Source organism: Halichoeres trimaculatus, unplaced genomic scaffold (assembly GCF_033239565.1).
Source record: "Halichoeres trimaculatus isolate MK-OKI-2021-1 unplaced genomic scaffold, fHalTri1.1 fHalTri1_scaffold_12, whole genome shotgun sequence".
In the NCBI taxonomy this organism is placed as follows: domain Eukaryota; kingdom Metazoa; phylum Chordata; class Actinopteri; order Labriformes; family Labridae; genus Halichoeres; species Halichoeres trimaculatus.
Window position 1 is genome coordinate 8,139,200 of NW_027437190.1, and position 122,038 is coordinate 8,261,237.

At 40.7% G+C, this 122,038-nt stretch overlaps 6 protein-coding genes across 8 annotated transcripts; 4 read left to right on the forward strand and 2 right to left on the reverse strand.

Annotated features, from left to right (window-relative positions):
* Positions 1-650: 650 nt before the first annotated feature.
* sacm1lb (SAC1 like phosphatidylinositide phosphatase b) lies at positions 651-16,501 on the reverse strand. The gene is made up of 20 exons (XM_074684142.1): positions 16,412-16,501; positions 14,925-15,022; positions 12,810-12,884; positions 12,590-12,717; positions 12,191-12,340; positions 10,602-10,661; positions 9,771-9,804; positions 8,154-8,255; positions 7,799-7,884; positions 7,411-7,497; positions 7,252-7,320; positions 6,862-6,941; positions 6,669-6,767; positions 6,454-6,592; positions 5,902-5,971; positions 5,694-5,766; positions 4,830-4,923; positions 3,345-3,437; positions 3,206-3,263; positions 651-2,924 (listed from the first exon to the last, which is right to left on the reverse strand). Exons 1-20 carry the CDS (start codon positions 16,438-16,440, stop codon positions 2,788-2,790), a joined length of 1,761 nt encoding a protein of 586 aa, XP_074540243.1. The 5' UTR covers positions 16,441-16,501; the 3' UTR covers positions 651-2,787.
* A 2,551-nt stretch (positions 16,502-19,052) lies between these two features.
* Positions 19,053-27,955, forward strand: fbl (fibrillarin). Its single transcript, XM_074682551.1, has 9 exons — positions 19,053-19,195; positions 22,212-22,334; positions 22,420-22,563; positions 22,764-22,858; positions 22,964-23,134; positions 23,823-23,955; positions 24,210-24,322; positions 24,421-24,566; positions 27,214-27,955. The coding sequence occupies exons 1-9, from the start codon at positions 19,186-19,188 to the stop codon at positions 27,236-27,238; spliced, it is 960 nt and encodes a 319-aa protein (XP_074538652.1). The 5' UTR covers positions 19,053-19,185; the 3' UTR covers positions 27,239-27,955.
* Positions 27,956-28,333: 378 nt separating this feature from the next.
* On the forward strand, positions 28,334-81,949 carry dyrk1b (dual-specificity tyrosine-(Y)-phosphorylation regulated kinase 1B). Of its 2 annotated transcripts, none has more exons than XM_074683379.1 (13): positions 28,334-29,027; positions 73,061-73,227; positions 74,968-75,087; positions 75,194-75,382; positions 75,614-75,761; positions 77,494-77,643; positions 77,940-78,076; positions 78,432-78,578; positions 78,673-78,813; positions 78,900-79,020; positions 79,149-79,331; positions 79,474-79,577; positions 80,994-81,949. In XM_074683379.1, exons 2-13 carry the CDS (start codon positions 73,159-73,161, stop codon positions 81,507-81,509), a joined length of 2,025 nt encoding a protein of 674 aa, XP_074539480.1. In that variant the 5' UTR covers positions 28,334-29,027; positions 73,061-73,158; the 3' UTR covers positions 81,510-81,949. The 2 variants fall into 2 exon arrangements, with proteins under 2 accessions (XP_074539480.1, XP_074539478.1); XM_074683377.1 differs by lacking the exon at positions 28,334-29,027 and adding an exon at positions 50,899-52,818.
* Positions 81,950-85,209: 3,260 nt separating this feature from the next.
* On the forward strand, positions 85,210-93,356 carry ppox (protoporphyrinogen oxidase). The gene is made up of 13 exons (XM_074682591.1): positions 85,210-85,284; positions 86,965-87,051; positions 87,852-87,986; positions 88,167-88,282; positions 88,396-88,528; positions 88,689-88,833; positions 90,384-90,577; positions 90,670-90,730; positions 90,843-90,961; positions 91,466-91,579; positions 91,684-91,833; positions 92,508-92,550; positions 92,924-93,356. Exons 2-13 carry the CDS (start codon positions 86,968-86,970, stop codon positions 93,058-93,060), a joined length of 1,431 nt encoding a protein of 476 aa, XP_074538692.1. The 5' UTR covers positions 85,210-85,284; positions 86,965-86,967; the 3' UTR covers positions 93,061-93,356.
* Positions 93,357-93,755: 399 nt separating this feature from the next.
* rbm42 (RNA binding motif protein 42) lies at positions 93,756-98,794 on the reverse strand. 2 transcript variants are annotated; one of them, XM_074682663.1, is made up of 12 exons: positions 98,433-98,794; positions 98,176-98,232; positions 96,966-97,101; positions 96,796-96,865; positions 96,640-96,702; positions 95,916-96,106; positions 95,645-95,809; positions 95,309-95,443; positions 94,866-94,983; positions 94,386-94,483; positions 94,148-94,244; positions 93,756-94,014 (listed from the first exon to the last, which is right to left on the reverse strand). In XM_074682663.1, exons 2-12 carry the CDS (start codon positions 98,229-98,231, stop codon positions 93,902-93,904), a joined length of 1,242 nt encoding a protein of 413 aa, XP_074538764.1. In that variant the 5' UTR covers position 98,232; positions 98,433-98,794; the 3' UTR covers positions 93,756-93,901. The 2 variants fall into 2 exon arrangements, with proteins under 2 accessions (XP_074538764.1, XP_074538763.1); XM_074682662.1 differs by having other exon boundaries at positions 95,916-96,073; positions 98,433-98,792.
* A 1,377-nt stretch (positions 98,795-100,171) lies between these two features.
* On the forward strand, positions 100,172-120,987 carry LOC141801128 (aldehyde dehydrogenase, mitochondrial-like). Its single transcript, XM_074684061.1, has 13 exons — positions 100,172-100,421; positions 103,795-103,899; positions 106,229-106,369; positions 106,501-106,580; positions 108,272-108,383; positions 113,466-113,594; positions 113,824-113,937; positions 116,511-116,613; positions 117,011-117,195; positions 117,273-117,437; positions 118,050-118,207; positions 120,006-120,120; positions 120,735-120,987. Exons 1-13 carry the CDS (start codon positions 100,176-100,178, stop codon positions 120,765-120,767), a joined length of 1,686 nt encoding a protein of 561 aa, XP_074540162.1. The 5' UTR covers positions 100,172-100,175; the 3' UTR covers positions 120,768-120,987.
* The last annotated feature ends 1,051 nt before the right edge of the window (positions 120,988-122,038 follow it).

Consider the following 122,038-nt stretch of genomic DNA (forward strand, 5'->3'; position numbering starts at 1 on the left):
GTGGGCTGCGAGGGGGTTCGGGTGTATCTGCTCCGGTGGACCAATCAGGTCAGACCTGCTCCTGATTGGTCAAAAAAGGGAATCCCTGATGTCTGCAAATCCCCAAAATCCAAACAGCTCGTTTTCGGTCAGGATTTTACTTTCACAAGCACTACTAAGTACAGGTTTTGTCATGAAATGTCACATTTTGTGGACTGGGAGGAAAGCCAAAGACCCACAAATTTCACTAAATGACTTGATAAAGTGATTTTTGCATAGTATGGGACCTTCAAGAGATGTCTGAAGACTCATCTGTTCAGGGAACACTTTGGCCCTTAATCTGAGCCTTCTCTTTGTCCTCATGGGTAGAATGAGTCAGAAGGTCTCAGACCCAGTTCTTAGTGAACTTTCAGCACTGATCACTGAATGTTGTTGAAGGTTGAATTATACTGTTGCAGCAATTAATTGTTGTTAGTTGGCTAGATTATTCTACACTATTGAAAAAAAAATTGCACTTAATGGCAGCATCTGCAGCCAAATAACTTGTATCACTTTGTCACACTAACCAGGTTTTTCCCTCTAACTAAATTCTTGCTTGTGTTGTACGTCCCTAAATGAAACTGTAGATCTGTAGATGATGAAGAGAATAACTGCGCAAATAGGTCGTTTTAGTTATACATTTTATTGGACTTAGGTTCAGTTCATATTTAAACTCAAATTCATTCATATTAAGGCAATATTATTATCTTTAATCAGCTGTGCATGCCTCGAAGAATGAATCTGTTCAGATGAGGATTTTCTTGCATAAAGAAGCATGATCCAAACATTAGAGAGACTGAAGTTAAAGATGCATTTGGTCGTTCCTTACCTAACTGAAAATAAGATGTGACTGACAGCAATAAATACTGAATTAAGAGGACAAACCAGAACACAGCATTAACCAATATTAACATTTGTATTTAAAGAGAATCAGAGAAAAAGTCAAGTTTTAAAATATCCCCATGCTACAAGCCGCTTAAAACCAAATCTATCAAACATATCAGATTACTACGCATATTTAGCTCCTGCGGTGTGTGTGTAAACTCTTCAGACGCATCCAATACGGCTTCACCACCGTGTTTTTAAAATGTGCTGAAAGAGAAGAAGCTGAATTCATAGAAAAAATAAAACATTGTTGTAATGAAAGAATGAACTCAGCAGCTCATTTGCTTCTCATGCTGCAGGAGCTTTTCTGAGACCAGCGTCAGACCTCAGTTTTTACTGCACTGAGTAAATGAACGATTAGACAAAGCTTTTTGACATCTTTATGAATCTTACTGCAACTTTTAGCATCACTGTTCAACAATATGCTGCTGTTTGAATTAAACAGATTACAGGAATCCCTGTACTCTTAAACATGGGCCTATTTTTCACATGTTTGAGGGTCGAAGTGAATGAGCGGTTCAAAGTTTCTGAAACTCATCCAGCAGCAGGTAAACAGACAAATGTCTCCAACATCCTCCACGATGGATCCAAGTGTGAGCACAAAAAGTTCTTGTTTTTGTCGCTGACAGGCTCAGATTATCTTTACATAAAGGATGAACATGAGCGTGTGTGAACGCAAACAGCTGATATTTTTTACCAAGGCTTCTTCCTGCAGAAGGACAAAACCTGTCAGACTCTGCTTCAGCTGCCCCCTTGGTCTTTTGTAAACATTACTAACATTATTCTGTCTCTGCTCCAACATGGTGCAGGACTGCATTGTGTCTTGCTTTCTGAGACCCAACTCTAAACTGTCAGAAAAAAATTCCCACTGTGGGGGCATGTGTGAATAAGATCTTTGGGACATTTCAGGAGCAGGCCGTCCTGAAATTTTCAGGAGTTTTATTCATTTCATTTCATTTAGGAGTGTAAGAGAGAATTTTGAGGCTGTCAGTCACAATAACAAAAACACACTATTTGTTTGTGCACTTTGACTTTTGACAACTAACAGCTTGTTTTACAGCTGCAGGAGGGAGATTTATAACAGAGCAAGTAAAAAAATTCACCCACCACTGATTGAGACCCCAAAACATGTGAAGAAAATAGGAATATGTTGTTAAAACACCTGAATTCCCCAAAAGATGTAAATACCTAACATATATGAAATGATAAAGACCACACAAGCGCAACTATTAACAAGTTGGCAAAAGAAATTTGGGACACTGAGGATATCCTGTGACACACTGGCTGTGTGTAAACTGTGGAAATAAAAGAAGGAAAGATTCCTCTGAGCTCCATGGACCCTTTACTGCTCTTCAAATGTAGACAGTTTACCCTGGACGAGATCATCTGTACATAAAAACATAAAAACAAACTGAAAACGGTGAGAAGAAGGAGACAAAAAGGCAGATGTAGAGTTCATACAGTAATTCATTTACAGCTGAGCTGTGACACCACAGCAGCTGCTCTGATCCCCAAGCGTCCATGAAGGGAACACTGTGGGACAAACCACAGCGGCCCTGTGAAATCTGTGACATCCAGAAAAAACAAAGTCCAGAGGTTCCAGTAAAACCAGCAGACAGACAGTCCTGTCCAGCTGATGAAGACGCTGCAGTGTGGACAGCAGCCGACCTCCGCACCCACAGTCTCTGTCTCTACTCCAACACGGTACAGGAGGCCGGCCCCGGTGCCCCCCCTCCTCATCCTCCTCTTCTTCCTCCTCCTCTCATGCCCCTGTCAGTACAGGCTCCAGCCCTGAGGATGATGATGATGATGATGCTGGGCGGGGTGGAGTGATGAGGAGGCAGTGAGCTCTCCGGGGCCAAGCTGCTTTCCACACACACACATTCAGTCCAGCTTCTCCTTCTGGACCAGCTTTGGAGCGTCGACGAAGTCCTGGCCGTTAAAGAGGATCAGCCCGCCTGTCACCACGCTCGCCGTCCCCCAGAACAGAACGTACGCCAGAGTCTCCGTCCACGTGTCACCTGAGGGGGGAGTCAGATTGAGCCAGTGAGGAATCAGTGAGGAAAATCAAATCTCAGCTGCTTCCTCTGCAGCACACACTTACAATCCTGAGAAGTGTTCTTATAATAAGCTCTCACGTTGTGTTTGAGTCTGTTTCAGTCTTACACTTAGCTTTTACTGCGGCTTATTTCTGACCTTGTTGTGTTAGTTACTGTGTGAATATCTAAAGGTGCTACATAAGTAAAGTTCAGTAAAGTCCAGTGAAATCTCCTGTGAGAGGAGATTTTGCTGCTTGTCTCACCGGCCATGAGCAGGCAGATGATACACATGGAGAAGGCCACCACCATGATGATCGGCAACTAGACAAGAAAAAGAAAAGTCATCAGTTGAAAGAAAGAGCTGAGGAAACATCTTTGATCCGTCCGATCTTTTCTTTTTACCGTGAGGAACTTCCAGTCTTTGGGGTCCCTCAGCTGAGTCATCCAATCACCTTCATCCACAGCGTAGTTCCCCAGAAATAGATCGATGGAGTCCTGCATTAAACAAACAAGCTGTTTCACACTGGCTCTGGGATGACTCCGAATACTAGGAGTGGAAGGAAATTTTGTGGCACAAAATTTCACAAAGTGAAAAAAAAAAGCATCAAAACTCAAGATTCACAAATTAAAATATTTTGAGCATGACTGCTGGCACAAAATATTAAGTTCCCTCAAGTCTGATGCTGGTAATGTTGGATATGTTCATTCAATAGCTTGTTTAGTTCACAGTTTTTGCAAGATTATGTGAAGGACAAATCAGCTGAAGATGCATTAGTCTGGATCAACGCGTCTTTCCTCTCACAGGCTTTCTCTGTACATCGCGGCACAGGAGGCTACTGTTTGTTAGGAGATCAAAACTTCGACATAGAAAAAAAGCTGCTGTTTTTGAATATAAATCTTTTTAGTGATATTGTGAACAGAAGGCGTATCATATCGTGAGTATTTCATATCCACCAGGTTCAAGTTTCACCCTTATTTCTTTAAAGATTCCTCTTATTTCACACACACACAACTGAGAATTACTAAAAAACGTTGTGGTTGTCTGTCCATGACAGTTTTAGAAATGTTCACAGCTGTCTTACAGCTTTAATGCTGTTGTCACTGTGTTCACAGTATAAAACAACCAGGGAAGGAATTTGGCTGAATTTTGAGACCTGGAGGTGACCAAACCAGGGTAATGACGGTATTGGAAGTGGCATATAAATTCAGGAAAATAAGTGCACATAGCAAGTCTCTTTTTGTAACACTAAGCTAAATTTAGGATCTTTTTTGTCTGTTTCTGGATTGGCCAATTAAAGTATTCCCACAGCAAGGGGTCTCTGGTCTCCAGTGCAAATATTTTAGGAGATTGTGGACTGAAGGTTTGGGAAACCCCTGTGTTAGGCTCACTAAGGTTGACTTATCATCGCCCCTGAGACAGACATAAGTTTGAAATACTGCACAAGCACACATCCTCTGATGGCTGAACCCCTGCATGTCAGTGAGGCTCAGCTGAGCCAAATGTCTGAATATCATCAGCATAAAACATCCAAACAGCCTCAGAGCAACAAGATAATGACAGACTTCTTATTTTGGGCAGGTTAGTGGGCTACAATACAATACAATCTCTCCCAAAAATTAATACAAAACTTTTTTTTATTTATTATTTATCTTAACTTAATCATCATAAATATAAGGCTGAAGCTAGCTTAGCTTCACCTGACCACATTGAAAAGATTCAGGTTGAGCAGTACACTCAGACCCCGTCCAGCAGTTAAAAAAGTGCTGAAGGAGAAAGAATTTCCTGGTTTTGATTTAGATCAGTGTATTGGATGCCTCCGTTGTGATAATGATGAAGAGGGGATTACCAATGTAGCTCTCCCTGACAGTCATAAATGTTTTTCTCACCTGTCTGAAGCCATCAGAGAAGTTGTTCTTGTAATATCTGATCATGGAGTTCCAGCCGTCCATCAGCAGACCCCACTGAGTCCTCTTCCCTGTCCTGACAATCAGAAAAACACACATGGATGATGTGAACTTCAAACAGGGACTTGAAGAAACCTGCTGAGCTGTCCTGACAATAAAACTGGATTCACTTCAGACCATTACTTACACAAAATATATAAACATTGTATGATGACATTCATCACTCTAGACCAGCCTTTCCCAAACTATGGATTGACCCACTGTATTTGATTGGGTTTCCATTAGTGGAGTAAAATGTGTAACATATTTGGGAAGTAATCCTCCGAACTAAAACAGAATTAAAGAGCGTTCATCTCGCTGTGCGGTGTTTATCTCAGGTGCATCTCTGTCTCTCACTCTCTCTGTCCCTCATCGCCACCGCCTCCCTCTGCAAAACTTAAACCTTGGATTCATGTGTCAGTATGATGAGATGGTGTGAGTGTGTGTGGATATTGACCTCTTGACAAAGCTTGATTTAAAATGTTGATACTCTGTTCACAATTGTTTTGGGTCTAAAGCAAGAAAAGTTTGGGAACCTCTGATCTAGACAGAAGTGACAGAGGTCTGGATACACAGACAACACACTCATCCTTGATCTGTAATCAGACCAACAGTTCTTGTGAGCTGCTTCCCTTCTTGTGATTTCAATAGAGCTAGTTTGACTGTTTCTGTTGCTTCTTCTGGGCCCATCTGTTCAAAAATAATCTGAATGGATTAAATTATGTATATTTATTTATTACACCCTCAAACTGTCCCTCATCTTTAGCAGACAGCTAGCATGTGTTAGCTGGATGTGTGAAATCTGACCTGGTGAAGTCCGTCTTTAAGGCTCCAGTTCCTGCATACTGTTTGGCACAGGCGTCAGCATTATCTGCCCACGCTGTGTGCCAACACACGCAAACACACACACATACACACACAAACGATACAGAGGAAGCAGATCAGATGCGTTGGTAATCTTTACAGGCGGACTGATTGATTATTGTGTTTAAAAAACCACAGAAGAAGAATTTACCGTTCTTGTACATCTTCTCAAAGTCTGCCTGCTCTTCAATCAGCTGACCCATGTGGAGGACTCCCATTTTCTGCACACACACACACACACACACATGCACAAATTACAGGTAACATGTTCCAGGTGAATCTTTTGTTTTATTTCTTGGCGTGAGAAGCCTCCCTGCTGTCTGATATCCTCATGTTTTATTTTTTATAAACTAACTCAGCACGGTTCCTTTAAAAAAGAGGGTGCTGATGCAGTTATGGTCAAAATGTTCTGCTTTGGCGCAGGTTGAGATAAATTTCTGATCCAGTTTGAGGAAATTAAAGGTCAGTTTTGTAACCATCTCAGATGTGCCTGCTGTCACTTGTTCAAAATTATCCAGAAAAAAATGCAAGTGCATCTGGTGATATCAGTCCATGACTCTGTTGTTACAGTGACAAGTGTGATGCTTCCATTTGAACAGCAGAGGGCGCAGTCAGATTCATCAAACATAAGAAAGACAGTCCAATTTTTAACATGTACTCACATTTCTGTGATTATCCTCTGAACGTGACTGTGTTTACTCACCCTGAGCTGAGACTGCAGCGAGCGTCGGGCCAGCAGACTCTGGATGACGTTGGTTCGATCCAAACAGTCCATGCAGTTACTGCGAAACGTCCCCTCCTGAGTTAACAACACTTTACCGTCTGCGTCCACCAAGAAGTACCTAAACACACAAACGCATGAAGTTACTCCTCGTAAAAACAGATACTCCTGAACACATCCACTGTAAACTCACTGACCCCAACTCGTCCTGCATCTCAGCCACCATGTCGAGGAGGATCTGCAGGCGATGCCACCTCATGCGACTGCACTCCTTGTGGAAGTCGAAGGCGATGTACCTGCAGAAGAACAAGGGGCCTTTAACAAACACAAAGCCTAACTGGACTGAAAAGATGAAAACGTGAACGTCAGGGCCGGTGGTGGGGTTCTTACTTTATCATGCCGTTCCCCAGGTTGCCCACCATCTTATCGAATGCCAGCTCCAGAGGCTTCTCAGAGCCTTTCTGGTTGATCTGTCAACACAAGAACTCATTTCACACTGGCTCAAAGAAATGCAAAATTAACTTAAATGTGTGTTTATCATTGTGTAGAATAAAGAAATGATCAAACATTAGACTGTCAGCCTCTTAGTTTGAGGAAAGTCACGCTAAAAAAAATTCCCTTATTATGTATGAGCCGTGTGGTGTGACTTTGTCAATTAGCAAAAATTTTGAATCAAAGTTAAAATCAAAGTTTTCACATTGGAAATTTTTATAACTAGCATGACATAAATCTTTTTGATGTTTTTCTAGATGACAATAAAAACTACATGGAAAAAAATACCAGGTTGAGAATGACTTGTCTTCCGTAGAGAATGATCTGTGAGTCAAAGTGTCTCTGAAACCCATCCAGCTGCAGAAGCAGAAAAAGAAAACAGCGTGAGAAAGAAGAAGAAGACAGAAACCTGAGAGAGGCTCTGGTGTCAGAGTGAATCTAACTCACGTGGTTGATGGTTTTGCTGATCTGTGGTTTTGGTTTGTACTTGAGGTTTGGTCTCTGGGACCAGTAGAAGGGGATGGAGCCTCTTGTCTGAGGAAGAGAAGGAAGAACAAACATCCTTCTACTTTCATTTATATGTTCATGTCACATTTATCCATTTATAGTGTATCCCAAACTTATCAGCCCTTTGAACTCTGCAGAAGATATAACAGCATACAGGTAATCTTTTCTGAAATTTTCCAATTTGAGCTCTAAATAGTGTCAAAGAAAAAAAACTCTGATGCATCTAAGCAGAACAGTGCAAACACCAATGACCCCCAGCAGCAGTTTAGCTTCTCCACTGAGGCTCTGTGGACTGAGTCCCTCCTGAAGCCCTGCAGACTTGTCTCACCTGAACAAATGAGGCCTTGGCACTGTTGTACTGAACTATCTGCTCTGTCTCCACGTAGTTAGCAGCATGGCCCTCAGTGTCAATACCTGCATGCAAAAACAACAGTTCGCACATCATAGTCCAACACATACAGTAACACTCTTCATGTCATCAGACTTCCCTTTGCCATGACATGAAACTTGACGTGTTATTGGTTACAGCTTTTGTCTTCTGCTGTCATGAATGAGCTGTGGTTTTCAGGAGGTTGTAAAAACACAAACAACAGAGAGACGTGTGCTTGTGTGCTGGAGAACAGACTCGACCTGTGACCAACGTTTAAAGAAAGTGAAAGAAAAGCAGTGGACTTCTGTTTTACCTCTGATGTAGTATCTGACTCCAGCTCTGAAGCAGCTCCTCCTGGAGATGATGCTCCACTCAAACACTTTCCCGTTGATGCAGCTCGACCTCAGAGCGATGACTGAGCAACCCGTGAGTTAAGAAACTAACACTAAACAAGTGCTACTACAAAAGCCATAACACCTTATCATGTTATATTTGGAGAGGGATGGGGAAAATAACTCCTTTCTCTTAATGACTTTCATATATATGGAGGACGTAATGGGGCCAAAGTTAGTTTTGTTTTATTTTACTTTAGGTAAAAAAGTGTTTTAAAAAATGTGTAATTCCACCACTCAACACTAGGGGGAGCCTTTACTTACGCTGTGTAATGTGTGTTAGCTTTCTTTGAGTGAACTGGACGCACAAAGCCTGAAGATCCAGAGACAGATGTCAGGTATCAGCTGGTTATAAACGATTTCTGTTCACTCAGACCGTCTACTTCAGGCTGTAAGCAAGCTCACATGAAAGAGGGATGAGACATGAAAGTTTATCGCAGCATTTTATGCGTCTTCACCACCAGGTGAATGAATGTTTTGATATGGCCTAAGGATATTTGCTGCGTATCTTGTTGTGATGTGAAAACAACACAAAGAATCACTCTGAGACCTTGAATATGACCAATGAGATTTCATTTGTAAAGTTTGCAACTTTTTTTTAATTTTTACTTTTTTTTTTAAAGAAACCAAAAAAAAGCAGCTTCAGTATTATCCAATCAGAGTTTAAATAAGTTTATTGATTTGCTCTAACCTCTGATAATTACCTGTGGACTGATAAGTCTATACTATCTGAGTATTCACTGTCAAATCAGCTGTTAGACACTGTAGGGTTTTAGGACCAAGAATTAAAGTTATGTAATGTAATTAAATAAAGAAATAAAATGTATTTCAAAGAAACTATGATAATTTCACTGTAAATGCCTGAACTGAAATGAGCCAAAATCTAAAGTGTTTACTTTACCTCAAACCTATCGTGGAAACAAGGGGAGGGAGGTGTTGTTTATGACAGACTGAATAAGTTTTAACTGAATGAAATACATGTATACTGCACCAGTGCTAATGGCATTTAACTGAGTTAACATCAATTATGTGATGCAGGAAGTATGTGTGAAACTGCCCAGCTCAGCTCTGTGCTGTTAAAAAACTCCACACTCAGCTCTCAAACTTCTCTCACTACAACCTCTGATGCTCAGGATTACAGTCAGGGGATAATTAGTGAAATGATTACCCTGCTACAGACTAGAGAGCAGGATAATGTATAGTGAATGGGTGGTTGGAAAATCCCTTCAGGATGAGAAAATATCCCTCCCTGTCAGGATGTTACATGTTATAACCACCTGTTCACTTCTTGTAATCCCGTTTGAATTAGGTTACATAAATCCTGGTGTCATGGATTTGTTATAGAGCTTTAAATAAATGTTTCACCAACACAAACAGAAATCTGCTTCGGACACAGGCTTCATTATGGATTCAGAAAAGGCATCCAGATGGAGCTCACCAGGTCTCACCTCAGTGACATAATGAAATCAAAGCCAGGTCAGTTAAAAACTGTTCATTAGAGACGGTCAAACTGGATTTTCAACAGGTGAAAAGGATACAGCCGTGGACAACAGGAAACACAAACTTGTGTAGCTGTAAGAGGAGAGCAGATAAGATGATTAATCCTCTGTGGACAGACCCAGGCTGCCTGAGACTGGATGCTGTCGCTGTGTGATGGCTTGATTTTTATAATACGTCGTAGCCGTCATACAGCCAACAAGCATCCAGTCCGAAGCTGACTGACACTGTTATAATAAACTTCTACTTCTCTCATTCAAAGCTATTTCAATAGTGTAAGTCAAACTTTTATCACATAATTTTGTCACTGAAGACTGTCTCATCTCAGTCACCATACTGACAGAACCAGAGAAGTAACCTGACAACTAACATCAGCTTTTTCATAAACATGAGCTGTGTTTTACTTTTTCTGGGTCTAAGTGTTAAACAAGTAAATCTGAAGTCTAAGAAACAGGCTGTCAGACCTAAAACATGATATTTACCCTCAAAGTGGGTAATCTAGAAAAGATTACCCTTAGAATCTTGTTTTGTGTCTGACAGGCTCAAACTGTTGTTCTCGGTGTCTAAGAAGATAGACAGGATCCTTACAGTGAAAGAGAGCTTTTATTCAAAGAGGAAGTTGCCTTGCAACCACAAGCAGCTGTTAAATCCCCCTCTACGAACAATCCACACTACACTGAGGAAAGCAGGGGTTTTCTCTCAGAGGAAGCAGGAGCTGCTGCTCTACCTCAGCTTTTCTTGGTCTGTTTGTTTGAGGTTTTTCCACTACAGGATCAGCTTCTATGGCATTGGTCATTTAGACCTCTGGTTATGTGAAAACCATTAAAGTGCAAAATCAAAAGAAAAGAAAGAGAGCAGGGTTTTAGACTGACCTCTGGCTGTGTCATGAACTCTCTTAACAGGTGACCGTTCCAGACAAAACGCTGATCTGCCTGAAACAGAAACAGAAACCACAATCTTAAGTCAGAACACAGTCAATGTTCGGGTGTGGTGTTCACCTGGAGACGAAGGAATCATTCGAGAAAACATACACTTATGGAAAAGTGCTCAATAAAGAAATCCGGGAGTTAGATTATCACTGAGGTTTTCAAATGGGAACCTCCTGTCACTAGTGTTTGATTAAGTTAGGCCCACGACACCTCAGAGAGGATCACCAGTTAGAGCTGGCATACCAGAACCACCCCTGCCCCCATGCCAGTTCTCACCGTTCATCATATCCATCAAATAAAGCACGACTAAAATAAAGCTCTGAATGAAGACACAACCTATAGAAAGAGAACTTTCAGAGTAACTTTCACAGTATTTAGTGCAGATGTCCGGGAGCCAACACTTTCCTAATGATGGTCATAGAGTGACAGAATGATGATCTAACTCAGCCTAACACAGGGTGTCAGAGTCTGCAGGTGAGTGATGGGACAGGTGTCCATGCTGGTTGCTAACTGATCCAGCCAAGTCACTGTATGTGAGTTTAACCAGACACAGCCTTAACAAAAATTTATCTCCATCCACTAGATCAACACACTGACCACTCCCCTCTACGGTGGTGACATCTGTCATCTTTGCTTGTTTACATCCTGGTACTGGAGTGTTATAGCTTACTGGTGGAGACAACATCCAGAGCTACAGAACCAGTTGGTTGCTGGTGGCTAACAGAATCAATAACTGCACCTCTTTTGCTGTCCTCTCTTCCAAGGTGTCCCCCAGGGTTCAGTGCTTGGTCCCCTCCAGCTCATCCCCTATGTTCTCCCACTCAGCAACATTATTCCTCGCTATGGCCTCTCTTTTGACTGTTACGCTGATGACATCCAGCTCTACATCTCCACCAAAACCATGTCCAATGCAACCCACTCCCCACTGTTTAATTGCCTCACATAAATAAAATACTGAATGCATGACAACTACCTTGAACTTAACTATGACAAATCAGATGTAATTATCATTGGTCCCAAATCCCTCACTAAACCCCCCCTTCAACTTTACCCTCAGCCTGCACAACTCCTCTCAGATCCCCTCCACACACACCAGGAACCTTGGACTCATTCTTGACAGCCACCTCACCTTTGAACAACACAAAAATCAATGAACTGAATTCACTTTTTTCCACCTCAAAAACATCTCCTGTCTCTGCCCATCACTCTCTTTACCTACTGCCAAAATATCAATCAACACATTTATTACATCCAAACTTGCAATAGACCACTGCAATAACATTCTGTATGGTTCATCTCAAAAAGTCTTCAATAAACATTTGATCATGGTGGATCATTTCTTGATTGTAACAATGCTTCTTGACTATAAATCTTATGTTGTTGTATTTCTCTTTTCAATGGTACCATATTCGTAACAAACATCGTTTTGTGGGATGAGCAGCAGAACTGGGTATGAGGGTTGAGCCCATGAAAAATCTGCCAAACCTTCCCTGCTAATGCCAAACTGGCCTGTACAATTGTTAATTACGTACTCGCTCCAGAAGACTCATCTCCTGAAACTCAGGGCTGGTGTTGGCCAGTCGCTGCAGAGTGTGAGTCAGGTCGTAGTCCGTGGCGAAGTAAAACCCATCTGTGTGGAGCACGCTGTTGATCATGGACAAGAACGTCTTGTTGTCTTGCATCTGAAATGAGACATGAAACACTTTAACAGGCTAACTATTGGGTCCACAAGTCCACAAAAACTCCTTTGTTGGGTTTAGTTTCAGCTTAAAATCTTAAAGAGTTCTTATTTTGATCCACATTCATCAAACCAGAGAGATTGGATGAAGCCAGACTCTTTTTTTAACCTTCAGCAGAGAGATCACCTGTCAGGTGGGAGTTCAGGTAACTGATTATACATGAATTGTAAGTGAGAGCACAGGAGCTCTTACCTGGCTGTCTGTTAGGTGTAGTATTGTCTTCTTGTAGGAGATGATGTCAAACTCCACAGCCTTCCACACAGCGTGTCCCAGCAGGTCTCCCACCTTCTTCTTCTTGGTGATGACGACCAGGTACATACCTGACACAGACATGTGGTTTCAGTGAGTACAAATACAATAAATCTCCTGTTTTTCTGGAACATACAGATTCTGCATCACACTCTGAACTAACCTGCCACCAGACGCAGAGTCCCCATGAGTCCACATATGGGCCTGCTGTCAGCGGAGACGGGGACATCTCTTGACACTGAGGACAGAGCAGAGGCAGAGAGTCAGGAAAACAAACCAGGGATGCAGCTCTGGAGGATGTCTATATTAGAGCATGAATCTTGCCAGGTGGTCTTTCTCCTGTGCTGAGTACATAGCATCCATGATTTCCAAAAAGAATATCTCAGAATATGTCATCTCAAGAACACATCAGGTTTGATTTATCAGACAGTTTCTTCAGGCCCAATGAAGTCTCCAGTGTTTGCACATCATGTTTATACACTGCCCGGCCCAAAAAAAAAGTCACCACCTAGATTTAACTAAGCAAATAGATACAAGCCTCCTATTGGATAATTACTGCATGAGTGATTATCTTTTAGCAAGCAACAAGTTTATTTAACCCCAACTGGTGCAATAAGTTGCTTCTCATTTCTTAAACAATCATGTGGAAAGACACATCCAGTGGTCTTAGAAAAGGTGTTAGTCTGTTTGAGAGGGTCAAATCATTGGCATGAATCAAACAGAGGAATTATCTAAAGCAGGGGTCACCAACCTTTTTGAGACAGAGGGCTACCACAAGGAAAATAAGTGGTATGAAGGGCTACTTGTCTGATACAAATTTCCTCAACAATTGTACAGACCACTTTTTAATAAAGATAATAACAGTAGTAGTAGTTATACTTTGTGAAGAGACAAGTCAATGTTAATTATTCCACAACTATTATTATTAATGATTTTTAACCAACTGTTGGTAGGAAACATATATCAATTTCCGGAAGGAGCTAAATCGTGACCAGTGCTGTTTTTGGAGTTTTTGGGTTCTTGTAGGCACCCAGGTGCCCATGGGCACCACGTTGGTGACCCCTGCTCTAGGTATTCTATAAGCATTACTTAACATTTTAAGTGGTTGGTTGTCACAGTCATAAATATTTAAAACTTGTCGCTGGAATCAAATGTAGAATAATGGTAGAAAATAACTTAATGAGCAATGTTTTGGCGTTAACTGTCATGATAAAGCAGCTTAGACATCAGAACTAGACCTTCTTCAGGCAAACTGACTCATTTCGTCAGGACTGGGTGGCACTGTGTCAACGACCTTGTTTACATAAAATTCAAACAGGATCTACTGACAACATGATGCTCTTAAAAAAAGCTCATTGTCTGAGAAATGTTCAGTCGCTATAAACAAAACATTAGCCACGTTTACATGAGGAGTTTTTCGTCTTTCCGAATGGAATCTTTCTGAATGACTTTTCTGAAAACAATAGTATACACAGAAAGGAATATCCCAATCTCTGGTCTACATGCGCCACTATAATCAAACAGAATAGTCAATGGGGCATAGGCAGAAAAACGTAAACATCAGGTGATTTATCAAAGACGGAGGACAACAGTTTTTTAATCACGGTATTGCAATACTTTGTATTGTGAGTGTCCGTCCAGTCTTGAAATTATGTTCAGTTCTTCAAAGTTTGGACCAAAAACAAACTTTCCTCCAGTGCTGACGGCTCGCCGCCATTTTTAAAGTTGAGGAACGTCTCTAGTTGCGTCTTACGTCACATCTGAGCATGCGTTGAAAGAACGTACCCTGACAACTTTCCATTTGAGTGGATACATTATTCCTCAATCGGTTTGGGGAAAGGAATATTTCACCCCTGTGAAACCGATTAAATGTCCACTCGGGTTGGCACTTTTCTTTCGGAATGAGGTGTATACAAAGGTTAAATTCTTTCCGTTTCAGCAAATAAACCGAATGCAAGCGGAATATTTGGGTCCATGTATACGTGGCTAGTGTCCTGTCACCTTTTCAGGTTCTGTGATTCTTATATTTTCTGTTTTTATTACCTTGAAAAGGCTGACTATCTTGATTTTACAGACTTTCACCTGCTCCTTCTTCAGCGTAAAGGTTACACCCACGTGGAACATAAATAGCTCTTCAGTCTAACTGGTGCACAGGGTTTAACCTTTAAGTTATAAGTGGGGCATAAGGTCACACTCAGGAAACCAGTTTGGAGTCCTGAGGTTTGAACAGACTCTGTGTACCTGACCAAAATGCCATCATCACTTTTCCCCTGCTCACCTGTAAGTGTCATCTCAGTCGACACTCTGTCGATCGCCAGGACATCCTCACAGCCATCATCACAAGCCTCAACGTAGAACTTCTCAGGTGTGGTGCGTCTGCAGGTACACACAGGAGAGAGCAAGAGTTGAGTCAGTAAACACTATACCTCTTAAAGAAAAACTTTTATCTTTCACAATTTCTTATCTTAGCTGGATTTTAATTCACACTCAAGTTTTTCCATGTCAGAAATTCCTCTGAATGATAATGTCTTTTAGGGGGCAGAAGGAATAAATTAAACTCATTTGATTTAGAAGATAAGTAAGCCTTTTTAGGAGTCCACAGGGAGGTTTTACGAGTTGTGGTGGCATTTTATTTTTATGGGAAACATCATACTTCACAGCGTAACTCATGAAGATGGTATGAATGTGTGCATTCACACAACAGAAGTGTGACAGATTCACTTGAGCAAAAATAAATCTGTGAGTCAAAGAGATGTTTGAAGGAATCTAATTAAGATCTCTCTCATCTGCTCTGGGATCAGCTGAGCGGAAATTCAGCTGTTACAGATTTAAGATGTTGGGGTTAACCTTCAGGTATTTCAGAGATAGCACATAACTACAACATTAGCAGAAGGGGCGATAAATGAAAGCTTGACAATTTACAATTCTGAAAAAAGCATTCATGGAGCTTTAATCTCATCCAAACACACTTTCTTCCAGTTTTTCAGAGGCTGGATGCAGGATCACTGTTGGATGATGGCTGAAACCTCTCTGAAAGCTTCACCCCTTAATATCAACAGAGGAGGAAACTGCTGAGACCGGTTCAGCAGTGGGAGAGATCTGTGGGGTAATACCTAAAGATAACGAAGGTCGGTGGAGATAAGGAGCTGATTAAATATTGAGTTAATCCATTATCTTGTTTTTAAGGTGTGGAAGGAGAGGTGGGCTAGGCTTTGTGTCTTTATGACTTTGTAGATAAGATGCTAAAAAGTGAGATCTAAATCAAAGTTAACTCCTCGTTTTTTTGCAGTATGTGTGATTTTTTAAAGACAGTGAACCATGCTCTATCTGTGCTCTGTTTGTGTAAAAGCATAGTTGAAAACAGTGACATAAACACAATGTGAAAACAGGTGTCCTGAGGCAGATGTTAGCTACCTGAGCTAATGGATCTGAACTTATAGCAGTTTGACCAAGATCTAACATGTCGTCTTTCTCTACTTCTCTGCTATGTAGCTCTCACTAGACATGACGTGATTTTAAAATAAGTAGCTAATTACATTTTTAGTAACAAATAAATCATTAAAAGCTGTGTGTGTGCCGTTAGCTGTGGTTTAACAGCAGGAACACGGTGCAGCGCTCACACACTCAAACTAACAGGATTAGCTCTTTAACCGTTAGTGTGTGAGCATGGAGTCCTCATACACACTCCTCTTTCAGTCACTCTCTACACACACAGTAATACAAAAGCTCCAAGTTAACAAAAAAACACGGATTTATGACACTTACAAGTTAAAACTCTCATAGGTGCTCGCCATCTTTCCTCAACGTCTGACCCCAGTGACGTGTCAGCGACACACCGGCTGCTTGCGTCATCAGACCGCTGTGCGCACCAACGCTAGAGGGCGCTGCAGACAGCTGTTGAATATTCAGTTTCTCCGAAATTACTTTATATCTCTGTTTTTGTGTAAAATGAATATTCGTGTTTATTCCATAACAATTGACTATATTAGTCCTGGATCAGCTAAAAAATTTTATCTCTCAAGAATGAATCACATTTCTGTTTCATGACTTCAAGCCACTCCTGGTTCAAAAATTCAATTCAGCTTTGATTCATGGGTTTGTGACCACACTTCTCCCCCTGGATCATATTTCCAGAGGTTATCAGTGGGGTTCAGGTCTGGGGATTGGGGTGGGTATTGATCTAATGGTCCTTCATCCACACCTTGATGGCCCAGCTGTGTGACATGGAGCATCGTCCTGATGGAAAAACCGATCCTCAGAGTTGGGCGTCATTGTCAGGGCAGGAAGAAGCAAGTTTTTTTTTCCAGGATGACCTTGTTCATAGCTATATTCATGCATCCTCCACAAATATTAATGTTTCTGGTTCCATCCTTTTTTTTTCTAGATTTACAAGCCTTCAGCCTCTAGGAGCCTGTTCTTACGGTACACTTCATCCCAGCTCCGGTTGTTCCAATGTTTGCTTCTTGATCCTGTTTTTCTTTGAAAGTAACCTAAAGCTCACTGTATCCCTTTGACAGTAAATTCAGACTTTAACTCATCTTTTCTTTACTCTAAACTTTTATTTCTAACTCTTTTAGAATGGCCAGTAGATATATATATTTTTTTATTCCCATTACTTTTTAGATAATCCTCTAAATGTTTTGCCATCTAGCTGGTCATACTATATGAGGGTAGTGATGACCAAAGCAGAGTGTTTTTATTTATTTATTTTTTTTCAACCCCCCTAATCACTAAACCAGTCCCTCATGAAGCAGAAACAGGTGATGATTTATGAATATACCGCTGTGGCACCAATTCAAAACTCTGCAAGAATACCACAGACCTTATCAGGTGATGTCAAATGCATGGTGGTCCTTTGTTACAACCTTCCCGCTACTGGGGTAGGTTGTAACAAAAGCTGGGGTATTTTGTAGTTTCACAAAGAAAGCAAAAACAGAGGTCAGGCCCCTCAAAAAGAGGTTTATTGAAATAGAACAATGTCTCTCTGTAACTGATTACAACTCACTTCCTGTTTGACTCAAGAGTATGTATGCTCAAAGACTACAGTGTAACTGTGTAAAGAACACGTAGGTCTAATGAAAACAATGTGTGTGTGTGTGTGTGTGTGTGTGTGTGTGTGTGTGTGTGTGTGTGTGTGTGTGTGTGTGTGTGTGTGTGTGTGTGTATATATACGGTGTGTGTATTTTTAATTAAAGTCATGAATGATTGTTTGTAACCCTGTGGTAGTACCTTTTTATCTTTATGAGGTGCAACATTTCTTCCTGTACCTCAGAGAAAACATTGCTGCTACTCCAATAACCTACTTTGGGATATCACCGGGTCCAGTAACCTGCACTTGGGCATTACTGGACCATCAGCTTCTGCAGTGATTTGTAGGAACATGGCAGATCCCATGTGCCTTAGTGACTGATCTGACTGACTTATCGCTCTTTGTGACTTCATCAGATGCTTTTTCAAAAACATCTGCAGGCACACCTCTGTCAGTCTTTCTTTTCCACTACCTAGGCGTTGTGTAACATCATTAAAATCAACAAAAATTACTTAGTTGTACACAAGGGGATATTTGTGACACTTTTAAAAGATGTGTTACACCCCACCCCACCCCTGTCAGCCAGTGTTTAGCTAGCTGTATTAGCATTGTGGGTTGCAATTAGTAAGGGAAAAATGCATCACATGTTGCCTGAAAACTACAGTTGATTTTGTTATAAGTCAAATGGTTTTATATGGAGGAGTATAATATATACCAAACAAAATATAGGCCTAGTCTTAGTCCAAAAAATGTCTTTCTTAACTCAAAATCATTTTTTTTCTCTATAGAATCTGCATTTCCAGCCCTGACAATCACCATGTGTGATCAGGATGGAAGTGGGTAAATATTAAAATGATCATATGACTCCTATCATATCCCTGATTGGTGGAATTGGTGGTGTTACAACTCTTCCTGTCTTACAACCATACCAGGGCTCTCCTACATTTCACTTTTACTCAAGTCATTTAGGTATTTTGCTTCTACTGAAGTAAGGAATCTGGGTACTTTTGCCATCTCTGCCAAATATTCCTTTATAAATTGAGAAAATGTTTTAAATTTCCATGACATCATTAGCAAACAAATGTAAGGGGAAATTTTTCTTGGCTTTTTTACACAGTTCATGGTCTTAATTTGATGGGGGTCGTGAGTCATTTAACAGGGCTTAAAGAAGGTGTACAACGGTTTCCGTCTTTTTTCGGAGGGTAACATGACATTTGGACAGATATTTCACATTATTTGTACATAACTTTATTTATGACGTTGAAACATAGACTGTTTAAAACGTAAAACATAAACATACAGCGTTGAAATAATTTAAAAGTCTGCAACATTCCGTTCCAGCAGATGGCGCTGCTGCGACCATCTGTACGAAACACACAGCAGCTGTAAAAGACGGAGAAGAAGAGTACCTGCAGCACGTGTGCTCACACTGCGTCTGTCCGTTCAGAAAGAGACAGCGAGGGGGCCGGCAGAGACTGTAAACTTAAATTAACACTTTGCTCCAGACAACATGAGACCAGGTACAGTAGAAAAGACTCTGATTATATTTTTCTTTTACATCTTGCATTATGAATGTATTGTTTTAATCTGTCCTCTGTCGGTACATAAAGTTTAAGAATGGTATGTGTCGGCCTACATCGCCATGCTGCAAATCGGACATATATAAAAACCATGTAACGAATTACCAAGGGAATATAATGAAACGCGTTTACGATATATGTTGTGATGATCGGTGAAGCTATTTATGTGTTGTGTTTATATTGAGACTATGATGAAACTCTTTTTAGCCGTTAGCACGAGCTAACAGCTACTCTGCAGCACGCGGCGCACGTAAACACACGTGTTGAACTTTTTTCTTTTACTTTGATCGTCTCCTTCTATATTCGACTTCCAATTAAACCAAAATGTTAAATTTGACCTGATATTTCGTGTTGAACTCTACCGGTCACATACGGGAGGTGTGTGTTGTAGCTGTGTGTTTTCTGCCACGAGGTTAACGCTGTTAATGTATCCATAGCTTGTGTTAGCTCCAAGTTAGCCATGTGTTCTCCTGAAAGTTTGGTCACAAACAGGAGTGTTAGGGTTCACAACACCAGAGGAACAATGTTATGATGCAAAACCAGGCACTAGTACGGTGCCATAGTGTTATATCATTAGTGTGTGGATTTAGAGCAACACCAACGATACGTAACCTACTTTAGCATGTTACAGTGATAGTGTTAAAAACGTGTCGTTTATTGCGAATTATGCATTGACGTATTCAAACATTTGCTTACAACTCTTTTAGATTAAATGGTCAATGGAAATTGCGTCTCAACGCAGTACAGCCACAACGGTATCTTGTCCCACCCACAGTAGTTGTAACTGAAAAAGCATCAACATAACATAAACTTAAATGAAGAGCAGGGTAATGGATCATGAAAATAACATCTGTTCAACTTACAAATAACAGAAACACCCTATGCCAAATTGTTGGATCTTTCTTATTGAAGCAGATTTTAAGTTAGTAAGGAGAAGGTCTCGTTACTGGTCCATGTGCCTACAAGAAACGGTGAGGAGTTTAAATCCACCACATGGCCTCACCACTGGAGACCCCTGTGTTACTACCAGGCTTTGTCTCTGTTCTTTATAACAATAGCTTGTAATGATTTTTAAAATATTCACATCACAGGAACAAGTCATAGCATTTAAAATATCAGAATTAGCTTATTGCCAACTAGTTTTTACATTACAAGTAATTTGTCTTGGTCTGTTGGGGCTGATGTTAAAAAACAGAGCATAAGTGAAGTTGTATCAAGAATATTAAAATAAAATTTTTGCATGCAGAAGTGAAATATAAAATATTAACAAAAATATACACTAAATGTTATACTTATTATACTTCGACTCTAAGTGAAGATGAGTCGGAAGAAAGCCAGTCGCAGACAGTACAGAATGTTTGTGTCTCCAATTCTTTTGTTGAAGCTATTTCACATGTTGCCAGGGCTGCCAAATCTGACAGACAGTTTCCAGCCTAAAAACAATATAAAACCTGCCCATCTGAATAAAACCATGCCAAGTTTCAGCCCTAAAAACCTGAAAAAGTATTCATCCAAAGGGTTTCTTTAATGAAAGTCTGCTGGTGTTGTAACTGGTGGGGGTAACATTTAAGAATGCAAAAGAGTCATCATCGTGTGTCTATGTAGAATCAGAGTTTCTATTTTAAAGTAAGACTGTAATGTTGTCGTCTGTAACCCAGTTTGTTTGTGAAAATCCTGGGGGTGTATTCTACAGTACAGATTTAAAACATATTAACATTCAGAGGTTATGTGCACCACTTACCAATGTCTTTGTGCAACCACAGAAAAGTAAAGACATATTCATTCACAGACTACCAAGTCCTTGTTTTACTTCTTTGTTGTTGTTGATCTTTCTTTTTGTATGGGTTATCTGGGAGATAGCCTAAAGAGCCCAAAAAGACCAGTCTTTTCAGTATGAAAGGCCCCGTTTCCGCCAAGCGGTTTGGTTCCTTCCCACTTTTTTGGACTTTTTGGTATGGGTGCTCAACTAAACCAATTCAATCCTAGAAAGCAACACTGCAGACTGTTGACTGGTCAGAAAAATCGTCACTTACAGTGCAACAGCATCTGTATTTCTCCTGGTGGATCACAGTCTTCTCTGAAACAAATCTTGATTATTCTGCATGCCAACCAAAAAAAGGACGAATTGCTGGATGTCTTCCACTGTTGTTGAGTTTTTCTTCTTTGATTTAGTAGCAGGGCACACTGACGCACTATTGTGTAACTTACCTGGCTTCCATGCCGCTTACCACAAGGGGGCACAGTTGGCTGAATAGGATCAGTCTTAGAGCGCGGTCACACTGGCCATCCAAAAAGTACAGTGCCTAAGCACAATTGCCCCCCTGCAACGCTGTTCCCCAGCTGGAGAGTACGGTTGGCGGTCACACTACACCCCTACATCAACCAGACTTTAGCAGGTATCAGACACGTGCACGGCCCGCCTTCGTCACCGTGAAGCGTCTGTTTACATGAAGCGTGATCTCATCAGAACCAGCACAATGAGACACAGAGAGCACTGCAGCAACTTGAGAGACTTTGGGACTTATATTAAATCGTTTTTGCCCGACACAGCCCTCTAACACCCCTGCTTCTTTAAAATGATGGTCGTGAGATGCGCTCGCGGGGATTATACATAATGGATCGCATGCGCTGTCTGCATGCTTGTGCTCGTGCATGAAGTAAATCGTGCCGAAGCACGGAAGGGAATCGTGCTTGAGCACTGCACAGTTGCGGTCACACTGGCCTTTCCAAACATCCTTTACGGCTGAAGCATGCTTAGGCACGGCACGATTGGCCAGTGTGACCGCGTCATTAACTGAGCCAAACTGTACTGATCTAAAGCGGACTGCTTGGTGGAAACAGGATTTGTATGAACTCTGTGCTGCCCCCATCTGTTGGTCAAGGGAAACTCTGATATGACTTTCAAGCACCTGTGGCATCAGTCACCTGACATGATGTTTCTGTGTTTGTCTTTCAGGGTTCAGTCCTCGTGGAGACAGAGGAGGAAGAGGTGGTGGAGGAGGACGTGGAGGGTTCAGAGGAGGGCGAGGAGGATTTGGAGACAGAGGACGTGGTGGAGGAGGATTTAGGGGAGGAAGAGGTGAGATCCGAGAAACGTTGGTGGTGAGTGTTCAAAAGTAATATCTTCATGTTTTGTCTTAAATCATGTGGAAATGTTTTCAAAGGTGGAGGATTCAAGTCTCCAGATGGAGGAGGATTTCGTGGTCGTGGGGGTGGCAGAGGTACCCCAAGAGGAAGAGGAGGTCGTGGAGGAAGAGGAGGCTTTGGAGGAGGGAGGAAGGTCCTCGTGGAGCCTCACAGACATGAAGGTTTTAAATTTTCTCTGGATCAAAGTTTAGGGTGTATATGTTTGTTTCACTGTCCAAAAACTGAAGATTTTTCCAAATGTTTCTTAAATTGTTCTTTTGAATTAAAAAAAAAAAAAATCGGCTAATGCAGTTGTCTGTGATCGGATGCACCTAGCAAAGTGTGTTATCCATGAGTTAACCTGAGGCGTCTGTGTGTCCAGGTGTATTTATCTGCAGAGGAAAGGAAGACGCTCTGGTGACAAAGAACATGGTGGTGGGAGAGTCGGTGTACGGAGAGAAGAGGATGAGCGTTGAGGTGAGACTCCGCTGATTGTCTGCATCAGACTCTCTATTGGTTTCTTTCTGTCTCTGCTGCTGTGTCCTCACCTTGTAAAATGTCTTTTAATCCTGTGTTCTCTAGGAAGGAGAGATCAAGACTGAGTACAGGGCCTGGAATCCTTTCAGGTCCAAACTGGCAGCAGCCATTTTGGGAGGAGTCGACCAGATCCACATCAAGCCGGGGGCAAAGGTCATGTACCTAGGAGCTGCTTCAGGAACCACAGTGTCCCATGTGTCAGACATCGTTGGACCGGTCAGTACTGCACAGACTTTATTCTTAACACCCAGTGTTAATTTTTTGGGTTCATTCAAGAAACCCTCCAAGTGAGGTCTCCAGAGTCCCCGACGTGACCAGGGGAGGTTCCAACAAGCACTTCCTGCACTTATGGCCTCTTTCTTCTAATTATAGGCACTATATTTGATGTTGTCATGTTTACTCTGATGACACATGCCAGAAACAGTATTTTTGCCGGAAGTACAACACAGTTTAAAGCATGTAAATTACTGGTCTCTGTGTATTAGGACAGAGTAGTAACATAAAGGCTGAATGTTCTGTTTATGTAAAAACACTTCCAGAAGAATCCAACTTGGTTCATTTTAGGTTCATAAGGTTTTCCATTTAAATTCACCAGACTCTACTGACAAAAATAGAAATTTCCCTCTGAACACAAGAGTGTTTTTTGTGGAGTCTGCCTTAGTTTGTGTTTTTTTTGTGGGATTTTGATGTTTGTATATGCAAGTTTGTGTCAACACAACACTAACCCACCAGTGGATCAATTGAGTGCATCTGATTTGACCCCGTGAGAAGGGTCCAGGTTTAAAGATACAGTTATGAATACCAAACCTGAAGATAACTGTTCCAATTGAAACTTTTTGATCCTTTATGATCTTAATGCTGACTACGGGAAGGTGTGTTACAGTAATCTGTGTATCTGTTACAGGAAGGTCTGGTTTATGCCGTGGAATTCTCTCATCGATCGGGTCGTGATCTCCTCAATGTGGCAAAGAAACGCACAAACATCATTCCTATCATCGAGGATGCTCGACACCCACATAAATACCGCATGCTTGTTGGTAGGTAGCACTAAGAGTCATGGAAGTTGTGGTGTTTGCATGCATTGCCTGTCTGTTGTGAAGAACATGGAGTTCAGTTTGACCTGCAGTACACCCCTGATTAAAACCTGTGTGTTCAGTTAGCTAAGACAGCTGATCTCATGACATCACTTGATTTAACTTCAACATGTGGCTTTCAAGGATTAATGGTCATTTTTATGAAAGTTGTATGTTATCTAATGACTAACGCCTTTTGTCTGTGGGTGTTTCCTCAGGTATGGTGGATGTGATCTTTGCTGATGTTGCTCAGCCTGATCAGACCAGAATTGTTGCTCTGAATGCTCACAACTTCCTGAAGAATGGAGGACACTTTGTGATCTCCATTAAGGTACCACACAACTCCACTTTACTTTTCTCTTAACCTGTCAGGGAAACCCCACCCGTTTTTCTACCTGTTGGCTAAGTGTACCTGTGCTCCACTTGTAGGCTAACTGTATAGACTCAACCGCGGCTCCTGAAGCAGTGTTTGCATCAGAGGTGAAGAAGATGAGTGCTGAAAACATGAAGCCACAGGAGCAGCTCACACTGGAGCCATACGAGAGAGACCACGCTGTTGTTGTTGGCATTTACAGGTACACACACATCCCAGCAACACATCATGTGGCATCAGTCTGTACGTAACGACTTTTTCAAGAGCATAAACTGAAACCTTCAGGTCAACAGTTTAAACCCCAAATGTCATTTGGCAGAATCTTGATGTTGAATAATTAGTTGTGGTTCTATTATTTCAATGGAATGAAAAAAAGGACACTACTTCTGGCACTAGATGGCAGCACCTGCTGTCAAACAAACTTCTTCAAGCACTTAGTCGCACTAACTCTGCGAGGTTTTTCCCTCCAGTCTGAATTCTTGCTTGAGTTGTACGTTGCTTTGGAAAAAAGAATCCAATAACTTAAATTGTCGAACCTGCAGTCATTGACAAACAAAAGCCAATTATCAACACATCTGTAGAAACATTTGGTGGATATTTTTATTTCAGTCAAACTGATTATTGTTCTTTTTTGATTGTTGTATCTTCACTTCTCTATAAAATAGCTTGTATAACAGAGAATATCCAAATATCTGTCTTTATTGGACAGTTACCTGGAATATAATCTGCACTGGTCTGTAAGAAATGGTCTATTTTGGGTAGTCTCATTAAGTAACATGCAGATTCTGCACTGCTGTGTAGTTGTGTTTAAGATCGTCTATTTGCAATCAAGCTTAGTTACCTGTACGGTTGTTCAGCCTGCAGTCACTGTGATAGGATTTAGTATAAAAGCCTTTTTTTCTTGAATTTAGTCTCGGTGTTTTTTAAAGTTTTGTAAATTAGATTGATTAGTCTGTGTATAAAGTGGATTTGATTCTGTAGATTAAATTGTTCCCTAATCTCCCTGAAGCCTCTTATGGGACTTCTCAGTGCTGGGAGCCCAGCAGGGATCCAGACTTTAAATCTTCTGCCCTTCTTTACTCCAGCTGTTTTCTGTAAGCCTCAAGTCCACATTGCTAACAAAAATCCAATTCACTGAGTCTCCAATGAAGCTTAATCATTGATAATTAGTACGTTTTTCATGTCATACTTTATTTAGAGTCTGTTACTGCTGCTCTGAAAAAACCTTTATGTAAACATTTTCATGTGTCAAAGCTTCAGATTGTGGCCTGTTTTTGTTTTCAAGTGTACTGAGGACTAGTTTTTTGAAAGCTTATAGTTCTTTTGGTGTGGTGGATACGTGGCGGTTTAATGACTGAAGCACAGCTGGTTACTGGGTTATAAGGGAGCTCTACAGGATCACCTGTGTGAAACATCTCCATCTGGTGGTCATCTGGAGGGCTAAATCTTCAACAACATACAGTAACTTAAACCTGAGTGCAGTGTGTTAAGAAAACCTGCAGATGACTGTGTCTTCTGCTCTTCTCACAGGTCAGATGTGATGAAGTTGATGTAATTTACAGCACAGTGGGTCATTGCAAACCTGTTGCAGGTCTTTACAAAAGCCTGTACCAGGACTTAGATTTTCAAATCAAGATGATACAGAAAACGGCACACTCGAAACAATCTAGTGACCCAGAAATATTTAATGTAGGGTTGGCCTGTGGGCCAGACTATTTACAACATCATGATTTAAATTGATTAGCTCATTGTGAACTTATTAGCCACTGTTTCTGTAGCTTTGATTTCTTCCTGTTATGACAGCTTCCTCCTTGTATTAACGAGCATCTACTGAAAAATTTGCTTTACGTCTTATGAAAATTGACAGGAGATGATGCTGGAAAGTTAAATTATAATAGAATCTGGAAAAATATGAACAGAATCATTACCTTTAGCTTAACTTGGCTGGAAAAAAAATGAGCCGCCAAAGTAACTACTGTCTCCCTGTAGTCATGTGCAATATTTTAAAGATAAGTTCATTAAGGTACCAGAGGATATTTTAAAACACTTGCAGCTTACTTGACGTTGGAGATGCTGATACCAGTAACTGATGACCAGTGCTCGTAAATTTAATAATATTGTTCACATTTGTTTTGAAATTAGAGGTGCCTCAATGTCAACATGTCTGTGAGGTTTTATCCCGATCTTGATGATCTGGCTGTCCTTTTCAGTAAGATGATATAATTGTGATGTGATCTTTAACCTCACATTCAGACAAACAGGGATAAAACTTGTTTGCAAATTGATGAAAAAAAAATCAACCTAACCTCCAACTGTCAGCTGTCAAACAGTTCATCTACAGAATTTTTTAAAACTCCTGTGAAGACTTGCGGGATGTCACAACAAAAACAAGACTGGAAATAACACTCATGCCTCTACATGATCAACACTACAGATGATCAGACATAAATTACTTCTACAGAGTAGTTTTTGTTGCTTATAACTCTTACTTAAGGATGAGTGTCAGATTAAGTCTTAGTGCATTGGAAAAACTACCTCCTCGCCTCACTTTTCAAGGTAAACATTCACAAAGTCATACATGTGGCCGTAGAGACAAAACAGGATGAAATTTTTACCACTTATCTACAGGGGGCCCCAAAATCCTCACCAAACAGAGGTTTCTCACTGGAGTCTTAAATGGCTCAGTGTTAGTGGAGTCAGAAATCTGACTTTGGTGACAGAAGCTGTAGGATGGGTTTGCCATGTCCCAACACAAGTTAAAAAATTGTGATAGGCTCACTACTGAAAGCACACCACCTTGAGCAACTGCCCAAACAATGTCTTGCATCTGTTTTTTTTTCTTTTCACAGACCTCCACCCAAGGTGAAGAAATGAGACGGAGACTCAAAAGATCAATGGCCATCTACAACCAACACCTGCTTTATGTTTTGAGAGTATATGTCTTCATGATCTTCACCACCCCCATTGATTGACTGATAAATGACCAACTGCTGGACTGTCTTTGTTAATGGAATACACTGAGTATCAGGTCTGTGTATCTGTCACCAGGAAGATTATGTAAAAGTTCATGGAGTGTTTACACAGACAGGATGAACAGTTAATTTTGCCTGAAGCAATGTGTTTCTTCAGTTGGTTCTTTTTATTTTGATTCTTTTAACCCTCTCTGTTCTCCGAATGCATCTCTTAACAAATTAGCTTTATTTTAAATGTTTTTTCTGCCCACCCTAGCCCTCATTTTTGAAATATGTGCTTCTGTTACTGGGACAATCCAAATGTATACGTCGCACACCCCAGATGATGTGTATGAAACATGGAAGTTATGTGTCAAACCTGATGTACAGTAAGGATACTTGTCCATATTATTGCTTTGCATCCATACAATAATGCCCACTCTTTTGAAAGGGAGGCTTGAAAGCAGATGTTTGGTGGTGAGCTGGTTTACTTGACCCTTAGTGTGTACAGACAAATATACTCATAGTGACTTTTTCACTGACTAGTTCTATCAGACTAGGATTATAATTTTTGTGTTTTATGAAGAAGAATGGTTGTAAGTTACAACAGTTTATTCTCAAAAGATTGTTTTTTGACCTGATGGATAACTTTGTTTTAATAAAATATGTACTATTCTTGTTTATGAAAGGTTGTATTCTTTGACACACCATGCGAAACTTTCATGAAGGGGGACAAACGGGCCTCTTGATCTTTTAGAGATAAACAGATAGATAAATCACTGCTGTCATACAATGGTGGCCCCTTCTATTTGCGCAATCTTTTTTTCTTTAAATTTTAAATACAAATCTTGGTGTTGTGAGTCATGTATTAGAAGCCAACGCAGCGTCTAAAAGTCTCCTTTGAAGAGTTTCTGGTCTAACTGTCCGCGGTGGATTTGTTTTGGCAGCCATTTTGTGGGAAATGTCTCGGGGGCGCGCGGGGCCGTACTTGCCTGATGTCGGGAGCGCGCTCTCAATGCAGCCCCTCTCTGACCGATATTACCATCACGGAGGGGCTGGCAGCACACAGCTAGCTGTAGCTCTGCCTCATTAAATAATTTTAATTTTTCTAAGCGTCCACTCGTGTTGTCCAGCGGCCCTTCGGCCGGCCGTTACCCGCCCAGCAGCCTGCAGTGAGCGGACTGTCTTCCTCCAGATTCAATGGCAGTGTTTTATTAGACAGCTAGCATGCTAGCTAAATGCTAGCTAGCTAATGTTAGCTTCTTGCCTTTTAAATTAATTTAAAAAGCTGTCGGGCGAGCTCATCTATCCTGCCCGCCGTCTGCTGATAAGGTGGATGCACTCTTGTGTATCTGAGAATAAATATCGATTTAGAGAGTTAAGTTTTCTGAAAAGAAAGAGACTGAGCTCGGGGGTCCGCGGCGGTCGAGGCGGCGGGCTGCCCTCCTCCCCTCAGGCTCGGCTGGTCGTGCTGCACCGGGGATCGGTCCTGATCCACGTCCCGCTCCTTGAGCTCCAGAAAATAAGGCAAATTGAGTGGACATTAATCTCACCGGGATTTTTATCGGCAAACCACCCTAGAACACGTTATCTGGATCTGTGGTGTGGGAGAGGGGCGGCTGACCCGGGGGAGGGGGCTCGGTTCGTGTGGACGGAGGGAGACAGACTGAACATGGCTGCTCCGCGGGACTCGGTTCGACACACCGCCTGAGGTAAGACCCCGCCGGTCCGAGACCTTTTTTATTCATGTTTAAATGTGTATGAATGTGAGAGGTGTGTGTCTATGTGTGTGTGTTTGTGTGTGTGCGCGTATATGTGTGTGTGTGTGTGTGCAAGAGAGAGGGGCTGGACAGGCAGTCAGAGGAGCCTGCGTTATCCGCCCGGCACCCGGCCCCTTGTCCCTCGGCCCCGTGTCCCCGCTGCTCCGCTGGTGGTTAGACGGCTCCGGGGACAGGAGAAGGTTGGGCTCGGTGAAAAAGGTGTGTTACCGTCCCTGCCGGACAATGCACCGTGCTGTGAGGCTGTACATGTACAGTAACGGAGCCGTGCATGCACCATGATGATGGACTCATAACGTTTTAGCGGCATGTAATGTCCTCCAGGTGTGCCGTTATCCGCCCTGTCCTCCTGCTTCACCCTGTGACTGAGCCCTTTCTAACAACCAGCAGTGTGAGGCTGCCCATAAACAGGCTCATGATTGATGCCATCAGTGTGTGTATCTGGGCAAGTTTCAGCAGCCGGGCTCCATCCCTCCCTCCGGTTCGCTCAGTCGGCATCTTGAACCGGAGGGAGGGATGGAGATAGATGGATGTGCTGCTACATGATGCAAACGTGTTGATATATATCCTCAGGTATACAGCAGGTAGCTGGCTCATCCTGATGTGATGCCTTTATGTGTGTAAGCAGCCAGCAACCCCCGACTGTCCTCTGCACATCTGCAGCATTTCATCTGCTGTGGCAGCTAACGCTAGCCGCTAGCTTAGCCACCGCAGCAGCAGCAGCAGCCCCAGCCCCTACCCTGCCCTGGAGTACAGGGACACAGGCTCTGCTGCCGGGAGATGGCTGTCTCCGGGGAGGGAACAGGGCTGTGATGAGACCAGAGCTGATGAACAGGCGGAGGAACCATGACTTGACATCTCCCCTCTGTCTGTTTTGGGTCTCTGTGGTCCAGTTTGTGTTCAGAGGATGGGGCCTGAAATTGGAGGCGACCATAATGAGGAGATCTGTCATAGATTTTGATTTGTCACACCTCCCTTAGGTTCAGATGATTTCTTCTCTTAAAGCGGGTCTTAACCCTCCGTATGCTTCTGCATTTCTTTATTTTTCAATGAATATTTTGTCTGCTCACCTCACATCCTGGCTCGCAGTGAGCATGGTTTTGTTTGCTCAGTCATTTGCCCCTGCTAAAATTTCATTATGGCCATTTATCGGCCTGGATGGAGCATTTCAGAAGAGCTAAAGCACATGTTTCCTCAGGTAGAAATGTTACAGACCAGTGCAGGTGTGCCTGCTAGGTACAAAAGGAGGTAGTGAAAATGGACAAGAAATAGTTGCTGCTTCATCGAGCCTAACACAGCGAGCTTTGTTGTGTGTGTATTTCCTATGTTCAACTCATGTTGGGTTGTTTCTGTGGTCAGTGGTCGGAAATAATAGCCCAGATCTGCCTTATTTTCTATGATTTCTTCACTTCAGTTTAAATAGTGAGGAGTGTGTGTGTGTGTGTGTGTGTGTGTGTGTGTGTGTGTGTGTGTGTGTGTGTGTGTGTGTGTGCTATGCTCATCATGTTCATCATAAAAGCCGATGAGCTGAACCTGCTGCTCAGCTCCTGTCAGACACCAGTAGATTTTAGTGTGAAAAACACCTGTGACCAGCTGGAGGAACTGACCCTTTCCACAACGGCGTCAGTGAGCCACAACGGCTCAGCATCAGCACCAGCCGAGCATGTATGACTGCTGTAAGATATCTGTGATTATATTTACCATCTGCAGCTGTGCAGCACTGCTCAGGATCACACCACAGCATGCACAAGGGTGTTCATCAGTTGCTCAAAAATAGATGGGAATATCTGGTCACACCTTATAAACTGAATCTCAGACTGGGAGTACTGGGAGGAGCCTGTGGGAGTGTCAAACCCTCAGTATGAGGATCCATCTCTCTGATACATGTTAAGTACATTTTTGGCCCTGTTGTGCCTCTGGAGAGGTTTTCTTTTTGTGTCTTTTGGCCACAAACAGCCAATAGGGTTGTTCTCTGGCTGACAGCACAGCTGTGACAACAAGCTCAGACTCTCCCTCTCTGTGTTTGTGTGTGTGTGTGTGTGTGTGTGTGTGTGTGTCCATGCTAAGGAACATCATCCTCAGAACTTACTCTGAATTTATCATGAACTCCTGTCACACCTCCTTCTTCTTTTGCTTCCTTCCATACTCCTTTCTGAACACACTCAGTGTTGCAAACTTGACATTATCAACAACATACAAAGCTCACCAAACACATCCACTGGGCAAAACTCAAATATTCTAATGGCAATTTGTAGGTCAAAGATAACTTTAACTATCCTTGTGCATGTAGTAACATGTAACACTTCCAACTGTCAGCAGCTAATATTTTCAAGCAGCCTTGGTTAACTGGCAATAACAGGAGAATGGACTGTTTCTAAAGCCTCTTTCACATACGGCTATCCACCAAAAAACTTTAAAGACCTGTGCTCCACAATTCTGCAAGTTACTTGCTATTAGAAGTCTGTCACAGCTTGAAGGTTTGGCACTAGAGCTGAAACGATTTCTCGAATGATTCGAGGTACTCGATAACAAAAATTACTCGAGTAATTTTCTCCGCCTCAAGGAATCGTTCAATTTTAAAAAGATCAAAGAGTGGTATTTCAAATAGAGCTGAGGCCATATTAAGAGAGTTTTCAGACCCCTCAAGCTACCTCTTATACAAAATAGCAACTGGAAACAAATCTAGCTTCTCTTCTGGAGTTTGGAGACTAATGGGTCTTTCTACGAAACGGGTGCCATTTGGGGCCGCAACATTTGATGAGATTTACAAGGCACAAAAAATGTGTCAAAGTGTGTTTACAAATTTTGGAGCTACCAAAGCAAGTGCTCATATTGACATACTGTATCAGAAAATTCTATTTCTTATAGAGAAAAATTTTCATTTGAAAAATAACTGCTCTTTAACTAAACAAAAATGTATTTCATCCGATTACTCGATTAATCGATTGGATTTTCAGTAGAATACTCGAATACTAAAATATTCGATAGCTGCAGCCCTATTTGGCATCAAAAATTGTCTGTGAGAATTGATGCTTGTAACACAATGGAGGAGGAAGCATCAGAGACCTACACTGTCATGATCATTATTTTACGTTTCCCGTCTCGAAGCTACCTGAAAAAAAGGTAAATGTGTAGCCATCTTATCCATTTCATTCCACCTTAAAAATGTTTTTTCCTCATGCCCATTTACTTTTATTCCTCCCTGGACATATCACTCTGTCACTCACATGATATAAACCTGATCATCTCCTGCACCATGTGATTTTAAACTGGATGTGTCCTGCTGTGTTCTTACTTTGGCTTCACACTGAAGTTGTGTTAAGGGTGCTGACAGCATAAACTAGGTGAAGTCAGAGTGAAAGTTTTGTTCACATTTGCAGCCCACCAGCAACATTTTAGGAGTTTACTGAAAGTGATAATGAGGGTGAGATTGCTAACATCTGCAGATCCACTAAGTCAGCAGTATTAGGTAGGCCTGTATGAGTTCTCCATCCCTGCAAACAGCATCCCACCGACGGTGGGCCTTGTTTCTTATTAGTTGGCTTAACTTGCCTGCTATAACTTTTCTGACTCCAGTGACCAAGAAAAAAGGACACAATCAGAAAATGTTTATGGTGCTTTTACTGTTAATATTTATGACTCAAAGCCCAACTTTTAAACCTGTTGAGCTCAAACAGGGCTTATTTCTAAAAAAAAAAAAAACACATTGGATGTGGGACATTAGTTTGCAAAACTGGTGAATGGAAACAGGTTTGTTTTGGGGCACTTTGGATTGCAAACTGACAGTTTGTGGCCATGTCTTGCCTCCCAACAAAATTGCCCTGCGTTTCAGTAAGAGTGTCTGCAAGAAATCTCATAGAAGTTCTTCCTCCACACTTTCTTATTATTAATCAAGCTTCAGAGAGCTTCGGTTTGTCAGGAATAGTTACGTTTTCAAAACTACAAAAATTCAAATTCACATTTCTTTTACATCAATATATAAAAGCTTAAAACGTTGCTTATCTGTATTAGCAGTCATAATAATTTGTGCTCATGTGTACGACAGACAAGGTGGCACATAAGTTATAACAGCATGCCCTCCAACATTAAACTTCAAAATGTCTGCTGTATGGAAATATTTTTAAGTGTGGGAAACTGTCGATGTCAATATTACAAAGCAAACACATTCATCATTAATCTATCATCAATGTATCTGATTTCAGCACAAATGTGATATGGTGCATCCATAGTTCTACTAACTGTTAATACATGATTAAAAATATATATAACTTGAAATAGTTTCACTTTTTATGTGTTATAAAAATCAGTGAGCAAAGAATTGCTGAGTAACAGTTTTCCTGTGTGTGATGGGATGGTTTAAATACAGAAAACACTTCATGTTGAATGTAAAAAAAATATTTTTGACTTTAATTTTCTCAGAATGTAAAGGATTTCACTTTCTGTGCTCATTTTTTTGTTTTTGTTTGCTGAAAGTTCACTTGATGCACAGGTAAAACTGAGATAGTTCCTCTGTGCCCCCAATAACACTCCTACATTCAGCCGGAGCTGATTTAAGGCTTCATCATCTGTTGCTAGGTAAACCAAAGGATGACATTGCATTGTCTTACCGTTCATTTTCTTTGTGGGACAACACCAGCCCCCCTGGAGTGGAGACACTACTATGTCCACATGGTTTTATTTGAACTAGAGAAGGCTGGGGTGTTCATAAGTTCAAAGTTTACTGACATGACTGTCCAAAATTAAAAAGTGTTCCTCCAATCAGAGTGCAGATCTTCTGTCACTATAAATATTACATAGCTGTAATTTCTTTATTTTGTGCAGACTGCTCCAGTGTGTGGTTCACGAGTTACAGGTAACTTAAGGTGGATCATAGGAGTAGGTAGCTCAGATAACCCAGTGCCACTCCTCCCCTCATCTGTTGTTGTGTGTTATTCAGGTGTACTGTTACTGTGGGATGTCAGCCTGTCATAGTAATATTTATATCATCTTCAGCACTCTGTTTCTGATCCTCTTGACACTGTTACAGCTCGGTTTTTACATCCTGGTCCCTGTTCTTTTCTCCTGTCTGTTTCTCTAGTCTGTCACCTGATAAAACACACCTGTCCTGTCCTTTGTGCAGCTCAGGGACACACACACATGATACATACAGGTAACATGCTCACTTAGACCCTCAGAGACTGCAGGTCCCAGCTGTCTTTATAAACTTTTCCTTTGTTTCATCATATTTGGATCAGTGCTGCAGCTCCACTGTAGCTGCTAAATCCCTGAGGGTCCTGAAATAGTGGAAACTGAATTCAGCTCCTGATTTAGTTCTTCCAAAGGTGACACAGTTCTGCCTGAACTTAAAGCAGGTAAGACCTTTACAGTTAAATCCCCACGTACAGTGATAAAAATGGGAGGTCAGCTCATCACACATACACTAAACTCCTGGATGTTTCTCGAAGTTTTGCAGGCCAAGCTACATATGTATCCTCACAGTAAAAAAAAATCCCCAAGAAGTCAGGGTGAGCTGATGTGTGAACACAGCAGGTGAAAGCCAAGAAAATTCACCAGGAGAGAGTGGGCAGGGTGATAGTGTTTATATCACTTGACCAGTGTGATCTTTGTGCAGTACTGATACTATTCCACCATCCTTTCTCTTCCCAGCATGCTCTTTACACTTGTTTTAGTAACTGTGAATACATCCAATTACACACAGCATCGATAGAATGACTTAAACTGTCATCATAGAGTGAGTCAGTGACTACTGCAGCGTCCCTTTTACATCATGTCCTGCCCTCTGAGATTGCCCCCACCTTGTCCAGTAGAGGAAGTGTTTCACTAGCCACGGTTACTAGAGCCCGACCGATATGGGATTTTTGGGGCCGATACCAGGGGCAAAAAAAAACTGATATCCAATATATCGGCAGATATCAGATATATTGACCAATATCTGATATATCGGCTGATATATATTATTAATTCATTGATATACACAGGATATATATTGTATATGAACACAAATTATTATAGTACCCATATGATTCAAGACAGAGACAGAACACTAATAAATTAAAACAAGGAACTTGAATTATAAAACTGTCAACATAAGAACTGTAGTGTAAACCAATGATAAATAAGAACAAGCTGTAAACACAATAATAAGTAAAGAAGTCAAACTGTAAACACAGTAAGTATAAAAAAAATAAAACTGTAAACACACAATGAGCAACTAACACGATGTTAAAACGTCGTATTATAGTCTTACATTAGATAATGGTGGACGTGTGAATTAACAGTGCCATTTATCTCTGTTTATCTCTCAAAAAAGCAACTTTCACGTGTTAAAACGTCGTATTATAGTCTTAGATGAGATAATGGTGGACGGAGGGGGCGGGCACTCGGGCAGTGTGCAGCCCAACACACAGACACACAGGAACGGAAGTGACAGAATCTCCACGGAGCAACTTTTTTTTTATAATCGGCTACATTTTGGCCGATGTTGATTAATCGGTGACAGGCATAATCGGCCCGTTTAATCGGTCGGGCTCTAACGGTTACATGAGGAGTTTTTTGTCTTTTTAAATGGAATCTTTCTGAATGACTTTTCCAAAAACAATAGTATACATGGAAAGGAATATTCCAATCTCTGGTCTACATGCACCGCTATAATCAAACAAAATAGTCAATGGGGCATGCGCAGAAAAACGTAAACATCACTTTCTGCAGCAGTCCAGTGCTGATGGCTCGCCGCCATTTTTAAAGTTGAGGAACGCCTCTAGTTGCATCTTACATCATATCTGAGATATGTTTTAGTGGATGCATGATACCTCAATCGGTTTGGGGAAAGGAATATTCCACCCCTGTGAAACCGATTAAATGTCCATTCGGATTGGCACTTTTCTTTCAGAATAAGGTGTATACAAAGGTTAAATTCTTTACGTTTGAGCAAATAAACCAAATGCAAGCGGAATATTTGGGTCCATGTAAATGTAGCTACTGTAAGCAACGTGTTAATAAGCAGTTTTAAATAACGTCGCTCCTGACAGTTTTCGAAATTGCAAGAAGTGTATATAAGACACAAGCTATACATGTAGGATCTTTATATCCACTGATACAGAGATGATTATTCTTTGCAATGCTTGTGTATGTTTTTTGTTTGAACTTTAACAGGTGAAATACTTTAAATGCAGTTTCAACAAAGAAGTTAAATATCAACAAATCACTTTGCCTGATTATTATTAGACTGATAATACCAACGATAACTGCCGAGGGAAAAATGACATCAGTTTAAAACATCCAGTGATAAGTGATATCCAGTAAAGTGTTAATACAGTGAAAACTTTAATGACCAGTAAACCGAAACAATTTTACAGCAGTATTTGTTGGTTATGGTATGCAAACAAGTATATGTCTATAGCACTGTAATATTATCAGACAGAAATTACAAAAAACACAAGGTTTTATGTTAATGCAGGTGGCTTAAGTCCAGCATTTCATTCTCTGAAGTCATCATGAGTTTTTCACCATCAAATGATTTTCCATGGAGACTTTCAAACATGTTTATTGTGAGCAGTGTTGAGATTGGACATAGCTACTTATGAAACTTTAAAGTACAAGTTCACTGTGGAAATTTTGCAGTAGACCATGTTTAATGTGGGCAGTCTTTAAGGTCAGCCATGTTAACTGTGGGCTATCTCACACAGGTAAAGTTTGTTGTTTCCCATGGGCTTGTTTACAGTATTCTACATTTGCTGTTGGTATCTCTTCAGTCAGCTCAGTTAAATGCGAGCCATGGTTATAGCTGGTCAGGCTTTTGTGAGCCCTTGTGTTTAATCAGTTTGTTAGGTCAGTGTTCTTCAGCCACAGTTTCCTGATAAATAAGAGGGAAAAAAGACCCAAAATATTTCCACGTGTGATTTTATTGTGGCACATGAAACATTTGAAACGTGAAATATTTTTGTTGTGTTCTGAATTAGTTGTAGCAGAACCTACGACTGTCCTAAACTTTAGATTTTTACTTTAAACTTGTTTGCACTTTTGACTGGCAGGATGAAAGTTTTACATACCAAATATAATGTATATAGTTATGTACTCAGTGATATTTTTACTACTTTTTCTCCTGTGTTTGTCTGGAGATCCTACATGTAACCACGGCCGCATTGTTTACATGTGAAATCAGCTGTTAGCAGCCTGTAACATGTCAATGCTAACTAGAGCAAGGCCTGGTGATTTCCCACAAGGTGAGGAGAAGAAGGTGAGGATGACGTGCTGGTTCTCAGGTGTGAGCTAAGAAGTGACAACATGGACCTGTCCCTCCATCCATGGTTATTGAGAACATAAGATCTATCTCCAATAAGATGGACGAGCTAGTCGTGCTAACACAGCAACAGAGAGAATACCTGAAGGCAGAGTAGAATAGAATAGAATAGAATAGAATAGAAAATACTTTATTTATCCCCGAGGGGAAATTCAGGAGTCACCGCAGCATTTAAGAAAACAAAAGTAAGAAAGAGTATAGAAAGTGCAAAAAAAAGTCCATAAGAAATTAGATGACGACATCCCGTCCACCACTCGTCCACCACTCTCCAGCCCAGCCAGTCTCCACCTCCACAGGGTCCAGGACTGAGCCTCCCCAGCAGTCTGTTCAGTCTCTGTCTCCTGGATCCTGTCTGCTCACAGCAGGCGAAGCTCCACCAATGTGGGGCCGGCGTCCGATGTCAGCTCCGTCAGCCACGTCCGAACAGCACGATGCTGCTGGGTTAGCACAGCTAGCTCGTCCATCCCCCGGGGCTAGATCCCACGTTCCCAACAACGATGGATGGAAGGACAGGTCCACGTCGTCACCTCCCAGCTCACATCCGAGAACCAGCACGTCGTCCTCACCTCTTCCTCCTCAGCTCGAGGGAAATCATCAAGCCTTACACTAGTTAGCATTGACATGCTACAGGCTGCTAACAGCTAATTTTGCATGTAAACAATGCAGCCATGGTTACATGTAGGATCTCCAGACAAACACAGGAGAAAAGTAGTAAAAAATATCGCCGAAGCCACAAAAAGTTTGGTGTCCGTGACCGACAATGAACCATACAAAGTGATGATCCACTCCAAATAAAAAGATGACGAAAAAGAGACGAAAAAAATTACAAGAAACTGACAAAGACGAGAGAGCTGCTGCAACAGGCAGCTACTTGGGTAGCGCCTAGCAACGGAAAAGCCCGAGTGAATAGCATCGTGCTATTCACAGACATGGCTAACAGAGCTCACACCAGACACCAACGCCATGTTGGAAGAACTTCACCTGCTGTGAGCAGACAGGATCCAAGAGACAGAGACTGAACAGACTGCTGAAGAAGCTCAGTCCTGGACCCTGTGGAGGTGGAGGCTGGCTGAACTGGAGAATGATGGACAAGCTGTCATCATCTATCTTCTTATGGACCTTTTTGCACTTTCTTTACACTTTCTTACTTTTGTTTTCTTGATTGCTCTTATGACTTCTGAATTTTCCCTTGGGGATAATTAAAGTATATTCTGAATATCATTTTTCCCTAAGATTGATTTTGCCTTTATTGAGAGGATGGTAGATACAGTCTGAAATATGGGAACATGGCTAAGGACCGTGGGCACCAAAGAATCATAGGTCAGACTTAAACCCAGGTTGAACCAGCATAGACTCAGCTGTTGGTAAGCCATGAGCTCTGAGCTAATGCAACAACATTAACTCTACATTTGACATAGATAACATAGATAACAGGTTCTACGTTTACTCCTTGATAAAAATCTAGAAGTTTTCTTTGTTTTTAACAAAACACAGCCCCTACTGGTGGTCATAGCATTTTTACTCCACATTTGCCATAGTTGCACTTTAAATCTCAAGTCATTGTACAGTTTTGATGAAATCAGTTATGCAAGTTATGTCTGACGAGAAGTTCTCTCTTTTTTTGTGTTGTATTTCACTGCCTAAATGCTCTGTAAATTTTACATCGTAATCTGTGATTGTATTTTTTTTGCAGGGTGATAGTGATAGTGAACAACTGTAAGATGAATAAACTATGTGTTGTAATGGTATTGGGTATTGAGTATGTGTTGTTTTACACAGCACAACTGACATTACCAAACCATGAGCGGGGCCAGCAGTGACATGTAACAGCATCATCATCATCGTCTTGTGTGATGCTAAGGATAAGCAACACTAGCCCTGTGTGCCTTCTAACCAAAGATGGTGGCTGATGTGAGTGTTGTAATTTATCTCACAACAGATTTTTATAGATTCGGGTAGGCTACTTTGCAGGCTTAAGCCGTGTTCTATTCTGGTTGTTGGTATTAGAAAAAATGCATCTCCAGACATGACATCTGTTTAACATTCATCCCATCTAGGTCCTGACTCCCCTTTGTTAGTACCTCCAATGTCTAATCAATAAAAAGACGACTTGGTCTCACTGTTGCACCTCAGCTACAGCTTCATTAGAGGAGAAATGATACAGTAGCGTAAAATGTCTGCTTTTAAATGACAATGTCAAGGTGTATTGGTAAAAGTAATAATATTTAGGGGTATCCAGGAATATCAGGTTATAGATTCAAACACTCCCTTGCTGGCCTCTCACTTTGGTGAAGTGCCAGGGGCCTCTAAGGTCAAGAAGCTCTAGTGATGTACGATAAGTACGATCTACCATTTGTTGTTTTACCATCAAAAACAATTCACACCACTTTTCTTCCATGTCCTTGTACCTAATCAGCACTTTTCACATAGCGGCTTATTTATTATGAAGAAATGTGTGTCTCTAGTTCGTCCATTCTTTGCCACTGTAGAAAGGTGGCAGTGCAAGATCTCCATGATAGTGGACTTGCTTCTATGTGAACAAAAAAGGTTGATTCTGTGTCAACAAAAAGGAAATCTTTGTCCATGGTTTATACAGTAATAACTTGAATAATAAATATTTTATCCCAATTCTACAAAGTCTAAACTGATAAATGCTGCTAATTACTTTGAACTGTAGTGGGCATCACTGACATGTAAACACTGTTGGCTATCGGCTTTTGAAGAGGGGTTATTATTCCTTGAGAGTGCCATCATGACACTGACTCCAAAGAACTTTTAGATCCACTTAAAGCCAGCATAGACCTGGGCCTGTATGCATGGCAAGCCGATAGCGGGGAAAACAGACTATTCGTACTTATGGTTAAAAAAAAGTTGATTACCGGTTTGCATAAACCAGGTTAACGGCTCAAATGAGCATTTGCTTTAATGGAGGTAGACCCCACCGTTACATGTGCTAATGGCAGGATAACAGCACCTGTTCGGCTGTTCAAAGGCAGACATTGCGCTATACGTTACAGTTTGAGACGAAAACAAGCAAAGACAGTGGACAATGCTTTGGAAAGGTGGCAATGTGTAGCCATACAGCAACTCTAGATTTAGGAGACGCATTCTTTTAGTGAACAGATCCTGCCAGTTTTGTAAGTTTGACGTGCTCTTTGCTTTTATACGTCTGGGTCCTCCAAGATGTGTGTGGTGAAATGTTGGAGTTCATAAACTGCTTTAAAAGTTATCCATCGAGGTACTGGGGCATTGATGCGGCGCTTGTTTTACAAAACAGCTTTTATTTTGTTATTGAGGTTTTTTACTGTGTACTCTGAAACACCATGCCCATTTACTCTATTCAAGATCGCTAAACTTTCTCTTTGTCTTTATTTGCATGATTGACTCACCGTTAGAACTAATGACTTTTCCTGTTTGTTTAATGACTGGACTTGCATATGGGCCCTGCTGGCTAGCTTAGCTGCTTGGCAAACAGCTACAACACAGCCAACTGTTTGTGAAATCAGCCACACCCCCAAGCACAACTCTGGGCTCACTAGAACAAAATGAACAGGTAAATTCAGCCAAGAAGTTTTAATGACTTGAGATATGAGCTGTAGGGATCTGAATTGTTTTTGTAAAGCTGGACAATATAGCATGGGGCTCTATGAGGACTGACTCATTGCTGAGACAGCCCCCAGTGGACACTGTATGAACTGCTGATTTTGAAACCAATACTTTTGTCTTACTTCAAGCTTGGTTCATGCTGCCACCATCTGACTTAACTACACTTTGAAACAAGCTGAGTGTATTCACTCAAAACTAGTTGTTACAATAAAGTCCTCTTCTCATTTTCAACCTTTCTCACAGGTACTTGACAGGTATTTGACAGTTAAATAAAAAAGGACCGTAATGTATGAGAAACTTTTACAGATGAGCTTTAATTCAAAGTTCTGATAAACCTTTTTAGTTAATCTTGATTTCAGATTTATTTTCCTATTTTTCCGTCTGTTTGTTTTTGTCCAGACTTGACCTGAATGTGCACCATGAGGCACGTAATCCTAATTTTAATCAATTCCAATTTAGATCAACATCAGTTGACACCATGTTTAAGGGTGCTGGGGTGCTTGCAGGGTTTGACAAAGTGTCTCAGGTCAACAAGTGTGAAGCCTATAATTAGTTCCTTGATGTGACCAATGACATAACCTCACTCACGCACTTACACACACACACATATGTACACACACTTTTATTGTAGTATGTTTGTCTTTTGTCTCATTCACATGTTTCAATAAGTTTGAACATTTCAAACCTCAAAAGTCAAACTGAACGGTCAGTCAGCCTGCTGGTCATGTGACGGACCCTGATGTGTGTGTGTGACTTCAGGTCTGTGTGTGTGTGTAATGTGGAGGAACAGGCCCCTCCACCTGTCCTTACTGGGACTCTATTTCTGGGTCTCACACTGAACTTGACTATGTCTCGCCTGGCAACAGAGCCTGTATATATATGTATGCAAGTTGTGTGTGTGTGTGTGTGTGCATTTGTGTGTGTGTTTGAGAGAGAGGGTGTGTGTTATTCCGGTCCTGACTACGACCAGACCAAAGCTGTATAGACTCATATGGAGTGGCTGTAACAGCAGAAGACTGACCTGAATGGACACTTTAGTTAAAACAGGGAGGATGCTAATGTTAGCATCAGGTTACAGCAGTGAAGGATGTGACATGTTGTTTTTCAGAGATGAACAGTTTTTTCTCCCGTTGTGTGTTGATTTTAAAGTCTGTTTGTCTCGATTCCCGGAGCAGAAATAGTTGGACAAAGTGAATCAAGCACGCTTCATTGCATCACTTTCTCTGAGTGTGAAACTGTAAACATGTTGTTGTTGTTGTATATCAAACTTTTTTAAATTCGACCAGTTTCTAACTTTGAAAATACTGAAAATGTTCATTTCTGAATATTTGAACTTTACATTTGTTAACAATGATAACTTAAAGAAAACTAATGCTTAAGACTTAAGCTTTGTGTGAGTGATAATGTCAAGTTAGAATCTCAATATTAAGAGTCAGGGCCTTGCTCACCCTGTCTGTACTCTAATTTGCATAACTACCTGCTAACCAAATGTTTTTCTGCTTATTGCCCAACTAATAATTATAAAATGAGCTAGAAATGTTGGTTTAAAGATAATTTTATTGGCTGTCTAAAGTGGTTTGTAAAGACCAGCAGCTTATAGATGCTTTCACCAGCTCTGCTGTTGTCTGGATTGCAGGGCAGGATGTTGCTCCACTTTTCTCTATCAGAGATGGGTAACATTTGTGCCCGCTAACTGTTATTTTTATGCCCTTTGAAGTTCAGCATGGGACCACAGTGTCAACAGGCATAGGGGAAATGTTTTAAGAGGATTGATTTAATCAGGTCAGATCAGGTTGTACCTGGAACCACCCTTTAGGTTCAGGGTCATTTCTGTCCCTGTGGGTTTTGGACCAATCAAAATCCTGCTGGCTGTTTGAAGTATTTCAAACAGCCAGGTGATAATTTGATATAATTTTGGTTCTCAAAGCATAACCGGTAAAAAGATTTTGAAACACTCCAGTGGATAGTTTATTCTGGTAACATTAGATAGGCTGTAAAGTCTGCTACATACAAATACAAATAGCTGGTTAAAAAACCTTTCAGTGCTCAGCACAATTTCCGCGTTGGTTGAATATTACAAGTATTTTTGAATTTAAATGAACTTACTGGATGGAAGACCCTGTGAAGAGTTTTAAGGTGTTTTTTTTAAACAGAGTGAAAGTAGATTTGATGCCTTTTTTGACCTACAGCCACAAGCTTTACAACTTCTGTATAGTCGTTTTTATGCCTGTAAACCCTGCAAAGAGGTTGGTGTCAGAGCAGACCATTGACAGCCCACTGAAAAGAAAACTTGTTTAGATTTTCTTTTACTGAATGATTCACAATGACTTGTACATCAGACTTCTGCAGGAGTTTCTTTTTTCCGCATGTACAGAACAAGATAAACTGTAGGTACCACTACAGGCAAAGAGACTCCGAAATCAACACAAACAGAAAGTTTTTCACAGGTGGTTTTTGACAGAAAACTATTTGTTGAATACTGTCTCGACCCCAGGTTTAAGAAAAAGTTACCAACCAAGTGGCTGGCACCACTAAAGGATTCATGCTTTTGTATTTGACAAAAAAGCTCTGTTGGACTCTTAACTGATGTTGGATTAATAGTTTGTGACACTTTTTCAGCTGTTTCTCAGTAAAAAATAAATGATGATATCTTTACACTAAACAGCTCCTCCTTATGTTGTGATTTGTGTTTGTTAACATTTTAAAGTAACAGACAGACCCAAAAAAAAGAGAAGTAGTTTTTAATGTTTTTATGATTGTGTTTAACCCTGTTTCTAATGGGTTGCACAGGCATAAAGAATCATCCTTGATGCAGAAGTATGTAACAGGGAAGGATCACCTGGAGGTTTACACCTATGCTTACTTCGGTTAGACTTATTTTAAGTCCAGAATAACATAAAAAAAAAAAAACCCAAGCACTGACCGGAATGAAGAAAGTATTGAAAACATAAATCAAAGCTCTTGTGAGTGGATATTCCCTTATTTTAAAACTGGCTAAAATGAATTTGGTTGTCTCTATCTGCAAACTAGATCAGCAGGAGTACAAGTAGTTATTTTTATGCTGGTCTTTAAATTGTCTGTTTGCGCTGTCACCACATCAGTATCAGTACAGCATTCAGTAAAATCGCACACAATGGTCTGTTAGACTGTTAACAAACAGAAAGAGTTTTTTTCTTACAAAGTTTTGCTCAAAAACCAGTATATGCAATTTAGTGCAGAAGTAAGAATCAGCTTTTTATTATGTTCTCCAGATACTGAGTTGAAAACAAAACTTTAAAGCTCCTGTGGCTTTGGCACCTCCTTTGGACACAGTGATACTGCTATACTTTTTGATGATCCATGTGTATGTGTTATTTATGTTTTTCTTTTGTACAAAACTCTCCTGCTTTCTTTTGAAAATAAAACTCAAAACTTGATTTGATAATGTGCTGTAGAAAATGTCAGGTTTTTTTTTCGATGGGCTGTCAATCAGCCGGTGCGACACTCAAACCCTGGCAGCAGTTACAGTTTAAAAGTTTCGTAAAGGAATTATCATCACAGTTGAGGGTCTTGTTTGCTGTTTTAGATTATAAAAGGTTATCACTATTAATATCAGTCTGCTTCATAACCAGGCAATAACCCTTGACTGGAGCTTTATGTACCTAAAGAATAACTTCCTGGTCCTTGTTTGACCTGAGACCAGAAAAAAGACAACAGGAAGTGAAAAATGAACAAAAACATTTATTTGGAGTTCATGGGAACCTTCAAATGTTGTAAAAACACAGTTGAAAAGTACTCCAATTATAAGTTAAATTTTGCATCCAAAACTGTTCTTAGCATTAGGTGTGCTGTCTCTGTTTTGTGTAGCAGCATAAATATATTTAGTTGTGACCAATGTGAAGTGACAGCTTCCTTCCCTGGGGTTAAAAAGTCACAGTATTGTACAGAAGACACAGTGATATGTAAGAGTCCTTTAATGATTGAAATATTGTGTTTGATACTTGAGAACCTGAGCTACAGTACATTTTGGGTACTGTCTGTAACATTGGTCCCTGTTCTTCGAGTTTGGAGTGTCCAGTCTGCCTCTTGTCCATCCTGCAGACGAACACGTGTCTGCTCTGATCAATCTGAAGACAGCAGCTTCTCATCGATCACTGAGAGTGTTCAGCTGGTTGTGGTTGGTGTGTGTGTGTGTGTGTGTGGCTTCACATCGCAGGGGAACACATAAATGACTATACTGTGTACAATCAGGGTTTAGTTATATGCAGAAGAAATAACAGAGACCATAGTTAACTTGTTTTAATGCGTTGTTTTTTTAAATGAGAAAAGGTATTTTACTTGAGTTGATCTCCACTTTCTAAATATGCAAAGATGTAAGATTATTTAAAAAAAGAAAGCAAACTGCTCTAAAAAGTAATATTCTTCAATCTTCCAACTGAACATGACAACTGATAATTCATCACAGGGGTCATGGGAAATGTAGGATCCTGAAATGAGGTCACAGGCAGTTCGACTATGAAACTGTGACCTAGAGTTGAGATGAGAAACAAAAATAATTTTATTCCTCCTTTTTATTAGACTCCTTTTCATCCATGTTATCATTTAAGATCTGTGAAAATGTTTGCAGGAGGTTGCACAGTTTATTAAAAAAAAAAAAATACTGTTTTAGTCATAAATAGGATTTGTGTGTAAAACGTCATGAGAAATAATTTTAAAGTCATCATGTTAACGGCTGCACATAGTTTTAGCAGCACCGTTTCTACCGGCTTAACCCAGTATTTTCCGTGCTGTTCCTCTTTGCCTGTGTCATTCCTGCTTCGTTTCGCTTTTGTCTCTCTGGCACCGCCAAGTGAGAAGGGTATCTCCGAGTGTGAAGAGCTCCTCCACTCCTCTCTGAAAGCGCCCTGCAGTAGCAGCATGGTAATTCTGCTCCTCTATCTTTCCTCTGCATCATGTTTACCTAGCAACAAGCATCACCCGCGGCTGGCCATCCCATTGGTCATTTGAAAACGCACCGGGGACCAATGGCAGGGCTGTTGCCATGGTACAGTGTATAGTTGCCGGGTGGAATTTTGCTGCAAGGCACGTGAGTCTCAGAGTCTGCTTGCCTCCTCGCGCTGCTGTTGTAATCTCCGCTGTCTGGTCGTTAGTACAGCTGAACGTGATTTAGACGAAGCCAGTCCGTAACTCAGTGAAGGGAATTAGTAACGTTTATTCACATGATCAGTAATAAAGCCAGAGCAATGCGTTTCCAACCATCAACAACACAGAGAGAAAGAACATCGGCTCAGCAGACAACAGGAAGCGGCTGCGTCTAATTCCTGAAGCTGCGTTTCTACCAGTGCAATATGCTGTATCACTGTCTAACAAAGGAGAAATTAGGCTTACTGGTTATCAAAATCGTCTCAATCTTTTCTATTAATAGAAATACGTACTTATGTATAATATTTATATGAATATAAAATAGCCTTTCTGAAAAATATTATGACTGTATATCTTTTAAATGCTTCAACCCCCCCCCCCCCCCTAAAAAAAAAAAAAAAAAAACGATGAAAAAATAAAACAAGGTGTAACCAAAAACAAAAGGAATTTTTTGAGCTGCCAAATAGGTAAAAATACTCATTTTGTAAGACTAATCCAAAATAATAATAAAATAAAATATTTGATTGCCAAATATTTTAAAGATAATGTTAATTAGATTAAAATTTGGTAACATTTTGCATTTTTTTTTAATCAAGACCATCTGTCAATGAAATCATTTTTATGAGAGTGAAAACTTTTTTTGGGGGGAGGAAATTGAGTCTACAATGTTGGTATATGGTACTATAAATGTTCCCCCAATGGTTTTTAAATGGGGTCTGGGTGGTGCTGTGTTTCAGGGTCATTTTTTTAATTTAGTTTTGGTGTAATCTTTTCAAGAATCTTTTAAAATGAGTCTATTTAGGACACCTGGTGGGTAACTGCAAATATAATATTTAAGAAGACCCTGTCAAAAGTTTCTCAAGATTACAACAAGGTTGTGTGTGTTTGTTTTATCTGGATGCCCTGTCACTCTCAGCATACACACATTCTCACCTGTTGCTCATCTGTCTGTAATTGTAAAGCAGAGATAATTGTGGGTTTTGCATTGCATGATGACAGTAGAAATACAGTAGACCTACACTCCATGTTTTCCGTCATTGCAAACACTCCTTTATAGGAGTGAAGAGAGAGTACAGTTTAACTTTGCTTTTCCTGTCTGTACTTCAGTGTGCCAGGTCTTTTCCCAGCATCTAGTGGGTTGTTTGTGAATCTGATTGCATGCCTGCACATGCAGAAATATATGGCATAAAATCAAAATTGGCACAGGTGAAATGCTTGGCTATCTTCAAATGCAAAGCCTGTACTCAGTTTGTATATATTTTTTTCTGCTGTAACTCATTTTTTTTATTATTTGCTACTTGCATGGAGTGCAGCTTTATAGGGCTTTGCATGCCCATCAAAGACACATTTCCAGATGTTTCCCCATTGTTTTTACAGCATAACCTGTGATAAGTTGAGCCAAATATAGGTATGTAATTACTGACAATTTGTCAGTTGTGCTGAGATATTAGGCACTAAATAAAAATATAAGGTCTGTTTTGTAAATGTACTTCCTAAAAGATGATTCTTAGAGTGTTAGTGCAAGTTCATCAACAGTCAGCACGTTAGGTCCATGTTTTCCATACTTACTGACCCACTTTGTTAACTGGGAGATTGGCACTGTTTCCTAGACAGTAGGAGGTATAGAGGGTATTTGATATGAAAGTGAAAGATGTAAATAACCACTGAGTGTTCCAAAAGGACTCTAGTTCAACATTGTCAAAACAAGTGTCATGTAAAGAAAAAAAAAAAAGAGTCGGGTTATTATGTTAATTTAGACATAAGTTAACACTAACTCACCCACTTCTGTCTTTGTGTAGGGTTTAGGGCACACACCGTTTCTCCATGTTAAAACCAACCTCTGGATCCCTCTCAGCCCTGACAGACTCAGTCACACGGAGTGGGGCATTAGGCCACCTTTGAAGCAGATCACCTGTAGTGCTGCATCTGCATCTGATTTCCACGTAAACACGCTACTGTCCTGTCCCCACTCTGTGATGCTTCTTCCTGCCTGTTAATCTTTGAGAAAGATCATTTTAATGCATGCTCCATAATTACAGCATGTTATTAGGCCATGATATCTTATTTTAGCTGTGACTGGTCAGCTGTTTTTCTCTGTGTGGGAGTGCAGAGCTCCAGAGCAGGGGTTCTGGAGCCCGGAGCAGGAGTAGAATAAAGAGAAAAAAGTGGAAAGAAATGATGAATTTCAGAACCAGAATGCTCAAAAGTGGACACACTTCAATACATGTATTTACCTTTTTTATTGCTTTTCCCACAATAGATTATTTTAACTTGGAGTCTCAAAGCACAAAAAACATAGATATAGTGTTACCATAGTTTCATGGGTTGTGGCAGCATGGTTTTTCAATAGTATGTTTACATCCACAGTTAAGTCGAGTTATGGTTGTAGCTAGATCAGGCAGTGTAATTGGTCTACTGTCCTTGTTCAAGTATAAAAACACCAGGCAAGAATTGATCCACTGACAAAACCATGTCCACCTCCATTACAATAGGTGGCAATGTCCCCTGTTAGCTACCAAAACAATTAACAAAGAAGTTAGCAAGAGGCTATATGTCATACAGCACTGTACATTTTGTACTTAGGCTGGGCTTTGGTTCAACTAAGATGTATGCTATCTCTTTTGTTACATTATCGGTTTTGTTTTCTTTCTTCTAAACATGTATTCTGTTCATCTTCTGGGTCATTACATGGTGTGCAAACTATGTGCTCAGAGTACCTTGGCCAGTTTGCAGTGTAGAAGTTACAAAACCACATGTAGGTGTGATAGCCTGATGATAAGAAATTCAACATACTTCAATTTCAGTTTGACTAACGTATTTTAGAAATTCTGCTGTAGTCGGACTTTAGCAATACATCTTTATTTTTTCATCATATAAATGCACCAGTGTGACCAGACTTTTCTTTTGTTGTATTAGTTGCCAGAATCATGTTGGGTTACAAAAAAGAAAAAAATACAGGCTGAGACCATGACTATTAAGTTTATCATAAAAGAAAAGACATTAGTGCCATCTCCAGATAAATGAATAAGTGCAGACCTCAAAAAACCTCTGAAATTAACTTAACACAGGCTAAAAAAATAAAATGTATTAATACATGTCTGATTTAAGTTTTCTGGGAATGTACAGCTGTTAAACATAACTTTTATGAAATGTTGAAGATAAATAACATTGAAAAATGTGAGTTAGGTAGGCTGTTAATGAAGAACTTTGGGTACAGTATTGTTAGTTTTAAGCTTAACCTTTGTGCTTGTTATTTCCAATAACTTTTTAACACCACTTTGAATTAACACACAACTGAGGTGCACTGGTAACAGCCTTAAATGACTTGAGATACAGACTAAAGTGACACACATTTGTTAGTGCAGTGTATTTGAGGGTGAATTTTCCTTTAAGAAGCCGTCAGCTGGTTTATGACACTGTTTGTGTGCTGAGCTGTTCCCAGGCAGCATTGTGCCTGATTTAGCCGGAATGCTCGGATAGCAACAGTAACAACTTTTAGCTCAGGCTGAGAAGTCACACATCTCGGCTGTAGGGAGTCACTCAGTGACCATGTGCTCATGGAAGCCTTTTGCCCCGCTCACTCCCCCGCTAGATCTCCTCCCCCATCCTCCCCCTCGGTCTCCCCCTCCCCTCCTCCCTCTTTCCATTTCTACCTGACATCTTCAAACTATTTCCGCGTCATTCCTGCCTCGCGCCGTTTGAAGAGACACTGGGAAACTAAGCCGAAGGCCCCGCCCATAGACCCGTTCCGTGTCCAACGAGAGCTAAGGGTGGGACTTGAAGCAGCCAATCAAATTGCAGCTGCCGCAGCGTCGGGTAGCAACAGAGCCCGTAGAGGGTGCCTGCTGAGTGAGGGTAGAGGCAGCGTTTACAAGAATACAGACAAGTTGAATCATTTTTGAAAGACTGAATGAACAAAAAGAGCTTTAATGCATTATAAAGAAGAAAAGCCAACACTATTTAGTGTTCTTAATGTTAGTTCTATTCTGTATTTTAACCTAGGTCACCTAAAATATTCATTAAAAAATATATATTTCTCATTCTTTGTCCTGCACTGCAATTTAACACCCAAACCACCGAAAATACTCGTTTTGTATACACTGACTTCAAATTTAGCAGAAGGATGTCTGTCAAAACGAATAGTGATTGGAAACTTATAGATTTAATGTACATTTCTCTCAAAACACTGCTGTCTCTTGGTTGCTTTTTCTCTCTCTTTCCCCTCACATCACCAAAACAGATCACAATAGCCCATACAGAAATTTATAAAGATCATAATTTCCCATGTGCAGTTAAACCTGCGTTTTATAAACTTGTAGATCAAGTTTTAGTGTACTTTAGGAAGCTCATCTGAGAAATTTGGGACCCTAACTTTTGCTACAGTAATAACCCTTATTGGGGTTTATTTAAGTGTTAATAGGCATGTAACAAACCGAACTTTAGCAATAAATTTGTATTAAGAGTTAAAGCAAAGGTTGTGTGTGCATGCGTGTATATAAAGTTCCAGTATATATATCCTGCTGTTACTATAAATGGACAGGCAGGAGAGGTCTGCTCGGACCAGACTACCACGGTCAGATGGAAGGTTACTGTCCCGCCAACTTGTTGAACTTGTGAAAAACTTTTCATTAAACCCCTTGGCCTCTGTATAGCTGCTGATAAGAATTTTTCCTATTGTCATGTTTTTGGTCTGTATGCGTATCTGTCCTGGTTTCAGTGGTTGTGTGTGAGTCTCCGCCAGACAGACCCGCTCTGACCCCCGCCTTGCTCAGATGGTACAGTCCGTGTGTCAGGGTGGGGGAGCCGTGTGGGAGCGCAGCACAGATTCCGTCTGACGGAGAAGCACGGAGAGGGAAACGGGCGAGAAACATGAGCTGAAATCGCCCTTGTGAAGGTTTCCATCTTGAAGGACTTTTAAAAAATCTCCCCGAGTTTAAAGAAGGACGAGAAAAGAAGGCTAAAAGAAGTTTAAGAGGGAATAAAGAGCGGAGGAAGACGGAAGAAGAGGCGCGTCAGGGAGCGATCAAAGGCGTCTGACAGCAAGCTCAGGAACTTCTGTGGATCTGGTTTCTTTTCTTCGACACGACTCAAGTTTTGGTTCAGTGCAGTTCAGACGCTGTTTGTGATCTAACTTTAGTGAGATTACCTCTGAGGCGGACTTCCTCCTGGATCGAGCTTTGGTAAACAGAGGAGCGGAGTTTGGGAGTACAATGCAGGCCGGTGTAGTTCCTCAGCCCGGGGAAGCACTCTGCATTTAACCCCAAATACTGGATCTTAACTCAAACTGACAAAGAAAGAGGCTGTGCAGGGTACCTGTTTGTTCTGTCACTTTGTTCCTGTGGCTCACCTGTGAGTGTGGATATATCCTGCTAGAGGAACTTTTCTCTGGAGCAACACTAACACACTGTGGACCTGTGTGATTACAGGTGTTTATGTCACAGTGTTCCTGTACAGTGTATGTGGGATTACAGTGTAGTCTGGCTGTTTAAAGGGGCTCCTTTTCACCCTGGCAGAGGCCAGCCACCTCCTGCTGTGGGCAGGTGAAGGGGAGCTGAGTTTGCGTGGATTTTGGGCTGTTCAGGATCTGTGACATTGCCAGTGTGTGTGTCTGTGTTTGTGTCACTGGATTAATCTGAGTGATAACATCACTCCACACTGCCCTGCTCTGTCCACTGAAGAGTCCCCCCCAGAAAGCACCAGTAATTGGAGCTATTTTTAGCATAAGGGATGGGGTAAAAGCAGGCAGCTGGAAACCCAACTCCCCTCCACCTCCTTCTCTTCCTCCCCCCTTGGTCACTCTGCCTCGCTCAGCCCACCTGGCAGCATGCTGGGCGAGCCTGGTTAGCACAGACTGGACTTGCACCTGTTAAAGTGTGAGATAACAAACATTGGATAAACTTGTTCTTCTCTGGGAAGCTTTGGATGTGAGTAAACTGGGAGAACTGGCTGTACTGTGTCCTACTGGTTCAGGCTGCACTGAAACACAAACCCTGTCCTGGATTAAGATGTCTGAAGAGCTACTAGTTGTGTTAACTTCCCCTGGACTAAGTGAAACTATAATAAGCAAGTAGAGTGCCACTAGTTGACATATTGTGTTAGTGAAGGTTTAATTTTACTAGTTTAGTATTAGCCACCAGCGATCTGGAGTGTCTCCAGCACAGAAAGAATGCATGAAACTGCCAACGTAAGAAAAAGCTAAAACCTGATTAACCAAATATTCTTTAAGCCCCGTTTCCTAGACCCCCAGAGAAACAGAATATATATGTAGAGATCTATATCTATAGTGTAACTCCACAGAAAGCAGAGATTACATCCTTTATATTTTTTACAACAGAGAGAGACGAGCTGCCTGTACACCGGTCGGTTGCCTTAGAAACCACAGTCACAAAAAAACAAGCCAGAGAAGTCGGTGCCTTTTGATTGGTCGGTTTGGTTTCCCACCATTTCAAGATTCATTGATTGAGTTGGATGTAAAAGTGTTGACTCTGGGAATCGAACGCGCGTCTGATGACAGATACCTGAACACACACCTGTGGCAGCAGCTTTGACTGACCGTGTTTCCCCGCTGGATCGAACTATCGCCAAGCGTTTTCATGGTGATCACGTCATCCTCATCCGTGGAGGACAAGCCTGTGCCCTCATGCAGGATGGTCCAATCAGAACCCTGGATCAGCACAGGCCTGCTGCGCAAGAACAAGAGTCAGTACACACACACACACACACACACACACACACACACACACACACACACACACACACACACACACACACACACACACTCACTTCCCTTACTTTCAGTGCAGCCACAAGTGTGCGAGTGTGAGCCTGCTGTTGCGCTGTTGTTGTGTGTGTTTGTGTTATTTTGGGTGGTATTTAAAGACGATGATGTGTCTGTAAACGGCTCATAGAGCTGGTTGGAGTTGATGCATATCGTTTAAACTTTAAACCTATTTGGATCTTCAAGAACGTGTTTTGAGTCTGACGTTAAACAATCAGGATGGTAGTTGCTCTGGATTTCACTCTGCACTAGGAGACATGGCAAAAAGTATGAATATATATTAGGATATTTAACATCATTGAGGCATATTCCAATCCATAATCCAAATGACAGAAGGTGGAAGAATCCAGATCACCACCTATTAAACTTTAGGAAGCTAATTTAAGAAAATATTGCAGTAATTTTTTATTTTCTTTTAAAAAAGGTTTGTAACACCAAAGAAAGAAGCATTTTATTTTTAAGGCTTGAGAGACTGCCAAATTCTTTCTCAGAAATATTAGTCGTTTTTTTAGGAGGGGATACCTTTGGTGTTGAATGTTCATTAGGTTTCGACTGAGACTGAATGTAGCTGAGTGCTGCTGCTTACATTCGCTCAGTTTTTAAGGTTGGGATTCCTTCTTTGTTTGTTGTTCCCCAAGTTTCGACAAAACAGAAAAATTGCTTGATGTCCCTGAATGCTCTTTGGTTGACGAAAACAGTTTAAATCTGCATCAATTTCAGGGCTGCTAGCGACATCAGGCCAGTTTTAAGGCGAGGATTCACTCAGTTTCTACCGCAGATTGCCGGCAGAGGTCTCCTTCTCCCAAAATAGATGAGAAGTGGCAGCTCGCTGACAACTGTTACTACATCAGCTCAGATTTCGTGTGGAGATTCTTTCAGATTTAAAGTTTCACAAGATTTTTGAGTGAAGCTGAAATATCTCCTCCTCTTATACATAGACGGACCCAGAGATTGAAACCATAAAAAAACTGGAAATCAGGTCTATGTTAAAATCATGTAATTTTAGGAGTTCTTTGGTGGACACAGGACATCTGTAAGCTGAGCGCTGCTGACCGCCTTAGCTCATTTTAAGGTTAGCATTCCTTTCATGTTCATTTTTGAAAAGGTTAGCTCATGTGGCTGAATTGTCGGTAAAAGTTTCCTCCTCTTAAATCAAAATTGAAAAAATATAAAACACTTAAAAAGAGGTTAAATGCTAAAATCGTGCTTTTTAGTGGACATAGGAAGTTAAAAGTGGCTGCGCGCTGATAGCTGCTAAATGTCACACAGGTCTCCTCTCCTTACATACACAGCAAGTTATAAACAAGAAAAAGAATTAAAATTTTAGAATCAGTGTTTCTATTTTGCACTGTAAAGGACAAAAAAGACCAGTATCAGAGCACTGCTAGTAATGTTAGCTTATGCGCCAGGATTCCCTCAGCCTTTAACGTTCACAAGGTTGATAATTGTCAGCTGAGGTCCCTTTTTAAAAAAAAAAAAAAGAAAAAAGAGCCAAACTGGTGATGTGTAGCTGGAAAAACAGGATAACTATCTACTTTCACTAATTAGTGTTTCAAAAAGGCTGTTTAGTGGGTCAGAATTTCAGACAAGCTAACCTGATGTTAATAACGTTAGCTCAGTTTTTAAGGTGACGATTCCCTTAAGTTACCGTCACTAGGGCCACATCATCAATGCATATTTTCTATTTGAAACAAAAATCAGAATGAAAACTGGTTTAAGCCCCAAGAAATGAACTTTTAAAATGTAAAAAAGGTTTTTTTCCTCCTCTGCAGACTCAGGACACCAGGAGAATTGGGCAAATGCCAGCTTCACTAACTGAGCTTTTAGGATTGCATACAGTATTTTGATCATTCACCAAGGTCATTCACACATACCAAAAGCCAGATCATTGGATCCATTGGTTTGAACCAGTGCAAGCAGAAATCTGTTTATTTTTTTCAACGGCTTTATTTAAAACCAGAGCTGTTTATTTAACTGCAGCTTGATGGACATTATTTGAAACTTTCAGAGAATGTAGAACTACAAAAACACTGAAAAGTATGGATGTTCTTGACCTCCACAATAAGCTTATCACAGCTCCATTTTCCTGAAATATTTTCAAGGTTAGAGCATTGACATGAACAGCCCAGCCTCACTCAGAGCAGGTTAACACTTTACCGGTCAGATTGGACTGATACCTTTATAAAAGTAATGAACGGCTTCTCGCTCAAACAGTCCGGTAGCGGTGGTTTGTGGTTTTTGGCAACACTGAAGGTGTGAGGATGTTGTCTGTGCAGTGTGCCTCTGTTTCTCTGCTCCGGCTTTCATTCATAAAATTAATCACTGTCGTAGTTTTCCATTAGACACAATCTGCAGGTTGTGTTTGAGTCTCTCTTTGAGTCGCTTTGAGTTTTTAAAGTGAGAAGAAGAAAATAACTCAAACTTTTCAGCGTGGAGTAAAGTTTCTGGAACGAGTCGCTTTATGGTGCAACAAGTTGTCGTAGTACTCGCAGTCGGTCGTTGCTCTGCATGTCTGCTCATTGAGGGGATCGCTCCAGTTTTATCAAAGGGCTGACTCTGAACGTAGAAAAGTGAGCTTTATGAAAATCTTAAGGTTCTGTTTGTTTATGTCTTTAAAAAATGCATATTAATCTTAAAGTCTGAATAATTTGTAACAGCTCAAGAGGTTTTAATAATACATTTTCGCCTTTCCAGAGCAGCGTTCTGTCGTTCATATAGTGTGAAGCCTTGTTTGCAGTTTGTTCTTTTGTTTGGTTTTCACTCAGTGAAACTTGATGAATATTTTGATGTTGGTGGCAGCATTTCTTTATGTTTCATCCTCACCTTGTTGGTCCTCTTTGTTTCGCCAGCGTCAGCTGTTTAACTCTTTCACAAGCAGAAAGAGCAAGCTGTTCTCTGTAGTTTATCTCATTGGACAAAATATACAAGGTCTGTAATGCCATGATGACAGATGGTCATGTGACCTGGTGTTGTTGTTGTCACTGGTTTATTGTGTGTCAGTGGGACAAAGCAGGAGGACGGGGCAGGCTGCTTGGCTGGGTTTGTTTATTGCTCAGGTGGAGATTGTGTATGTCGGTGTGTTTACAAATGTAGCTTTTGATTTAAAATCACGAAAACTGTTTCATGGAGGTGGTTTGTCATTTTTCAACACGATGGAGCAAACATGCCTCATTTGTCTTGTATGGCTTTCTTCACAAGGGGTTTAATTCTGTGTGCATGTGCTCAACTTGAAGTCACTGAAAGTGCTCATTGTATCCCTGAACGGTGACGTGAAGAAGCCGTCCATCATTCACACTTTCTCAGGTTCATGCTATCTGTCTTTATGCCTTCATCTCCTCCTGTTGTTGTTTTTTTTTTACCGATGCGATTAAATCTCATCATAATACAGCAATATTCCAGCACATCTGGAAATAATTCAGATCTGCCATCATTACTGACTTCATCCAACATCAAACCAAGCAGCTCTGTTAGCTCCAGCACTTCTTTCGTCCTTTCACTGATATCACTCAATTTCTTAGAAGTTAGCAGTTTAGCGGCAGCTTTCCTAGCATGCAGCATCCACTGACTGAAGGAAGCATCCAAATTAGGATTTTTTTCTGACATTTATTTTTTTTTTAAACAACTGAATGCCTTGTTTAAGTGTACCAACTTCTGTCTTTTTCACAGAATAGGGCCCAAGTTGACCCAGTTGTTTAACAAATTTGACCCATGTGTGTACAAAGTGAACTTAAGGCTGAAGTTTTAAAAGTCTGAGTCATGTTTTATGGATGCGAGTTAATATTTGTATGGTTTATGTGTTGGTGCAACATGGTGTTAGCTATACAAAAGGTTAGTTGTTGTGGTTAATATTCATGTGTTAAAAGTTTTCCTCTGGTCTTGTTGTTCAGTTTTGTATGAATTGAAATTGAGATGGGCAGGAGACTAACCAGGAACGCATCAGGAAGATTTGAAAAATAATCTATTGCTAGGTAATCAAATGTTAGTTTCTTTAAGCAGTATTCAAAAAATGAATAAACAATAATGTCGAGGGCTGCTACTTTTCAGCTAATATTTTAATATTTTAAAAGCTAACGTTTTTTTTATTAAAAAAAAATAACAAAGTTAAACCTGTTCTGAAGTAAAATCTTTTTTTTTTAATTCTCAGTTTGGTTAGACCTGCCTAGTGAGAGACAGTTTCTAGACAGTTTCTAATTAGAGCTTACCATTAAAAACAAAAATAACACGTGTATCTCAGGAGTGAGTCTAGAAGTGGTTGATAAAATATGACCTGTCAGAGCTCAGGTTGTATTTATATAACTCATCTGTGCAAAGAGTCCCTGTGTCCCCCCTGAACCCTCTCAGACTGTAATATACACCCCCTGTGATATCACTTTCAGAGTGTGAGGCATTAACACACCGTCTGATAAACACTCAGAGAAATCAGAGGGACTTTCCTGCTGGTTCTTTACTCAAAAGAAAAACTTTGGGCCTGTTTCGTTCCTTTTTTTGCTTCAAAAATAAACTCTGCATCTGCTCTTAAAGCCCGAGTGTGTCACGTCTGCTGAAAGACTGGAGGTGTCAGAGTTTGTCACAGATGTAGATCTGTGATAAAGCATCAGGGAGATGCAGCCCTGTCAGAGGTTAACTGAAGTAAGGGTTAAAGTAACTGTTGATTCAGACCTGTAGCTTCGTGTGGGCTCTTATTGTGAAGGCAGTGTTCGACCTCCTGCTGTGAAACCACAGGAAGTGTCAGTGATACCAAAATACTTGTAAAGGTTAATTTATAAATAGACTGATATTATATTTCATTAGAGATATAAAAAACTCTGGAGAGCAGTTTGAGCTGATCGGCTGCTCATACAGTTCACATGCATGATCAGCTGTGTCTGAGCCAGGTGGGCACAGAGGTCAGAGGTCAGGCTGGGAAGTTACCTGAGGGGTGAGGTGAGGTGAGGCCCAGTGTTTGGTCTGTGAGATCAGAGAATACAGCAATGATGAGTTTAACTCATTGTGTGACAGTGGTACCATTTCCGCCTTCTTATCAAGTCACGATCTTTGTCACATGATCTTCAGAGAGATTGGCAGGCAAATGTAAAGACTACACTACAAGGTAATACTATCACTTATAGAGCTGAAACGATTTCTCGAATAATTCAAGGTACTCGATTTCAAAAAAATAATCGAGGAATTTTCTCTGCCTCGAGGAATCGTTTGATTTAAAAAAAGATCAGAGTGGCATTTCAAATAGAGCTGACACCATATTTAGAGAGTTTTCAGACCCCTCAAGCCACTTCTTTGTCAAAATAGCGACTAGCGACAAATCTAGCTTCTTTTCTGGAGTTATGAGACTGATATGAAAGCATGTATTGATCTGCATCAGCTGCTTGTATTTCATAACTCATCAGATTGCACAGAACTTGGAATTTATCACCCAAAGTCACTTGATGTTACACTTGCTTGAAACAAATTTTAATTTGAAAAATAACTGCTCTTTAACTTAAAAAGAATGTGTTTTATCCGATTACTGGATTAATCAATGGAATTTTCAGTTGAATACTCGAATACTAAAATATTCGATAGCTGCAGCCCTAATCACTTAGCATGAACCGTGAGACACACAAATACAGAAGGAATATAGACCTAGAGAAACTCCAGCAACAGACTGAGTAGACAAAAACATGCATGGGCTAAGTTTACTAAAGATAAGTTTAATTTTGATCTACAGCCTTTCATCACCACAGCTGTTTCTCTCATCTTCCCAGAACCATTTTGTTTCTTAGCTTGTAGCTAGCTCTTCATACAGGTGAGGCACTACCTGAACTGTCTGCTGAAAGTGAGCGCTGACCACAGAGCAAAATCAGATCCATTAACCCCACTGTATTTTTAAGGTTTTCTTAATTTCATCATTATCACGTCATGAACCTCATCAGTAAACACGCTGGTTGAGTCTAAATTTAACCAAAAAAAGGGAGATGTTAAATATAAACAGTGTGTTCTCATGTAACCTGTTGGATGAAGGTCTGGGTATCATGCTCTTACTCCATTTTGATGCCATTTGCTCTTCTCAGGGTAACTGGTGATGATTTAGTGGAGAATAAATATTTCTTGGGTTATTTTGGATTGAGGGACATTTTGCAGAAAGAAACTGTGAGTCAGAGCTCCTATACACTCATTTTTTCCTTTTGAATCATGAAACTGTGCGACGCATGTTTTACTTTGCAGACCTGATATCATTCCTGCTTAATATCTCAATCTGTGTTTGTACTTTTTGCTGATTTTTTTGTTTGGCACTACTCAAGACACTTCAGATCTTTTACCTGTTATTTTTTGAGGGGCTGTTCATATGAATAGCTTTAACACCACAGCTAAGTAAAAAGCTGTCAATTCAAGATCTGATACAGGTTGAACTATGTTTGAGTGACACAGCCCTAAGACTTTCAGGAATCTACTGTTCATTTCCCTGTTATACTTTTTTTTCCCTAGCTAATATAGTTTCTTCCCTTTCACTCATATTATGTGAGATATAAACCTTACATGGACTCTACGAGACAGGTTTAGCTACAGTTTGTGAATCAGAATCTTCCGACTGTCATTCAGCAGCATGTTGGAAATGCTTACACAGGCATTACAACTGTAAACTCATCATCAATCTTTAGCACATGCTAATGCAGGTGCTCCTCTACCTTTGACCTTTCACCTTCCTGATTAGTGCTTTCTGTTGACACATGAAGACATTTGGGGAAATATTCAGGTGCTCTGCTAAAAAGTTGACCAAAGCTGCATTCACACACTGACCCTTACAGCATGAGGCTTCGTTTTGAGGGTTTCAGTCTCAGGAGTCAGGACATTACATGTGAGAGCCACAATTCAATGTTTATAACAGAGATAGTTTTTGAATTCATTTATCAAGTTGACATGAAAACAGATAAACTTTCTGAAAAACAATAGACATCTACTGTGTTCTGGTCTTTGAAACAGTTCTCCATCTTCAACTCATATTTTTTTATGTATCATGTTACATGTCACACAAGTGACATGAATCAAGCTCCAGCACCCCTGCCTGCTCACATGCTGTCCATTTCCCTGAAAATTTCCTGATGTTGTCACAGTTTGACTTTTTTCTCCCAGAAAATTTCTGAAAGCTCTTGGGCACTTGTTCTCATGTTAACACAGCTTTACATGATCAGTTTTAGTCTTAGATTGACACATTAGATTTGCCTTTTGAGTATTTTCTCTCTTTTTTGATTGTGTAAAAGCATGGTGTACCTCAGGGGTCACTTTTAGGACCAGTGTTGTTCTTTTAAAAATGTTTTATTGAGTTGGTGATAATCTGTTTACATATACAGGCTCAGTGTGAGCAGATTTCTCTCATTGCGGTGTGATTACAGGGAAAACCTGAATATCTTTGACTCTTCACACAGACTTTGTTGGTCTGCCTCCGCACAACATGAAACAAAGTCTGCCATCTGCTGGTGATATGATGCAACACATCAAACTCTGCACAGAATTTGATTTGATGTGGTCTTTGTATTTATTTTTTAATATCTTTATTTTCACTTTAGACATATTCTACACATCAGATCAAATGTCAAAGACTGTGTTTGTGCATAGAGATTTATTTTTTTATAATTAAACTGAAGGTTACAGTTTTTGTTTGAGCATCTCTGTAGAAACTCTGCTGTCCTCCCTCACTTTATTTCAGCCTCTTAAACTTTGTGCAGTCCTGTGGAGAGAGTGTTTGCTGGTTTCAAATGCAGTTTTTAAATCCTCTGTCTACCTGTGGTAGTTTGACAGGCTTGTGCTGTCTTTTAGTGGTTATACACTGACTGATTATTACTTTATTCCTTGTTGTTTGGTCAGTATGTTTCCGCATATGTGCTCTGTAAGTTCAGACTGCATTAAGCTCCTTTTCAGAGAACACTACTCTTGAATTGTTACACAGGAGAAAAAATGGTGTGTACAGTGAAGTGACTCTGGGTTTGTGGGTAGTATTTGTGTGTTTCCTCTTTGGTTGTCCCCCTAGCTTTAAGAGTTTCCTCATCAGCAGCTGTAACAGTGTGCCTGTTGTCTACCTCCTAATCATAAAGGATAAAACTAGGGCTGCAGCTATCGAATATTTTAGTATTCGAGTATTCTACTGAAAATCCCATCGATTAATCGAGTAATTGGATAAAATACATTTTTGTTTAGTTAAAGAGCAGTTATTTTTCAAATGAAAAATTTTCTCTTTAAGAAATAGAATTTTCTGATACAGCATGTCAGAACAGTTGCTTTGGTAGCTTCAAAATTTGTAAACACACTTTGACACATTTTGTGTGCCTTGTACATCTCATCAAATGTTGCGGACCCAAATGGCACCCGTTTCGTAGAATGACCCATTAGTCTCCAAACTCCAGAAAAGAAGCTAGATTTGTTGCTAGTTGCTATTTTGTATAAGAGGTAGCTTGAGGGGTCTGAAAACTCTCTTAATATGGCCTCAGCTCTATTTGAAATACCACTCTTTGATCTTTTTTAAAATTAAACGATTAGAAAACGAAAGAAAATTACTCGTGTAATTTTTGTAATCGAGTCCCTCGAATCATTCGAGGAATCGTTTCAGCTCTAGATAAAACTGTAGCCCAATTATATAGTTTTTAATTTAAATTCTGTCTTGTTCTTTTATTAAGATTCCAAATGTCATGTCTCCTACATTCAGCACTGTACCTGAATGCCAAGTGCTGTGTTAGCCTTTTTCTGCTTCATATTTTTCCCGCTGTAACCTGGAGCTCTGAGCACTTTTTAACCCCTTTATTTCAGCTCGGAATGAAGAAAAAGTTTTAGCTGCAGATCTGTTTTGATGGGCTGATAGTGAAAAACACACAGATGCTGAGAAATGAGAGATTATTAGTAACAACACTCAGTGTAATGATACAGTCACACAGTTCCCCAGCGATATGTAAACTACAAACACTATACTGTTAACAGGTTTAATTGCAATGCAGATACAAGTGAAAGGAGAAAGCCTTGTAGCCTATCTTATTTCATAGTAAACTCTTTAAAAGGTTAGAAATATGTCGGATACTCTGTCGTCTTATTTTGGCGATACAGAAAAAGTCTTTGATGTCACTAAGCGCTAGCTCCAGATGGACTTTGTGCACGTCATGTGAGGCTTTACTGACACACGCTGGTCTAGCTTCATGCTAATATCATTATAACGACATGCTTTAATCTAACATGCTAACATACCGTAAGCTCATGAACATTTTCTCTGTTCACTTTTCTGAAGCAGGGATCGAGATGGTGTCTTAAAAAGAGTCACAGTGTGACACAGTTTGGTTTTGTCTGAGCTGTAGACTTCATTTTAAATAACAAAACAACACATTTTTGTGTGAAACATTTGATTTACTTAAAGACCAAGTATTATCCCAGCCTCCTCTCAAACTGGTTCTTAGTGTTCGCTTTCTTCACTACAGGATGATGATGAGGCAGGCAGTCAGTCAGAGTTAGTGTTAGAGGACTGAAGCTGTGTAAGTAAAGTTAGGATGCTCTTAACTCTTTGACCTCAGAGCTCATCTGCATGGATCTTTGCATTTACACAGCTGTTTTATGTTGACTCACCTCATTATATTCTTAATTAGCCACATTTTCTTCTAGTGCACAATGAAAAACTGATTCTGGACATGGCGATTGTTCAGTTGTGTGTTCAGATGTTATACTCTGGAGTAACACCGCGCAGTATGGTCACAAAAATAAATCTTTATTTTTTTTCACATCAAACTTTGTTTTTCTTTTCATCATTTTTTTTAATGTCTTTAAAAATAAAGTAACTCAAACAAGTTTTTAACCCATGGTTGACTATCTAACCTTGTGGTCGCCAGAGAAAAGTTGAAAAGAAATAGTTGCCTACAAATCTTCATGTCAGACTTATCCAAGGCTGTATGATTGAACCAAAACATTCGTCTACTGTTCTGAAAGAATTTGGCGTCTGCAGTGTGTCTTCTGTTCTTGCTTTTAAAACTGTAAAATGACTTTGATTCATATGTTGTGGTTGACAGTTTTACCACTCAGTGTTTCTTTTGTTATTCTACATTAGCTGTACATTCAGGATAAAAACTAAATTTATCTTCATTACACTACAAGTTGGTCAACAGTAGCTAATTGTCGTTAATTTCAGCCGCTGGCTTGTCAGGAAAGAAAACATTGAATCAATCCTACCACTGGAAGAAAAGTTTGTCTCTGGTTAGCCAGATGGAAACATTATTCTATTTTGATTATTCGGACATTCGGGAACAGTAAGACATCTGAAGTTATAAAGTCACTTGTTTCAACATGTGGTTTTTTGTAGAGCTGAAACAACCCCTCGAGTAATTCGAGGTACTCGAGTACAAAAAATGCTCGAGGGATTTTCTCCGCCTCAAGGATTTGTTCAATTTTTAAAAAGATCAAAGAGTATGGGGTTTTATTTCTGCCATCAGAAACTGAAATTAAATTAAAATATTGAACAAAAACACAGAATTCAATTACAATTCACAAAAAGCAGATTCAGTTTTAGAATTCATTTTCAATTCAGAGCGGCACGACCGTTACGTCATCTTGTGTCTGTGGGGAGACTAATCAAGCAAAATGTCACATATGTAATCAGAATTTAAAATTTATCACCCAAAGTGACTTGATTTTACACTTGCTTGAAACAAATTTCCATTTGAAAAATAATTGCTGTTTAAGTACGCGAAAATGCGTTTTATCCGAGTACCCAGTGTAATTTTCAGTAGAATACTCAAATTCTAAAATATTTGATAGCTACAGCCCTAGTTTTTTGTGAACCTACCACAAAGCTAACTTTTTAAACCATTTATTGCGAGCTGCTGCAAAGGTTCCTTCAACTTTCATGATTCTCTAACTTAGAGCAGCCTAAAGGTAACATTCCTCTAATATAACTCTTTGATCATTGATGTGGATTTAGAGCCTTTCTTCCTGAACCCGTCACGATGTGTACAACATGTTGTTTTGTTTTTTAAGTTTGATATTTCTGTCAGGTGTGTGGAGAAGATCGTATATTTCCACCGAGTATCTGCTTAATCTGTTAGTTTGTGTTTGTTAGCATGTCTCTACAGACTCACACTAGCATGAACACTGATCCGATTAATACTTTGATGTGTAACTGCACAGCTTATAGCAGACCTTTGACTTTAGACATCAGGTTTAGGAAGCTGTAAACCCATAGAGACATTCCTTGGTGTTAATCGGACTCAGTTTGGACACACTAAACTGAAACAAAGTTTCACTGAACTCAGTTGTGGATACTTCTCCTAGAACACCTGTGCTCACCTGGTAGTCTCTGTGTGCTCTGAATGAAATAAAGCTTGTTTTTATTGTTTAACATCATTAATCAGCTCATTGTGTTCAGGAAGCAGAGTGTGTGACTGCACAGTGTGTCAGTGTTACAGTAAATATGGTCTGATTATTGTGCAGAAACAACAGTGATGGAGAGATGAGACAGTTGGCAGGAAAAGAGGAAACATCTGAAACATACTGAGCAGTGAGCAGGACGGAGGAGTGAGAGACGGAGGGATGGCTGAGCTACTTTCTGACACCATATAGACTCAACTATTCATCAGTTAATCCTAAAGATAATCTGCAGGTTCATTAACAGATTATTAGTTCATTAGGCTCGGAGGAGAGAACGGTTGACAAGAGGATGTATGGGTGAAAGGTGGATGAATTAAAGAGAGAGTTGGTGGAGAAAGGAAGAAGATGATGGAGGGATGTTTGGAGCTGCAAATGTAGGATGAAGGAGGGATAATAAGAGGATATTTTGGGTCAAAGGAGGAGTTAATAGATGTAAGATGGATGAACATAGAAGAGTTGAAGCAACATGGATGGAGGTCAAGGTGTAGAAAGATTGTGTGATGGAGCGGTGGAGGGCTAAGATGGAGGAAGGTCAAGGTCTGAAGGAGGAAGGATGATTTGGGGTTGTATAGGTGTAGGGAGATGTAGAGAAATTCAATGTTTAAAGCAAAAAAGACTATTAACAAGACCGGCTCTTTCTGTTGGGTAATTTTCAAAATCTGACACTGTTGCTAAAATAACTTTTCAGTAGCATTTATTCATTTTCTGAAAATGAAGAATGCTTTTATTCTGAAAGAACTCAAAGGAAGTTACTTCCTCTGGAGGGTTAAGTTAAAATAAAAACTGTAAAGAGTCTTGGATGCATTGGGGGCTCTTGCAGAGACATAAGCTTGTACTTTCTTCCCTCCAGTTAAGTCCTCTTGTCAGTATCAATGAATTAACAAGTAAATGAATTAGAGCAGGACACGGGGTGTTTTCCTTTAAAAACACATGATAAAATTCTCCTTTATTCATCAAACTATAGGGAAATTTACAGTTATAGCGGCAAACAACAAAGAGTGTAGTGGAAACATTACAAATAGAATATATCAAATAGAATAATATCGCAAGTTTTACCTTACAAAAAAATACATACAAATTAAGCATAATATAAAGGTTAAAGTCTTGGAGAAGACTTCTGAGGGGTGGGGCATGTTGTCTATCAGAGAACACAGCTTGGCCATCATTCACCTGTCAGCCTCGAAATCCACAGGGTCCAGAGGGCAAAGCTCAGGACTGAGCTGATCTTCTTCACCAGTATGTTCCTGTCTGCCTACAGAGGATGAAATCACATCAATGTGGCATTCGTGTCCAGTGCTAACACTGGACACGAATGCCACATTGATGCCACATTGATGGCTCCATTAGCCATGTCCCGGTGAATAGTTACTCCTGGTATTCCCCATGGTTCTGGGTTAGCATTGCTAGCCTGTCCATCTTATTGGAGATAGATCTTACGGTCCTCATGAAGATAGATGGAAGGACAGGTCTATATCATCACAGCGCCAGCACATCACCTTGCCCCCAAGTCCTCAGCTTGTGGGGAACATCGGGCCTAGCACTGGTTAGCATCAACATGGTAGAGGCTGTGAACAGCTGATCTTGTGTGTAAAAAAGTGCGACCATGGCTGCATGTGACACACATAAGAACAAAAAAAGTTAAAAACACTGCTGAAAATGCAACCAGTTTGGTGTCAATGACCAACAAATGAGATACATAACATTATTACAAACAATTAAAACAGAAGGAGGGTGTGTAAGGGAAATACAAATTTTTTACTGTCTCCAAAGTCCCTCAACTTTACTTTCCTGGAGCCTTACTGACAAAGTAATTCTTCACATTACAATAATTTTATGAATGATATTACTCCATTCTCCAACAGATGGTGTATTTTGCTTTAGCAGGTCGTATGTTGACTTATTGTTGTGAAACAATGACACATTCCCAGGGTAGACAGAGATTTCCCACCAGTTGCCTTGAATTAAAAAACAGTCTTATATGTCTTTAAACTAAAAATGTTAAATTGAGGTCAAATCTTTTTCGTTGGGCCGCCCTGCTACCTTCTGTGTGTGGGGCACAGTGGCGGTCAACTGTTAAATCTCCACCTGCTGCCGCCATGTCTGCACACCTCAGTTCGGCTTTAAGACAGAAAAAGTTTACGGCGAATAGCGCCCTCTGCTGTTCTAATAGGTGCTGACATTTATTTTTCATTTCACTGATTAGAATCATCAATGTGATGATCGTATGTACTGTTACTTCTCTGTTATCAGATGTTTATTTTAATGAAGGAAGTGTTAAAGGAGGAGAGCTGAAGTCTGAGGAGCACGATGGAGATGAGAGGAGAGATGTTTAGATCACGCCCTGATGTAAAGTCAGTGTGTTTGTGTTTGGAGAGGATGGAAGGATGCATGTATGAAAGATGTATAAATGGAGGTATGAGGATGATGGAGGGATGTATGGATACATGAAGGATGTCCAAAAGGAGGAGTAGGATGGAGGCATGTTTGTATCACGTATGGATGAACAGATGTATTTATGTTGGGAGAGGATGGAGGGATGTATGTATGAAAGATGTATAAATGGAGGAGGGCTGAGGTCTGAGGAGCAGGAAGCATGATGAAGGCGAGGGGGGGGAGGAGGGGGGAGCGGCGGGTGGGGAGGCTCGGGTTGCTAGGGGAGAGTGTGTCAGGCTGCTCCTGCTGGAGGCCGGCCTGCGATTGGAGCGACTTGCTGAGCGGCGGAGAGGCGGAAGAGGAGAGAGAGGAGCAGCTAATGAGTATTGTAGGCTGGTTGCTGAGACAGCACCGGGTTTATTTATAGAGCGCTGGCCAGCCAGCCCTTAGATACCAGCAGCGAATCAGCTGACAGAGGAAGAGGGGGCCCCGACCAATGGCGGCGTAAGAAGGGGGATGCCAGACTGAGGAAGTGCTGTGAGTGCCTCTCGCTCTCTTAAAGAGACGGTGCAGATTTTTCAGTACTAGGCAGATATTCTCTCTCTCCAGCAGTGTCATATCTGTAAGCAGGCCAGGACCCAGAGCACCGGGCCCTCTGACGCTGATTGGATTACTTCCTGCACCTCATCACATCGCACACAAACACTACACACACACACATTTAGATCAACACACACACACACAGCTTTTTAACAAATATTCAGACTCTTAGTGCACACTCTTTATGGGAGGTAACACTGAGAGGAACCTTTAATACCAGCAGTTATTCTCGTATGTTGGCTCAGAGTTTCTGTCCTGAATTATGATATAGTTATGTAAAAGAAGACCTCATTTTGCAGACCTGAATTAAACTCTATTACTTAGCTTTTTTGGAGCACTGGAGCTCTGCTGTGACAAAAAATACACTCAAGTATAATGATAGTCTGCTCCATGATGAAGCATCCATCTATATATATTTAAAGGAAAAAAAAAACATTTACATTCATGCAAAGATTGACTTTTTTTTACCAATGTGAGAAAATATTTTTCTTTTGCTCTAGTTACAAAACACTATTGTACGAATGTTTGACTGAATCAGTTTGTAAAGGACTATATTTAGCTTTTATTTATACAAATATTTCTTTTCAGTGTCATAAATAAAATAGTTATTCCTTTGCTCCGAGTGCACAAGAAGTAGAGCTATGACGTTCATGTTTCAAGGTCTGTGATAAATGCAGAAGAGAAGAGAATGCTGTGCAGTTTGCACTAACATTGTCACTTCTCTAAACACTTATTTTTAGATATTTTCAGATTTTAAGACCTTTGAAATCTGCTTTACATGTAAAACTGGGATGGTTTATAAGACACAATATGATAAATGTTTGATGACACATTATACAATATGTTGTCTTCTCTTGCTGCATACATTTAGCTTCCTCCTCAGTTCTGTTCATAAACAAAAACTAACGAGAAAAAACAATCCACATTGAACATGCTGCATTTCATTACACTACATTATCCAGATTGCTCATGTTCAACATGACACAGCATAAATACGTAAAAAAGAGCATCATGGTGCTGTTCACAACCTGTATGACCCCAAAAACTTTTACTTATTTAGCTATACAAGTAAAGTTTTGACGAGAGTTTTGAAAAACTGTCTGAATAAAAAGCCAGAATAAATTTTATGTATATGTTCATGCATTAATTACTGTGTTTATTACCAACATATGACCATTCACAGACATGAAAAAACAGCGTAAAATCATTCCTTCTGTACTTGTTGCTGGCCTTTCTCTACTCAACTGCAGACTCTCCAGTAAGTGAGTGTGTCTTGTTTTTTGAATTTTCAAATTATTGTTTTAAATTAAAAAAATCAAAAAGCTAAAGTTACTATTATCTCTCTTAGATGTTGTTTTTAGCTATTTTTTTACCAGCCCCTTGTTGTAATGTGATACAACCTCAAGACGGTCTTTGTAGGACCATCTAAAAGATTTTCTTTTTTCCTTTAGATAACAAAAACCCTCTGTTATAACATAAATACTAGGGATGTCCCAATATTACATTTTCACTTCTGATACGATACCAATACTGCAGGATTGAGTATTGGCCGATACCAATATTAATCTGACACAATATCAGCATTAAACATGCATACTTTTATTACTTATTTCGTAGTATGTCTGTTGTGTTAGAAAAGGCTTGATTAAGTGATATTATTCAAACAAAGAACAGCAGTCAGCAACAGTAGGTATGAGGAAAAACTGACCCATTTATTATTAACCAATGGGTAACAGAAACTGCTTATATCGGAGATTTTAGATGCATTCCGATACGATATCGATACTTGTTTTTTTGCTGATATCAGACAGATATCTGATATCAATATCGGACTGGGACACCTCCAATTTTTTACCAGCCCCTTGTTGTAATGTGATACAACCTCAAGACAGTGTTTGTAGGACATCTAAAAGATTTTCTTTTTTCCTTTAGATAACAAAAACCCCTCTGTTATAACATAAAAACTAGGGATGTCAGTTACTTTATGTGGATGTTTCACTGACATTTTCTTTAAAATTGAGAAAATAATCCATCATTTTCTCATGGAATGTTGGTCTTAATTAAAACAGTCAGCAATAAGATGCTCTAACTCATCATAAATGACCATCTGAACTGAGTCTTGATGTTATCAATGAAAAAGTAACTCAAAACATATTATTTCTAAATATTAATACTTTAATCAGAAAATAAAATTATCGTGAATGACCAGGGACAGGGACGGAAAAGAGTTGGAAATTAGCATTTGCTAAAAACTCTCTGTGCAGCACATCAGATTCATGTCTTGTTTTGACACTATGTTAAACTCTACATTCCGATCAAATAAATAAATTCAAATTAATCTTAACACATTCCTATTGGTCCACAGGTTTGCTACTCCACGACTCCTCTTTCCAACATTGAATGAAGTTAAATCTCCCCTTAAAGGTGATGTTGTTGTTTTGGGCCATAGTTCGTATCAGTTGACTGTACATAAAACAAGCAGGTATCCTTCATTTCCACCCACTGAGATATAAAATCAAAAGATTGTCACGGTAGACGCTGACATGTTGCACTAGTTCAGCCAAGACATGTACAGGAGTGACCTTGTGGGAAGAACCCTGAAACTGATGTCACACCCTTTTCCGTTGACCAAAACACACATTTAATCTACCAATGATCTATCAGAACAGTGCAGTCCTGTAGCAGACACGCTCAGTTTTGGAAAGTCCAAAGACTCTAAGTGTTAGTTATGTTTCCTCTCACTGTTTCTCCTCTGGTTACTCTGATGAACTGGAGCACACGGCGCTGTAGGAGCCTCATTGGTCAACAGAGCTGTTGGTCATGGTGTTGCTTCAAACATTACTTAATTGCCAGATCACATCATTGTGTATCGTGTCACATGTCATCATAACCTGTCGTACAGCTCCATATAACGTAACATTCGTCAGATCTGAAGATTTAAAAACAGTCCTGGCTTTAGCCTTAGCTAAAGCTGGTCAGTGGCATTGTTGCTTCTTCTACTTTGTTAGGTCTGCCTCAATAATGTGGATTCCTGACATGACCTCACAGACCATTGTTTTCTATTGATCAGATAATATTGTGAATGGTGGCTTGTGAAAGGAGTGGCAGTGTTTCTTTTTTCTCTCTTTGAGCAGGCGTGTTTTCTTATCCCTTCTCTCACTGTTTCAGAAAGCTTAACTTGAAACCAACCAGGAGAGTTGTGCTGAGGTATATGACAGACATAAAATATGAGCTTATCTATGTGATTCCATCTTGAATCAGGCTAAAGATGGGGGAGAAACCTCAGATTGAGGCTGAGCCCTGGTGTGATCAGGTCAAGAAACTTCTATTCAGCTGCTTCAGCGTCAGGTTGGCTCTCTGATTGGCTGTTGTCGATCAGATGTATATTTCTAATGCACATGATCCAGATTTTTTAATCCCTCAACCTCTACCAACAAAACCTGATAAGTTGACTTGTCTTTGTAAAAACATCTGCAGTTTCATCAAGTTTAAATTCCCTGTGTTTGACAGGACAGATCTATGAGTCATAGCAACATGACGTCAGATTTTGTCGCTTCTTTTTGGCTTTACATGGTTGTTTTTTTTAAGTCAGTAGCCTGTTGCTTACTGTAGTGCAACTTTAAACATAATAACACCATTTTATAAAGTTCAATCCTTCAGAACTGTTCTGCCTCATGCTAAGCTGCGTGGTTAATCCACACACCATCACTATTTGCATTCAGGCCCTCATGATTCTCTGTAACTTGTGTGCACCAGAGAGGGAGTTTGTAATGTGTCTCTGAGCTGCACAAACACAGGACAGGTGGGTGTCCTCCAGGTATGGGGAGCAGCGGGAGGAGCCAGGGTGTTAAGAAAGGTGCTTTTAACGCTGTCAGAGTTAGGAACTGAGTAATGGTGATGATTTAACCACCAGAGCCAGTGACACTGAAGTGATCTGAAGACATGCAGCACCTCAAACTCTGACCACCTGCAGCCTCTCCAGGTGAATCTAGCAGCTGTGATGACACACGCTCACCTGAGGGTTAGAGAAGCATTCAGAGAGCAGAAACACAAAGGGAAGAATCATCTAGAAAGTTTGATTCTGTTTGAGTGTGACATTGTGAGCAGCAGTGAGCTCATATATCATCATCATCAGTGAAGGTGTGTTGCTCAGTTTGTTGTCACTCTGTGACGTACAGTGTAAGTTTATGGTGCGTATGTCAGTATCCTGGATCATTGTGTGTGTAACAATATCCACAATAATCTTCTATGCATGTTTGCTGATTGACTCGTGATTTTCTTTACTGATCAGTTTGATCAACATCTTTGAAAATCTTTAATTTTGTTAACTTAGCAGAAACCAGAAGTCTTTATTTCACGAAGTCTGGACTCTTGACCCTGATTCACTGAACACTCTTCTTCAGAGGACTAAAATCTTCTTTAGAGGACCAACAGTTTTATGATCAATGATAGTTTTGTCTCTCTGGGTGATGTCACTTTGTTCTTCATCTTAGTTAATGAAATAAACTCTACTCATCAAGAGCTGCATGTAATCATTGCAGATGAGCAGCCTTATCAAAAAACGAAAGAATCAAAACCCAACGAACATTGGAGAAAAGCATACTTGTGAGTGTAGCCAAGCTATGATTAAACTAGCACATGGTAGAATATTGTTGTGTTACATGTAGGGCTGCAGCTATCGAATATTTTAGTTTTCGAGTACTCTACTGAAAATCCCATCGATTAATCGAATCGGATAAAATACATTTTTGTTTAATTAAAGAGCAGTTATTTTTCAAATGAAAATTTTTCTCTTTAAGAAATAGAATTTTCTGATACAGCATGTCAATAAGAACACTTGCTTTGGTTGCTACAAAATTTGTAAACACACTTTGACACATTTTTTGAGCCTTGTACAACTCATCAAATGTTGCGGCCCCAAATGGCACCCGTTTCGTAGAAAGACCCATTAGTCTCCAAACTCCAGAGAAGAAGCTAGATTTGTTGCTAGTTGCTATTTTGTATCAGAGGTAGCTTGAGGGGTCTGAAAACTCGTAATATGGCCTCAGCTCTATTTGAAATACCACTCTTTGATCTTTTTTAAAATCAAACGATTCCTCGAGGCGGAGAAAATTACTCGAGTTAAATCTTCTCTAATGTTGTATCTGATACCCAATGTGTAAAATCTAAACATCTGATTAACATCTGATTTATGTGTAGACGCTGCTGTATGGGATGGCAACACACGCGAATCAGTCACTGGGTTCTGTAAAAGCCAAGTTTGAAGCCTCCATTTCAGCCTCTTACCTCAGTCTAAGTGAGAGTAAACAAAGTTATCAGTGTAAATTTAATTTGTTGGTAAAGTTTGTTAACAAATCACTAAAACTCTGATATTGAAGCACTGATTTAAGTATCCTGAAAGTGTTTGAATAACGCTATTTAATGAAAAACTTGACACTTAAAAAAAACTTAACTCCTCGGGGCACCTTTTAGTGTGACTAAAGACTGAACAAGACCTTTTTCAGGTAGAATTGGAGAGAATACATGTTTAAGGCACTTCTTGAGCAAGGCTCTTTGAACACCAAGAAGTACCATTAGCATGTGACCACCAGCAAAAGTATTACTGCTGTTTTTCTCATTTTTCTGTTTTGGTCCATTTTCTTGGAGCTAACAAAAACGTCCCAGTCTGGATACCTGAAAGAGGGCGGGGCTTAACAAAGATGAACTGTCTCAAAAACTGATTTACAGTTACCGTGTCACATCAAAGATGGAGGTGAAGAAAGACAATGTGTTCTCCTCTCTGATCATTTCTCCCCCTCTCTCTCTCTCTCCGTCTCTCCACAGGTGTTAGCAGCTCAGGATGTCCGCCCACCTCCTCCTCCTCCTCCTCCTCCTCCTCCTCCTCCTCCACTGCCCAGGGCTTCTCCCTCGCTGAGCCAGCCATGACCAGCCAGCACACACATACACACCCCTCCTTCAGCTCCATCCACTCCATGGCCGAGCAGCAGCAGGTAACACACACACACACACACACAAAGGAAAGTTTTAGAGTTCACCTGTTTCACCTGTTGGTTGTCATTGCATCTTTTCACCACCAGAGGGCTGTATAACATCTGTCTGATTTGGGAGGCTGGATGTCATTGAGTTCACAGATTCAGGTCCTCTGTGACAAACACTGATGACTTGGCTGTACTGAAGCTCCGACGCTGTGACGCATCAGATCTGTAGGAACCTTATAGACCGTAAAACAAAATGCAGACACATATCTGGAATATTTCTTCATGTACAAGAATAATACTCCAACTCAGAGGCTGATAGTCACAGGAGTTTGTTTCAGTCAGATAACACGTCTCTCGTGTTTCCCTTAGAGTGATTTCAGGATGTAAACATCAGGACAGATCCAAGTGTTACATCTAACAACTGTTTCCAATTACTTTTTTGTAATTCCTAGATTCTGTTTTTGAAACAAGGCATGAGTTTTGATATTTTTACATTTTTATTAGTAATTTATCCCCTTGGAATGTTGTTTTACTTGGCACAGTTTGTCATCAGGAAGAATATTGAGAAATCCATCTTTTCATCAAGCTGATGTTAAAACCCTAAACTGTGCACAACGCTTCATCTGAAAATGTACCTTGAAGGTCCAGTTTTATCCCTCAGCTGTGGTTAGTCAGTCCCTATTCAGAGGCGGGGCTTAGAGCGAAGGGTTCGTTCATTCTTGTGTCAAAGTCAAGCAAACTTGTTCAAGAAATCTAGAGTCTGTCTAAAACTGTGCCACATGTAACCTCTGATTTCTGTTTGAAACTGTTCGTCACCTCCTTTACAAAACAAATAGTTTATTTTTAAGTCAGTCACATCATGTGGTCCTGACTCGACTGATAAAACGTTGCAGTTCAGTGAAATCAACATGTTAAGACAGACTTGCAAGCAGGTGTTTTGGTTTAACTTGTTACCCGGTTAACGTGTCTGTGATCATCTTAACAGCAGCTGCTGAAAACAATCAGAGTCCTTGTGGTGCCTTTTTTTATTTTCTCACCAAAACAATTCTGAGAAGTAAAATTTGACGTGAAAACATTCAGCTTCTGCAACAGTTACAACCACATACCCATTCTGCTGAAAGTCACCAGTTCACAGGGTCACCTGTTCAACCAGAACACTGCTTTGGTTTTTGACTTCATACTCCAGCTCCTGCTGTCAACACTGGGCCCTCATTAAGGAAAATATCCAACACTTGTTTGACCTGCTACCAACTCTAGTGCAGACCAGCCAGGGTGACAGTTTTTTATGGTTATGTTAACTAAATGTGCAAATCTCTGGATAAGGCTGTAGCTATTCAGGTCCAGAGAGACCAGATGAGCTTCTGTCTGGATGCAGAAAACACTCTTCATAGAAAAAATCTGTAACTCAAACACCTGCTGCTAATAACACAAAGACAGAGTTAGAGACTGTATCAGATTTTATCACAGCCTCTGTCATAAAACACAGCGATGATGTCACTCATCAGTGTCTGAAGACGGGTTATGAAGCCCAGCGTTGGTGGTTGCCATTTTGGATTCACTGGATTAACTTAAGTTTCACTCGATGTAGACGTGGAGCAAAGTAGACTGAAGCTTCCTGTGAGCAGCTGAAAACATCCACCTGTCAGAAAACTATGAAGTACCTGCGTCTGTGTGGTCAGGCAGTGATGTTTCCACAGCCTTATGGGTAAATTAAGCCCTGAGTTTTGTCTAAAGGTGTGCTGTCGTCTGCAGGTGCTATCTGATATGACCATACTCCAGCGGAGGATCCCCCCCAGTTTCCGAGACCCTGCCAGCGCCCCCTTGAGGAAACTCTCCGTAGACCTCATCAAAACTTACAAGCACATCAATGAGGTCAGACTCACTCTGTTTCATATCTGGATTTAATTTTCAGTGTTGAGCCACAGGTGTGTTGTGAGTTGCGTCACTGGGACTGTAACCTGTCCTTTCACCTGTGCAGGTGTACTATACTAAGAAGAAGCGGCGTGCACAGCAGGTCCCTCCAGAGGACAGCAGCACCAAGAAGGAGAGGAAGGTCTACAATGATGGCTATGACGACGACAACTACGACTACATTGTCAAAAACGGAGAAAAGTGGCTGGACCGCTATGAGATCGACTCGCTGATCGGGAAGGGCTCCTTTGGACAGGTCAGGAGCAGAAAACACTCGACCCACGATGCTTTTATACTTGTAGAGCCCCTATTTAATATTTAATTCTCTATTTTCCTTTGTACCTGTCGGTGAAATGAGAAGCTAAAGCTCAATTTAAAGCATATGAGGTCTCCTTTGTTTATCTTTAGGTAACTGAAACAGCCCAGAGAACATATTTGTTCAGATTCCTGTGATGTTGAAGTGTGTGTTTCTGATGTGTGTGTGCAGGTGGTGAAGGCCTATGACCACCACGAGCAGGAGTGGGTTGCCATTAAGATCATAAAGAACAAAAAGGCTTTTCTAAACCAGGCTCAGATTGAACTTCGCCTGCTGGAGCTCATGAACAAGCATGACACTGAGATGAAATATTACATAGGTAAGACACACACACACACACACACACACACACACACACACACACAGATTTATTAAAGTTTTTCATGTAGTGGTTTTTACATTAATGGACAGCAGCTGTGAATGCAGCTCTGTGTGCCAGCAGAGGGCGCTGTAGCACAATAAAGACTTCACATGTATGTGGTCTGCCACTCCCTCTCCTCTGTTACAAGCCTGGAAAAGTAATGAGGACTCGTCTGAGTTAATCTACGCTGACAGCAATCTCCTATATTTAAAACACATATGATAGTGCAGTGTTTAATGCGTATATAACCTAAAAATAACTGTATATTTGATATACTTGTGCATAAAACAGCTGTAAGCCTGTCAGTCTGCTGGTTGTTCCTTTTTACCCTGAAGTCAACTGTAAGAGTATTTCTGAATCCTCGTCAGAAGCAAAGGAACCTGATCACTTATAAACATGTAGGGTCTATGCCCTAGTCTGGGTTTTCATTAAGGGAAGTATTCTAGTTTCCTTTTGGCCTATATTTACTCTTTGAGTAGCGCTGATCAATCAGGTATCAGCAGGTACAGTCTGCAGGAGCAACAGTCAATATGGAGAGCAAAAGCAGGAGGAATACAATCCAACAAATTAAATCTGGCTCTGATCAATGGTAATCTCTCTTTATTGAGAGTTATTCCTCTCAATGAATGGATATCTGCATGAAAAGCCGCTGACAACCCGCTCGAGATCAAACACTCACGTTTAGACACAAATCTGCTTGATGCTGTGTCAATCAGACAATCAGCACTTAGATTTCCTGACAACCTCTATTCAGCGAACAATATTTGAAAAGATTTTATATTGAATATTTTTTCAAGAAACTCAAGAAAATCAAAAGAAACCAGCACTGTTTGAGGTTCATATCTCTAAAAGAAGTCAGAATGAAGCCTCTGTGGAACCTAATGTTTACAGTGATACTGAGACTCACCTCACACGGATGATTCTTGTCATCAAAAGATGATGGACAGATAGAGTACCCACACATAAACTTTACTTGGGCGACCTCACAAAGAAGACATGACCTTCATCATAATGTTTTTATTAACATAGAGACTGAAGGTTCTCTCCACACCTGCTCTGCAGGCGAGAAAAAAAGGAGAGACATAACATTATGACAACTTTAGAGCTTATGTCTGTAGGGGGCGCTCATACATCCAACAGTCTTAAAATTGATCTTTTTTAAGCTGTTTTAGACTCCTCAGAGGAAGTACCTGCATGTCCTTTCAAAATAAACCACAGTTGTTAACAGCAATAAAGTAACCTGCGAGTGAAGCAGCAAAAAGGCAAAATAAGGGCCTCAGAGATAACTGTTTTTATTGTTTATATCATCTCTGGCTTGAATATAAACTAAAACAAGCATGTTACAAGAATCTGTTGAAGCTGAGGGTAGATATTTTGACGATTTTGGATAGTACTAACATTTATTGGTTTGTACTTTCATCAGGAGTTGCTCAGATGTCATGGAGCTAGGCTTGGCTTTGATCTGTTAAGACAAAAATAAAAATAGCTCAGAGGAAGATAAATAAATATGATGTCATACATTTCCTGTTTTATATTTTAACTTTAATCTTCCTTTTTGTGTCCCCTCCTTTCCTGTGCCTGTGTGTGTATGTGTATGTGTGTGTGTGTGTGTGTGTGTGTGTGTGTGTGTGTGTGTGTGTGTGTGTGTGTGTGTGTGTGTGTGTGTGTGTGTGTGTGTGTGTGTGTGTAGTCCACCTGAAGCGTCACTTTATGTTTAGGAACCATCTGTGTTTGGTGTTTGAGTTGTTGAGCTACAACCTGTACGATCTGCTGAGGAACACCAACTTCAGAGGAGTCTCCCTCAACCTCACCAGGAAGTTTGCACAGCAGCTCTGCACAGGTTTGTGTAAAGATACACTCTCCATACACACACTCCACGCACACTCACAGTGTAACCACGGTTTGCATGGTAGTTGTCTGCCCTCTAGTGGCTAAAAGGAGACTAACAAAGGAGAAAGGACATTATTTAACAATCATGGATGTGTTTTAATCTTTTAAGCTGAAGGATGCAGGTTTAAATATATATATTAGAAATGATAACATGTCACTGCTCCGTCTTTGTCAAAGCAAAATATGCAACAATATTCACCATGAAGTGCTGAACAATAAGAGTGATGTGCCTTTTTTTGCCCGCAGCGTTATTATTCCTGGCCACACCTGAGCTGTCAATCATTCACTGCGACCTGAAACCAGAGAACATCCTGCTGTGTAACCCCAAAAGATCCGCCATCAAGATCGTCGACTTCGGATCCTCCTGTCAGCTTGGACAGAGGGTGAGCAGAGCACACACACGCACACACTTATGGCATCACTCTAAACACACTGTGGGGCTCTGCTGTGAGAGAGGAGTTAAAGTCTTAAAACACAAGCAGAGCAGGAATACCAAGACTTTATCTCTAATTCCAGCTTCAGGATGAAGGATCACTTTTTCTGAATGAACAGCAACAGTTTGTGTTTCTGCTCCATGAGGAGATCACAGCGCCTCACAGTGGACAGAGAGAGAAACTGCAGACAGTCTCATCTTTTGGCTTTATGTTAACTGTGAATGATTCATCAGAGAGGGTATTTATAAAAAAAAGCTGAACATCTTCCTCACATCCTAACCTGTCTCCTCCTCTTCCTCCTCAGATCTATCAGTACATCCAGAGCAGGTTTTACCGCTCTCCGGAGGTGCTGCTGGGGATGCCGTATGACCTGGCGATTGACATGTGGTCTCTGGGCTGCATCCTGGTGGAGATGCACACAGGGGAGCCTCTGTTCAGCGGCTCCAACGAGGTGAAAACACACTTTCATCACATTCAAAGAAGTGTTGGGCTGTGGTTCACTCTTCATGAACATTCACATTCAATGTCTGTGTGTGTTTTTTCAGGTTGACCAGATGAATAAAATAGTAGAGGTGTTGGGGGTCCCTCCCAGCCACATGCTGGACGCTGCTCCCAAAGCCAGGAAGTATTTTGACAAACTATCGGACGGTCTGTGGACGGTCAAGAAGAACAAAGACATCAAGAAGGTACGGATCAGTCTGTGTGAGGAAGAGGAGAAGGAGGAGAAGCTTTGTGACCGTGTTCATGCTCAAACATGATGTGTGTGTTTCAGGAGTACAAGCCCCCAGCCACACGGCGTCTTCATGAGATTTTGGGGGTGGAGACTGGGGGTCCAGGAGGGCGGAGAGCAGGAGAGCCAGGCCACGCCCCCTGTGACTACCTGAAGTTCAAAGGTAAATAAATGCTGAGTGTTTCTGTTGTATTTTAAGAGGTTTTGTTGGTATTTTAATGAGACTGATTATAATTTGGATTTGACAACAAACCTTCTTTAACCCTGGTTCTGACTTTCTCCCTCTTTCAGACCTGATCCTGCGCATGCTGGACTACGACCCTAAAAGCCGCATCACCCCGTTCTACGCCCTGCAGCACAACTTCTTCAAGAAGACGACAGACGAAGGAACCAACACCAGTTCATCCACATCCACCTCTCCTGCCATGGACCACTCCCACTCCACCTCCACCACCAGCTCCGTCTCCAGCTCCGGTCAGCACACACACACATGTACACACACTGATACTCACTCTGACTCTTCACACACATACTGCTGTGTCATAAACAGAGTCAGAGCTGAGACCGGCTGAATGAACATCATTAATGGAGACTTTATGTCTGTTTCTCTCTGCAGGTGGCTCCAGTGGTTCTTCCAATGACAACCGTAACTACCGCTACAGTAACCGCTACTACAACTCTGCTGTTACACATTCAGACTATGAGATGACCAGCCCTCAGGTACACACACAATCTCACTGCATTGTTGTAGATTAGATTTAGGAGGTAGTTTTCATTATTAAGAGATTTCATGATCTGCTGTGAACAGAAACATCTCTCAGCTCCGAGAGCTGCACACGGCATACTTTGTGGGCTCTTTGTGAAGTCCTCTGCTGGAAGGTGCAGAGAGATTTCCACAGCTGTGACCCTCTTTGTTTCCTCCTTCACATTTGGCTTTTAGTGCAGGTCACACCACTGGGTGCTGAATCTTTTATCCAGTGTGCTCACATATCTCCTGAAGCTGGAGCGTCACAGTGTTTGTAAGACTCCTGGTTGTGTTTTAACTCCGCTAGACTAATGTTTGAGTCTTTAGGAGTGAGGAGATGAGGTGTCACATTTTTATTTATTCGACTATTAATTTATAATGAACTGAATCACTCATATGACTGTTTTCTTACCTTTGAAATATATTATTTTATCATTTTACTCGAACCTGGCAATAAAACTAGCACAAGGTGACTGTCGCCCATCTGACAGCTATTTGCTAACTGCACATAAAAATCAAGAGAGGGTGAAAGCATTTATTCCAGGTAACAGTAAAACCTTTGTGGGTCTGTGAGAGTCAGAGCCAGTGAAAATGTCAAAAGGCTCTGTGAAGAAATTATTTTTCATAATCAACAAAACTGCTGCTCATCCATTGTTGATTTTTGATAGTTCTTCCACGCTGTAAAAATTAAATGCTTGAAATGTCTATCTCTAAACGATGCTTTCAAACAACAGTCAGTGACTTTAGTTCATTCAGCCCGTGTGTCTCATTCGCTCTCACACTGAGCTGCTGGAGATTAGACACTCCTCCAAAAGTGAAGCCAAAACCTCCTAATCACTTCCCAGCAGGGTGAATGTTAGTTTAGGAAGCATAGTTTTTAAAAGCAGAAACGGTTTTACAGTCAGTATCACCGTCTCTCATGCTCATCACATGTGTCTGTGTCATGTGGAGGCCAAAAGCCCTGATCCAATGGGATTCATTGTGTAGCTCCAATCACAAGGTCGAAACAAAAGGTTAAAGTGTAAAAGGACTGATGAGCCTCAGGTAACTTTTTTCTAACATCAATTGATCCACTACTTTCAGTCATCTGTTAAAAGCCCCACAGTTAAAGGTTATTGTGACTCTTGGAGCTTGATGAGACGTCTTCAGTCCAAAACGCAGAGAAGCATCAGAAAACTGACCAGTAGTCACAATTCCAGCAGGTGTGTGTGTGTGTGTGTGTGTGTGTGTGTGTGTGTGTGTGTGTGTGTGTGTGTGTGTGTGTGTGTGTGTGTGTGTGTGTGTGTGTGTGTGTGTGTGTGAGTGAGTGTGTGTATGTGTGTTTGTGTGTGTGTGTGTGTCAGTCTCCTCTCAGAGTGTCTCACCTTTGTGTGACCTGTCCCGCCCCTCAGGCTCCCGCCCAGCAGCAGATGAGGATGTGGCCGGGCAGTGAAGGTGGAGGTGGGGGTCAGGACCCAGCATACACCCAGTTGCTGCTCCACAAGCCGGCCGCCTCCCAACAACACCAGCGCCACTTCCTGGACCAGCCCCACCACCCACACCCCACCTACTCTCACCACGGGAACGGTGGGCGTGGCCTGCGGCAGGCCGGGCAGACGGGCATCGGCGGAGGGGGAGGCCAGCAGGGATCCTCGCCCCAGATGAGTGACAGCATGGATGTGGGCGTGTCCCTCGGGCTGCACCACCTCGGGGCGGTGTCTTCCATGGAGGCGTCTCAGTTTGGCTCGGCCTCGCTGCCCCTCGCTCTGCCCATCGGACTGTCCGCCTTCCGGACTCGGACGGCCCCCACCGCCCCGGGGCCGCAAGCCCCGCCCCCAGAGGACTACTACCCCGCCTCCAACAACAATAACCCCGCCGCGGGGGGCCGAGGGAGGCCGGACTCAGACGAGGGGCCGGCCAACTCTTGATAAAACCTGAACCATGCCCTAAAGCCATACGATTTTAACTACAACTACTACGAGTCCACACACACGCCGAGTCAGAGACTCGAGGAGAACTGATGCTGCAGGAGACAGTTTGTACTGCATGAGAGGAGGAGGAGGAGGGGGAGGAGGAGCAGAGGAGGATGCTGGGAAACTCTCCTTTTATCTGGTTTTAGTTTGTTGTCTTCTGTTGCGGCTGGAGAGGAATGATTGTGACGAGTTTGTTTTTATTAATATTATTATTATTGTTGTTTAATATTCTGAGTTTCTCTCCGCTGTGAGGAGGTGTGTGTTCTTTGGTTGTTGTTTGAAGCCTGGAGAGGAGGAGGAAGAGGAGGGAGAGGGAGGAGCCGTGTTCACCTTCACACTGGTTCATACTTACAGCAGTCTTAACACACACACACACAAACACACTCAGACACACACACACATGAAGGAGACAGCGCCGTGTGGTTCAGGACTTCTTCTTCTTCTTCGTGTCCTCCCTCTGTCGGGCCGAGTGGGGGGGAGGTGGAGGGAGGAGGAGGTGACAGGACACTGAAGCCCTCCGTGCGCTCACACAGATCTCCTCCTCCTCCTCGTCCCCCCCGCTCCTCCTCTCTTCCTCCTCTCCTCCTCCTCCTCCTCCTGCTGCGTTCCTCCTCCAGACAGCTCCTCCTCTCTGTGCTGCTAATCACCATGACAACTGGTCCGGATTGCTGCTAAAGATCCAACACAGATCAATAAAGAAATAAAAGAAATAGAAACAGAATAAAAACTTTTTAACCCTTCTGCTTAAGAGAAAAGGATAAAGTAAGAACCACTGCATCTCAATGTATTTATTACTATTTAACATGAAAAAACAAACTGAAAGTAACCCTTTTTTCTGCTCTTCTTTGTTTGGTTGCCTTCTTTCTGCAGGTGAGCTCTGATTGGCTATTGTAACAGTGACAGTAACTGGTGACATGGGAATGACACCGGTTGTGGGGGCTGGGTGGAGGGGAGGGGTCGGGGCAAAATAAAGTTGGATATATAATAAGAATAAAGAGTATACTTTTGCACACCAAAGTCAAACAAACATCAGATCTCCGCTTTTCTTCCTGCTACTTGCATCCAACACCTCATGACATCACTTCCTGTCAGGGTGAAGATCAGCAACAGGTCACACAGAGGGCTGATACACCTGCAAGAAGCTCACACACAGTTTATGTGGTCACTGAGACATAAAGGAGGAGGAGATTAATACACAGATTATGCAACAAGTACATCCATTTAACATGACATCTTCAGTCCTGTGACTCTACCAAAGCTCAAACTCTTTGTGTTCTTCAGTTCGACCATCGTCTGAGCTCTGTGTGTGTTCAAAAATCCTTCACTCCTCTCTTCTTCTCTGCTGCTGACTGCTCAGACATCAACCCCTGCCTTAAGTTTAATGCTCTTGAAATGAATTGGGGGTAGCAAAAAAAAATGTTCATGTTGTTAGTGACACAAAGAAGCTATCACACACTGATGTCTCCTCCACAGTGTCAACAGGCAGAGGTGAGATGTACCCTAATGAACAAGTTCTGGATCATTTTTGTGTGTGTGTGTGTGTGTGTGTGTGTGTGATTAGGTTGTCTCTAGAATCACTCTAGTTCTGTAAAGTAAACTCCCATTGTTTCAACCAATCAGAGTTAAATACCGAGCACAGCCAGGTGATAAAAGCCTGGAATAACAAAATAAAAGGTCACTGTGTTTTGATGTTTTGTAGAGGAGCCTGGTATCCTGGAGGTTTCTGTTATGACAGGTTCTGGTAATAACTTTTGAAACTTCCTTTTGAAACCAGTGACGTGGCTACGATGGATTAGGAGTTGGAATGAAAACAGCTTCCTGTACAATGACTCAGCAAAGGTAACATGAAACCCGCTTCGAAGGGCCTTTGTTAAAGGATCCCATGGTATATGTGGTCTAACCATTATCATCTGCACTGATAGTAGGCTGTGGAGGCAGGGTGCCCTCTGCTGGACAAAGTGGGTAGTGACAATTTACAAACCAGAACGAAATTGTGTTTTATAATCTGATTTAAAGTGTCCAATCATCTTCATACCCAACAACAGAAACGCTGTGACACCCAACATCAGTAACATTTGGAGACATCAGCAGGTATATTTAAGTCAGATTTTAGTTCGTAGATCATTTAATATATATCAACGAAGGACTGAAACCAGAAAATTTTTCGATTTCTGTCATTTTCAGTTTATGATCCTTGAGCAGGTAATGGAGAGACAAACCGAATCTCTGCTTCAAAACCTTGGCAGGATTTTCAATCCAGATTAAGAGACTGAAATGTATCTTCATATGATGCCAAAAATTCCATCAGTATAAACATTTCTTATCTCTATTCATTTATTTTGAATGCCGGTCAGAGGGTCACTGTCAGGTTGCTTTACTGATTCACTGTAAATAACTGAAGAGCAGAAAAGAAAAAAACAGTTTTGTCCACAGGGGGGCGCCAAAATAAACACAAACCAAAGCTTTCCACAGGAGCTTTGAGACACACTCATACAGTACTACCACAGTTTTATTTTTATTAAAAAAAAAAAAAAAACATTTATATATGATAGATGCTTCTGTTCTTTCTTGAAAAGTTAGTGTGCTATTGTGTACAGAAGAGACTGCATTAAAAAAAAAAAAAAAAACAGAAGAAAAATAAATCAACAAGTATTTAAGAGAGGATGAAGTGACAACAAGTCCAAGCAGTGCCAAGCTAAAGCCGTGTGAGAGAGGTGGATGATCCAAGGCTGAAGGTCGACTGCTTTGATCTTTTAACGAATGGCAGGAAAACTTAACTCAACAACAATAATTCATCAAAAAAATATGACGAATATTTCACACAAAGTGAAAACACTTCATGACATGCAAAAACATCTCTTTAATCTTTTTAATTCCAGTAAACGTGAAACCAAAATGTCAAAATATATATGAATAAAAATAAATTACAACGCATGAAGGTATGTCATAAAACATAAGCAGTTTTCACCAAATATAAACACATTTTATGTAAAGCAAAATACAGGTAAACCACAGAAATATGAGATAAAATCAAATTAAGAAAAAAATCAAAAATATTTTACTTATTCAATTTCACACAAAATAAAAGTGTTTTTTTTTCTGATAATTTCTGATTTTCCTGAACACAGGGGTATCCAAACTAAGACCAGTCTGCTGACACATGTCACAGGACTTAGTAATTAGCTTGGTAAACTTATCAAATTTAGCTGAATTTTACAATCTCTTCCCTCTTTTTAGGTTAACTGCACCATAGAATATTTTTAGAGGAGAAATGGTTATTTAAATAAAGTATATGCTCTTATATGCCTGCAAAAAAAATTAAATATACAATATAGCCTACTGTTCCCATAGAGATGGAATAAAATTTTATTTTTACCTCTCCTTATGAAATGATGGGGATTTAAAAGTTAAGTGTGGGTGAACCACCACTGTGATACGTTTGGTCCATGAATATAGTTTCAAGAAGATAGACACAACTACAATCATTTCAAGAGAAAAGATAAACAATATAATTTGTTTTGTTTTGTTTTATTTTATCATTATAAAACATTTCTAAACGGAGTTCTCCTCCGCACCAGCAGGTGGCAGTGTAGCGCATTTTCCTTGTTTATGTTGTGGATCAGAAAGATGATTCTGTGAAGTGTCCGCGCGCAGTGTGGCTGTCACTGGGGTCGGAAGTGGAGCTCGCGGGAGACGGACGGACTGTCAGGTGTATCTTCAGCGTGAACAGGTAAACGAACAAAGAGCGCGGACTGTCAGTTTGTTGTTCGCTGTTTATAGTTTACTTATGCTAGCGGAGCTAATGGCAGAGTATGTGGAGGTGCCTGTTTCCAGCGGACTGTTGATGTTGTAACACCACAGTCACAGCCTGAGTTACCTGACTGCTCCCTGCTCAGTCTGAGGGCACAATCAGGTGTTACTGAGGGAGCCTGTGTGTGTTATAAACGGGTCTTCAGGGGATTTTAGGCTGTTCATACTGCTGATGCTTTCACACTTGTGAACATAGTTGAACAGACCTGAGGGGTTTGTTTATTTACTGACTGTTTCACCTTTCGTAAGGGAGATTTCAGCTTAAGTCTGACTCACCTTGATGATTTTATTTACTCGTATAGATATTGTTTAGACGAATGAAAGAAATTTACACATGGATCAGTCACATGGGGCTTTATTTGATCACTTTTGCGCATTAATTTGGATAAATTGACGATAAGAACGTGATTAAATAGACTTTTATATTCAAGGAAACAAAGGTACCATATTAGAAACACTATAAACACAGTTTAACAACAATATCAGCGACCCTGTACTGATACATTCCTCTGCTGACCTCTCTGTAGGGTGTAAAGCTTGTATAGGATGTTTATTCTAACACAGGGTTTTTACATTATTTATGATGAACAAAGGAAGCAGTTTTCTTTGTGTCAGAGGTAAAATGAGTCTGATCTTTGTTCTGACCTGAGAGTGGGGACAGACAGTTGGACAGAGAGGTTGATAATCAGTTAATATCATAACCAGCAGACCTCACTCAGCACACACCCTGTAACAGTCTCTGCTCTTATCTGTCCTCAGGCTGTCAAACAACTATTCAGCAGGTTGTTTATGAAGAACAACAAACGACAGCCTGACTAAATGACTGACTGACTGCCGCAGGGGTCTACGGGAAAGATTAAAGAACATTAGAGGGACAAATTCCCTGACTGGTCTGGCTGTAGTTTAGTGAACTGTTTAGTTCAGAACATTTTGAGTATTTATTTCTCTGTCTCAGTCTGTTCAGGTCTTCCAAAGGGTAGATTTCTATAAATAACTTCATTACAGAATATTTAACACTAGTTTTTGTTCCCCATGAAACCTGGGAGCCTTAATATCAACCTGAACATTTTAATTTATTTACATATTTGCTCTCCATCCTCCATCAGTGAGTTAGACCATCACTTGTTACTTCTGAGAGGGTCAGCAGGTGTTTAGAGAAATAGAGGGATCTTTTAGTTGGCGCCTCCTGTTTGGAGGAGTGATATTAATGTGATCTTACAGATTTTTAAAAGTTACTGCTGATAAATTTGTCTTAAGATCAGTCAAAGGAGAGAAACAATAGGAGGTGGTGAAGGTCACACTATCATGTGTAAAAAAAACAAAAGGAAAGAGAAATAATCAAAAATATGTTAAGATGATGTAAAAAGTGTTGTGTGTTCTTTTCAAAACTACTACCACCTCTTCCCCCTAATGGACAACACCACAAGCAGTACAAATGGCATAAAGTAACAGCAAGTTTTTGTGTCTTGTTTTAAGTCTATAAAAAAATCTTGTTAGACTTAATATGATCCAGATTCACCTGAAAAGTCCAGACAAGTCTTAATTCGAAATATTTAAAGACAGAAATGACAGATTGTGTTTTTTGTGTTTCTGAAATCAGCCAATGAGAACGGTTGCAGTCCTCGGAGGGGGGATCGGGGGTCTGGCAGCTTCATACTACCTCAGCAAGAGCCCCCAGATTACCAAGGTAACACACACAACCACACACACACACACACACTTGGAAAAAAAAACCTGCAGGTCCCCTAAACTGATAAAATCATTGTAGACTGTCTTAGTGGTAACCCAGCAAACCAGCAGGTGGGACATCAGGTGATGCCTCCTCGCCTGATGTTGGAGCTGCTGCAGAAGAAAACAAAATGTTAAAATACAAAAAAAAAACAGAATTGGACATCAAAAATCAACTATGGACACTAAAAGACAATAAATAATTACGCCAAAGGTCTGTAAATGGAATCAAAATTTATATTACTCTGATGAAATGTGAAAAAGAGGAGACTAAATATTGAGTAAACGGGGACGGGACTAGATAAGCTCTGCTTCTCCCGTCTTCCCTTTCGGACATGTACAATGTGATCATCTATTGACAATGTGTGATGTTGTATATGTGTGTCAACATGACCGAAATAAAATCAATTCAATTCAATTCAAAAATCGTATTAAAAAAAACTGTATTTAACAGGTAAAGATTCGTCTTCCTTCTTCTTCTTATTAGAACTAATCTCTAAATCTTTTTCTGTTTTCAAATTTAAATTGAATCTAAATTTTTTAAAATGAGACAAAACTGGTAAAACAGTTTGAAAGGTAGGTTTAAAATTGGTCTTTTTGGATCAGTGCCTGTGTCTTAAAAGTGGTGACAACCAGATTAACGAGATTAGATGATTTTACTGTCCTTTGAGCAGCCAGATTATCATTCAGACGAATCAATATGATCAAAACACATGAGATTTATTTCTGTCTCTATTTTCTATCCGTCTCCCTCTGTAGGTCATACTTTTGGAGTCCAGCGGGCGGTTCGGGGGCTGGCTTTGGTCCACCAGGAGGTCTGACGGAGCTGTGTTTGAACATGGACCTCGTGGGGTCCGGCCTGCAGGGGCGGTGGGACGAAACACTCTCAACATGGTGAGAGATTAAGGAGACATTTTAAAAGATGTGAAGTTCTGAGACACTGCACTGAAACTGCTCCCCTCTGCTTAGAGGGATGATCATAGAGCAGCTTTAGGATACAACAGTGGATCGGGATCTTTAAAAAACCTTCACCTTGGCTCATATTAAGTCAGTGTGGTTTCTCCATGTGTGCAGGTGGAGGATCTGGGTCTTGCAGGTGAGATCCTACCTGTCACCTACAGCCACGTCGCCTCCAAGAACAGATTCCTGTATGTAAACGAACAGCTGCACAAGATGCCTTCAGGGCCCAGGTAGGAGTGGGAAAAAAAGCCCCATCTGTGTGTTTTTATTCGTCTATGAGTATGTAACGAGGTTGTGATGCTTTCATTTCTGATGTCTTCTCTCTGTCTCGTCGCTCTCTCAGTGGACTTGTGAGGACCATCCCCCCCTTCTCCCGCCCCCTCCTGTTGAACGTTGCCATGGAGATTATGAGGAAGAGAGGGAAGGAGGAAGATGAGTCGATCCATTCGTTTGTTTCCAGGAGGCTGGGGGAGGAAGTGAGGAGGCTGCAGATCATTCATCATTCATTCATAAAAATCTGTGATTCAGAACAGAGCGTTCATTTATTTATACCACTGTTAGTCCTGAAGTCTAACACATTTTCACTGTGTGTGTGTGTGTGTGTGTTTGTGTGTGTGTGTGTGTGTGTGTGTGTAGCTGGCAGACATAGCCATAGACAGTCTGTGTCGAGGTGTATTTGCAGGTGACTGCAGGAAGTTGAGTGTGCGCTCCTGTTTCCCGATCCTCTTCGACGCAGAGCAGAGGAAAGGTTCCATCGTACTGGGGATGCTGCTGGGATCAGGTAAAGGGTAGATTTATTTTAATGAGGGGATATTGTGCTTTTTTCATGCTTTATTTTGTCCCTTTGGTGCCTCTATAGCAGTTCCATATAGGCTTACGTTAAAAAAAAAAAAAAATTCTTTCTTATTCAGCTTCTGTCTGAAATATTTTGTTCAGGCACCCTGCACCACAGACCCCCTTCCCTCTGATTGGTCAGCTTCTATAGGCCTGTTCAGGGCAGAGCTATGAGCAGACCTTGGTGTTTGAGGTCTGCCCCTCAAAAGGGGCAGTCATGAACCATTAGACGATACTTATGTGATGACCTCATAATTTCAGGAAGTCTAGTTATGATCTCATTCTAGGCATTTTTAAAACAGAGCATTTTGATCAGTTCACAGAAAGATTCAGGGATTTCATATGAACATATGAACATGTAGAGGTGTAATTTGAACATCCTGAATTGTTACTTTATATCTGTGTTTGAGATATGGGAAAGCAGAATACCCCTCTTTAAAAAATAATCATGTGACGAACATAACACATGAAACATGAACGCTGGCTCCTTACCCTTCATGCACAGCAGGCATTAAAACCTCCCGTGCTCAAAGTGAGAGTCTACTTGAGATCACAGTGAGTCATAGAGAAGTCTGTTAAAGACAGCAGGACTTCCTTCATCACTTGAGCTGTATCCACACATGAACTACACTTCTAAACTAAGCTGCATGTGTGAATCCAAAGTGCTGAACTTTTTCACCCTGACTCTTTCCGGCCACCCGGAAAGAAATCTGCAGGCAGTCAGGTGGAGCTGATGTGAGAATGCAACAGGAAATAAGTGGAAAAAAAAATACACTGCCAGCAAGTGTGTGTGTGTTTGTGTGTGGAGTCATAGTGTTTAAAACAATGTGACTGGTATAAACCAGGAAGTGTTTCACGTAACAGGAAGAACCCAAACATGAGGTTGAAGAAGAGAATCATAGAAAATGTCATCACAGTGGAGATATCATCGTGTTGCTTCATCCTCCATCAGGTTGAGAATGTAACACTGTGGCTCTCACTGATTCAGACGTCATGTTCTGACTCAAGGCCCCCGGCTGAAATCCTGCTGGTCTGACAGGGAAGACTTCACACAGAGAGGGGCGTTTAAACATGAACCAGCAAGATGGGACAGTTTCAGGTCTAGAGGTCCTGGAATTATTCTAGATGTTTCCAGGAATACAAATCCTGTGAGACAGGATTTACAGGACAAGATCAGCCAAGAGAAGACATACAACTTTTTCCACAGGGGGGCGCTGAAACCCTGCATAAAAACGAAGGCGCTGTCACTTTAAGGATGCAGGCTGTGAAGGATTCATCCTGATGGAAACTGACCAATTAACCTGATTTATGTACAGGTTTTTTGTGTTTAGATACCTTTAAACCACTGTGCAATTTGCTAAAAATATTAAAAATGATCCTAAGGAGCGCGATCCTGAACTCTTTTAGTTTGGTCTGATTTTTGTGTTTATGTTTTAATCTCCTCTGACTCCTGAGTCAGATAATATGTGAGTGATTCTTGTGTGATTCCCCCTACAGGTGGGAGTCCGGTGGTCCCTCCTGGTCCTCTGGCTCAGAGGTCGGTCAAAGAGTCCTGGGCTCAGTGGTCTCTGATCAGAGGCATGCAGTCTCTCCCTGAGGCGCTCACAGAGTTCCTGCAGCGGAGCGGGAAGGTTGAGCTGCACAGAGAGGCCGCTGTGACGAAGATCAGAGTGTCAGAGAGCAGCTGGACGGTGAGTGAGGTCACCTGGAAGTGTCACACACATGAATCTGACGACATGGAGCTGCTTCTTAAAAACCTGTCTGTGCACCTTTGTGTGTGTAGATCAATTTGGAGGATGGAGTCATATCAGCTGATCACATCATCTCTGCTCTCCCAGCTAAAGGTTTTGGGCTGTCTCACTCATTTTTACAAACTTCTATAAATAGTAAACACTCTTGATTATGAGCGGAAATATCATCCTTAGCTCCTCTCTCTGTCTCTCTGTCCTCCCACAGCTCTGTCCTCAGTCCTCCCCTCCTTCTGTCAGCCAATGATCAAGCAGCTACAGGACATCTCCATGGTGACAGTGGCTGTGGTAAACCTGGAGTACGAGGGCTCCATCCTTCCTGTCACGGTGAGAAGTTTCTTAAGTTTGAATTCAGAAACCACACAGAGAGGCTTAAAGCTGAAGAAGCAAAGACGTTAAAGAGTTTAAAAATCTCAGACGCCACTTTGAATGGTTTTACAGGAAACTGTGTTGGATGGATTATTAAGCAGACACTAGTTGGCACACTCCTTTTGTATCTCTTATGATACAAAATTTTCCTTAAAATTTCATAGAGACATATAACATTAACACATTTTTAGGTTGACCTTATCTCAGACAGCATATGTAGTTTCTACATGCTTCGGATTAGACGTAGCTTCAGCAGCTTAGAGCTGACAGGTGATCTGATTGAGTTAACAGGAAGTGACACAACATGAGGATGGCTTATTAGTTCAAAATGATTTTTCAGTACAACTGCTACTAACTGTAGATTTAACTTTCTGCTCAGGCTTCATCAGTACATGTTCCTGTTTGGTGTGAAGTGATAAAACTGATATCAGAGTGTGTGTATGCTTGTGTGGGTGTCTTCAGGGTTTTGGTCACCTGGTTCCTTCCTCTGAGGATCGCGGCCTGCTCGGTGTGGTCTATGACTCTGTCCCCTTTCCTGAACACAACAGACCTGGAGGACACACAACCAGACTGACGGTACACACACACACACACACTCTCTTAGTCGCAATCTTTTCAAAAGCAGCTGTAGACCTTCATTGAGTCACACCCCTGACTATGGTCCTGACCCTGTCCTGCAGGTGATGATGGGCGGAGCCTGGTTCCAGGAAGCATTTGGAGATCCAGATTCAGTGTCAGAGGAAGAACTCTTGGCGAGGGCCACCAGTGCCGTGCAGACACACCTGGGAGTGAGCTCAGCGCCAAGCTGGAGCCGAGTGGTGTTACAGAGGGTATGACACAAACACACATACACACACACACACACACACACACACACACACACACACACACACACACACACACACACACACACACACACACACACACACACAGCAGAGAGAAATCAATCCTCCTGTGTTTATTATTCAAACACATTCAGGTTTGACACTCGTCTGATTTTAGGGGAATGATCTTTTTTATCACTCTGACCACACTGTGCTTTAATGACTACACAAACCAAGCCACAAATGGTCCATTTCTACTGATCCTGTTTAGATGTTTTCTACTTATAGTAACTCTTTACCCCAAATTTAAGCCACGTTCACGTGACAGCTCCAGGTATAAATCCTGTTTCAAGACATTTTGAGCCAAAATGAGGGACATCATTGGTTATAACCGGTAGAAATGACTGCAGCAGGTCAAATTTTTTTATATATCAAGAACTAATTATTTTAACAAAGGGAAAAAGGTTAGATATCTGTGTATGTCATGTGTATGTGACTCACATAAAGAGTAGTGAGGCTGAAAATGAGACAAATGCGATCAGTAAAATTTGCAGGAAGCTGAGTTCAGTCATCCCTCCGTCCCTGTTGTTTCTGAATTTTTCCTTTAAAAAGTTGTTTTGTTTTCTGGTGACAAGCTACCCATAATATTTGTGTTTATGTCTGGTGTTTTCTCTTGTTAGGACTGTATACCTCAGTACTATCTGGGACATCATCGGAAAGTTGGTGAGTATCAACTCCACCCGTCTGAAAGTCACTTATTAATAAAGTGTAGTCAAACACACCACTGACGGTTGTTGTGCTCACTAAATCTTCCACTCTCAAGTTAATAACATTCAGAGAAGTGGATTGGATTTAAATGAAGACCTTGTGTAAACCCTCATCCAGGGACAATTTCTTAAACTAATGTAGTAGTAAAGATTTTAAGGACTCATCTCCTCTCAGCACAGTGCAAAGGCCAGGTTCACATCATGTCAAAAAGCAGGTGTTAGAGAGTTTATAATCTTTGAAATAAAACTTAAAACAATCTGAATAAAAAAACTAAAGGTTAAGTCTTAGGTTTTGACGTGTTTCATCATTTTAACGTCTGTCTCTTCAGAATCCCTGCGCAGCTTCATAAAGGAGAACAATTTGCCGCTCACTCTCACGGGCTCCTCGTTTGACGGCGTGTCAGTGAATGATGTCATCTTCAGTGGACGGACAGCAGCAGAGAAGCTTCTGGGAGCTGCAGTTTGATAGATTCAATCTTTGTTTACTTTCTCAAAAGCATTTAATCTGATTTAATCTGGGGTTTTCACTCTTAACACCTCTAATGTCTCTCATCCTGAGCGCAGTCTTTCAAAAGGGTACGTCTGTCTCTGAAAGCACAAAATGATTCACGGCAGTCGCTTCATGTCAGACCTGCTGGAACAGCTGTGAATGTAATCATGTTGATGCAGTTTCTTTGCTTCAGTGTATAAAGTTAATATTGTATTTTACCTATAATTTAATAAAAAAAGGATCAAAAACAGGTTTGTCAGACTGTTTTTACCTTGGCTTCGCATTAAACTGTTTTCATAACAGATTTAACCTTTGTGTCACCCATTGCAAAGTAACCTGATCAAAGATTAAACAGTGGTGGAATTTTTAATTGTACAGAAGTTTTTGTTCATTGTTTACAAGAAAAACAGTAAAACTTCATTCTTGACAGTTCTTACATTTCAGTTCTCAACAGAAGAGGTATTAAAGTCAAAGTGTTTCATTGTTTTTTTGTATTTCTTCTTTTTTATTTTACCTTTTTTTATCAGTTTGTGGTTTGTTGTTAAAAAAAAGAGTGCTCAAATCAAATGAGACTGAAACACATCAGATGTAAGAAAGCAGAATAGATAACATAAAAGATTCGCTCACGTTTAAATTTTGACAGTGAAATGAAGAACAGCCAGACCTCAGAGGTAGAAATGATGGTTTTATTTACTGAAGGAAAAAGTTTAACTTTATACAACTTCTCAACGTCTCCTGATGAGACGGATTAAAATAAATCTTGCTCTCCTGCAGTGTCGCTATGTGTCCACTGGGGGGCAGTAAACACACAGACACACTACCTTAGGCCCAGTTTCTTCTTCTCTTTGTGTTTCTTACGGACCACCTCGATGTTCCGATCCTTCCACGTGCTCTTCCTCAGTTTGATGGGTCGACTGCCGACGTATTTCCCTGCAGACACACAAACACACATGGAGTGATCCTTTAGTGTGGAAATAAAACTAACATGAAGACAGAGCAGCAAGAGCTAAAATAAATATCAGAGTGCTGTTTGGACATCATGTGTGAGAAGTGTGAGGCTGACCATTCATCTCTCTCATGGCTCGCACGTAATCGTTTGGATCCTTGAAGCTGACGAAGCCGTAACCTTTTGTTTTCCCTGTTCGCTTGTCTCTCACCACCTGATCCCAACAACAACAACATCATCAGTTAAATCGACCTGTCTGTAAAGTTTGACATAAGACTACAGCTAAAAAGCCCCAGAAGCAGCATCTTATGAGTCACATCTGATGATTCATGGGCAGGTGAACAAAGCAGCTCACCTTAGCTTTGAGGAAAGACGGGTATCTGCTGAAGGCTCGGGCCAAGATGTCGTCGTTCACCTCGTTTCCAAGGTCACCGCAGAAGATACGGAAATCATCTAAGACACAGAGAGAAGACAAAAGACACTTTGACTCGAACATGTAAACGACGTCCTGCAGCCAAACTTTAACTGAACAGCTCTGACGGCTGCTTCTCGTCCTCCTGTGAGATGAGAGCACAGAGCTTCAGCTGGTACAGTCACAAACTTTAAATCTGGGCTGAATAATCTCAGCAAACCAACACTGACAGTAATATCTTCATTATCCTACTGTTAACTTTCATGCCAATGTTAACATCCCTGACTGCAGAGTAAGTGAATTATTTTCTGATGTTCTCTGAAGGTGTATAGTTATAGTGTTGTTTTTTTTCGCACACTTTCGCTGTTTGAAATGGTTTTATCGGAGAGTCCCCGGCTGCGTTCACAGTCCTCTTGTCTTTACCTAACTCCCACTCCAACAGGCTGGAGTCCTCCCAGCTGCTTCCTGCTGCAGTTCGGATACACTTCTTCACCTTCTCCGTCTTCCCTTTCTTCTTGTCCTCTGTAGCGCTCTCTACAGGCTGAAACACAAACATCACGTCTTACACATTAGTTATTTCAGGTGATGATCAAAAACATTTTAAAGTTTAGTCAGAAAAAAAAAAAGTAGTTTCCCATCTGATCCGTTCATTAAACCCCCAGAAATAAATTAAAACTAGTGACATTTTAAGGAAGAGTGTTATGTCCTTGTTGTTTAAATAACCTGGTCAGCTTTCACATGTGACTGTGATGGTATTCAAACAACATGGAGCTGTCTGTATCCAGGCTGATTCTCTCTGAAAGTCTAAATGAAGTTAAATCGGAAAAGCTCTTTGGTCATCAGCAGAGTGCAGACCGGTGGCTCACCTCAGGGTGTGGGGGCTCGGGCTCAGGCATGCTGGGTCCGATGACGGTGCTGCTGTCGTCACTCTCCTTCTTATCCAGCAGACCTGCAGCCTTCACCGCAGCCTGCTGCTCTGCAACCCGCGCTGCCAGCTCCTCCTGAAACAGCCAATCAATGACTCTCAGCTCTCCTGTGACTCAGCGTACAGCAGAAGAACTCCTGATACTCCTCATTCCAATGACCAATGACAGAGCAGGGTTAGCAGTGAAGTCACATTTTCTATCGTTCTCTTTCATGACACTTTTTAACACTTTAAAAGTGTAAAACAACTAAAGCAGATATGAGTCAAAGTTCAGTACCATCCTGGCCTGTCTCTGAGCTCTGACATCGATCCTCTTGTGTCCCGCAGGAGGAGCAGTGTACACAGTCGGAGCAGCCTGGATGATTGACGGCGTCGGTTTGATGGGGGGAGGAACTTCCTGTCTGGAGGGAGGGGCTGAAACCATGGGAACCATCTCATTCACCTGGCACAAGAACACACACCACAGAAGTTATCCCATCATTAGCAAGGAGCAGTGGGACATAAAACATAATGCTCTTCACATAGACTGTTGTCATGGTGACACTTACCTGAGGAGCAGGTGCACGTATGTGTTGGATGGGCTGGGGAGCACCTGGAGGTCCCTGACCCTGCAGGTTGGGAGGCAGCATCATGGGAGGAGGGGGAGGAGGCCGTGGGAGAGGCGGTGCTATGTGAGGACCACGCATCATGGGCAGCCTCTGACCTCCTGATGGCACAGATAACGACAGGCGCGTGAACGCTGAGTCGTGGTTTAAGAGTTAGAGCAGATACTCAAAGCGTTTACACTCAGTAACATCAGAAAAATAGTGTGTTTGTTCACTTCTAGTGAATTGTGTTCACACAAATCTCCCATATTTGCTTCCACGGGAACGCGGACATCACACATACGTCGCCCAACAACCAAACTTCAAGACTGCCCAGCCTCATGTTTCCCAGATGTGACTGTTTTAATTCTTGACTGCTTCTTACTTTGTTTTGAATTGGTGTTTCAGAACGGCTTGGTTTCGATGTGCTGATGTCTGAATGTTTTTGTCATTTTTATTGTGTAACTGTCTGCTGCTGCTATACCAGGTCCTTCTTGAAAAAGAGACTCCAAATCTCAATGAGGCTTTTATCCAGTTAAATAAAGGATATAATATAATAATAAAAAAAACATTTATACTAAATTAAAATTAATAATAACAACTTCATTCAACACCTCTGGTGTAAAAAACGAGGGAGGAGGAGATGCTGCTAGTTCAACTGGTAAAAGTAGTCTGAAGGTGATCGTACCAGGTCTCTGCAGGATGTGAGGGACGAATGCTGGCCTCAACATAGGAGGACGAACTGGTGGAACTGAGACAGAGACAGAAAGAGAGCGTCAGCAAAGTTAAACACAGAGCTACCTTTCAATACATCATAGACAACTGTTAAACACAGATTTCTCACCTGGTCCCACAAAGGCCGGCGGTGGGGGACCAACAAAACTTGCAGCTCGAGCCTCTAACGTCTGCTGGACCTGAGAGAGGGGGTGCGATACACACAGAGTGAAGACATGAAGAGTGAGAGAAACAAACATAAGACTCCAAAATAGAAAAACAGAACAGAGCTGAACTCACCTGCCTGTAGGTGTTGGTGCCTATGATCGGGCGCACCAGAGGAACTGCTGTAACAGACAGAGCAACAGGGAGACCCTCCAAGACAGGTGGGCTTCCTGTGACAGGTACTGGACCACCGAGAACCTCCTGCTCAAAACTACAGAAGAAGAAAACCAGAGTCAGAGTAAGAAATCTGTTTCATCATAATCCAAGAGAACAAGAGCTTCTGAAAAACAGAAACAACCCCACCTTTACGTTTACAGCTCCCTCAGACTGGAGTTATCATCCAGGAAATAATATGTTAGATAATCTTCTCTTTGTTAAAAAGTATGTTATTTTACGACAGGTTCAATCCCTCAATTTGATACTTTCCTTAGACCAGAATCTCCTGAATAACGTTTTCTCACTGAAACTTGATATCCATTGTTTGTGTTTTCATGATTTACTTATTTACTTTTCATTTTTTTATTTTTTTTTATTGTGCTCTTGTTAAGTCTTTTCTACTCTGGGTAACAACATCCAAAGTCCCAAAATAAGGTGACACATCTCAAGATGATTCTTCATGATAAAGACTACTAAGCTGTGAAAGACTATACAGATAAAAAATATGAGTGATACAGAATCTAGAGGTATCAGGCGTCACACTGAGAACCAAAATCTTGTTACTCTTACTAAAAAGTCAATTAATGAAAGAAAAACAGACTTTTCTGACTTGTTTCAGATTTCCAACGGCGGTGCCACAACTACAATTAGATAAAGCTTCTTTTTGACCTTTTTAAGTGGAACTACATTTTTAGCAGCTTGGAGGTAGAGTCCCTGTTTTATTGATAAGTCTGTGTCAAAAGAGGTCAAAGTGTCTCCCAGACACACATCAGAAGTACACATACTAATGTGAGCTGTATGTTTGAACTTTACCTGATATGTGCTGCTGGTATCAAATTTAAAACAAGGATTTATTAGTAGCAAAGTAATAACATGTATAATTTCTAATGTTTTACATGTCATCTGCACTATTTTCAGTCACATTGAGGGTTAAACTGTTAAAAGATTTACCGCAGTGTCCCATCTTAAAACATCACAGTGGTCGTTTGTTCGCAATGATTCGATCTTGAAGTGCTATAACCAGCATTCCCCTGCTGATGACCATATTCAATCTGTGCACTGCAGATGGTGACTGATGCTATAATAAGAACATTTATTGGTGGGTTAAAGTGATCCTTTAAATACTCACAGAGCCATCTCAGCCTCCATCTCCTTCAGACGATCCTCTCCGGACTTCAGCGCCATGCTGGGGGGAATTAAGAGTTTAACTTACTCCTATGTGTGTTTAAATTAAAGATACATGTTATTAAAGCTTTAACTAATGTCCATTGCCTCTGATAACAGGCTAGGTCCAGTTTAATCCTGTAAGAACGACTTGAGTTATAAAAGTCAAGATTACAGTAGGTTCATCGTCATCGTAGAAAGGAAATATTGCTGCAGACTCACCTTAATCGATGCTTTGGACACTGTAGATGTAGTTATTTTCCTCTCAAAGACTGAATTATCCCCCCGGTCTAACAGGCTCCCAGTGAAGTAACGCTGGTTAGCACAACACAAGCTAACTAAGATAGCTCTACGAAATCAACTAGCGACTGTTAAAGTTAACCGTCTCCTCTGTGGAGCTTTATACGGGCTACTGTGTTAATGTTGGCTTCCCATGTTGGCTGAAACAAATAAAATTATGTGGTAAATGATAATTTTCTTGCTAAAGAAGGAATTGTGTGCGAACGAAGGAAGCTACTCCGTCCATTTTGTTCTTCTCGTGTTGTTCTGGCTGTAGTTTCCTTCTGCTTCTTTGCTGGTAGCGACCATTATCGCCGCCTACTGGACCTCCTGGAGTATGACGCGACTGTCTCCATCACATCACTAGACATGGAGATGAACCAACCACTGTTTAAAGTTTATCCAAATATTTTTTCAATCTAGCTGCAGAGTTTATATCTTTAATATTTTTAAGATATAAACAGATGTGAACTTAGTAATTTTGGAGCCCAAAGCGTCAGGCATGTGGAAGTCTACATTCATTGTTCTCTATTGCAATCCTTATTTAAGATATTCATTCATAATGTGCTCTCACTGTGAATTCCTTTTTATTATGAACGGTAAGATATCTGTATTATATCTGAATGTATTTTAGTGTCAGATCATAACGTCAAGCTGTCATTGTCATCAGTTATCTTGGCCAAGACACTTTTTACTCATGACATTTTTTACTTTCTTCTAATTACGATGCAGTTTCAATATGAGGAGTTTTAGAATTATAAAATAGAATAATCAATTCTTAACCATAACTTCACACAGCCTTGGTAGGCGGGGATGAGATCTTGCCTAGACCAGCTCAGTGCACCAAATGTGTTTTCCCTGTCTTCTTTCTGTTTTACTACAGACTCTCCTTCTTTGATGGCTCATCAGTTGTTGATGTTTTCATGAGATCTGATTATCTTGTATTGTCAAATGTTGTTTGGTGTTGTTTTTGTGATGACTCTGTCAGGTTATGATGACCCAGAAAATAAAATGATGGTCCTCTGTAGAAGACCACCTGCCTTGCAAATGCTAGCTGTAAGACAGTTTCTTTGTTTTTTTTTCATCTGTCATTTGATATATCTCAAGAAAACGGGCGATTGGCTGCTCTCTATACCACCTATATAAACACTTGTATAATATATCAAACAAGTGTCTATGTGGTGAAAAATTAGTGTCTAGTATGTAAAATTCCAAAGATACCAGAATGGCCTACTGATCTGGAAAAATTGTCAGTATGCATGGGTCCAATATATCACGCATACTGTTTCCCACAATGCAGCTACAGTAAAACAACACTAAAGTTTGACACGAGTGAAGTGAAACACAGGTGAATCTTGTCACTCCAAGATGTAGGTAAAACCTGTTTTACAGGTAACTGTTCCTGTAAGAAAAATGAACTTAAGTCCCTATAAACCACTTATTAATCTTTCTTTAAAACTGAAAGTTGAGGCAGGTGTTTTTTTTTTTTTTTTTTTTTTTTTTTTTTTACAACACCGTCTTACTGCAAAACAGACTATATATATATATATATATATATATATATATATATATATATATATATATATATATATATATATATATATATATATATATAAAATAATTTTAACTGGAACCCGCTGCTTGAAATCCCGCGCTCTGTTACCAATCAGTCACGTGACGTCGGAGATGGTCGATGACGACCCCCCACGTGGGCGGGGCGTACAGTCGAGCTCAGCCCAGCCTGCCTCGGCCTGGTCCGTCCGCACGGATCCTGTTTGTGTGAGGTTTGCTGTCTGCGAGGAAGGACACACCATGCTCCGCACCGTGATCTCCAAGGCTCTGCCCGGGCTGAGCAGCCGATTGTCGGCCCGTTACTTCTCTGCAGCCGCTATCCCAGCCCCCAGCACGGAACCAGAGATCCACTTTAACAAGGTACGGTGCACACGACAGCCCCACGATCACAGGAGTCCACATACTGGACACTGGCCAACTGCGCACTCAACAAGTGTTTGTGCAGATACGCTGCAGAACATTTCATCTCCTAATTTTCTGCGAATTCAAACGCAGGGATTGTAATTAAAGGCGCTGTTAGAGTAGTTGCACTTCTGTTGAGTGAGTTGTGCACGGTCACTAATTCACAGGCGCTCCTATGGTTTAATCCGTTATGACTCTGCAACAACAAACCACTCACCACGTCCCATAGCCTACCTGTCAGGTTAAATGAGCAATATCAAAATGTCTAAATCCAGACATCAGGTAAACTTGTGTTTCCCGTGCACTTCACCCCCATTCACATTAGATATATGTCTCTGTTTAAACAAAAGTGTCATTTTAAAATTTGAAATTAATATTTTCTGTCTGAATTTTTTTGGCCAATATCATTATGGAGAGGTCATTTGTATCAAAAAAAAAAAAAAAAAAAAAAAAAAAACATAAATAAAAATATTGAACATTATATTGTAAAAATACGGACCAAACATGTCAGCTTTGGATGGTATAAAAGTAGAACTGCAACAAATAGAAGAGAATAGAATAGAATAGAACTTTATTTGTCATTTCAACAAGTGACACGAAATTGCAAAAGCCCTTCAGTCAGTGCAAAACAGGTTAAAGTGCAAAATAGCTGCCATAGTTCAGGTGCATTTACGACATGAGGTGATTGTTATATTGTAATTATATGACGACGAATTAGGTATTGATTTCAGCTTCAAATGAGCCTGAAGTATAAAAAGATTGACTGCAGAATTTTGACTGTGGCTTTCAAAATATTCATTTTTCTATCCTTATTCATCATACATTTTGCATACATTTGTTACCAGTTGTATTTATAGCTACAAGTGGGAAATCCTCATTATTTTTGTAAGAAGAGATAAAAAAGCTTTATGTATAAAGTAAAGCAGCTCTAACCAAAGTCTTGATTTGTGAATCAGATGAATGCGATGAAACGCACCTAAAGATCTTGCCTCAGATTTATTCTTCAAATGCTTCATTGCTGCACCAGTATGTTCAAAAACCATGGCTTACAGGGAGGAGTAGGAGAGTATGAGGAGAGAACTTATTCTGTGAAATACAGGTGTGTTGGGAATTTATCTTATGATAAAGCACGACAAACTACCCAAGTGCCTTAGTCTTGTCTTTATTTCTTAGCAAGAAAGAAGTATTAAAACAGTGTTGTGCAGCCTGCAGAGAAGTTCAGTGAGGGTCAGTCCCTTGTCAGCATATGTACAGTGGGACAAACAGGAAGATGTCAGAAAGTTCATCTGGAGGTTGAGAGAAAAAACAAGTTTCACATGTACTTTCAGATTTAAGCTGCGTGCAGTTGAACACTTCCCCTATCAGTGTTATAATTTAGATATCAGCAGATGTCTACTAGCTACTTCCTCAGTGATACAAGCTATTGGCACATGAGCCTTCAAATTTCAAAGCACTATGTAAAAAACAGTCTGTTTATTAACTCAACAAAGAGGCATCCAGGCCTTTTCATTCGTGTATAATGTAGAGCTGATTCTAGTATGTTTCTAAGCTAGCTTTAGTTAAAATGTCTCAATTTGCAAGTAAAGTGGAGAACATACAGGGATACTGTAACTATGTCAAGTTGTCTAAAAATCTGTGTAGCTCAATTCCTGAGCCCTAAGGGATACTCTCCTTTTTTGGAAAGCTGCAAGCAAATCAGAATCATCTTGAACTGAAATGTCTTTGTTTCTGATGTATGTTGCTCTTTCCTGGTTCACTCACCTTCTCCCTGGTTATGATGTAACAGCTCAGGTCACAGGAGTCACCTGAGAGCAGATAACAGTGTGTAAAGAAGTTCAGTGTGACACTCCCATCTCTGCAATCTTTTAGTTAACATTACCACGCTGTGTGAGACCAGGCAGGGGCTGCACTACTGTTTAAGATCATTATATTCTGCAGTCTGACTCCAGTAGATCTGCAGAAAACAACAACACATCAACAACAATCACCTGTTTCTGAGTCAATAAAGCCCTGGTCTTGAAGTATTCTCATTTTTATGTTTTTGCTTGTTAATAATTCACAAGTGAAAATGAAAAGATCGACACCATAATAGGTTCTTTCTAAATGCTGTTTCTCAGTATCTGTGGTCAGGTTGGGTTTTCCCAAAAGAACAAAAATCAATTTACAGCAGATTCAGGATCTGATTCAAATTCCTTTATTATCACTATACACTATATTATCATATATATCACTATACCCCTATGAAAATTTAATTTAATTTTTACAATACGTTCAGCTGGACATGAAGGTAGAACAGAGGAAAGTAAACATGTACGGGTTTGGATATAAGGTACAGAGATGTAGAATGAATACAATGAACTCTTTGAGCAATGAGAAGCAAGATCTGTCAATTTTCCAAAGAAAATGATTTTTTAGATTAGTTTTGTAGTTATGGAGCTGAACTTTCAAAAAGGAAAAGGACAGAGGAGAAGAAAACCACACAGGAGAGTGAATGAGCACAGGCCAAAATAAGGGTTAAGCTGTTTGTGATTATGTTCATTTCAACCCACAGTCAGTAGTTATTCTGCAGTGGTCTGTTCAAACTTGAGAGTCTATCAATAAAATGAAGATCTAGGATGTGTTAAACCTGCTTAGTGAGGTTGGAGTTGGTAGACGAGCTGGCAGGACCTAACCAGGATTTACTAACGTTATACTTCTACACTACAAACTGAGTTTACAAAATTTGATTGTTGTCATGTTTCAGGCCTGAAATACCAGCCACATGCTGTGTACAAACTGCACAGCTACTCACCACCAGTCCAGGCTGCTCTGGTTAATGTCTGCTGCCTGAATACTTAAACACTCTACTACCTGAATGTAAACAAGCACAGATGACATACGGCATAGCCAGAGCAGTTTGTCAGTGTGATGATCGAGTAAATGGAGAAACATCATGAAAAACGTTTTCATGAACCTGGCAAAGGGACTGGGTCCAGAGTGTTGTTAAAGCTCTTGTTTACTGATGATGTGAAGATTAAAGAAACCGTTACCAGATTGTAGTTCTTGAACTTTGTCTCACGTGTCAGTAAAACAACATCAAACTTTTCTTAACAATAGTAACAAAGGTTATCAACTTAAAATACGAAGTGTCTTTTGTACAAGAGATGCAGCTTAATAGAAAGCTTCAGCAAGTGGAGAAGTTTGGTATTTTTGACCCAGAATAAGGAAATGTTGGCCATGAATAAGTAAAAACAGCTCAGTTTGTTGATTTATTTTCTCTGAAAGTTAAATGAAACAGTTTTCTTTGATCTCAGTGAAAGATGTGTTTTAATGAGATGTTTGAATGTTTCAGCTCTTCATCAACAACGAGTGGCAGAACTCAGTGAGCGGAAAAACCTTCCACACCATCAACCCAGCGACTGGAGAGGTGATCTGTGAGGTGGCAGAGGCTGACGAGGTAGATACACACACAGACATGCATTCATGCATAAGAGCAAAAGCAGGCAGAACACAATCCACTGCAAAAACATTGCTGGTTCTGACATTTCAACTCAGCTTGATGAAAGACTATTAGCATTTAGATTTCCTGGCTTCCTTGAATGCATCAGAAATTATGGATCCACCTCAACTCAACAAACATTTGAAAAGTAGTTTTCTTCTCTTCTGGAGGACAGAGCTGACGAGAGGTATACATTTCACAACAATTTAGGTCCAAACACACGGTCACTTCTTAGATTGTTCATTAGACTGTGATTTCCAGTTTCTACACACAGAGTGAAGACTCTGTTTTCAACACAGAAAAGAAAAAGACAAAATCTATTCGAAAAAAAGAGGTGAACTACTACAAAATAGAAGCGATAGTTTTGTTTTGCAGAACATGGAAGTTGTTGGTCAACAGCTGGTTCACTTTCCATTTTTGATACAAAATTATTCTTGTAACACACATTAACAAACAAATCCAGCAAAGATAGACCCAAAACTCCTGAATCCCATGATTTGAGACCCTGTACACAAGGGTCACAATTTAACTGTTTCATTAAGCCAGCGCGTCCAACAAGGTCTGCCTCTATACTTCTCTGTTCTTGGAAGTAATTTACAGATTCTCAGAGGCAGTGTTCGGCGTGAACATATTTATTAAATACATTTTTATTCTGGTGAACTGAATGGTTCCGTGTGCAACTCCTGAACAGGTGTCTGACTGTAGTTCACAGTGGGGACAGAAGGACACAAGAGTTACCAAGAGTTATGGTAGCATTTAACTGAATAATAAAAAAAAATGTTTTCACATTAGTGCGTTTGAGTTTTCAAACCTGCAGATTGTCTCCTCAGTTTATTTGGTGTTTTCTTGTCTTGTAAACTTAATGCCTGTTTATGATTCTTTGACAGGAAAAAGTGTTTTTTAGTTGAACATTTAGTTCAATAAATGTAAACGATGGAGGTTGAGGGATTAGAGCATCAAAGACTCTACTTCTCAGAATAATTCTGGTGCAGCTACAGTTGCAATCAGAAATATTTAACCCTGCGAAGTTTTTTATGATTTGTTGATTGAAGTATTTTTAGAGAGAAAGATTCAGCTTTGGATGACATCTTTGTGAGTTTGATGGTACATAAAAACACATGATAGTTATGTCACAGTTAACCCAATAAACCCTCATTTGGTATTGTTGTTATTAAAGCTTTATGGCAGTTTTTATGACCTTAAGTGGAGTTAAAACATAATTAAGCCTTTATCAACTCTGTAATGATCCTTCATTTGCTTTACTGTGAGTTACAATCATGAGAAAGATAAAGAAGCTTTGGCAAGAGCAGAGAGGAGGGATTATTTCATCACACCTGATGAGCATGGGTACAAGAGGATTTCTACTTAATTTAACATTTGAAGAGACCAGTTGGAAGCATTATAATGAGGTTTCAAACAAATGAAACAGCTCAAAGGTTCAGCTCAGCGCCAGAATGGGCAAAGATTTCAATCAGGAGACGTGAGAGGCTTGTCAGGGACTGACTGAAATGTTTGTTAGAAGCTCTAAAAGCTAAAGGTTGCTCCACTCATGACTGAAGCTGGGGTTAAAGGGGTTTAGGTAAGGAGGTTAGATATGTGGGTTATGGACCAGTGCTTTTGTTTATAAATTTGTGATTCACTTCCAACACTTTAGCGGTGATTTACTTCTAATCTATGTTCAAAGTATTGTTTTAATTGTTCTTCTAATGACATTGTACTCATATTATGATGTCTGCTGCTGACCTCTTGGCCAGGTCACCCTTGCAAAAGTGATCTCAGTGGGGTTTATCTTGTTAAAGAAAGGTTAAATAAAAAGATAGAATATTTCTCAGGCCAGCTCACTGTTGAGGCTGTTGAAGATGAAACGCACACTTATACATTCAGCTGATGGTTTTTTCATCTCTACGTTAAAAAAAGGCAGGTCTGAACTGGCTGTTTGCTTCCTGGATTTAATCCCGGTAACATATTTCCTGGAGAGTCAGTCCTGCTGAGTCATGGTATGACCAAGCATTCGTTATCTTTCCCTGTGACAGTCTTTAAACACTGCTTTGTGGACTCTAGACGGATTGAGTTCTCCAGGAAATGACAGATGGTTTGATCTGAAGTTTTAGAGCAGCATTGCATTGAGAGCCCTACAGAGAAGCTGTTATTAATCATGTTTTATAAATTGATTTATGAATCCTGTTTCATTTGGCCTCTCCAGAACACCTGATCTACCTCAGAGACAGTCCCTGCAGACCGTTTGAAAGCACAAGCACACACAGTTCATGTTGTTCTTTTCCCCCAGGCTGACGTGAACAAGGCTGTCAAAGCAGCACGTGATGCCTTCAAGCTGGGGTCACCATGGCGGCGGATGGACGCTTCACACCGGGGCCTGCTTCTCCTGAAACTGGCCGACGCCATCGAGCGGGACTCTGCCTACCTGGCTGTGAGTCATTCATGATGTTAGATCAAACAGGACGTCTTTTATTTGTCTCCTCTGGTGTGCTCACATATTTGACTGCTAGCAGGTGTTAATGTGGCCTTTCAGCTCTGACTGTTGTTGTGACGTTTCCACAGGAGCTGGAGACTCTGGACAACGGGAAGCCGTACGCTGTGTCTTACAGCGTGGATCTGCCCAATGTGGTGAAATGTCTCAGGTAACACACACACACACACACACACACATACATACAGGTGAAACCACAGGTGTGTTTCCTGCCGTTCCTTGAAATGTGATATCACATTGTGTCTTACTCACACTTGGTGCCTCAGTCTGGCAGAATGACCAGCTTTAATCTCAGTTTAATCTCATTAATAAGAGATCAGTGAAGTACACTGCTAAACAGATTATCTGCGAAAGTGTTACTGTCTTTGAAAATAGACTAGAAATGTATTTATTTTTATTTAGTTATTCATAAATTATTAGTTACTCATTCAATCAGTCTTTTTTGAACCCTCCAGTTTTCAGTCCTGAGGTTTTGTTTTTCCTTCCTGAGACTTTTTGTGTGTTTACAAACTTCTTTCTGTTGTTGTCAGAGAAGTTGCATGGTCTTGACATTGATTTGAGAGAGGTCATACTGCTGTTTGCCATCCAGAACAAACTTGCAGAGATTACCAGTTAAGATGAGTTGGTCCTTTTCAAGTTTAACTTGTATATGACGCTTCAGAAACATCTTACAATCAGATTTCATTTTGGGTTACAAAGGAAGCAATAATGTCACAAACAAACGCTTCTATGAGGACTGAAATGTGTACACATGTACACACAAATAGTGTATACTTAAGTAAGAAAATTTAGGTTTAAGTTTAAATTAATTAAGTAAAAAATATTAAATATATTTTATCCTGAATTTTGCTGGGTCACCCCCTTCAAATTATTTTATTAGACTTAAGACAAGCCATTATTACCTGACAAGGCCAGATGTCTGATTATAGGATACTTAAAAAAAGCCTAAAATTGCTTGAAAAAACGTACAAAAAGGAGAAAAAATACAGAAAAAAACATGCAGTGGGGTAAGGAAAAAAATATTTTCTGGTATTGAGATATTACTCTTCCAGGGATCTTGACAATTTTTCTGACCCCATTGATAACTTTTTTGAAGCAATTCAGGGCAATTTGTTTTTGTCTTCTGTTACCATTAAACAAGACATTTCTCTGGACTTGTCAGGTAGATGTGGGTCATATTAAGTCTAATAAAACATTTTCTGCTCAAGTAAAACCTGAATTCTATCTCTGAGTTTTTGCAGTGTTGGTCTGCTTTGCTGTGCACAGAAACTAGAGGTGCTGAAGAAAATGAATCTCAGCTCAGCTCTAGTGTTTTTTTACAGTGCTGTGTAACACAATCAGTGTTGTATAACCGTGTTTCCAGCTCCAGCTCCAGCAGGCCGTGACACTTTCATTCATCCACTGATTCTTGTGCAATAAACACAGACGCAGAGAGAGCGCAGGACAGGAGGCTTAATGCACTGTTTGATACTGAGCAGACACACCCTGAAACTCCAACATGATACGACCCTTTTCTCTGTGACAGCATTCACAAAGTGCCTTCTTATTTATACAGGTGCATGAAGATCAGCATAGCACTCACTTTGTTTCACTAGTTGGGAAGTAACTTGCTGCTTTCGTGCTTTTATTGCTATGCACCATTTTCTTCAGTTAATCCTCAGGAATTCATTGATTCTCACAGACCATTGCTAAAAGAAAAAGAAGGCTTTCCCAATAAACCTCAACTGTGTTCAAATCCCTGACAAACTACCACAGGAATGGCTACAGAGGAAGCAACTTATTAAAGAAACTGGAGTACAGATTTGTACTCATTTGTACACATTGTTGTGTTGTTTTGTTCAGGTATTACGCAGGCTGGGCCGACAAATGGGAAGGAAAGACCATCCCGATCGATGGAGACTTCTTCTGCTACACGAGACATGAGCCCATCGGCGTCTGTGGACAGATCATACCGGTGAGGGGGAGGAGTCAAAGCATTTAGCCTTATCTCTACTGTCCGAGTTAGATAAGACTGACATCTGGAAGTTTCTGGGGAGACATAGTTTCTGCGACCAGTTTCCACACACACACACACAAAAACACAGAGCAGCCCCTTATACCGGTGGTGTATTGTCCTGATTTAAACCTCTAATCTAGCTCTGCTTGTATATCCTGTTGGTGGTATGTTCATGCACCACAATCAGCTCTGCAAACACGTCAGTTGATGAATCTTGTGTTCACAGTGGAGCACAGAGGAGGAGCAGGAGGAGAGGGTTGTCTGAGGACATGCTGTTTTTCTGAACTGGGAAGCGGTCCAGGGTCTGGGGAGGCATGGACTGAGAGATAAACACCCATTCACACATGAAATAACTTTTATGCTTTGCATGCAAGCAACTGATAAGTGCATTCCTCCTGAATAAGAGCCTGGATTTATCCAGGCTTAACAAGTAACAAATAAATAAATAATCCCAGGCTTTGGACTTACAGATGTGTAATATAATGTGCGTAATGTGTAAACTTTGGGGTTTCCATTCCTTTGGCTTTACTCAATGTAATCAGTGAAGATTTGAAGCCTCTGAAGGAGGGAGGAGTCTAGATTCTTAATTATCTAAATAACCATTTAGTAATAGATGGTTTATGCAGCTAGTATCTCATCTTAAAACCGTACTTTCAGCTGTTTTTAGCAGCTCCTGGTTTTGATATATCACCTCCCCATGGTGTTTGTAGGAACTTAAAGCTTTTTCTTTAAGTCGTTAAATGACAAAAAAACACAAAAATTTAATGAGCATGAGAAATCATCAGTTCAGTTTATTTTAAAGAAAATCTGATTCAGCACTGAGAGAAAAACCGATCTTGGAGGAACTTAAATACAAAATGAGGTTAAGTGCAAACTTTGCTCTCTTAAACTAGAATGTATTTATGTGTAGATCAAATTATTTGTTTGTCTAACCTGCCAACAAAAACTTCACACAGTCATTAAACTTATCTCAATCATCTTATGTCTGTAGGCGTGGAGGAAACTATTCGGATAATTAGCAAAAAGTTAGCTTAGCAGTTTTCAGATAGTATCTTTGCTTGAAATGCTCGCCCCTACTTTAACCTAATTTAACCCCTGAGCCCACACAATGTGAGCTGATGGGAAATAACATGGACCAGGGACATGAGCTTCAGTCTGACTAGTCGCCGGTTCACTGCATACTTTCATCGTCTGATAAACATCCCATACGGTGAAACGTAAAGCAGTGTGTCACATGTGTTACATACTTACAGGCCTCTGTGTTGCTTTGGAACGTTCACATTTTAAAGCTGCGTGTTACTTGTCTTGTCTTTTAATCGAAGGTTTGAGTTTATTTGTAAAAATCCTGACAAAGTTGGCCCCAGAGGAGAATCTGCAGCCTCTTGGTTTCTCAGCTTAGAGCAGGGGTCTCAAACTCAAACTAGGGAAACTGCATTTCCTTGCAGCAAATGCTTTGAAATGCTGACGTTGAAGACGGAAAATGAGAAAAAGCCTGAAGCAGTGAAAAGGAGCTGGAAATGGATTAGCAGAAGAAATAGTGAAAGTAGTAGAAATAGAGGTTTAAGTAGTAGAAGAAGAAGTGGAAGCAGTTAGAGTAGTTTTAGTTGTGGAAAAAGTTGTATAAATAAGGATGGGAGTAGAATAAGTTAAACAAAAGTGTGTCTTTGTTCCTGAATGTTTTGATTAGTTATCATTAACACCTGTGTGAGGTGAAAGGTTTCCATGGTAAAGGGGGAAATTTTTGTTAAAAAGCTGAATAGATCAAAAAGTTAAGTATTTTGAAACGCTGACTCAGCATTTCAACATCGTTACCCAAGGGCCGCTGAGCATCCAGTCTTGGCACAAAGGAGTTACTTCAGCCCTCCCCCCAAAAAAGAAAAAGCTGTTCTTCTTCTCCACATGAAATATAATTTACAGCCATATTTGTCTTTTCAGGCTGAATGTTTGCTGTCAGACTTCTGAGAGATTCTTCTTAGACAGCTGGGTCAAATTTGCTCTGAAGGAGGTGCCAGTTGAAACCCTCAGTGTGGCTCTTTGTTTTGCTGTGCAGCTTGTCGTATCCGCTCATCTCCCTGGTGCTTTGCATAATGCCCCACATGTTTAGTTGAATGATGCTGCGTGAGGTTATACTCCTTAAGAACAGCAACTTTCTCTTTTTGCATATGAGGCTGGTGTGAAGTCCACAGAAATTATCATTCTCCTGAAACACTCTGTGCCTGACATCAAATTTTCTTTTGGCCTTTGAAAGGGACATAGAGTGTTAATGTTTTGAAGACGTTGTAAGTGAGCCAAGTGTTTATACATAAATCATATATTTCTTCCCAGGTCCCCACAAAGGACTAGGCCATGAGCGTGGGAGGCCAGATTTCTCTATAAATTGATACCGCTATGTGCGGGCTGTGAGTTTGAGGCCCTTAGAGGGTGAGAGGCTGCAGACCAACAAGAAGGCAGAGAAGTTTGTAGAAACTTCTACCCACCAATCATTCAGCTGCTCCCGACATCAAACTTCAACAGAGACTAAAAATTGATACCAGCTTGTACCATTGAATCATGTGTTCATTTTTATTTTTATCATCACTCTCTCATCAGGGCTGGAGCTAAAATGTCAAATCCCAAACTGTCACACACCACACAGGGACAAATCAGGGTAAAAAGTTAGTTTCAGGAGATGTTTTCATCACATCTAACGACCACAAATAATGAGGAAGTGACTGATAGGCCTTACTTTCTGCTTTCTCTCTGCTTTATTTTTTACCTGCCTCTAAAATATGATAGTGGTAGACTCATCACGCTTGCAGTCGTATGTTGCTTACTTTGCTCCGTTCATGTGAAGTGTGTCAGCCACATTTACAGCAGTGTGTTTCTGGGTGGTATGTTAAAATGTGCATGTTATTCCTGCTTATGTAACCACCAGAGAAAAGTCAAATGGCCTCACAGAAGCCATGTTTCCCCTGAAGCTGGGATCCAGAAAGCCTGGAGGAGAACTAGAGCATGTATGGGCAGAGAAAAAATCTGTTCTTCATTTTGTGGGACTCTGAAAAACATAGCCTCTAAGGAGCTGGAGCAACAAGCCCCTGGGCCTGAAATCCCCTCACATGGCCCACGAAGGGGTGTGTCTTAGATACATAACCACATCAGCTGATCTGTGGGGTCAGTCCCAGCACAAATAGAGTATGTAACCAGGGTCTCTGATCAAAGGTGGTGGGGACTAAATTAGTAAAGGCAGAGTAAAAAGACAAATCCTCTTAGGATCATGAGCCATGATGCAGAGACAGAAATAAAGACAATGAAAAAAATTAGGATGCAGTCACACCGACAAACCGTGCCCGAGAATTGGGCTTCTGCGCGGTATGCTTCACGCACACAAGCACGCGGACAGCGCGTGGGATCCTTGATGTATGATCGCCGCAAGCGCATCTCTCGACAATCATTTTAAATAAAGGGGTGGTGTTAGAGGGCTGTGTCGGGCGAAAACAAATTACTATAGTCCAAAAGTCTCTAAAGTTGAAGCAGTGCTCTCAATGTCATTGTGCTGACTCTGATGAGATAGTGCCTCATGTAAACAGACGCTTCACGATGACGTAGATGGGCCATGCACAGGTGTGATACCTGCTAAAGTCTGGTTCATATTGGGGTAGTGTGACCGCTGGCCGTACTCAAAAGTGGGGGAACAGCGTTGCAGCGGGGGCAGTCGTGCCTAAGCAAGGCACGGTCTGGATGGCCAGTGTGACCGCGCCCTCAGTGAAAACAGTTTTAAAAAGGTGAAAACAGATCTTGATGTGGATTTCTGTAAACAGTAAAATGCAGCTAGGCAGATAAAAGGAGACATTTATTTCTGTGATGACTTTAGATCAACATTTAGTTATAGGAGACAGTAACGGATCACTGATGTACGAGTCTTGAAAACCTCTCATGTTAGTTGTTTTACTTTCCCATATTTTAAAAATGGACTTAAAGTCACAATGCTTGATGTTCTTAGTGTACATGTGAAGATTCTCAGACCGTACATGCAGTGGTGCCTTAACGTATGAGTTTCATTCTTTCTGTGATGGAGTTCTTAACTCAAACTACTCGTAGATGAAATCAGTTTTTCCCCATTGAAATGAATTGAAATGCCATTAATCCATTATGGACCTCCAAGAAACATCGTCATTTTTTGTGACGTGTTTTAAGAATAAAAAGAATTAGAAAATGTCCTTATAAATAAGGAATATTGTGTAAAAATACAATAGAATTTTCTGCAATAAAATGGTTTTGTTAAGTATTACGTACAGTATTTACTACAGAAATCAGGCGACTTGAAGATGCTGACAGAGGTGCATGTTTTTGATAAAAACCTGTCCAATGAGGTCTGTGTCGTCCTACTTTTCACAATGTTTCTAAAATGAGTTATGCAAATGTTTCACTGTCACAACTTTTTTTTAACTTTTGGAAAAGAACTGCAAGCACTACACTGACACTCCCACTCTGAGCTAACTGCTTGAAGTTATGTGAGTGGGATGCTGGGGGGATGTTGCTGCATTCACTCTGGCATTAGCGAACTAACCGTATCTAAAGCTGGCTCATTGCACAAATTTTAGCTCAACGCAAAACTCAAAACTTAAAGTCTTCTGGGAGACTCCTCATATTTCAAAAACTATGTTAGTTTGGGACTTGCAAGTCAGAGTACCACTTCATTTATGTTGGTGAAATCTCTGTAATCTGTCTCTAATTGATCATAACACTCCATTCTATAAAAAAAAAAAAAATACAAAAGATCTTTCGGGACACAAAATAATCTCCTAACTGGTTCATGCAACAGGGGCAAGCCTCAAACACCAAGGTCTACCCATAGCTCTGCCCTGAGGTTTGGCCAATCAGAGTGAAGAGGGTTTGTGGAGCGGGCAGCTTTAAAGAGACAGCAGCTAAAACAAAGTGTTTCAGACAGAGGCTGATTTAAGGGTTTAGGCATGTGTTGAGGCATGTGTGAGCCAGTCTCTGATAAGCTATAGCAGAACAGGAATGAAACTCACTCTTCATCCACTTGTTTTTTCTCTGCAGTGGAACTTTCCTCTCCTGATGCAGGCGTGGAAGCTGGGCCCGGCCCTCGCCACAGGAAACACGGTGGTGATGAAAGTAGCGGAGCAGACACCTCTCACAGCGCTCTACGTAGCCAACCTCATCAAAGAGGTACTCCTCATCATCATCCATCTGTCAGTAGTTAGATTAAAGCATGGGGAGGTTCATGTCTTCATCATTATCAGTGGATCATGGCTCAGATGGAGGCTAATGCTCGTAAACAGGCGGATCTTTGTGGTGTTGTGTTTGCAGATATGTCGAAGGAGTTTGTTATGCACAGCCTATCCATGCTCTGCTCCTTGAGTGCTGACTGTAAATATGGCTGCTGGTGTGTTTTCAGGTGGGTTTTCCTGAAGGTGTTGTGAATATCCTGGCCGGTATGGGGCCAACAGCTGGAGCTGCCATCGCTAAGCACATGGACGTGGATAAATTGGCGTTCACTGGCTCCACAGAGGTAGGAAGAGCCTGTGATGTTAGTTAATGATTAAAGTGGCATGATGCTCACACAGGAGGAGTAAAAGATGAGCCTAAAGACACCTTTATGGATACAAGGGAGGACAGTACAAATCAGCAACATCATCAGAGGAAACATGTTTAGATGGTAGTTGTTCAGCAGGCTGTGAGGGTAGGAGGTCTGATCAGGACAGAGAAACGTGTTAGGTCAAATTACTGCATCTAAAAACAGAAAACTGCTGCAAGGAAATCCCTGATAGCTGCATGACAAATGTAATACAGACAACGACCTGACAAAAACAAAACAGTTGCTGTAGACAGGAGAATCAACAACTCAAAGTTCTGCAAAACCAAACTTTTCTCCAGACAAATCTGACCACAAGGAGAGCAGACACTTGAGTGATCAGTCATTATTATCATGATTTTTTAAGCCTTAAAAATCATGAAGGCTCCTCTTAAATAAACATTGATGCAGAGAAACAGTTAACCCAAGTAAACCTGAAGGACCAAAGCTCACTGATATGAAATCATTTGAGATAATCAACTTGAAATGTCCAGCAGAAAAACAAGTGTCCATTTTCAGAGTCTGTCGTAGATAACCCCATGTGATGGAACACAACGAGTACATGCAGATTTTCCAAACGCAGAGTAAACTTCAGAGCCTTAAAAGTGAGTGTCATGAGGTAAATGCCCACTAAGAGATCTAAAGAGAAAGATACAAGTGTGCACTACAAAATCTTAAATATGAGTTTGTCTCTTTTTATTAAAAAATTGCCTTATTAGACTTAATATGAGCCACATTCACATAACAAGTGCAAGATACAAAATGACAAAAATGAGGCCTGAATTTCTGAAAAAAAATCTGCCGGTGGGAACAGACTATTTGCTTGTTCAATTTTTGTCTTTCTGTGGACTTTTCAGCTTAATGTGGCTCATAAACAGTCTAATAAGACATTATTACTTAAAATAAAACTTGCTGTGGTTTCAGTTTTTTCTGTGTTGGTCTGCTTTGCTGTGTACAGAAACTAGAGGTACTTAAGATAATGATTCTCCGGTTTCACAGATTTGCTTCTGTGTGTTTTTTTTACAGTGCTGAGTAACAGAGTCAGCGTTACATAACCATGTTTACAGTTCATGCTCCAGCTCCAGCTCCTGCGGGCTGTGAGACTTTCATTCATCCACTGATTGTTGGCGCAACCGTCCATTGATCCTTACGGGACAAACAGAAGATAAATTCTTCTAAAAATAACATTTTGAGTTTGTGCAGTTCCTGTCACAGATCTGTGCCAGAGAAAACAAACCAGCTTTGTTAAACAGAATTCAATGATGAGCACTGGTGAGATCTGCTTAGTAAATCTAAGAGTCAGTCCAGGAGACTGAGTCCAAAAATTTTTTTGATTCAACATGTTTCAAGAAAATATAATTGTTATCTCAACCTAAAGGAAAGTCTGATTCAATAATGTTATTTTTAGAAAAGTAAGAGGAAAACTGAATCTGAGTTTCAGCTCGAGTTTGCTGATGATGATTTCAGTTTGGGTGGTAAAGCACACTGCCACACACCTGGAGACTCCAACAGTTAAAGTTTGGACTGGAGCTCTGCAGGTTTCAGCTTTGAAGAAACACATTTGATAGATGATGAATCAAAAAAACAAACCCAATACTTTAAACAGCGACAGTCAGAATATCTTATAGAGTTACACACATTAAGTAACCATAAAGTCTGGGTCGTCACTTCTTATTTTTTTATCACTCATTACACTGAGGAACAATTTTGAAAAAAATCAGTTGAGTTAGATTTTTATGCTGATGAAAACTGAAACTGGCTGATTCCAAAACTACAGTCCGTTTTTTTCTAGCATGTCAAGTTTTTTCAGCTCACCCTCCAGATAAGCAAAATTAACTAATTAGCTGTAGAAAGACTTGTCAGCTGATCACATTTGGACATAACTACAGCTACATTGAAACTTGTTTGTGCAGTCGCAATTGAGACAGTACAGTGAGAGGTGGGATCAGCTCCCAATAGGTCAGTACTATCAATATCTGCAAACAGAAAGCTAGCATAGCAGAAATCAAGAGGATTTGTGCTGCTTTTCTCTTTAACATGTAAACATGAACATACCGTTGTCAGTTCTGTTTCGTCTTATGCTGTTTTATTAGTTTCAAAGCTTAAAATTAATTTAAAAAATGTGTTACCCAGTGTTATATTCACAAAGAAAAACTGTCAGAGGCTGAATTAGTGGTCATCAGATGTATATCCCAGAAACTAGTGGTATACATAACCATAATAATAATACTGCATTTTGAGTTGCAAAAGATGTAAATAAGAAACAAGATTTTCTCATAGGAAACAAAAGTTGGAGACAGGAAATTGTTAAAAGTCAAATTAAACCCACCTGTTGATAAATAACTCCATCAGGTCAGATGCATCAGACTGAATAGGACCATCGCTGAGTAGTTAGATTTACAGTGAATAAAAAACAAGCCACTGAGTGAACAACTGTAGTTTTTATAGCACATCCTCTGCTGCTGGTACCAATATTTGTCTGTCCATCTGTCCCGGTTTGTGTCTGTCAGGTGGGTCACCTGATCCAGCAGGCCTCAGGCAGCAGCAACCTGAAGAAAGTCACCCTGGAGCTCGGAGGAAAGAGTCCAAACATCATCCTGTCTGACGCCGACCGTACGTATTCTGTCTGTGCCTCCTGAACTGCAAGATGCTGCTCAGCACGTTGTTTGTATCCTGTTCAGACAGAATGAAGTATCCATTATCTGATAGTTTGCTCGACTCTGTCTTTATGAGTAGAAGTCTGAGGAGGACATTTATTTAAGAAAGAGGGATCTAATGTGAAATCTGATCTATCAGAGGTCTGTGGTGACAGAGTGACTCATGAATCTCACATGTTGTGACTCGTAACTTTCTCTATTCAAGTTAGTTTTTACCCTCTTTCAGGGTTTAACTGATTAATCCAGGGCTCAGAAACCAGATTAAACCTGTCAACGAAAACATAATTTTTCAGTTTCTCTTTCTCTGTTTCAGGATGTTAAAGTTCTTGTTTTGTCTTTATCTCCTCTCTCAGTGGCCGATGCCGTGGAGCAATCCCACTTCGCTCTCTTCTTTAACCAGGGTCAGTGCTGCTGCGCCGGCTCTCGAACGTACGTCCAGGCCGACATCTACGACGAGTTTGTGGAGCGGAGCGTGGAGAGAGCCAAGAGACGAGTGGTGGGAAACCCGTTTGACCTGAAGACCGAGCAGGGCCCACAGGTAAGACACACACACAGAAGAAAAAACACACACTCTGTGATTCACAGAGGTATTTAACACCAGAACAACCTGTGCAGGTGGACCAGGAGCAGTTTAACAAGATCCTGGGTTACATCAGCAGCGGGAAGAGAGAGGGCGCCAAGCTGATGTGTGGAGGAGGAGTGGCTGCAGACAGAGGGTACTTCATCCAGCCCACCGTGTTCGGGGACGTCCAGGACAACATGACCATCGCCAGAGAGGAGGTAAGACAGCATGAAAAGGGTCCAACAGAAGGACTGGGGGTCACTTTGAAGACAGCAGGGGTGTCACAGTCCTGTGCCACGTTAATCCAGAGGAGGGATTAAATACTTCACTCATATCAGCTGAAACAAACATGCACAAACAGGACTCTGTGAACATGCTTTGACATTGTTTTCAGTGACGTTAAACTGCAGTCATGTGTGGATGACAGGCCTAAATGTATAAAAATATGTGCAGTTTCCCAGATACCTGGCTACATGTGGACATGGCCTCAGTCAAAGGGCTGCACAGCTGTGTCCAGATGTTGAACTGGCTCCTCTCCAGCTACCAGTTCACCCACCGTACTTTTTGTCTACACACAGACTGAGTTGCAGCTGCCACAAAGAATAAAAAGCCTGAACATTGGCCCCATTTTAACATAATGTGGTCTCCAAAGAGCTCTTGTTTTTTTCCTGACTGAAGTATTGGTGAGAATATAACAGAATATTTCTGGACCCCAGAACCACCGCCTGTCTGCCAGTGAGAGCTGTTTGTTTGTTTGCTCTGAATGATGTCTGGAGAGTTGTAGTATTTAATCTCAGCTTATTTTCTGTCTCGTTTCCTTCCTCCTGCAGATCTTTGGCCCAGTGATGCAGATCCTGAAGTTTAAAGATCTGGAGGAGGTGGTGACCAGAGCCAATGATACTAAATATGGCCTGGCAGCAGCTGTGTTCACCAAAGACATCGACAAGGCCAACTACGTGTCCAACGGGCTGAGAGCAGGAACAGTCTGGTAGGAGTCCCCACTCAGATTAACACAGTTAAACTACAAATACTGAACTCCCCATCAGCAGCCTGTTTGTGTCGGTTCAACCTTTTTTCCCCCTCTAACAGTAAATGTGTGAATTTTCTGGAGCTGTTCATAAAATGAGCAGAAAACCAGACTGAAGCTACTGTCTGGGGTGTTTGTCTGGGTATGAAACAGGAACTGAGCTGCAAAAAAAATAAGACCATTCAAGAGAAGATTTATCTCACTTACAATCCTTGAATTCAGTGCAGCTGAGGTTGGTGTTAGATAAAGTGATCAAACGAAACTTCAGAAACAGACTCTTAACTTTTCCTAAAGCAATGCTTCAGAGTTATTTACCTGATGGTTAATGCATGTGCGAGACAAAACCAGCAGCATCACAAAGTGACAGGTAAAACAGATAAAAGGTGTTATTTTGTCCATAGGGAGCTCCAAATCAACACAGACTGAGATCCTCATAGCACCTGGACTCATCCAGGAACTAAATAGTTCCTCAAGCCCAGTTTTGTCCGTGTTTCAACCGAAGCCCAAAGTCCTGTAGAGGTTCTGTAAATCAGACCTGTGACAAAATTAAAGTAATTGCACTACACCATCAGACCGATAGAGGGCAGTGAGACAGCAAAAAAGGATATTGTGATTTGCCCGTTAGCATGGGGGAGATTCAGCCTGTGCAGGTTTAGATCACATTTTATTTCACTGCAGATGATTTTGTTGACACTTTAATACTTAAACACTACCCCCTGGATGGGGGTACAAAATAATTCCAGGACTAAATGTAGATCCTAGTTTTTTGAGGTTGCATAGTTCCTCAAAAGAATACTGGTTCCTGGGGGAAGTTCCTGCAGTTGAAAAGCACCAAATGTTGCTCAAACTGCATCACCAATCTGACTGTCAGATTGGACTGAAAATAGATCAAGAGGAAATAGATAAAATCTCAAAAAAGTGAGATAAAAATTCTAAAACTCAGGCCAGCCACTTCAGTTTTTATTAAGACCCACTGATAAATGAGTGAAACAAGTTAAACTCTTGAAAGAAAACCTGACCCAGTGAAGGAGTGAAATTTATTTTACAGAGGTTAAGTAACATGTGAGGCTCTGACTGACTGAAGGATCCAGTCCCCTGTGGCCCTCAGACTGGATCATGAAGGTTAGTAAACTCTTGGCTGAGGACCTCAGGGTGTGACCGTAAGGTGAGAGGAGATCAGCTGTTTACTTGGGTGAAGGTTCGGAAAGTGTTTGAAAAGTGATCATGAAGTTTTAAAAATAGCTTCTGAAATGAAATGGGGTGAACCAGTGACTCACACACACTCGCTGCTCTGTTGACTCACGCTACGGTATGGAATCACCAACACACATCCAGTGAGATTTAACATGTCTTCAACAGCTGTGTTTCTGCTTTTTAAAAGATTCACTAAAACTAAAATACACAATAACTCCCTGATAATCACACATTAGACTGACCGGCACGGTCTCTGTGTTGGTGTGTTTCTGGCTGAACTGCTCTGTCAGCCTGACCTGTGATAAAATACAAGAATAGGAGTTTTTATAGTGGGATCAATGCAATTTTGTAGTCTTCACAGCATTGAATATCTGGTTAAACAGAATAATTTAGTTTCATTTTGAAGCTTTTTGAGTAACTTTTGATTGTTTTTCTGCTCTTCCAGCTTTGACCTGCTGTTCATGTTGTGTTAACTCTACACCAGGCTCATATGAGTCACATTAACCTATCATTGTTTATGTGTTATTAATGTCATTTCTCTGTGTTTCTGTGTTTGTCTCCTCAGGATTAACTGTTATGATGTGTTCGGGGTTCAGGCTCCGTTTGGAGGATACAAAGCTTCAGGAAATGGCAGAGAGCTCGGGGAGTACGGCCTGGAAAACTACACAGAAGTGAAAACGGTAACACACGTTTAAAGTACACGTCATGTAGAGAGGGCTGTACCTGCTGCCATGGACAGGGTGTGTTTTAGGCTCTAACTTCTGCGTGTGTGAGTGTGGGGGGCAGTGTTTACGTGATTTCTACCAGCATTTCACAAGTTTTTCATTTAGTTGCCTGTCAGTTAAAAATATCCTCTGCCAAAATGCCCAGTGGGGCAAACATGAGAAACTCATTATTAGTACTGAAAGAATCTCTTCAGTTCTTGTTCAGAGCAGAAACTAAACACTTTTTTATGGGTACATTTGCTGTTATGGCATGATTTCTACTAGCTGTTTTTGATTTGGAAATGTACTGAATGCAACCAAATGTTAGGCAAACAGAGCATTTTAAACACATTAAATAGTTTCATCCAGGGGAAGCAGATGAGAGAATTTTGTTACCAGCACTAGTTAAAGAGAAGTTTCCTAAATGTGTGTTTCATGGCATTTCTTACCTGCAGCAGCAGTTAGTGGGCACAGGCCCTTAGAGGTGATGAAAAGTGTAACCCTATAAATAAAAGTAAGGGATACTTGATGATACATTACACGAACTTATCTTCCTCATAAAGATATTTTAATTCTTTTGTCTTCATCAGGTGACCATCAAGGTACCACAGAAGAACTCGTGAGCTCCGTCTCTGGAGGCAGCTGTGAGAGGAGCTTTAACATGATCACAGTAAAAACAGCATCTTACTTTGAACATATTGATTTATTACTCCTCACTGAAGTTATAAATACCCAAACATAAAGCTCTTTTCATGATCATTCTTCATGTATTTTTGATTTCACCTGATTCATTGTAATTATTAAAGTCTTTATCTTTCTTAATAAATACCTATATTTGGTGCACTGGGCTCGCTCTGTCATCTCTCTGTCATTTACAGGAAATGTTTAAAAGCTGAAAACACGATAAAAGCTCTTTATTCTGTGTGACAAAGACACTCTGCAGTCTCTATTTCATTTTATCTAACCTTCTCTTCAAGGGAAACGATCAGTTTGATGTTAATCCATCCATTAAGGCACCAAAGGATTTACCGTACCTTTAACCAGTCATGGGTGAAACATGCTCCATCTTTCAGCCAGCAGAGCTTGACAAAGGTTATATGACCTCTGTCAGTAGATGTACCAAAACCTGACCAAAGAGCTGAAGGAGGACGCTGACAAACCCTGAGCCTGTATGAAGCTTTGTGGAGCTGCTGATGAAGAAGGAAGTCAAATTTGTTGTGATGGTTCAGACCTCTCAGAGAAACTGAAGGTTGTGTTGGTTTAATGTTTAAACTTGATCAATTAAGTTGTCCTACTCTGACATTTGTTTTCCTTTTCTCTGTAAAATAACTTGCTTTAATATATCAATATCAGCTGTGGTTGTCTTTTCCCTCAGTTTAGTTAAAAGAGAGTGTATCCCACTATTCTATATAAATATGATGGATATAAAGTAGCAAGACTGGAGGTTCAAAGTAAACGTGTAGATTGTTTTAAACTTCTGCCTCTTCATGTGTTGTAGATCCTGAATCTGTCTGTAAACTGATTAAAATGCTCCGTTCTACAAATAGCACAAGATCTGAAGATTTTCTGAAATGATGAGGTCATCACAGCAAGGTTTTCTTGGTAGTTGACACATTGGATGGGAGGGCCTTAAACACCAAGGTCTGCCCATAGCTCTGCCCCTGACAGGCCTCCAGAGGGCTGACCAATCAGAGGGAAGGGGGGTTTGAGGAACCTTAAAGAGACAGCAGCCAAAACAAAATGTTTCAGACAGACGCTGAAATAAGGTTTTTCTGAAACCTCAGAGTGAGAAAAATGATGATTTTTTGAGCTGTAAATCATGAACAGCTACGACAGCGGTGCTATTGGAACAGAATAAAGCCTAAAAAAAACACAATACCTCCTCTTTAAAATT

Bases quoted from the DNA above. Each gene is read 5' to 3' on its own strand.
- fbl (XM_074682551.1), top strand. The intron at 22,564-22,763 runs GTTTTAAATTTT...CTGTGTGTCCAG, and splicing joins GGAGCCTCACAGACATGAAG to GTGTATTTATCTGCAGAGGA. The intron at 24,567-27,213 runs GTACACACACAT...TTCTTTTCACAG, and splicing joins GTTGTTGTTGGCATTTACAG to ACCTCCACCCAAGGTGAAGA.
- rbm42 (XM_074682663.1), bottom strand. From the start codon at position 98,231: ATGGCGCTGAAGTCCGGAGAGGATCGTCTGAAGGAGATGGAGGCTGAG. The intron at 97,102-98,175 runs GTGAGTATTTAA...CTTCTTCTGTAG, and splicing joins ATGGAGGCTGAGATGGCTCT to TTTTGAGCAGGAGGTTCTCG. The intron at 94,984-95,308 runs GTGAGCCACCGG...TTTGTGTTTCAG, and splicing joins CCGAGCCCCCACACCCTGAG to CCTGTAGAGAGCGCTACAGA.
- sacm1lb (XM_074684142.1), bottom strand. From the start codon at position 16,440: ATGGCGAGCACCTATGAGAGTTTTAACTT. The intron at 7,321-7,410 runs GTGAGTTAGATT...CTGCTTCTGCAG, and splicing joins TCAGCAAAACCATCAACCAC to CTGGATGGGTTTCAGAGACA. The intron at 6,768-6,861 runs GTAAGAACCCCA...GTTCTTCTGCAG, and splicing joins CTGGGGAACGGCATGATAAA to GTACATCGCCTTCGACTTCC.
- dyrk1b (XM_074683377.1), top strand. From the start codon at position 52,713: ATGGTGATCACGTCATCCTCATCCGTGGAGGACAAGCCTGTGCCCTCA. The intron at 52,819-73,060 runs GTCAGTACACAC...GTCTCTCCACAG, and splicing joins CCTGCTGCGCAAGAACAAGA to GTGTTAGCAGCTCAGGATGT. The intron at 75,088-75,193 runs GTCAGACTCACT...TCACCTGTGCAG, and splicing joins CTTACAAGCACATCAATGAG to GTGTACTATACTAAGAAGAA.
- ppox (XM_074682591.1), top strand. From the start codon at position 86,968: ATGAGAACGGTTGCAGTCCTCGGAGGGGGGATCGGGGGTCTGGCAGCT. The intron at 87,987-88,166 runs GTGAGAGATTAA...CCATGTGTGCAG, and splicing joins GACGAAACACTCTCAACATG to GTGGAGGATCTGGGTCTTGC. The intron at 90,962-91,465 runs GTGAGAAGTTTC...GGGTGTCTTCAG, and splicing joins GCTCCATCCTTCCTGTCACG to GGTTTTGGTCACCTGGTTCC.
- LOC141801128 (XM_074684061.1), top strand. From the start codon at position 100,176: ATGGTCGATGACGACCCCCCACGTGGGCGGGGCGTACAGTCGAGCTCA. The intron at 100,422-103,794 runs GTACGGTGCACA...TGAATGTTTCAG, and splicing joins CAGAGATCCACTTTAACAAG to CTCTTCATCAACAACGAGTG. The intron at 113,938-116,510 runs GTAGGAAGAGCC...TGTGTCTGTCAG, and splicing joins CGTTCACTGGCTCCACAGAG to GTGGGTCACCTGATCCAGCA.